At 41.2% G+C, this 144,179-nt stretch overlaps 1 protein-coding gene across 1 annotated transcript; it reads left to right on the top strand.

Moving 5' to 3' along the window:
* Positions 1-80,344: 80,344 nt before the first annotated feature.
* NUDT14 (nudix hydrolase 14) lies at positions 80,345-141,903 on the top strand. The gene is made up of 5 exons (XM_054200375.1): positions 80,345-80,623; positions 108,259-108,302; positions 122,976-123,040; positions 127,877-128,114; positions 139,704-141,903. The coding sequence occupies exons 1-5, from the start codon at positions 80,543-80,545 to the stop codon at positions 139,942-139,944; spliced, it is 669 nt and encodes a 222-aa protein (XP_054056350.1). The 5' UTR covers positions 80,345-80,542; the 3' UTR covers positions 139,945-141,903.
* Positions 141,904-144,179: the final 2,276 nt, after the last annotated feature.

The following is a 144,179-nucleotide window of genomic DNA, read 5'->3' as shown; positions in this document are numbered from 1 at the left end:
AGCTTGAGTGGATCCGTTCTCACATTGTGTGTTGTCTGTAAGGAGTCAATCAAGCTCTCAGGAGAAAGAGAAGTCACTGGTGCTTCATTACTTTGATTGAGGTCATGGAGTCTGCCCATGAGCTCACAGGCTGGCTGAAAGGAGGAGGGAACAAAGAATATCTCAGAAGAGAGGATGAGGAAAGTACTGTAGGCTGGACATAGGTGGAACAAGGTGTTGGTGATCGAGGGCTTCTTGCGTCACTGATAATTTCAGGCTTTGAAGTGAAAAAGTAAAGAAAAAGTTTGCTTAGCACAGGACTTCTGTCATTGCAATTGCTTCTGCTTAAGTGACACTGGGCTAGATCTGTTGCCTAGCACATGCAATAGGAAGGGACAAATCAAGGACTGTAAAGTAACACTCCCTCATCCTAAAAAACACTAGGGGCAACCCCATGGGCATTGATGGCTGAGAAATATACCCCTCACCTCAAATACAACTGCGTATCAGTACCTACTCCAATGTCCCAAAAATACAGCACAGCCAGAGGCAACCTGGAGACACTCAGTCTGTGGAGGGACCCTTCTCTTCAGGTGGCCCTACTAAACTACTTCCTGTATCAGCCAAAAGGGCAAAACTTTGAGGCCCCAGAGATGCTCCTGAGCAGGTTCTGCATTTCCTCCTGACCACAATGCATTCAAGATGTGTGGATGAGACTGTCCATAATTTCCATGTAGGCAGTTCAGTCATTGCAGCAGCTGTTTTCCTCTTCTATCAGGTAAAAACAACTAAAATTGGTTATAACTGATTCTGTCTTTCCTAACAGTAAAAATCATTAAAGAAAGGGAACAAGACAAGAATTACATTCTGATGGCAGAGCAGAACACCCGGACGGTCTCTGTGACCTCACTGTCTGCTCATAGGCTTTATTGTAACTACTTGTCTCAGGTTGAAGTGCTCCATTTCCTTCCTAAAATCTCTTTCTTGTGCTAGTAATCAGGGCAATATAAAATGTTCCTTTTAGACCATCTGGAAGCCACAGGAAACATCAATTAACTGCATATATTTGAATCATAAGTACATTAGGCTAGAAATTTCTACATATTCTAAAAATTAAATCCTATAAAAAATTTAAGCTGTGCAATATTTAATTAAATGGTGGCCCCAGAGCATGGGGATCAGAATCATGTCCCTGGGCTATGGTGCAGTTTGCCACAAATCCACGCAAGCCAGTCCCCAGCAGAAGTGTAACTATAAAGTTTTTTTCACATAGTGAGCTCCCTGTCTAGCTGGCGCAACCACATCACAAGCATTTCATGTACAGCCTTTTTTGAAATGCAGAGGATTTTATTGGATATGTCCAGCAGAGCTGCTGAAAAATAAAGGAAGTGTGCTCCCTACTGACTAGAAAACCCCAAAGCAGAACCTGACAGTTTGATTCAAGCACACTGATCTAAAATACAACCAACAGTTTAAAATTTAAGCCAACTCCTTTCTTTGTCTGCCAGGATGTGTGTGCACCACAGCCCAGCTCTCAGCTGGCGTAGCTCAACTGCAGCCAACCCAACCATGCCTCACGGTGCAGCCCTTGGGTGACCTCACCTCGCAGTGAGAAGGTGTAGGAGAAGGAAGCATACGATTCCCACCCTTCCTGTAGAATTGGCTTTAGCTTTGATTCTTGCCTTTGCTTGACAACCTCAAGCAAGTCACCATGCCTCGTTTTCCCCTTCTTTGTGATCAAAGCAGGACTTGAATGCTGTTACTAGTGCACGATGCTGTAATCACTCCTGAAGCTATGAGCTGTACACGAGCAAAGAGATTTCCCTGCCAGTGAGTGCAGCGCAGGGCCCAGCACTTTAGTTACTGGTTGCTGCATTCCCTGGCTCTTGGGAGATGGCAGCGAGCTGGGAGGGAAGGGCTGACAGCTCCACTATTACTTCCCTGGCAAAGCCCTTCAGAGCTCTCACCTGCGCTGCTTGCAGGGCAACTATGCTAACAGAAGAAATTGCACAGAGGGCAAAATGGTTTCCTGGAGTGGGGCCAGCCACTTTTAAACTGGCATCAGGCCTGTCAGTGTGTAGGGCATCCAGCAGGTATTACCTCCCCGCAGCCAAGGCCCCCACGTGTGGGGCACGCAGTCCTGCAGCAGCTGAGAAGCTGCTCATGCACCACAGCAGAGGAGGGGTACTGCTACTTTTCCAGCTACCCTCTTAAGGTGCACCAAATAAATCAGAAAATCTAATAGTGTGGTTGAGGGCCAGCCTTGGATACCTGAGTGCACTATTCTCTATTCTGGGCACTAGTGGTGTTCATCCTTTTCTACCACCTATCCAGGAACAGCACAGGGGCAACTTCACTCTGCAGGCAATTTCATCCTGGGCAATCCCAGCCCAGGGCTCTTCTGTGAATGTTCCTTCTGGGATTTCAAAGGAATGAATAATGAAAGACACTAAAGTGGAGAGTGGATTTGCTGAGTGTAGGTCCTGGCAAATTCACCCGACACTGGCCTCATCAAAAGCGGGGTGGCAGGTCACCTCTTTTTCACTTCATTTAATTTGAGCGCGAGCCACAAGAGACTCTAACAGTAGGGAACTGTATGGTGGATAAGGAGTTGGCTAAGGGGATGTGGCAATGTCTGATGTAAAGGTGGGAAAAACCATGTTAGACAACAGTTTTTAATGGAGATCATCAGAGGTGGTAGTGATTAATGTTTGCATTAGTGATCTGAAATAAATATTAAGGGCATTATTAATGTCATCTATTGGTGACACAAAGGTAGGAGGCATCATCCACAGAGAAAAGAATTGGCAAAGCAGTCTGAGAAGAACTGAGTGAGCTTGAGGACTGGAGTATTAGTAAAAATATGATGAAATTCAGTAGTACAATGTTCAGGGTCTTGCAATAAGGAACTGATGAAAAAACCTTTTTCTATAAGCTGGGAACTCGTCTGCTAGAATTGAGTGAAGCAGAGAAAGACCTGTGCATATGAGGTGATTATGGGATGATTATATGCTGCCAATATGATGTAGCTGTGTAAAAAGGAGATGTGGTCTTAAGCAGCATCAGGAAAGATACTAACTGTTGTACGAAGTGACAGTGAAATGTCATCCCTGTGGTATACAACAGTCCCTGCTGAAGACAGATGAACTGCACTGTGAAAGATGCAGCGATCAAGGGGGAGGAAAAGCTGTCTTCTAAGGGGAGGCTCTGAGCATTTTGCTCATGCAGCCTGGGGCAATGAAGGGATACGACTCTATCTGTATGTAACACGGGCACCCAATAGCAAATATGGAGAGGTTCTATTTAGGTCCATGCACAATGTTGTTTCAAGAGAGAATGGGGGCAAAACGGCCATTAATAAAGTGAAACTGGACGTTAGGAGGTCAGAGCCCTGGGAGTGAGCTGATACTGCACATGTGCGTCCGTAGCAGCAGAAAGAGAGGAAAGGCGATGCTGGAGTGCCATCGTCTGACCATTTACAGCATTTCAAGGATCTCAGGAGGAGTATCAGAGCTGCAAGGATCAAGCAGGACTCCTTTTGCAATTGGTTAAAAAAAATCCCTGTCTGTGCTATGTTTTGTACCAAACCAATGCAATAAGTCCTGAATTTCGTCTGACAGCACAGCTGGACACGCAGATCTCCCAGGCAGACACACTGATAGATGCAAAAGGAGCAGAGGGACAATCCACGCAGCCTCCTCTGCTGCCTGGAAGAGTCCATATCACAGCCCAAATGCAGCAGAGAAATAACAGCAAAAGTTCTATAACCTCCCCAAGAAGAAATCTAGGGAAAAAAAGGGTGAATAAGCAAAACTCACTTCTGAACTATAACATCAACTTAAAAAACATGCAGTGTCTGAGTTGGTCCTTTTGCAGCAGACCACCACAGCACCTGATTGTGTTACCTTTTGTAGCGATAGTGGGGATAGCACAGACTGAATGTCTTTCTGCCAGTCATCCGTTTCATAGCTATCTTACACGAGGCTCTGTGACACATTAAAGAAAAAGCGCAGACATTTTCACTTGAAGTACACGCTTTGGCTCATTAGTCCTCAACAGTATTGATTTTCCGTCTTGTTTTCTCAGTTAATTGTTCCAAATGGAGAGGGGCTGCCAAGGCTCTAGTACTGATACGTATCCTCCTAATTGCACACCTCAGAAGAGAATGGAAGGTCCATTTTTAAGCTACCAAGTGTAACAATGACACAACTCAAAACCAGACGTCTCTGTTTTGCATTTGCAAATGTTTTGCAATGCCTGTTGGTGTCAGGGCCTGCCAGCATCTGCAGCAATGCTGCCAGCCAGCTTATTAACAGGGCAATTATTACACCAGAGCCTAGATGGCTCTGCAATCAGGGCATCCATTTTCAACATCCTTTGCATATATTTATAATATTTTCTACTTATAAAGTATACACTGCTACTCGCTGCTACTCCTCTGTTAAATGCTGCATCAACCATTTGGTGGAGAAAAGCATTGAGAATAAAGACAACTGTCACTCAGTACCACATTTCTGAAAGCAAACCCATACATGATTGGTTTTTACTTGGCGCTGCCACCAAGTTTTTGTGAAAGGAGTGCCCATCCCAAGCAGAGCTCTGTGGGATGTGCCAGGTGAGATCAAATGCCCTGAGACCCCAGGTCCTGTCACTCTGCAGACAGCACTCACAGCCTTGGCAAGGATGAAGTGGAGGAGTGGGAGAATATGTTCCTTCTTGCAAAAAACATGGGAAGCCTGTGACGTTAAAGAGCTCACAACAGCATGCAGGACCAGGCCAGAAAAAGGGTGGTGCTCCTCCAGCAAGTGGCCAGCTGGCAGGAGCAGTGGAAGTGCTTGGATATATCAGTATGCTTTCGGTACTTTGCGCCAACAGTACTCGGAGTGCCTAGGCCTCACTGCAGCTGGCAAATGAGTGCGGTTGTTCAGAGCAGCAGTGCTACCCAGCAGGTCTGCAGGAAAGAAGCTAGAGCGTTTCTTAGTATTTGCTCTGCATTCATGGCCAGGGCTCACTTTGAATGTTTCTGGCTCCCGCTGAGCACAAGCAGTGCCTCTGCTCCTGCCTGTCCACTGTCCCTGCATGCTGATGCTGCTTCTCCTCACCTCCACATCCCCTCCTGCCCTGCTCTCATGGTTTCGGCTGGCATGAAGTTGAGACTTTCTTACTAGCAGCTGGTATAGTGCTGTGTTTTGGATTTGGGAGGAAAATAGTGTTGCTAAAACACTGATGGTTTGGGTTGTTGCTAAGCAATCAAGGCCTTTTCTGCTCCTCAAATCCACCTGCCAGCGAGCAGGCTGGGGGAGGCACACGAGGTTGGGAGGAGACACAGCTGGGACAGCTGAGCTCAACTGACCACAGGGACATTCCATACCATATGACATCATGCTCTGTACGTGAAGCTGGGGGAAGAAGAAGGAAGGGGGGTGCATTCGGAGTTAAGGCGTTTGTCTTCCCAAGTAACTGTTGTGCGTGGTGGAGCCCTGCTTTCCTGGAGATGGCTGAACACCTGCCGATGGGAAGCAGTGAATGAATTTCTTGTTTTGCTTTGCTTGCGTGCAAGGCTTTTGCTCTACCTATTAAGCTGTCTTTATCCCAATACACGAGTTTTTCCTCTCTTTTACTCTTCTGATTCTTTCCCCATCCAAACTGGGGGGAGTGAGTGAATGGCTGCGTGGTTCTAGTTTCTGGCTGGGGTTAAACCATGACACCTGCCCACCAGGCAAGCGGCAGCAATGGCAGCAGCACCTGCATGAACACCTAGCCAGGCTTCCGGGACTCATGTCAAAAAGTGGAATTTAAAAAAACAAAACAAAACCAAAAACCCCATGAAGTGGCCACCTAAGAGTGTGAGAGGAGCTGGGCTGCAGCCAGGCTGTGGGGGCCGCCCAGGTTCTGCAGAACACCAGTAACACGGCATCCCTAACACCGACCCCCCCAGCTCTGCCGTGAGCAGCCCATGGCGCCATGCCCATCTCCTCACAGTGAGGTGAGGGAGAACAGCCCTGGCTGACCTGAGAGGAGGGCCGGATATCTCCACACACCTCCCTTACACATTAATTAAATATCACCTCCTGTGCCGCACACCACAGATGATTGCCCTTAATTTTGCATGTTTATGCAAACGGGAAGTAATAATGTCAGTGCCTTTGTTACCTGCCAATAGCCTCGTCGCTGTCGTGGGATGCGGCCCTGCATGTTGCTCGGGGAGTGAGGGTGGGCAGCAAGGCCTGTGGTGCAGGCTGACAGGGCAGGCAAGATGGCCGCAGCTCTGCAGCCCTCCCCTTTCCCATTGTCTGCCAGGGGATGGTGGGGACCGACGGTGTCAAATCACCCACACAGGAGGGTCCTGAGGCCCCCCTGGGCCAGCAGCCCTGCAAAGAAGGCAAGGTTGTGCCACCAGGCCTCCGCCCGGACCCACCAGCACAGGAGCAGGCCATGTTTTCGGGCAGCAAGCAGAAGACTTTCTCCAAAGCATCAAAACCGAACCACTTTTGGTGGTGTAGGAAAGAGTGCTGTAGGACGTTCCTTCCAAGAACGTGCACCAGTTGCACAGGAGAAGGGCTCCACGTATTAATTCATAGTGCTGAAGACGTAAAAGCGTACACAGTGGCCCCTTTGTCTCACCTAAATGCAAAGACCTCACAGACATGAATCTAAAACACCAGTGCTGCTCCATATACCTCATTCCCTCTGGGTCCCACATAAGAGGTATAGGGGGTTTTGCCCCCCAGCACATACAGAGATGAGAGGAATTCAGATTTCCCAGTTCTTAAATCTTTTTCTCCAGCTGTTACTCACCTTTTACACCAAACCATCCCCTTCAGCCTACTAGGCTTTCCTGTTGATCCCTTCCCTCATGTTTTCTTCCCCATGTTTTCTTTCAACTTTTACTCCCAGTTCTTTGCCTATTAATCTTTTTGTTCCCCCACCTTCTCATCCATGACAGTGCAGGTCATGACAGACATGAACAAAATGTGTGAACCTTGAATTATGCTTTGACCATCAGAATGGATCAGCAAGCAGGAAGCCAAAAAGTGTTCCACGGGTACTTTTCTCCATCTTAGTTTCTCTGCCTAAGCTAGAACAACCAGCCATTACTATATTCCTGGCTGACCTGAATGGTATCTCCACTGAGGAGAGGCTACACAGGATCACATCCTGCTTTCCTGTCACCTCAGTCTACCTGAAGCTTCCCCATCCCTTAAAAAATGGTCTGCGCTGGAGGAAAACTACTGAGCAAAACTAAATATATATTACTTGGTGGTCACCACCAACAGCCCATAATATTGCAGAGTATGTAGAGTTCACCCAACAGCAGCGTGGATATAAACAGATGCATGTTACTATTTCTGCTGTGACTACTGAAGAGGACACACTCACACAATTATTTTCCAAGTTAAATTTCTGTAGTTCACTCCTGATGACTTCATTGAACTAAATCTCCCTGTGGCTTTACAGGTCTTTTTCCTTGCTTCCTGGCTCTTACAGGACATCTGCCTCTAGACTGATTAAAATAACCATACCAGAAAATATATAAATACAGTCTTACCATGCCCACTCAAAGCTCTGTCTCGCCTGGTGTCCTCCTCCTACAGCAGTCAATTGACAACGCTTAGGGAAGGGCAAAAAACAGAGCAAGCATGCAGTGATCCTTCCCTAGACAGCATCCCACTCCCCTCTTGTCTATGGTGGCTCAGGTGTTTCCTGAGCCACAGATGGTTTCTTTGTGGTAGGACTCAGCTACTACGGAGGTAGCTGTACTGAGTCTTGTTTCTTACATTAATTACTCTGCAATTTGAGTACAACAGGCATTTCACCTCCATTTTAGTTTTTTAACTGTGTTCCAAAGAATGTGTTAATTTCAATAAGTTAACATTTTCCCAGATTTGTCCTCTTTACTTAACCTTGGTTATACTGTCAGGTATGCATCTTTTTTGGAGAAATGTAGCTTTAGATCAACTGGAACATTTAGCAAATTTACATCAACTGGAGTTAACTGTTTTATCAAAACCAGTGTATAATTAATTATCATAGAATCATAGAATCTTCATGGTTGGAAAGGACCTTTGAGATCATTGAGTCCAACCATACACATACAAAAAAACCCCTACAATCTCTGCCACTAGAGCATGCCCTGAAGTGCCACATCTACATGTTTCTTAAATACCTCTAGGGATGGTGACTCAACCACCGCCCTGGGCAGGCTGTTCCAGTGCCTGACCACTCTTTCAGTAAAGTAATTCTTCCTAATACCTAATCTAAACCTCCCCTGCCGCAGCTTCAGACCATTTCCTCTGGTCCTGTCATTATTCACCTGGGAGAAGAGGCCAACAGCCACCCCTCTACAACCTCCTTTCAGGTAGTTGTAGAGGGCAATGAGGTCTCCCCTCAGCCTCCTCTTCTCCAAGCTAAACATGCCCAGCTCCCTCAGCCTCTCCTCACATGACCTGGTCTCCAGACCCCTCACCAGCCTGGTAGCTCTCCTCTGGACACGCTCCAGCACTTCAATGTCCCTCTTGTGCAGAGGGGCCCAGAACTGAACACAGCACTCGAGGTGAGGCCTCACCAGTGCCGAGTACAGGGGCACGATCACTTCCCTGCTCCTGCTGGCCACGCGATTCCTGATACAAGCCAGAGTGCTGTTGGCCTTCTTGGCCACCTGGGCACACAGCTGGCTCATGTTAAGCTGGCCGCCCACCAGCACCCCCAGGTCCTTTTCTGCTGGGCAGCTTTCCAGCCACTCTTCCCCAAGGCTGTAGCGTTGCTTGGGGTTGTTGTGACCGAAATGCAGGACCCGGCACTTGGCCTTATTAAGCCTCATACAGTTGGCCTTGGCCCATCGATCCAGCCTGTCCAGGTCCCTCTGTAGAGCCTTCCTACCCTCAAGCAGATCAACACTCCCACCTAGTTTGGTGTCATCTGCAAACTTACTGAGGGTGCACTCAATCCCCTCATCCTGATCATTGATAAAGATATTAAACAAAACTGGCCCCAAAACTGAGCCCTGAGGGACACCACTGGTGACAGGCCACCAAGAGGATTTCACCCCATTAATCACAACTCTCTGGGCACGGCCATCCAGCCAGTTTTTAACCCAGTGAAGAATACACTTGTCTATGCCATGATTCACCAGCTTCTCCAGGAGAATGATGTGGGGGGATGGTGTCAAAGGCCTTACCAAAGTCCAGATAGACAATGTCCACAGCCTTCCCCGCATCCAGAAGGTGGGTCACATGGTCATAGAAAGAGATCAGGTTGGTTAAGCAGGACCTCCCTTTACTAAACCCATGCTGGCTGGCCCTGATCCGTTGGCTGCCCTGCACTTGCTGTGAGAGCTCACTCAAAATGATCCCCTCCATGATCTTTCCTGGTACCGAGGTCAGGCTGACAGGCCTGTAGTTCCCCGAATTCTCCTTCCGACCCTTCTTTTAGATGGGTGTCACATTAACCACCCTCCAGTCATCTGGTACCTGCCCTGTTGACCAGGATTGTTGATAAATGATGGAGAGAGGCTTGGTGAGCTCTCCCGCCAGCTCCCTGAATACTCTTGGGTGAATCCCATCCGGCCCCATAGACTTATGTGTGTCTAGGTGCAGAAGCAGATCATTGACTACTTCCTCCTGGATTATGGGTGGCTTGTTCTGGTCTCCATTCTTATCTTCCAGCTCAGGAGGTTGAACACGCTGGGGTGTTGATACATAGACAGTTTCTAAGTGGGGCCTGATCTAGGTCCTCTGCAGAGCGCATGCATAGCTCCATTAACATCATACAGCTGAGGGTATGTGAACCACACTTGAGCAGGATTAACAGGCAATAAGGAGAGGATACAATCCCCCTCCCCAAGTCCTGTGGTACCTACCACCCTGCAGCACAGGCTACAGGAAACACTGTAAGATGCCATGCACAGGCACACAGTCACTACCCATGTCATATGTGAGCACTGCCAAATGTTCGATGTTTGATATTCCTGCTCAGAAATTTAAAACAACTAAGAATCATTCACATTGCTAATACTGCCTAACAGTATGACTGATTAAAAGGAAAGATGGGTAACAAACAGATGGGTCAGCCTAAGAGCTGTCATGCAGAGAATACATTTTCACTCTATCAGGTGACTTAGTTTTTCTGTTTGTTCATGATCATTAGTGACGTTATTCTCTGAACTTGATGTTTCCCATTCTACATAGGGAGGCATCTTTGTACAAGAGAGAGATCTATTGTTCTTCCCATTGTTAAAATAGTTTTTTCATCAGTTGAAAAATGTGATGCTTTGCTGCAAGTTGGCTGAAAGAATACTTATTGAAAGGACATGTCAAAGTTTCCATATCGTTTTCCAAAAATATTTGTGTATGGTGGTGCATGTTCTGCACTTACAGGACTTGGTAGTCTACCAAGTCTTTTTTTTGATAATGTTGAGACTGGATAAGAGCACTTCTAAACTGTGCAGAATAGTTCTCTGCTGTCTCTGACAACCTTAAGATTATCTTTGGTAACAAGTGAATAAAGCATTCTCTCGTTATTTTGAGTTCAATGACTGTCACTTATTTGCTAAGGCTGTGAGAGAGTGGCCAAAGAGGTTCAAAATACAGTGAACGCACTCTTTAATATGATTGTTTATTATCTTTTGTCTGAAGGTGTATCACATTATGCATGTTAGGAGATAATTGGGTCTTACCTGCCATGAATAACAGAGAAAAAAACTCAATCAAAAGGTGAAATAATAGACTGAAATTGGCAACCAGACATGTTCGCTGCAGAAGGGATCCTGTATTGCAATATTTGGACAAAGAATTGGGACCTCTAGGTAGCCCATGCTTACAGCTCAGCCCAACGAGTTGCTGAGATCTGTGGCTCTGATCCAGCAAAGCACATGTTTAACTCTAAGCATGTGAGTAATCCCATTCACTTCATTTGTACTACTCAGACACTTCAAGATAAACAAATACTTGTGTGACTTGTTGGATGTGGCTCTTACTGAGCCAGAAGGAAAGAAAGATAGGTAATTATGCAGTTCCATGGGGAAGAATGTTTTAATATTTTTTTTCCCTGCTCCTTCCAAAGGATGCTGTATGAATGACAGCCCCAGTAAATGCTCACTTAGCGTTTGTGGATACTGCCACTGAGACTCTTTTGGATGATAGTGACAGCAGGCTTTAAGGATTGTCTCATCTGGTTTTGTTAATGTTTGCAGGGTTTTGTTTCCTTTAGTTTAATATCAAGACTGGAAGAAGTTTTCAGGGTGCTTTTCATGGTGCTCTGTCACTCTTATAATTAAGCAAGCCCTTCTTGTGCCTTCTAAGAGTATGCTGAGCTAGTCCTCGTATAAGGAGGAAATTTTTTTTCCATTAATATGGGTGTCTGTGTCCATGTGCAATACAGCTGTAGCTGGTGTGTGTGTATGTGTATGCACATAGGTATTTTGAGCTGGGAGAAGCCTCTGTTGACTGCACACTTGATCTCCCCGCTGAAATGAATGACGCGAGGTGCTGTAAGCCACATTATTCCCGTTCTTGCAGCAGGGTGAGCTTGCCAACGTTCACATTACAGGGAGACCACTTGACCCATCTCCACTTACAATGTGCACACAAAATACATTTCATGATTTTACTACAGAGTGTATGACTGCCTCCATGGGTCAACGTATCATCCTTCATGAATTCCAAAAAGAACAACACCTTCTGGGCAGCAGCCAAAATAAGGACTGCTGAAGAATCTGATATTTGTTTCATGTTTATGTCAGGAGGAGTCAAGCAGCGATAGATCTTCTGTCACTTCACTCAAGTTTCTTACCCTGGGTTATGGGACAAGAAATCAGTTGCTCCAAGCAAAGATGAGTAAACTTGTAGAAGGCAGTAAAGTTAGAACATACCAGAATATAAAGCGTTGTTAGAAATCTCCTTCTGCAACTGGTCATTCTGCTTAAAACTGAATACTATCTCTTTCACTTATCCATCTGCTTATTTCAGGGAAACCCCAAAATACATAAAACCAGATTTTTTTTTATGCACTTCTACGTAATAGAGTTCATTGCAGAGACTTGTTGGGATCTCCTGACTTCTGTGTTTGTTATGAAAAGGTTCTTTACACTCTTGGCAATTTACAACTTACTTTTTCTCCATAGATATACCATGTTTCAGTCTTTGCCCTAAAGACTAAGGAAGACTGCAAGACAGCTGTATCCTGATAATAGCTTTGCTATCTACTGCAGCTGCGGCTGGCATAATAAGAAATTATTTCTTCTGGGGTATACAAGATAATTTTTCTCTAAGAGCTCAGTGATGTAAAATTAAACTCATGGTTTAATGAGACAGAGAAGGTGGTAAGAAATGTCATATCATTACCATGAATTAGAAAGGTATAAAGCATTTCCCAATAGGCCAAGTGCAACTTATCAAATTTTAAATTAACCGTCGCTATACTGAAGAACTTATCACAGATTGTCCTTCCAAGATCTGTTAAAACTAAGATTTAAAATACCACATAAATAAGATCACGGGCACAGTTTTAACCTCCAAATTTTTAGCCAATAAAAGGCCTTAGATGAAGTCTAGTTAGGCGCATGGGCCTCAAGAGAAATGGAAAACCCCAATCATTTTCAGTGGAGTCAAAATTCCAGTTAGAAACTCTGACACTTTGGTCCTTATAACAAAAGCCCCATTTTAATCACAAATTTTCTTCATTTATTCACTGTCTAGTATTATATAACCTGGACCTTTCTCTTACTGAAACATGCCGAATTGCCTTAATCATGCCGAGTTCTTGATTCAAGAATGTCTGGTACACTAAGTACCACAGGCCAATCATACAGTGCATGAAAAATATTTTTACCAACTTGAAGCATCTGATCAAATGAAAATTTGCTTATAAAATGTCTTCTGTCTTAATTTAAAAATGCTTGACTCTACATAGAAATCGTAATTGACGTGTTAACTGCCGAAGTGGATAAGAAGAATGGTCATAACAGGGGTTTTTTGTTATTTCATAGAAATTTGTTTGCATTACTCATACTTCAATTTCCTTTTCATTTCTTGTAACAACTCTGTTAATCTATTGTTAGTCTTCAGATCTCTTAAACACTCTTTGTAATGCTTTTGTTCAAAGGCAGCCCTACATCAGTCAGTATAATTCGGTTCACTCTAGCCATTACCAACAACTCTGTGGACAATACTCACTCTTAGCTCTTTTCATAGCTGGACAGATATTATCATCATCTTACAGATGGGAAAACTAAGTCTCTGGTATTTCTCTTTGTCTGTTTTGCTTTGATCTACTATGTTTTCACATGTACAATCTGCAGTTTAGCTGCCAAAAATGTAATTATTTCCGGAACAGTGAGGGTTAAATAGTGAGTACTATAAGGGGAAAATTAACCTAGAGCCTTTTTCCTTGACATCCCACCAGCCTCTGCTTCTCACATGAACTGCTGCTTCTCTCCTTTTATCCCAACATTACTCATCTCTGACCTGTTCCCCACCCCAGACTCCTTCAGCAGGTAGTTTCCACCACGACCTGGGGAATTTGTGGGCTATGCAACCACCCCATGATGGAGAGAGTGAGTCAAGCAAGAAGTACCTGAGGGAAAATTAATTTTCAAGATACAGTACTTTTGAAAGGATAGATATGGGTTATCTGAATCATAGGTTATACCTATAAAAATGTGGCATCAAAGAAGCTCCCTTAACAAACATTCTCTCCACCTCTGCTTGCGCCCTTTATCTGACTGAGAAGTAAATTAAGTCGCAGCAGCAAGAGAGCTGTTAGCACAACACTGAGCACCTCTGAATCATGATGAGCCGAAACCCCTGAGGACCACCACAGTGTAAATGCTCAACAGCAACAGTAAAAATTCCAGATCAGATGTACTGTGTTTCCCTTTTCGGAGTCTACATAGGAGCTCATCAACAGTCTCTGAAGATCTCTGGGCTAACAAATTCCCTGGACCAGACTGTAGTTGGTGCAACGTGGATCAGCTTTCCTCATGTTAATGGAGATTAGGCACATAGGAATAATCAGACCTCCTAAATTACTTATTCTGTTTCCTTGCCATTGCTTGTAACCTTGTCATCCAATCACCATCATAAGCTTATCACAATCCATTTTAAAAGTACTTACTTCGTTTGGGAGAATAGTCCAATACTTTTAAGAAACTGGATTTTATTTTTTTTTCACAAATTTCCACTATCTCAGTTCTTCACTTCTGAGAGAGCCTGTACATGCAGATTATGGTTTCTTAAAATGTTTTCCTACTACTTTCATTTTATTTTTTTTTTTAATTTAGGAAACATTATCCCTAGCCCTTTAATTAACCACACTGCCCATCTGCTCTGAGCTCTCATCAAATAACACCATTCTCACGTCTGTGCTCTTCGTCTAGTTTTCAGGGCTATCACACTATCTGGCCTCCACGATGGCCAGCCTTCTGTTCCAGGCCAAGGAATCATCTCTGCTTCCATTCCCATGACTCTGTTACTCACAGGTGCTTTGCTATTAAAAGCCTGCTTTCTTTATCGAATCATTATTTTGCTCATTAGCACAGTCAGGATGCAGCCTGGTTCTGAGGACTCTCAAGAAGCAGAGGCAGGTAAATTAATGTAATAATAGCTGCGAGTCAGTAGATGGCTCTATTACAAGCTATTGCGACAGTTTTGGGGTCTGTGTAGGAGGGGTGAGATCTTGCAGTCCTGCATCTTCCTTTTTGGAAACTGGGTTCATACTCAAATCAATTTCTGCTCTGCATGTGTTAGCTGTAGATATACTGTCCAAAGAATACAGCCCATCAAATACAAAACAAATCAAATATGGCAAAACATGGCAATCCCCATATACCTTTAAGTCAAATGCTAAGAGTAAATGCTGTGGCACCCCTGATTATTTGGTCATAAGGATGACAAATTAAAATTAATTACCTCCAGCTTCCCTCAGCTTGTCCTTGCTGATGTTGCCTTGAGTTTGAAAGTGTTTGGAGAGGCCATAGCTTTTTGGTATCAAACTGGAGCCACTGATCTGTCTTTGTTTCATAATAATGTTTGATTGCACTTAACCATAGAAATGGCCATACTGGATTAGATCCATGGTCCATATAGTCCACTATACTGTTTCCAACAGTGACCAACAGTGAATACTAAGGAGGACTATAGGAACACGTCAAATAACTATGAGTTCCTGCACGTATCCCAGCCCTCAGCCACTCGTAGTTCAGGGATATTCTAAATTGAGGTAGTCTTTATGTATTCAGTAATCTTCAACAGGTTTCTCTTGCATGACCTTGTGCAGCTTCATCCTGCATCCATTTAAGGCTTTCACACCAACAATATCACACATCAAGAAGTTCCATAGCTTGTCTATACAGTCTGAAGTGTGCCTTCTTTCATTTGTTCAGAGCCTTTCACTGCCATCTTTGTATGACATGCCTAGCTCTGGGATTAGAAGACCAAGTGAACAGAAAGGCTCTGCTCCCCTTCATCATTTAGGAGACTTCTGTTGCATTTTCTTCAGTCCATGTACTCTCTGTACACGTCCATGTTTCAGGTTCAGTATTATGGCTAGAAATATACTCTGGTCAGGCAATTCACGTCCCCGTGTGCCTTCCTCACTTCACGCAGCTCAGTAATCAGGATATGCTACAGCTTTGCCAAGAGGCTAAGGGTAACTGTGGTGCAGTCCATGACATGTCTTATGAACCCATTCCTGCCAGCACTACTGCACTGTCTAGCCCTAATAATGTGTTTTTCTAATTTTCTGCCTCAAGCACTTGTTCAAATTAATTTTGGCGCATCAGCAAGAGCAACTTTCACCACAAGCTGGAAGCAGGTCTTAGACTATATTCCTTTTTACGCTCAAATGACATTTAGTGCCATTAACAGGCAATGGTAGTTCAGAGAGCTTCTGCTGAGTAATCATGGGCATCAGGCACTCGGCTGTCTCTTGTACCTTGGGAAATGTCTTACTAACAGTAACATGGGGAATGAAGGAATAATGTTCTCTGCAGACCTTGACACATCGCTAATACAAGTATGATTAATTGTGCCTGTCCGTCAGAGCCCTGTTCCCTGCTCTGTGTCCTTCTCGCTCCTCTGTCTTTGCCTGCCCCTTCCCTTCTTCAGGGTTGTGCCTGACTCGGGTCTTGGCTGTGGTTCTGCCCTTTGAGGCTCATGCATCTTTCCTTCCTTAAGCCCTCTGGATTTCTTTCCGTGGCGTATTGATAAATTACCCAGCTGCTATCCTAGATCTGCTTTAGTAAGCAAAATAGTTAGGTCCCCAGAGCTAATATTCTGCATGGTAAAAACCTTATCCAGAAAGACAGAGTTATTTCAAAATCGTTCTGCGAAGTTGGTCAAACTAATATTTAAATATCTGGAAGGAGGGGACACTGGCACTGGGGACATTGTATGTGTTTCAGTTCTTGTCATTTACCTGGGAAACATGCAAAAGCTGGCAAGAGGCCTTCATTAAAAACCGGTTCAGCTCCTCTGGCCGTTTTGTTAGGTGGACAAGACCTGTAAGGCTTTGTGCTGAACTGCAATAAACAGGAAGCGTTAACAATAGCTCTGAGACAAGAAGGCTCCCCTGAAAGTCTGTGGCCCAGATCTTTGGCTGGTGCTAATCAGAGTCATTCAACTGGGTTTCAGGGAACTGCATTGATTACATCAAAACTAGTCCCAGCTCACATGTCTCTTGTGGAAAGAACAAGTGACAGACATAGAAGATGGTGGGGAAGTATTTTATTGCCCAGCTGAATATTTCTCATAGGTCAGAAAAGACATCACTCTCCAACGTCTTTTCAGTCCACACAGTAAATATCCCCTGTTTTGTTGGCATTTGTGGATTACCCAGAGGAGGTGCTGGCCTGGTGCCTCCTCTGAAAGGCTGGATCACCCAAATAAGCATTTCACCACAGGACAATGATTCTCTTCTGTGATAGTTCCCAAGAAACATCTGAATCATAATCTGCAAAACAAACCAATGTAGCCTGGTACTCATGGACAGCTTTGGAACAGAAGTACAAGTGCAAAAGTGCAAGGCAGAAAAAACTCAAATTACTAAAGTAAGTAAATAAATGTTTCCACCTCCTATGTGTCACTTTGCTCAGTTCAGCGACAATTCATCCCCATATCTTCGTTTTATTCTCCACCTACTTGTCTTAGAGGAAAGGGATATTTTTTTTCTTTAGGTAGGTGCTGGTACCTATCACAGACTGGCTCAGGCTCTTGGCTGCCCTTAGGTGCCGCTACAGCACAAGTAAATACATCTGGGTTTAGCTTGGTCGTCTTCCTCATGTGCAAAACCTAGCCTTTGCACAAACTGTCATGCACCTCAGAGTTATGGATGGAAAGCACCGAGTTCATCACGATTACACCAAACAAGAGTCATAAAATTCTCAGAGCTCCCCATGGAACAGGCTGCCGGTTTTGGGTTCCAAATTGATAAATTCAAGTGCCTCCATATTCCTGAGTATGATCATTCCTGAGCTATTCCTTTACTATATGCTTCTTCCATACTTAAGACATTTTGATTGTCTCTCCTTCCTAGAAATGAGCCCTCGTTGTTCATCTGCCCTGTTCCTTGTGTGGACAGCCTTGTAGACATACAGTTGCTTGGTCAAACACTTCCCTACCTCCAGCTTTGCAGAAGCTGCAGGTTACAGCTTACTCTTTCAGAGAAGTGCCAAAGTGCAGAATACTTCAGACTTTACAAAGGATGCTAAAGGTACTGGTCCTGCCCTTTCACCAGTGCAAGAAACACACAGGTAGAGGTGAAACAGTAAAAGAAGCGATATACAGCTCCATGCCAAAGTTCACCACTCTTGACTCTTCTGTGGGTTTTGGTCAGTGATCCGGAGATGGCCCTCACTGCAGCTCATGGCTTCTCCCATGGATCAGGGGATCTCACTTTCTCCATCCTATGCAGCCAGATTCTCTGATCCTCAGCTGTGAAAATAACTCCTTTGCTGTAAAAGCTTGCTCTCCTGTTTCTCTCGTCTGCCCCAGTTTCCTCTCCCTCTTCACATTTTTTAAGGTGAGAACATCCTGGTTTCTTTGCTTCCCCATCTGAGGATTCTCCCTTTCTCTTCAGACTGCAGAGTTTCAGGTCCCAGGCCAGATTCATCCTCTGAAGGATGTTCACACAGAGGAACACATCCTCTGAAGGATGCGTTCAAGCAGAGCCCAGAGAAACAGTTTATTTTCCATGCCGTGTGGCATTTTGCAGTGATATGGGCAGGAAGAGTGAAAGCACTTCAAGGATGCTTCCAAGCTGCAATAGGCTCAACTGCAACATTCAGTGATGCAGCAATTTCATGAAAATAATCCAAATTCATCAGTTATGCAGAGCCTCTCTACAGCGCTCCAGTGACTAAATTAATGAGGTTTAACCAGAACAAAACTCTGTCCCTGGGATAGGCAGTGACTTGCCCAGAGCACCGGAAAACCAGAGCTAGATTTATTTCATGCCCAAGGATATGCAATTTCTGCCCTTGAAATCATTTCCTAGAAGGAAAGAGGTAAATTAGAGGCCCTGATTTCCTCTCATATGGGAAAAATTCTGATCGCGTTTTGGCTGAGGCACGCTTGTGAGCTAGGTCAAAATCATTTACATGGGCATCTCCTGCTTGCCTGTAGAATCACTCCAGATCGTAGGTGCTGCCAGCCAGGACCAGGCCAGGGGACAATCTATGCAGCAGCAGTGGCCAAACCCAGACACATCAGTACATAAGACCATCCCAGACATGTATGGCAGAAACTGATCCTATGTAGTGCTTTTTCCTGTGTGTTCAGTTCTCTGGGTTTATCCCTGTACAACCGACGGCAGAACTAAGGCAGTGGGACCTGCGGGTGTGGAAGGAGCCTTTCTAGGGTTCCAAGTACGAAGTCTTGGTGCCTAATGTTGTGCATCCAACTCTGTAAACTGTGGCCAAAGTATTTTAACTAGGCTGGGTAAGGGCTTGCTTCTCATATTGCTTCCTGTGCTTTTGTGCATTGTTACTTCTAAAGTTATTCAAAACATCTAAAGGAGGCTGAAGCAATTACACTGCAACTAAAATAAAGTCCTAATTTTGTAATCCACTTCCCCCCTCACCCACACAGAAAAAATCCACAATGAAATATAGTGCATGAGAAAATACAGAATATTCCACCCACCCTTCAACAGTGCATGTATGAGCACAGCCCTATCACAGCCAGCACCAGGCTAGGGTGCTTTTCATTAACTCAGAATATATATGGGCAGAAGCTTGATAAGCAAATAGCAGTGTTCCCAGCACACCAGCCAAGCCCTATGAAAACTAAAAACAATAAATTTATTGAAAGCTTTTTTAAAATAGGAGGAAATTATTACTCATTTGAATTCTGTTCATGTTAAGGTCAATGGTCTTTTTTTCAGATTCTGATTGTTAATATTAGATGAAAGGACATTTCCTTTACATTGTATTTATGAACTCTAATGGCACAAGGAGGATAACAGCCACATACATTGCCCACCAGAAACATTTCTGAATTTTGCATTGTTCAAGAATTAGTTCATTACTCATTTTCCTTTGACCTTTAAGTTAAAGCCAGGGTTATTTAAATACATTGGGTCTGATTCTGGTTTGGAATGCAAAAAGAAATGACACTTTATTGTTACCTTCTACAAGTTTAGTGTGGGGGGGAATACATGGTTTCCAGTCAGTCAATGTGTCCTTAGAGTATTCACATGGATAAGAATATGGTTTGGAAAACATTGGTCTGAGGGGATTCAGTTCTCTCACATTTTGTGTGATGGAGACAAAATTTCCCAGCAGTTGTAGGATGAGGACAGAGCTTCATTATCTTCTGTTCATTTTACCAGAACAATCCCTGTTTATGACCCTAACGTTGAGCACTACAGCGTTCAGCTGAACGTGCCTAGCTTTGCATGATAAAAAATACCTGCGTTGCATAATTTTGTGGGTATACAGAACTAAATTTTTGATTGCTCAGGTGAGAGTTTTCAAAACACTGCACAAGCACAAAATTACGGTCTCAGATTTGCTGTGGCTTTCTGCTAACAGCAAACATTATTTGACAACTAAAGGTAGCCCCAGAGCCTTTTGTGTGGTCTCTATTATGGATCAATTATCCACAAAACAAAATAGTCCTGGTGACATTTTCATTTCCCAAGAAATTGCCACCTTCCACTCTGTTGGTGTTACTGTCATTTCACGTCCTCATTAATGACAGTCAAAAGCTTCCTGTTCATGTGGAGGGAAAAAGAAGTAAAACCCTCAGATTTGCCTGTGTCTAGGTATCGGATATTGGTCAAAATACATCATTGCACTAGGTGATTGCTAACAGGGTCCAAAGGGTTATAAACAGTGTCAGACTTTCACTCAGCTGTGGAGTCACTTGAGATTTGCCCTCGTGTCTGTGAGAATAGGGCTTGGCTGTGGGTATTCCCAAATGCTCCCTCCCTTTGCACCAGCTGCCAACGCTGTAACTTTGTCGGCGAGATAATCCAACCGTGTGCTTCACTCCAACATTGCCATCAGCTCTGCGACTTCCACAAAACACCTGTGAGCTGGAGGCTTCCTACGCAAGGCTGTGCCCATCTTTCCTTGGGAATGCAGCACACCCTCTCCAGACCAGGGAAGGGCAGAGGGGTTGCCAAGGCTTTGGGGCTAGCAGCCCCTGCTTCAGCCCCTTGCTGGTGCTTATCTCTGCCCTCCACCCCATCCTCATGGCTAGTGCCTGAGGCAGTTGCACTGTTTGCTCCAGCAGTGGTTATACCTCTTTGCCTGGCTGCTGAGACGTTGCTCTCATTTTTTTGGTGAGAGTGATACCAGAGTATGTCCTCTTCCTCTTGAAGGCACAACAGCCTGCAAGCAGCATGGCTGCAACTCCTTAAAATGGAATCCAACTCCTTGTCCCTCTGTCTTTTCTTTTCTTGTAACGACAGGATAAATTGTCACCTTCTCTTACCAGGGAGGGCAAGCTGTAGCCTGGCGGCACGTTCTCATGTGCACACACCTTCATCAGAGCCTTGGCGGTTCTGATGAAAATCAAAATTATTTTGACATTTGTGAGTGGTTTAGAAAGACTTAGAAGTTTCAGAACTATTTTCCATCATAACTGATATCAACACAGTAGCAGTTCAGCAGGCAATTTCTGGTTTGATTAAAAAAACCGTTCTCAAATTCAGAGTTCAGCAATGAACTCTATGTACGGGTATCGCTGAGAAACCTTAAAATATGCAAAAAAATAATTACCAGTACTCTAACAGAATGAGACAGCCTTCTCCTTTCACTTTCTAATCCCCTCTGCTCACACATGATGTACAACAGTAAAGTCACACAGCAGATTTTCGAACAATACTAGTTTGTGGAGAACTACACTAAAGTTTTAGTCTCAAGTAAAGTTTTAGGACCTCTTTCAGATTTCAGAGTTTTGGACTAAAGAAGACATGGGCTGATACATTATTAGTAATGATCTGGATACCCACAGCTCATTTCAAACTAGTAATACTATAGATTACAAAAGCATAGATTTTGTTTATGTTAAAATTGACAGAAATGGCATTTGGGGGATGCATTGCAGCCTTTTGAAACAGAGTAAAGAATACTGTTTTTACCGTTAGCCTCCCAAACTCACAAATCTAAGGGGAGCTTAAAGGGAAAGATGCAGTGAGTGTGTCACGAGGCTGCTCCTGCTCCAAAATAACAATAATACGCAAATAGTTCAGCCTATTGAATAGGATTGGGTAATCCTTTGTACTTTTAGTATTTCACCATCTGCCATGTCTAAAAAGAAGTACATGTAGCCAGAAGCACTGTGAAAGATAGGCAGGCGAGGGATCATGACCCATGCTTTTGACCTTGATGCTGAGAACTCACATCTCAAAAGAGATCTAGGACTGCAAACCTGTCACTAGTCCTGCCCTTCAGAGGCAGACAATTGGCAGGGCACAGATTCATCTCTGTAAAAATGAGAAACTGTTGTAGGGGGCTTAAGGGGGATGGGAGAACACCAGAAAACAACAACTGCATTTCAAAGTACCCAACTTATTCCTCTCAACCCTCCTATCAGCGTTTCCCTTCTCTCATTTCCATACTGAAGGCAGATATAAAGCTGTGAAAGATGTTCAAGATGTGGCATCCATTTGGAAACTTCCCAGGCAGTTGTACTAACATGTTTTTAAAGACTGCCTGTAGGTCTTTCATCTGGATTAGCTGCACATTCTTTCCTTGACTCTTTTTTGTACTGAAGAGCTCACTTGCTTTTATCCGCTGCAGGACAAAGTTCCCCATAAATCCCCACCTTAGAACTAGCTAATTTACACAATAGAAGATGCTTGCTTACCACTGCTTTTGCATCTGTATTTACACACGAAGGGCACCTGGATCCAAGTGAAGCTTCTTTTGGGGATTGACTTCCCTTTGCAAATCAGGAGTACATTCCAGAGCTTCACTCACTTTAAGTTCACACCAAATATGCAAGTTCAGCTGGCTTATTCAGGGGAGTAAGGCAAGCAAGAGCTGGCCTCCTACTTGACTTCACATATAAGCAAGGTCTGTCTTTTCTTTTTTTTAATTCTTTTTTTTTCTTTTCCCTTTTTAAATGCTAGAACAAGTAAGCAGAGGTTTCTGCTTTCAAAGAAAGGACTGGTGGATACATCACACCAATGTTGTCCTGGGCTACATCTCTTTCATTAGGTTGTTTTTTTATTATTGAAGAGGAAAATAATATCAATGGAAAAAATTCAGGAAGGCCTATGCCAAACACATAAAGCTGAGGTATTCGTGTTTTGCAAATTGTTTCTTCTTCTGTCTGCTCGTTGATAATGGAGATTTTGACACTGAGCCACAGAAAAACAAAAAACCCTTTGCCTGCCTTGGCCAACATACTGAAATAAATCATCTCCTCTTTCCAGTCTGTTTCCAGTCCCCTCATTAATCCTTCTTTCCTGCCCAGCTTAACTCTCCCATCCTGTTGTCTTTACTCTATGATGTTTCACCCAAGACAAGGGTGATGCCTACCATACTCAATTCCTCCAAGGCACCTGGCAATAAGAGAACATGACAAGAATCTGCAGGTAGACAGAAACCTGAATGGTTGGCCTTAAGCAATATTGATATTTCTGTAGTGATATATAAAGGAACTGAAATAAAATGCTAGACCTTTGGCTCAGTAGGGCCAGTAACATGTTTTCAGATGTGGCTTTCACAGTCTTTCAAAGGAAGATGAAAAGTCGCTGTATTACACTGAGGTACAGTGTAATGCTATACAAAGGAAATTTTTCCTCAACCTTACAAAATCAGCAAGATAGGTCATGCTTATTCTGGTATTGTCTTAATCCAAATACCTACAAATGTTATCAATCAACATCAAATAACTGAGTCCTACTCAAAATCCAGGTCAACAAATCTGTGTATGAGACTATGTAATTGTGTCATTGGTCATGACATGTTACCCTTTAAAAATGTTCATTTTCCTTCATTTTGGAAAGGTTGAAATAAATGATCTGATTTTCTTTGACCCAGCAAAGGGAAATGAAATAAGAACAGCTGGGTAGGTCAAGAAGGAGATGAGTCATGTTACAGTCAACTCATCAGGAAGGGCCAGAGATCTGGACAACAGGAATTAGGACAGCTGAGTGGGAGTAAAGCAATTGCAAGTGTATTAGACTCTTATCCAAATCCCTTAAAATGGGCTTTGGTTCTCACAAAGACAGGGCCAAATAGAAGTCAGCAGAAAACTGGAAATATTTTGTTGGAAATATTTGACAAAAATGGAAAAGAAATTGCTTTTATCACAGTGTTCAGTGGAAAATGACAATCCTTTATTTGAAAATATGGGCTGCTGTCTGAAAACCTGGAAGGTTTTAGCAGAAGAATTGTTGCAGCAAAGTCCAAACTACTTTAGGGTAAATCAACAAACTATCAGAAACATTCTCAAAGATTCCTTACCCTGACTGGATGCAAACTTTTTGAATTTTTTATTTCTGAAGTATATTCTACAAACCTAAATCAATACACTGAGATACTGGTAAGCATTACAAACAATACATATGCTTTCATTTAACTACTAATGGTATTAATGCTATAAGGAGCAAACTGTGCTCTTTTACATGTATCTGATTACTTCCACTTACAAATATGGATTTGCTTTAATCGTGATCCTCTAGAACATGACACACCCTTGAATGCTTCACACTTTTCCCCCTATAAATCATGTGTAAACTCCTTCCCCTGGGCAAAACCATCTCTCTGCAATACTGCTCCTCATCACTTCCACCATTTCTGCTCCTCATCGACTCACTTGATACTACAGTGTCCACAAGTAATGTCCTAGTGATGTCTCGAACCAAAACAAAGACATTGTGGATGAGCAAAAAAAGCTCTGAGTCCACAGGCCCTCAGATAACGTTCCAAATACAAATGTGCAGCGTGCCAGTGGAATAGCTGAAAACTCTTCAGGTCAATGAAGAGCAGGTAAAATTGGAGGCAAGCAAAGGCAGGCAAACAGTCTTTACATTAAGCACATGGTTTTTTTGCTCTATGATTTGCCTCAGGTTCATTTTGAAGTTTATACGGTTTTTTAATTATAGCTCCAGTGTTTGAGGTTTTATTGGGACTTTTGGGATTTCTTTTTTTTTCTGCCTAAAAAGAATATCGAAATATGATAAATGCTCAGACAAACTGGCAGGAAATATTTCCTGAAACCAAGAGAAACAAAGATGAAGATGAAAGTACCAGCAACTCACATTGCCCTTACTAGTCACTCCAGTGCTGAGGGTAATTGTTTTTTTCACGAGGAACAAGAAAAAACGCACATGCGACAGCAACATCTCTGAAGGACCAAGGACTAGCATGGTATTGCCCAGTATATGAACTCCTATTATCTCAGTGCTAAATAGCTGCATGGTGGGATGTATTTAAGTATCACACAGCTTCAAGAGAGCAATGAGTGCTTCAGATCATTGACTGTTGCGGAGTCTCCGTCTTTGGAGGTACTCCAGACTCAGCTGGATATGAGTCTGAGTCTGAGCAGACTCAGACTGCTCAGCTGAGCAACCTGATCTGACTTTGAAGTTGCATCTGACTTTGAAGTTGGCTCTGCTGTGAGTGGGCGGTGGACCAGGTGACACTGAAAGGTCCCTTCCAGCCTAAGTTGTTCTATGATTCTCTCTAAAGCTGCTCAAATTAGTTACTTGTATAGTTAGAGTGACATAAAGAAAGACAGTGATAACGCTCTAGCACAGAAGCCACAGGCAGCAACACGAGTAGTCTCTCTTTCCAAAGGTGAAGACAAGATGTGAGAGTTGCTAGTCATGATGATCTAACGATATAAACAAGACAGTTGTTTGGAAGGTAAGATAGTATCTTTTTATTAAGCCAACTGATAAGGGCAGAAAAACAAAGATAAGGTTTGGAGCATATAAGCCTTTTTCAGGTCTGCTTTTTTTATGTCAGGTCATCTTCAGTTGATCATGTAAATAATCATAATTACTGCAGTGCCAAACTGTGGAGAGATGGTGACTCTATGCATATAATTACTGATGAAAATGAAGAATGTGAGATTAAGCTTTAAAATGTGTATTAAGGAGATGTACAGCCTGAAGCAAAAGGAGCACTGAGTTTGTTTTGAAATAAAATACAGTGTAAAAGTAAATTCTACAAGCTGGGTTTCAAAAACAATTTTAATTTACAGGTTTATTTTTAATTTCCTTGGGATACTCTGGTTTGCACAGACTGTGAAACGACTGTTCAGTTCACTGGAAATGGTGGTGTCTGATGAAGAGAAGCCCTTGTCTGGGACAGCAGAGGACATTTCAGGTCAGAAGTAAAAAATATCATTGCTAGCAGTGGTGGTCCTCAAAGAGCTTCCTAGAGCTGTGCTTACCTTGTGCCAGCCCTGTGAGTCACTCTTTTACACAAGCAATAAATGTATCCAGATTGTGTATACTTAAAGCAAGAAGCCAGGCTTTATACCTTGGTTTTTTAGAGATGTCTTATTTCTTCAACTGTTCAACATTAAGACATCTCCCAAATGCTGTGTGGCAGCTGTGTATATCCTGCGTTCAGAGAGCTGTCTGACCCGGTCAGGACTGGTCTGTAGCCTGTACAAATCCGAACCTCCTTTATTTTTGACCTTAGATTACCCTCGAGATTATTTGTTAAAAAGTCCCTGCCATTCAGGTGTAGAATGAGTTATTTGTTTAGAGTCTGAGGAGAACCCCAAAGCCTCCTTCCTTCTGCTTCCTGACTGTCTCCAACTCAACACAGCGCAGCACCCCTTTTCTGCTGCCTTTCACTCTGTGTGGATTAATTAAGTGTGAAGTTATCTTGTGGGGGGGTTGGCTCTTGGAACTTGTTTCCAAGTGTTGGTATTTTTAAAGAATCCAAGGTTTTATGACGGGTGGGCTATACATGTCCAAAATAAGGTAGCAATTCTGAAAAAAAGTCACAATGTGCTGGTTGGAAAAGCCAGAAAGGATACATATCCAAAGCCCACTGGATCAGTGGAAGGATGTGCAACAACCTAATAACCTAATCTGATGAAGCACGGGGCAACGAGACGTTCAGAAGCTGAAGCCTTTGATACACGAGCCCTGTAGCAAAGATTCCCTGGATGCCATGAAGGTGAATTGAGGTTAGCGGCGAGCAGATAAACACAGGAGGGCTCAGACTTCCATCCACCTGATGAGGGAGCACAGTTTGCTTTCATCTAAGTGGGGCCCTGTGTTTTCTAAACACTTCAGATGCTGCATTCTTGTTTTGGTTTGGTTTTCATTATTAAACATGCAGCAAATGAAACCCCCAGAAAAAAAAGCGGGAGGGAGAGCTGCTCCCACATTTTCACCTTTAGGTGGATTGCTTGACCCTGCCCACAGCCCCACCTCGAGTGACTAACAAAAACATAAATCCCTGTGGGACACGGGAAGATACTGGTTTTGTGTACCAGCAGAGCACGCCTCAGGAAAAGGTATGAAATCATCGCCAAGGAATCTCAGCATTTGTATGCAGCTCCAAAGTAATTGCCATCTTCTGTTCATTGCCCGGGTAAAACACTTTATTTCTTGGGTGCTGCATATTTGAGTTCCCACCTATCGCAGACAAAACAGACATTTTGTTCTTCTTGCAGCTGCATCCTGTATACTCAGAGGTGCCCCATGCGCTCTCAGATTTTCCCTTCTTTTCTCTTTATTGGCATCATTTTCCTCATTGAAGAACTATAGCAACTTTTGTTGTGCAGGAAACAATGACTTATACCAGAGCTACCATGAACATCCTGTTATCTGTAAGCAATGGTCCCTATGCTTATTTTTCACAAAGAATATTTCAAAATTTCCAGACCAAAATGGCTTAAAAACTCATTAGTTAACATGAAACTCTCCAGTCTTCAGTAGGCCTGATATTTCTCCGAGTACGATAAGGGTCTGAAATCCATCCTCAGTGAATTATGTCTATAGGGCATCAAGGGCCCTACAGGGAGGGAGAAAAGTTCCCCATAGTTCTCAGTTCATGATTTAGGCAGGGACACCTGTACCGGGTGTGCTGCCTGGAGAGCAGAGGCCACTCAGGCAGCATAAACCACTCCATTCCCTGCGTACATCTATTACATGCATAGTTGTTTCAGTGATGGACCAGGTCCAGCACTTTTTCTGCAAAGCAACAGCTGATGGAGAACACCCTTTTGACACCTACGCAGACTCCAAATCTTTAAAAACACCGTCTTTTCACTATGAGACGAGAAACAGCATCTTAAGTGATGTATGACTTGTGCCTAGCTTTCTTGTGACTACCAGTCTTTGGGTGACAAGGCAAGGCACAGGCAGGTTAGGAAGACATGTCCGTCCAGGTCCATCCAGACCCTACAGACACCCTCAGCCCAGGCAATGGCAGATTAACGGAGCTGAGTACGTTACAGGGAGAGTATCTGTTCCTGGGAGTTACCCAGGGCATACCTAAGCAGGGGCTGGCACAAAATACAATCAACCTGAGAGGTTTACTTGAGCAACAAACCCTAGTCTGTCTTATCACAAGCAAGTTTTGCCTCAGACAGTGTTTTAAAAAACTCAGATCCATCTATGTTGCTAATGCCTCTGAAACAGCCTAGGTATAGTCCATGCACACGTGGGCTTGTGCGTACTATTGTCGTGACTCAAGCTGTTCAAGAATTTTGTTGATGAATTTCTACATGCCAATTAATAACAAGCCACTGCCTGGGTGTAGGTGATGGGTGCATTTGCTCAGACTATAGCACTCAGAGGGTGACTTGGATCACCCTTCCAGCAGCTTGCTGTGACGAGAATACTGTAAAACACTTCAGCAAATTTGAGTGCACGCAGTGTGAATGTTATAACCCTCAAATGTGTTCTGGGTCCCTGTGACTAGCCTGAGCTCTAAGATGTCATTGAGCTTGACATCTTAGAGAGATTGAGATTGAATTTTGTAGCATGTCCATGGAAATGTGGGAAAGTCATCCTTGTTAAAATTCCTTAGGCCTTGGGGTGAACTGAGACCTGTGTAAGTATTAATCCCAGGCAATTATTCTATAGGATTTTGGTAGAAGAAGGTAGAGACATTTGATACTCGAGCACTCTAGGGCCAAGGAGAGCTGGCTTTAATGCCCAGTCTTCCACAGACCCTTTCTCATGGGTCACGTAGACTGGCTGGGCACTGCTGGGTGGCAGACACCATCTTTCTCTGGTTATACCCCAGGAGACCGATGGCAATTATACGGCAACCCCTGTCCGCCCAGACCCTTCTTCTCCTCCATCCTCCACCTTTCCAGTCCGGTGCTTGCTGTCTGTAGCCGGCAGCCCCAGGAGCCACGGCACAGCCTGCATACTTCATGGCCGTATTCCTGGACATACTCCTGTTTTCAGGTGGCATGGCTGCAAACTGCTGCTGCTCTTCCAAATTTATGTTGCTTGCAGTCTCCCCCTCTGTCTGTGCCTTTTCCAAGGCACGAAGATAGGTTTGTTAACACTGTACTAGCTACCATGATTTAAAAAAAAAAAAAAAAATCACACCTTTTGCCTTGTGCTGGGAAATCTCTGGGCATTGGAGGGAGATATATATACATACACATATATGTGTGTGTGTATGTATGTTATATATATTCTGCATATCTATTTATATATATGTATCTGATTACGTATATGTGTATATGTATAGCTTAATCCTTATCTGTAGAAGCAGGTTAATATGCCCCTTTTTTTTTGAATAACAAACATTTATTGCTGACTTGTCAGGCATATTCCTTTTTGTTGTTTTTTTAACTTGGCCAGTTCTTAGAGTACAATAGTACATTGGCCATCTGTGCAGAGGAGAGGAGGGGTTTAATGAATAGACAAAGCAAGGAATGATTGACTGATTGGGACTGTTTCCCAGTCTCATTCATACCAGCCATACAATGGAATCACTCCCCATTTACACCGCCAGAAGTGAAAGGAGAATCACGTCTGTTTTGAGTTCATTCCTCAGAAGCTCAGATCATCCTCCTGGGCAAAAGACTTTAAAGCACGTGCTGCTGAAGCCAGGCTATCTAGTTTATTCAGAACATGCCCAAGCCTTTCATATGTGCTAGTAAAATTAACTTCTCCTCGGCCCCTCTGATGGTGTCATGCAGCAGACGTGGCCTTTGTATAGGGCTAGGACAGTTTGTGTCCGGACAAACTTGTTTATGCAACCCAGTATGCCCCTTCCTTTTTTTGTCCCCATGTATAATGACAAAGTTCTAGGCACGTGGGCAGATCACTTTCTTTCCCCTTTTGTCAGAGTACAAATTTACAACAGCCTGTTTGCATACCGTGCGCTGGATTTTAATCAAGTTCACTGTAAGGAGAGATAATAAAAATGAGAACCATGATTACTTCACAGTTGATTTCATTTGAATAAAGAGCTGCTCAATGACAGATGGTTTCTAGAGCTGCTCTATATGTGAGCTGCCATGATGTTGAATAGTAAGAAGCACAAGAAAGTATGCTGCTGTGGTCTCCGGGTCCTTACTTTGTCTTATCTATATTCATGTTTTATTCAGAGAGGAAATTAGATTCCACACCATTTTTTATTCAGAAGAGAAGGTTGGAAAGGGATAATACACAGTATGCAAACCTGCCAGCTTCTCTCGGATCAAGTCCATATCCTTCTACTCTGCCAATACAGATTTAACAGTATTCTCCACCAGCAAAACGCCTTATTGTGAACATAGCTTATATCAGGAAAACTGCGCTTTTGGCAGTGTGACTTGTTTCACCTCCACCCTCAGCCCAGAGGCAAACGTGTTATCCCAGAAAAGCAAACCAAGGGGTTTTGTTTGTAACACCTGTGTGAGGAAGGGACATCTCTGTGCACTGCCTGATGTGGTTCTACCAGCAACTCTTTGCAGCGCAGACTGGCTTTCCATTTGGTTACCTCTGTTGGTTACTTTTGCCATATCTATATGCTACAGTATTACACAAAATTGTTGAGGACTTTCTTTTCAGAGTTTTATTCTGCAGCAGCAATGCTCCTCTGGCATATATTGAGAGAGTAAAAAACCTGCCCAGAACAAAGATGCTTGCAAACTCTCCCTTGCCTGCAAAACCAGAGGTCTGCTGGTGACGACTGTTATTTATTACCTCATCTTGCAACACCTTGTTGACATATCCTTGTTGGAATGAGTGTTTTTTTCATCAGCAATTTAGAGTAATTTTTTTCTTCTTAAACAGAATATTGTTTGTCCTCCCCCACCTTTTCTGATCTCTCCCTGGCTGCGTACTTACCTGATCCCAGCTGCGTTATTCTGACTGACACTCTTCTGAGCTGCAATGGAAAATCATTGACTTGATGAATTAAAATGCTAGGCTTGCTTTGCATTTGGAACAAGTTTTCCAGAAAAGGAAAAAGTCTGCAATTTATGAGCATCTAATTAATAGTTAGGAAGGTCAAAATTTGTAGGGAGACGGAACAGCTTTTATTAGACCAGCTTCTGTGCTTCGAAGAGTTAGACAAGTTTTCAAGCACACCACCGAGCTTCAGTTCAGAAAGTACCAAACTTCAAAACTAGGCACATGTTGAAAACTATTGCTCTGAATTCAGTTAATACATCAGGAAGGAATATCGCTTGAGATGAAAGGTAGTTGGTGCCTGTGGCTTGCCGGTGTCAGGAGGGATTGCTAGTAAAAGTGGAGTCCAGAAGAGCATTAGCCTGTGTGGTTCGGAGGGAGACAGGTCATTTATCACCTGAGGAACACAGAGGTATTGCTGAGAATTACTGAGGGATTAGAACACGCCATGAAACCGCTGCCTTTATTGTATTCACAAATTTTACATCCAATAATGATTAAAACCAAGAGGTAAATATTTCAGCTCCTCAGGCCTCATTAATGGGAGTCTTTCCAGTCACTTTAAAATGCTTTGAATTGTGCTCACATAGAACACATTCATCTTGTAAGCTTTTGGACTAAACTTTTTTGGCTGTTGAATCATGGGTTCAGCTAGTGACCACCTGTGACTCTTGAGATCACTGTGATTATTAGCTTAGGCAAATGCACTTGTCTTCCGTTCCCCCTTCCTGTCTCCATTTATCCTACCGGGGTATTCACCTGTTGTGTATTGTCTAAATCCTTGATTAGGAGGTCTCCGGGTCAGGGCCTGTCTTTGTGTCCTTTGTTAGATCTCTTCAATATTAATCCCTTTCACATTGGCAGTATATGAAAGGTGGATTCCTCACAAATTCTTATTAAGTACCCAATTAATAAGAGAAAGAGTGTGTTAAGAACAGCACAAAGACAATGCTTCATTCAGATGCTGCATGAAATCTTGATGCTGATACTGTCATTTGAGTGAAGTCTGTCTAGGGCTGGGGATGAATCCCACGATGAGCACCAGGAGAGGAGTATTAACAGAGCTGTAATTTATTTATTTATTTATTTGGAATTTGGGGTGGGTATGATGAAATAAAAACAACAAATGATTCCTTTGTTTTTCACTATGTACCATTTATACAGATTTTATTTTAGAACTTCAGACACAGCTTGATTCTGGGAAAAAAGATAAATTGCCCTAACCATTAGCCCTCAAACCTGAGCATAATCAGGGGCTTCATTCTGCTTTACACCTCCTCTAGACGCATACCACAACACAGAGCCTTTTATGGCCATTTGGAGGAACTAGCATCCTCTCCTGCGATATCTCTGTGTTTCTAAGGGACTCATCAGTTCCCATGTGCCAAAGGATTAATGAAGTTCAGACATCAGACCCAAAATCTGAGTAGAGCAGAATGCCTAAGAGCATCAGTGATGAACCTTGTGTCAGACAGGCACTGAATAAAAAGGGGGTTGTATTAGTCAGAGGAGACCTGAGAGCAAGATGAGTCTTTGGGCTCAGTGACAAAAGGGAATTGGTAAGGGCCAGCCGACCATGAGGGCAAGCAAGGTGAGGGGAAAGGTTCTGGTAGGGTCTGGCTGGGACTGCAGGTTGAGACAAAACCCTAGGTGTTACCTGAAATGCCAAATGAAATAAGGTGCCAAGCTACAATTTTCACTTTCAGAATAGATGGCTCCAAATTTCTGGAAGGAGGCTCACATTTGAGGTTTCCAGTGGGTTTGTAATGAAAGGTGCCAAGCTGTGAAGCCTGAATCCACTTCCAGGCTCCTTTCCCTTGCAGGAGTTCAGACTTCCTTCTTCCCTTACTCAAGTCTCCGCACACAGAACATCAGAAAGCACGGGTGTGCATGGAATGCCTTGCGTTTCTGACTCTGCCATAGCAGTGCCTTGAGAAAATATTCCCACGGTGCACCTCCGGCTGTGGGCGCGAGGTGATAAAGGCAGGCCTCTGTGCGCTCCCAAAGAGGCTGGGTGCTCGCTCTGCCATTCATTGCCCTATAGAGCAGCCTTTAGGCTGCTCTGAATGGTAACAGGTGCTTCTGGCCCCATTGTGCCGTCCCAGCTGTCAGGGATTTCTGGGGACCAGTGAGTGAGATTGTGTAGGAGTTGCTTTAGTGGCTCTTTGCCATTCAGGAATTCTTTTGCGCCAAGGGAATCCTCCAACAGCTGTTTGGGCTGGCTTGGTGACAGCTTTGTGCTGCCGGAGCTGGGCAAAGCAGCCCCAGCTGGGCCAAGGATCTGGCTCCTTGCGTGTAACTTGCTTATTTAGGCCTGTCGCCCTGTTTCGTAGGTAATCTCTGCTACTGTTAGTGAATGCAGCAAGCTGCTGAAGTTGGTGGCCTTTGCCAAAGAGCAAAATACCAACTGATGTAATTGGAATGTGAAATCTGCAATGCTTGAAAATTCTGCCAGAAACCAGCTAAATGAAGATGGCATCTCATTAAAGGGAAGAATGGGGTCTCTGTGCATGTTTTCTGTCCTTAGTCCAGGCAATGGATCTCCAGCAAGTCTCCTCTGTGAAAGATAAGCATTTGAAAGAGAGGATGTAGAAGAGCTGGATCTGTGGGTGAAATGTGTAGGTGCAGGCCTGCTGTACTCAAGGATGCGACATCCAGGTGCAACAAATGAAGACCTGGCTGATGGCTACACATCCCTTATAAACAAAGATTTGCTTTTCCGTGCCATACTTTTGGTTTGTGCGTGTGCCCTGAATGTCTTTTCTCATCCCTTTGTGCTATTGCCTATTCAGTAGCCACGAGGAGCATATCATAAGGCCAGCTAGCGACAGTGTCTCCATATCTACTGAGTCATGACTGGCAATGCACACTTCGAGGATCAGCTGTTTGATTATCCAGAGAGCATGTGGCTTTACTCAGCTGCTCCAAGCAAAAAAAGCCAAGACGGACAAGTGACTGATTGTCAAGAAGCGTGGACAATGAGGCAGGAGGGGGGAATCCATGTGACTGGTTTCTGAGTATGGTCCTTCAGTATCCAGTCAAAATAGAATTGGCTTGAGTTATCTGATGACCTGCATATGTAAAAATATTTGTCCTTACTCAAAAGGGAGTAGGACACCATATCCTATGAATGGAACAATGCATGCAAGCATTTGGAAATCCAAGATGTGCCTTGTAGCTAAGTCATATGAAATGACATATCTCCCACAGTACACTGTGGATGGGCAATCAGGTCGCAACAAAGCTGTGAGGAAAATAAAAGTGGCACAAGACAAACTCTTTGCTAGTGAGTAAACCCACTATTTTTCTGCTGCTAAATACATAAATACTAGAACAGGTTAAGCCACTGTAGCTTAGAAAGAGAAATTTTTCTGTTCTTTTTCCTATATTTTGTAGCCTAATTGACTAAGTGCAAAGCTGACAGGCTTCTTTAAAGAGACATTCCTTGTGGGACATTAAAAAGTCTTCATACATTACGCTAGACAAAGCAGACAACCACCTCACTGTCTTTGCTTTGAGTGAAAATGGGACTGCTTTTTATATTCAGTGCTACTAAAGGATATGCTTTATTCCGGTAACTGGATGGAGGAAGGATACGCAATAGAGATAGACATCATCTAGAAATTACAGTATTTGCCGTTATTTGAAATACATCTCCCTCGGGAGGATGGTAAGAACATTCACTTCCCTCACCTCTGTTACAAACACAGTTATGGAATTATGTGGCCTGGATTCATCTGCAAAAGTAATGCCTTGAAGGGACCTTCCCAAGGGAAGAGAGATAAGTGTGATCCCATGGTTCCCATCTATTTCCTCCTGGGCCTTAGTGAAGACACTGCCTGCAGATGGTGCCCCCGTGGGGTGCCTGGCTGGATGGGTCAAGGCAGAGCCACGGAGCAGCTCTGTCCCCAGGACAGCTTACCTGGAAAAGCCAGAAAAGACTGGATCCCCACCACATCTCCTGTGCTGTCTTCAGGCTGTCTGCCGGGGAGCAGTGGGGAGGCATGGGGTGTCCAGCCCCTGTGGATGAGGCTGACTTTCTGCAGATCCCCTAGGATTTGTGATATCCCCGGATACCTCTGGGATGTGAACCGCCCACCTCTCTTCTTACTCCAGCCCCAGTAGTGAGACTTCACCACATTGACCATGTGAGGGATGGGGGTCTGGGCTTGGATGATGGGCACCCTCCAGACGCTCACTCGCCCGGGGGGCTTTGGCATCCCTCTTTCCCGCTGTGGGGGAAGCCAGTGCCCGCATCCGGGGAGCCGAGCTGGGGGGCAGTTTCCCACAGGAGGTGAGAGAGGCTGCGTGGGTTTGGAGCCAGGGCTTGCAGCTATTCGAATGCAGAGGTAAACTTCATCTGCACCCGGAGCCAGCACATGTAGGGGCTGGAGGGAGGGAGGGATGGACTCTCCCTGAGGTGATATCCTCCCTGCGAGGGACTCTCCAGGGTTTTTAAGCGTAGGCTGCAGAAATCTTGTTGATTCGTAGATACATGTTGCTCTTTGAAAGAAAACAATCCTCTTCTTTTTCCCCCCCCCTCCCTGGGCTAACTTTAAAATCTTCTTCTCCCATGAGAACGTTATCCAAAGAGAGCAGACTCCTCGTTGTATTAAAGAGAGGCCCACTGGGTGTGAGACATTGCACCAAATTAAAAATAAACCTGGAAAATATTGCCAAAAATAATAATAATAGAAAAGCCTGTGTGGTGTGAGAAAACATTTTGCGAGCAAATTAAAATAGGAAAGCAAGAGGGAGCTCTCCTGAAGTGGAGCCCAGAGAATCTCTTAGGGCAAAGCCTGAGCGTTGTTGGCCCAGCTTCTGCCCCGCCGCTCCTGCTCTTGTGCTACGTGGAGTCCTGCCAGGTCTCCTAGCTCTTCCCCATCACACATGGTGCCTCCTTTGCCACAGGAACCAGCACGATGGATCCATCCTACTGCCCCCATTGCCCCACGCCAGAAAACATGACAACTCTGTGCAGGGAGCTCGTTGCAGATTTACTCGGCTTCATAAGTTAGGAAGAAAAGCTTCACGCTCTTCTGAAAGTTTAAGTTTTTGTCATCGCAACCTGCTTATACAGGAAGAAGGCCAGCTATTATCTTTCCTGCAGTGCTTTTTGTCAGCTTGAGCTGACAAAAGAGAATTGAGCTGACATTGAGAATGTCAGCTCACTGATATTTTCCATGCTTTAACAAAATGCAACCAACACTTTCGGAACAGCATGGATTTACGTTTTCTCCCTCAGTCTCAATCATTTTAAAGATCAGCAGTACCAAGTACTAGGTAGTTACCACGACCGACTTACAGTCACTGGTGATGATGGATCAGATAGAAGAGAGAACACTGTTTTCTCAACACTACTTTTATCTCATACTTTAAACCCCCATCAAAGAATTTCATACATATTTCTCTGCATATTGCAACTTGTTGTAGGGGCTGGACTTGGATTGTCTTTTTACTTAATTGCTGCTTCATTTTATATTTTATTTAAAATACACCAGTTCTAAGAAGCTCTGCTAGGAGGTCATTGTCTCAGGCACTGTGTAAATGTCAGCTATGTTTTCATTTGCTCCTTTATTTCCTTTTTTTGGTTAGGATTTTCCTCTAGGCCATTCCCCCTTGAGGTTCAGAGTCCTTGAGCCTCTGTTCCAGCTCCTTTATTTTCCAGCTGAGCATCCTACTATCCTTAGTGATGTAGTTCCAAAATGCACACATTTCTTACAGCTGAGATAAGAATCTTTGGGGTTTTCTTTGAGTAGTCTCTCTTCCTTCAGCCTCATGTAAAAATGTTGTCATTCATAGGCAACAAATCTATGATTTGATTCACGACTTTGATTCACAAATTCATCTCCCCTGTCCTTGCGGACCTAATCCTGTAGTTGGATCCAGACAGAGAAGCTACATGCACACTGTGAATTAAACATGCCCAGCAGTGTTCCTGGGCACTGCAGAGAGCTGGCGTGGAAAAGACAGTGTCTGTGCTAGCGAACTGCTCAGTTAAAAGTGTTCTCATGGTAATCACTTACTGGAAATGGTCCCCAGACTGGTTGAAGTGCTGTGTCCAGGAACAGAGTTAGAATGGTCCAAATTCATGTCAGGGATACTCTAACAGTCTGCTAGTGCAGGCAGTCACAGCCCAGCACCTGGGGATGCTACTGCCATACCTGGTTTCACTAATGCAGCTGTTGCTGCCTGAGTGCTGTGGGAGCAGGCCGTAAGGATCAGCCCGCTGCTTTGTCTGGGAAAGCTGTTAGTACTGTGGCGCAATCCACATCTGCTGTATATGACAGCATACCACTGGTGGCTCAATTGCATGTCAAGGTACATTTATCTTAAGTACAGTAAGATATACCATGAAGCTTAAGCCATTGCTAAATGACACACATTATCTGGATAGGTAGGAGGGAGGGAGGGAGGGAAGGAGGGAGAGATAGATAGATAGATAGATAGATAGATAGATAGATAGATAGATAGATAGATAGATAGATAGATAGATAGATAGGGATTTTTCATCCTTTGGCTCTTCTCCAATGTCTAATTAGAGAAGATGAGGTGGAAGGGACCTCAAAGGGATCTCAGTCTTCACTGCAGAGCATCAACATAAAAATTCTTATACAAGGTCACTCATGAGTCCAGGTGCCCCAGGTCCCTGTCTCAGACCTGCAGCAGGTTTGTAGAGACTCCAAAGCAGGGCACGATACAGTAATCCTCCTGTGGGCATAGCCTCCTCCCAGCTTTTAGCAATCAACAACTTCCTTAGCTTTGCATTCAATAGACACTAAAGGAATTTTTTCACCGTGAATGTTTCTATTCCTTTTCTGAAACCAGTTATATTCTTGGCCTCCATAACACCCTGGGCAAGGAGTTCCACAAATGCATTAGATGTGGTATGAAACAGTATTTCTTCTTGTTTGAGTTTGCTGCTTGATCATTTCTTTGCATGTCTCCCAGATCTTCTATTGTAAGAACAGCTGTCTTTATTTACCTTTTCTATGCCATTTGGGATTTAAAACATTTTTCTCAGATGTTGCCTTTCATCATCTTTTTTTCCATAAGGAAGATTCCAGTCTCCTTGTTCAGTCTTTGCATAGAAGTTATTTCTCCCTAACTATCATGCCCTATTCTATCACAGTTACAGGTCTAGTCTAGTTCTGCTCTGTGCTCCTGAGATGGGGTGACCAAACTGTTTGAATGTACTTGGATTTAAGTAATGGCTTAGTAATATTTTCTCTTTTTTATGTATTCTTTTTCCAATAATTACTAACATCCTGTTTGCCTTTTTGATCACTACTGAGCACTGGTGGTGTGATAGTTTCATAAGACTGTCCTCGGTGGCTCCAGTTTCCCTTTCCTGATTGGTAACAGGTATATTAGAAGTCCTCATTACATATGTAATATTCAGATTGTTTTTCTCTGAAATGCATTACTTTGCACTTTCCAATGCTGCATTCCATTTTCTGTTTTATCATCTGGTCACTCAGTAATGCCAACCTCTTCTGCAACTCTTTGCTGTCAGCTGTAATTTTGACAGTCAGGTCCTACCAGATTCGGTGGAAAGACCCTTTGTTTACTCTTTGTTCTACCTTTGATTCCTTTCTTTCAAAGAAAGTCAATTCACAGAGGACCCCATCCATCCCTTTGCAGGCTCTCTGCAACCTACACCCATAGCTGTCATCCAAACAGAAGTCTTGTCATAGACTTGCCATTCTTTTCCAACTGAGGTTGAACTAATGAATGAAATCTCTTATGCATGTTCCTGGGAATAAGATTGGAGCTCTCCTACTCTATAAGCGATATACTGTGCTGCTTTGGCCCCGTGCAACAGTTTTCATCTCCACATATCAAAGTACTCGCAAAGATGGGGGAGTATCAATGTCTCCAGGTGACAGCCAGGGAAACTGATACCCCTTTTAGCAGTAACAGTATGCAGTGTTCTAGAGTGGCCTGAATGCTATTTGTTGAATAAATTAGTTAATGAGTAACAGCAATAGTTGCTAATTAACATACTCAATGAATATTTATGCTGGCATTTTGCCAGTTGTACATCTTATACAATGTGTCTTTCACTCTCACTTTCTCCTTATTTATTTCATACCATGAGCTCCCATCGGAAACGACCTATTCTGGCTCTGCCTCCCCAGCATCTGTCGCAAGGAAAGCCGACTTCTTCTTCCCACCCTGCAACAGCAAATCACCCCCAGCCTTACTGTGTCCCTACTTCCCAATGTAGCAGTCGATCAATGGGCCCTCCACAGCACCCCTAGGTTTTACAAAGTCAAACTGTATAGTGGAAAGAAGATCCCAACTGATGGGATGAGACAGAACTGACAAGTAACCTGTGGGATTCAAGGTTACACCTGCACATTTTTTGCCACTGTCACAGACCAGCATCAGAAGAGGTGTGCCTTCAAAACATGTGTCCTGGGATATTTAAAGCTTCAGAAAGAAAGTCAACAACTTAATTTCAACCTGGAATCCAATCTGTAGCCTGCATAGCTCCAGGCCCATCACTGTACCCCACAGCCTGGATTAGCTCCAGTGCCTGGAATAGCCCCAAGCGTGTGCATTACACTCATCTCACTAATCAGGCATTTCAACTCTGTACTCCCTGTAGGATGATGAGGTAAGAACTGGTGTTTGTAATTCAAGAAATGAGGGAGTCTGTTGGTGTCATCTCTCCTTTTGAGATGTCCAACACATCTTTGGTCCAGAGAAAAAGCATCATACAGGCACAAAACCCAAAGCTTGATGGCTTGTGTCCAATACCACACTTAGAGCTGGGACTCTAAGCATTAGTCCTGTACTAATCTTGCCCAGGTTAGTAAAAAGCTAATGCTAACTGCGAACAGTAAAACAACTAATGCTCGTTGTGAGGAGTGGCAGAAAATCTCTACTCCAGCAGTGACTGTGATCTCACATTAGCAAATGATAAAATAGCAAATAAAAGTTTCATGATAACAAATGCAAACTCATGCTTACAGGAAAAAAACCCACCCTAACAATGTCTGTACAGTAATGGATATTATATTAGCTATTATCACTCAGGAAAGGCACCCTGCAATCACTGTGGATAGTGCTGTAAGGATGTAACTCAAGGTCCAGCAGCACTCAGAAAGAAGAACTGAACATCAGGAACTATTAGGAAAGAAACCGAGAAAACAAAAAGATGCCTGTCCCCGTCCCTGTGCTGCTGATGGTGTGTGCCCTTGTCACCACTGCAGGCAGGGCTGCTTGCTGTGCCTAGGAAAAACAGAGTAGGACCAGAAAGGTTCATAGGAGATCAACAGGGATGATCAAAGCTACGGAAAGCCTTCCAAATAAAGAAATATCATATGGGCTGGGACTGTTCAGCTGGAAAAGAGACCACTGGGACAGCAGATGAGAGAGGTATGTGAAATCAGGAACGGCCTGGAGAACGTGATAAAAACATGTCTCTCATAGTGCAAGGACTGGAGAGCCTTTACGTGATTAAGTGTCAGGTTTAAAGCAAACACACCCAATGCATAACCACATTGTGACACCCGTTGACGCAGGATGTCGTGGAGGCCAAAAGTGGGTTCAAAAAGCAATTAGAAAATTCTTGAAATAAAAGTCCATCAAAGGCTCCTAGACTGCAGAGTTGAAGATACAGCCCTGGCTCAGGAAGTCCCTAGACTCCAGATTGCCAGAAACTGGAAGGATGAAGTGGAGGAAATATCGCTGTACTTGCCCTGCTCCTGTGCTCTTTTGGTGAGCATCCGCTATGGGCTGGTCAGAGACAGGATATGGTCTAGGTGACCCCTCGGTCTGACTCAGCACTGCTGTTCCTGCAGCCTGGCTCTTTTCCAGCTGGGCTAATTCACACCATGGCTGCTTGGAGGCTATATATCTTCATGTCCTGCTGTCATGTGTTATTCAGGCTATCCAGAAGAGGGGATTGTCTCTGACAGTGAGGGTAGACCCTGTTGGGATCAAGTCAAAGGGGCATAAATTTTTGGATACAATGCCCAGAGCCGAGGAACTTGGTACTATGAGGTCAAGGGTCCTGACATATAGGTGCAAAGGAAAAGCGATGACAAGGACAAGATCTAAAACGGACCCTGGGTCTGCTGCGGCCAGACCAGCACTGGCTACAACATTGCTCTGGCAGGACCTCATTGGGGTGTAGGAAATCACACTCAGATTCATTTCTTCTGATACAGGCCCCATCTCCAACCTGTGCCACACAGGGTAGGAATACAGATGTGTAAAGGATTTCAGATCCACGCCATGCCCAGCACTTAAACACTTTCTGCCGACTTCACCTTCTACCAGGGCATAACAGCTCTGGGCTTTGCACCGCAGTTCCTCACAAAACAAAAGAGGGGGCGAGTGTCGCTCCAGGCTCCTGCCAGGCTCTTCTCTGAGACTTCCCAGCCTTCCCATGGCAGATACACAGAGCGGCAGGAGGTTCAGATAAGGCCTCATTCCAAAAAACAAAACACCAAACAACCAAACCACTTGAGCACCCAGGTAATGAGCAGCACCTGTGCACCTCTAGGCACATGGCGCTTCCCAGAGGAGCCCATGGAGTTGCTCCACGTGCTGGAAAATATGTCTGCACTTCAGTTTTTTGCTGTATCGGGGAAGAAAATTGTGCAGAAAAGCCCTCCTTTGCCTCACTTTGCAAAGCTACAGTATTTGTGAACATCTTGCTACAGATAAGCAGTTTAAGTGCATTGTTGCAGTGCGGCTGTTTTTGAATTACTAAAAATCTCAGCACTACAAGCTTTGTCTATGATAAGCCTAATCTTCTCTTCTCATCATTATCATGCTAGAAATCACGCTGGAGGCCTCTATAACCTGACTCATTTTGCATTAGCCATAATTGTGAGAACTTGCTTTCTGCATGCGTGTTTGGGCAGAGATTGTTTGCCAGTGACTTTATACAATTATGTTACTCCCAGAAGTATGCCAGAATTAATTTCTTTTCTTGATTTAAAAAATAAAAAAGGAATTATCCCAGGGGAGAAAGAAAAGGAGAAGAAAAGAAAGTCCCTGTTGTACAGCATGACTCTGCAGTGTACAGTAATAGCCTTAGTGGCACAAATTACAAAGTTAGAGACACTGAATAACCAAGCTTTGACAGTCAGCTTGGTGTACGTTGCTTCAGTGAACATTGCTGTGACAGATGAAGTCCCAACACACCAGCTCTCAGCGGGGGAAATATGTAATGACATGTATTGCAGATATATCTTCACCTTTGTTACTCTCTAATTAATACAGATACAGCTCTGGGTTTGGACATCCTTTTTTTTTTTCCTTCCACTTTTACCAAAATCCACACTATCTATTCACTCATTACTTTTTCCTTTACAGACTGTCAGTTTTCCTTACCTCTAGGGATGGAACCTATTCCTATTAAACCAACGAGAGACCTCATATGATCTGTGAGACGGGCAGGGGTTGGGATGGGATCTGCAGAGGAAGCTCTGCATTGCAGAGGGTGTGGAGACTGAGCACAGGCCAGCAGCTCTCTGGAGTCAGTCAGGAGCTACAGGGCTCAAAGAGCAGAGCCAATGTTTGCAGCTGCAAAGCAGACCTGATGCTGATCCCAACCCTTTTAGATCCCGATCTGATAGGAGAAAAAAATATTTCATAGTCTTTCCATTAAACACCTTATCAGTGATGTTAAAGCATCTGGAGTGACTGAGTGCTAAGGAGGAGACACTCATCATGAGAGAGGTTTATAAAGAGGAACACCTAAGAACATGAAACCAAAGATATTATTATGGCTAATATAACAAAGGCATTTGATTAATTACTGACATTGCAGAAGTACATCTTTAAAAGTGATTACTATAACTAGAGATGTCGAATGTGATAATACGCACTAAACAACATACAATAGGGCTGGAGAAGATTTATGAGATTCTCCTGCACCTTGGCTGCAACAGGGTAAGTTCATCAAGTCCCAGGAGTTCACAGGAAGAGACCTGAAGAGCTGAGAGTCTTGTCCGAGCCGCCCGTGAGCCACATTAACTGAGACTGTCGGTGAAACAGACAATACACTGTGAATCCCCTAGGAGGGGGAGAAGGCAGCAAGGTCTGTTCTCAGTATAGGGGGTACAGTGGCTTGGCCCTGACCTGAATGTCCAGGGAACTGTCTAATGGGCGGCATATCACTCACACACACGGTGCTCATGCTTTGATGTGCCACTTCTTCCCAGCAGTCCCCAGGGAGACGTTTGGAGATGGTGGGACATTCTGCCATGGAGGGGCAAAACTGAGTTGTCCTGAAGGGCTTCACCACAGGAAGACGTCCAGCACATGTGAACCTAGCTGTCTACTGGTGTTCTCCACCGCCCTGGCTGAGGCATGGTTCAGTCATACGTTGCCTTCCAGCACTTGGCCCTGCATAGTTTGCGCGGGGAACACCATTACACATAAGCCTCATCTGCTGCAGGGAAGGGAATGCATCTGGCAACCCCAAAGAGATGGGGAAAAACTGGCCCAGGGAAAGGAAGACCTATGAAGAAGGGCTCTTGCAGCCTCCTGCTTCTAGATCAAGATGTATCCAAAAGCTGAGGGCTGTCACTTGTGTTATAGATATATGTGTTGGAAAATGGGTAATTTTTCATCAACATCTTGTGCACTACCAGTTGCTGCACCTGGGTCAGATTAGTCACTGGTGGCTAGAAGAGCAGTCTGGAGAAATACCGCTATCTGCTGCCCTGTTATTATCGTCTTCCACAGACACCAGTCCCTGGCTGCTGTCAGAGAGTGCCGAAACACAGCCAAAACTCAGGTTATACATTGCATGTTAATTTGTAAGCTAATTTTGCTCTCTTTGCTCTGTTTGTGCTCTGGCTCTGAGTTCCAGTTCACAGTTAAAACTAGCCATGCATATTTAGACAGTGACGGTAAGGAGGGGAGAGCTCAGGACAGGCAGGCAGCCGAGTCTTTAACATTTCCACCTGCATTCAAGTTGAGCACAGTACCTAGAAACGCTGTTCCTCTCTGCATTCTGCATGGAAATACGGCTTTATTGATTACAGGTAGGGCTGCAAACAAGGCATTTCTACAATGGCAAACCAATGGTGATCACAGAAAGAAAAACAAGTTCTAAAAAAAAAAGAATCAGATATAGGAAGGCAAGTCGCAACAGTGAACACTGGGGATTTGCCTAAGGGCCAAAAACTAACCCAATGTTGGTAGGTGCTCTTGTCCAACTGCAGTGTAAAGATTCGGAGCCAGATTCTCTTGTCGGGGTAGGCAAGCAATGAAGTAAATTGCCCTAATCTGATTTATAGCAACAGAGACTCTCTGCCATTAAAAGCATAGATCCCTCCAGAAGAGCAAGGGGCATCTTTTATGAGTTGTTGCATGACAACAATTCCTTACGCGCTGGAGAAATATCTCAATGATTTCATTGGCAGACATATGCCCGTAGGGATGTTTCAAAAGGTGAAAAAAATAACAATATCCTTAAGCTATCTGTAACAATTGCTAATTTCCAGCTACCTTCTTTTTTAATCATCGAGACTGGCGTATGTTGACATTCCTTTATCGTTGCTATTAATCAGATTTGACTATCTCTGTTAACTACCACCTTCATATGCCCCACGGCATTTTTTTTGCATTTGTATGACAGCTCCATAACCTTAACTGTGTTGCCCTGTGCTAACGACACCGAGTGTAATGCGATAGGTTCAGATTAAGGTGCTAATGAAATATGCTTGCAGATGCCCTTAACATAGTGGTGTTGAAGGAAGATTATAGGTGCTGCCCTTGCCAGCAGAGGTCACTGCAGAATGGATGTGTCATTCGCCTAGAAACCATTTTAAGTCAAATACACAAAGTGAGTTTCTTTCTTCCTGCTCAGACACATGCATGTGAACTTGCACTCACTAAGTCTTTTTTTTAAAAAAAAATTAGACTGATGGAGATCTGAATCCACACAGTGACAAAGCTTCTAGGTAGCACAGTGGATCTCCCCAGAGCTCAAATGACCAGACACAACGTATTTCTAATGCTCACCTCTCGCAGTAGGCCAGATCACACTGGTTTTAGGCGAGGGTACTCGCTATGATCAAAAGCAATACAACATTTTCTCAAAATAGCAATATATTTTAATATCTTTGCTAGCAGATCGGTTACTTCTGATAGCAGACCTAATGTGTAAAAAAGTGGGGGGCTGTTTTTTAATTATTATTGTTCTTTATCTCAGTTTCTGAGGCCCTGATGTTGAATGCTGGAATCTCAGTAAGATTTAATTCTGATTACCCAGTACGTAAACATTTCTCTTGCTCATGTCTCTGGGGTATATAAACACAATGTGAATATGGATCGTATGGATTTCCCAGTGCACCCAGGGTCACAAAAGGGTTGTCAGAGTAAGGACTAAAGGGGATTGGCATGTAAGATCAACTCTGCTGGACATTCAGTTTTGCCATGAGAGCTTTCATGATGATCATGACCTGCTGTATAGCCCTGATATAAAATCATTTCCCATGAGCTCTTTTCCATCTTCAGAAGTTGAAGAGGAGATTTCGGGAAGTCATCCACCCTTGATTTAGAGAGAAGCTGAGAATCAAACTTTACTCTAGTAAGTAGTGGTTAATTACCTTCAGTTTTTTTACTTGACTTCTGTTCTGGATGTGTCTAGCATCAACAACCAACCACTGGATTTTATTATGGGTTTATTTTCTGCTTGAAACATCTGTTGCATTTTCCCCATGCTCATACTTGTAGACCGCAAGCAAGTCACCCCTTAGCCTTTTTTCAAACAGACAAATTCCACTGAGTTCTCCGGCTCCCACCATAAAGTTTTCCAGATCTCAGATTGCTCATGTACCTTTCCCTGATGTCTTTCCAACCTGTCAACATCTTTTTTGAAGTGTGGACCTGAAAACAGGACAGAGCGTTCCCGCAGTAGCCCCGTGCTTTTGTGCATGGAAATAAATTCAGGTCACGGCTCCTCCTGTGTGTGTTCAGGACGTTATCACAGCGGCAGCGCACGAGGAGCTGACATTTATCTGCTTATTTCCCATCACCCCTACATCTTTACGGCTCCCCTATGGAGCAAGGAATGGAGTCCTCTTCTTTTCGGAGGGATCTTTGATGCCCACCCCCAGCTCCGTATGCTGTAATGAAAGGCCGGTCCTGAGCTCGGGGAAGAAAATGGCTCCCCTGATCCTTGGACCATTTGGCTTAGGACCAAGCCCAGGTTTAAGTTAGAGCCTCAAGGGAGACTCCCCAGCTGCAGCAGCACAAAAAGGATGGAGCTGGGAGCAAGGGTGGAGCCTGCATTCCTCAATCTAAAAGGAGACTTTTAGTCTCTTCCTCGCCTCCCTTTCTTTGAAATGTCTCTCAAGAGATGGTTAGAGAACAAAGGTGAGGAATGAATAAAACACACGTTATCAGCACTTTGCAGGAGTCCTGCAGGGAAAGGTGGCAAGCTCTCTCCTTTTCTCCTCCCTTTCTTGTTCCTCCCTTGCCACAGTGACTCTCCCAGCTCCGTCTGTCTTGGCATCCTCCTTGCAATTCTTTGCAGATCTCCCCTTGGAGTCCCAGAAGATGCTGACTCCCTTCTCCGAGGGCCTCACTGCTTTGCTGCTGCTTATTAGCATCCCAGTTAAAAATGCCCAGATTGGAACGGCACGAATGGCAGTAGGGAAGGGAAACACACAAGAATTGGAACAAAATTCTGCACAACGATAAATGAAAAGCCATAACTGTTGGGGGGTGGTGCACACCACTGACTCACTGGGGAGCAAAGCAGAGCCATATCACTTAGCACCATCAGGAAAAACTGGAAGGACTAATGTTACATCCTGAACAATGACATTTTTAAAATTAATATATTCTTTCTTTCCTGTCTTTTGAAGCGTACTTTTGAAAACTACATTGTCCAGTGTTGCACCATGCTTCTTTTTTTTTACATAGGGTTTTAATGGAATTACTTCCATTCCAATCCATAGAGCTTTACACATAGTTTCTCCAAGTGTAACAACTCGATTAGTGCCATGCAATGGAAAACCAAGCCCTACATCTTGTCCTAATTGGTCAAAGTTATTTGTATAGGCCAGAAAAATTTTTTAATGCATTCTTTTATTAGGTGTTAAGGGGTTTGTGCCTTCTCCAAGCAAGTTCTGAAGAAGATGAGCATTTGCCAGCCTGGAACATGTCAGCATAGCTCCATGAATGATGTAAAGCCAAATCTGCATAATGCCATTGGTATTAATTTGCATGATCATTTAATATAATCACGGAAAAGGTGGATAGGGATGGATTGTCCATTGGTTTTTGCTGTACGTGAACTGGGTTCAAGACAAACAAGAAGTGGTAGTTTTGCATGCAATAGATAGTAGATCTATGGAATTGCTTGCCAAAGGGTGTTGTGGGTGATAAAAGTTTATAAGGGTTCAAGCAGTGACTGGACAAGTTCACAGCAGAGAAATACAATGAGGTTACTAAACATACAGAAACCACACCTAGCTCAGGGAGTCCCTGACCTGAGAAGAGCTGGATGCTGGAAGAGTATCAGGGTAATGTATCTTATAGGTTTGCCCTTTCCTTACTCTTCCCAAGGCATTTGCTTATGATTACAGTCCAAAGCTGGATGCTGGGCTAGATGGACCTTGGTGTGATCTGATATGGCTACTCTTGTGTTTTTACTTTTGTGGTATAGATAGTGGTATAGTTGTGGAGGCTGTAGTTGTGTTTGTATTTCCTGAAGTGTTTAGGTCTTATGAGAAAAATTATCTACATATTTGTATTTATTTCTACCATTACAGGATGTTTTGGGTTATGCATGGCTTTCAAGAAGCAATGTTAGTTATTGGCAATATTACTTATATTTTCTGTGGATGAGTTGTGCCTTCTTTATTCACAATCTCACAAGAAAATCAGGACAGTAAAAAAAAAAGGGAGGGGTGCGGAATTGTAAACAAAGAAATGGAGTACACGTGTTATTTTGACCCAAAACAAGTCTATGACAGCTTAATACACACAGACATTTCAACAGGCATGTTGGCTTTATAATCCCTTTTTTGGCGTCAGCATAAGTGATGAAAGGTAGCCATGTGTCCAGATAACTCCATATGAGTGATTAGAAAACCTGGTCATCTTTCCCATGGCACAGGCCGCTACCTGCCTTTTTAAAGACAGCCTTCATCCAAGATGCTTGATGAATGCCAGCTTGTTGCGGTGTTATCAGTAATGTCATATACCTGTGAACATGCAGCCCAGCCCTGCAAGAAGCAAGTGCCTGGGAAGAGGATGAAAAGCAGCCCCTGAAAGCGTGAATACTCCAGATGGGCAGACTGTCCCCAGGGAAGAGCTCTCCTCTTGTTTCTATCAGCAAGCAGAGGGAAACATTTAAAATAGACAGGCCATGTTTGCATTAATATTTAGAGTGTTTTGGCCAAAACGTAGTTAAATAATGAATCTGAAGGTACTAAACGCTGTTGTGTGAAGCTGGAGCTCAAACCAAATAGAGGAAGAGAGATGGCAGCAAGGCGTCCTGGGGAAGCAGAGGCTCTGCTTGGCCCTGTTTGTCATCAAGGTCTCTCTGGATGACTCCACAGAGATCAGACCCTGAGATCATGATGAGGCTGTCAGGAACTTCAGGAGGAAACATTGGTGCCAAACTAATGGAAGCAGCTAAAGACTGCAATTTAGCTGAGAAAATCCAGCGAGGGCTTGTCCATCCAGAAAGCCAGAATCACAGGAGAGGCATCGCTTCCCTGAAAGGCTGGAGATCACCTGAACTTCCCCAATGCCAGTCAACAGGAGCAGTGAAGGAGGAACAGGCGCCAAACGAACACAACCATACGGGATGTTCAAACTACAGGTGGAGAACTGAGCTCAAAAGCTGCTGCCAAGATGCTGCTGGGGGTGGGAAACAGCAAATCTCACTTAGCAGCCGTAGATTAGATCTAGATGCAGATGCAGATATTGTTGGTTTATTAATGCATCTATTCTCAAACTGGGTGGCATGTCCCCCCGGGGGGCTGGAACACATAGGGTTGAATAGTTTACTTCTGCAAGGGAGAAAGCAAGTCTGAAGCAAATCCCCCGCACCACTTCCCTCTGTGTTACTGCCTGGATCAGCCAGACTTGCTCTTCCAAGACCCACAGGCCCCATCCGACGTTCACGGACCAGGCAGGGCTGGGCGCGAAGCCCCCGCCTCTGCATCTCCTGTCCTCCCTCGGCTGGGGATATGCCCGGCTGCTCTCACCGTGGCCTTGGCACTGGCCTGGCCACACTCCCGACCCTGCACCACGCACTCCCCAGCGATTCCCCTGCTCCCCTGAATCAGGATATTTTCCCCGGGGACCGCTGTCTGAGTGCCAGTTATTCCAAGTTGAGGCTGTGCCAGCTTTTCATTTCCTTTTGTTTCCTCATACACTAACTCAAGCTTTGTCCATGGGAATCTTTGTCTAATAAAAGCACCTGCTGAAGATACTAGTTTTCCTAGGCCTCCAGGCGAGGGCTCAGGCTGGTGGTAGCCATTGCACCTGACAAAATCATTAGGCATTTAAGCCCATCTCTGCTGCTGCCAGCGGCAGCTGACGGAGCAGTTACAATATCAGGGTATACGGTAGCAAATTATGACAAATGAATAATGTATAAAAACTGACCAAAGACTGAGGCACCCAGCCTGATGAACATAGTTGGTCTCACTGCCAAGAAAGGCAACCAAATTAAACAGAATTCTTCATCTCTTCCATTCACTGCCACCCATTTTACCTCTCTTCATGCAAGTATTTGCGTTCATTCCTCTGTTTCTCACACCGTGGTGCAAGAGGTTGGTCCTGGCTCTTGCTTAGGAGGGTGGCTGACACAGTGGTCTCCTCTTCTTTGCCCAGGGTAGAGCCAGAGAGCTAGCCTTCACTTTTGGGGCACTTCAGTCCTGTATGAAGAGCATGGACACCCACCTGCCCACGCTGCTTTAGTCATTGGTGTTCAAAACCCTCCTTCAATTCCTGGCTCATGTAGGAGCAGTGTCAGCGCAGAAGAGGTGTGAAGGTGGGTCAGAAGAAAGTTCTTTTGTTTTCAGTAACTTGATGCTGCCTGAGGTACAGTCAGAGCCCATGGGTCTTCTATCACAGCCTAATGGTTGGGCAGAAGCTGCCATTGGGATTGTCTGATGGGAAACAGAGGCCAGAGGTGGGTTTAGTGACCAATGACCAGATTAGCTCACCAGGGCTGCAGCAATGGAAGTGCATCAGTCATACAATAGGAAAGATCACCCAATGCTGGGTGAAAGGGAGGAAAATATTCTGCCTTAGCCTTTCCTGTGGATCACCACAAGTTTAACTGCTGAGTGTAGGTTCAAGAAGGCTCTTAATTTTGTGATGACAAATGCAGAGATTTGATTTGATGCCGGAGAGCTCAATGCTGGAGAGCTGGTGCCTTTGAATAAGCACCCCCTATCAGCAGCGCCTGACACAGCTTCGCAAAGAGCTGAATTTCATTCTAAATGGATATATTTGTTTTGGAAAGGTGTCCATAAAACTGAACGTGGTGCAAGTGTGCTGCTGGCGGTGAGTTTTCTGGCAGAGTCCCTCTTGGCACACAGCAAAGTTATTAGTCCAGCCCCGTCGTTCATGCTGGGCCTGAATCACCAGCGTGTGGCTGCAGCTTTGTGCTGGTACTGTTCCAGAGAAATGAGTGAGTGGCTCTGGAGAGACCCTGAGCCACGCTGTGCATGGCAAGGACAGTGGCAAAGCTGCCCGCTAGCGGCTGGCTCCATGCAGGAATGCCCCTCCGGCCGTGACAGGATCCTCTTGGTGTCATTTGCCACCTGCCCATCTGTGCCTTGTTTTGTCTCCCAGTCCTATATCAGGCCGGGTGGTCAGGGAGCAGCCCAGCGAAAGGGATAAGTGGTTGCTGTGCCTCCTGCAATCGGTAAGACCTGTGTCCCAGCTGTGTTGCTGAGTGATGACAGGGATGCTATAGAGGAAACTGGGAGGAGAGGCACAAAATCGCAGTGAGGTTTGCATCTGACCTATGCCCAAGGTGAGTAGTGCCCAGCTTTATTGGAGGAAAGACTGAAGTGGCTTAGAGTCAGATGCATGCCTTGTACATACAGGCAAAGAATTATTTTGAAGCAAGACCCTCAACAAGGTCTTGAAGTAATAGGATTTAGTTCTCACCACTGTCATGACTGTCATGTGTCACCAAACAATGTTATTTTCTCCATGTTTCAGTTCCTTCTGTGTGGAATGGGGAATTTCATCTTCCTTCTCCTATCCTCTGCTGCTCCTGCCCATTTAAACTGCAAGTTGTTTAGGCCAAATGTTGTTTTTCATATGGTGTATATAGAGTGCATACACCTAAGAATAAAAATGGGAACTTAGGACTCCTATAAAACTGACAAGTCCCAGTAAGGAACCTGCTCACCCTGCAGGCTGTGTCTGCCAAGTGGCAGCATACGTGGTCAGCGCTTTGAGAGGTATTAATCTGATGTTTCCTCGTACCCTCAGCCTCTTTGACCCCGGGTGCTGCCAGACATCCATGGCTACAGCAAGTCTCCCTAATCACTAGCTGCTGGCAAATACACAATCAGTCACCAGCCACTTTTGAAGCATGCCAGACACGTAGTGGAATACGTGCCCCTCTCAACCCATCTGCACAGCAGGCTACGGATGCCAGCTGCTTTCCTGGGAGTGACATGGACGAGAGAGAAAGAAGGGAAAAGGAGAAAACAGAGTAACTGAAAAACATATTCTCCACACTTCCTTAATGCATTTCCCTCTTATCTACATACTACTGTCTTGCTGTTTCTCCAATTTTTCTCCCCTTTTCATTTTTCCATTGACTAATTAGGCTATCACTGAGTTAATGAGATTAGTGAGTCAATAAAACATAACAAGTTCCTAAAGTGTCACTATACTGGTCTTTCAAAATATAGGGCTTTTATTTAAAATATCCCCTACTTGACAGTTTAGATCATTTGAACGATGAGAGCAGCCAGTTCTGAGAAACCTTGGTGTAATTCACCTTTCCTTCGCAAAGAAAACTGACACTGTGTTTTTCCTTGGGAATATTCATGATTTAAAAAAGGGTAAGATACAAAAAAGCACTGGGGATAAGAAGCCTAACCTTGTTCTCCTTTGTACTTTCCCAACACTGCTCTGACCCCACTGACCATGACGAAAGTACTCCTGGTTGATGCTGGCCGGCAGTCATTAAAATTGAAGGTGGGTAATCTGAAATGTACAGTCTGGTCTACAGCAGGTACCTAGGAAAATGTGCATGTGCAAGTTCTGAGGAGTGCTGGTATGGCAAACTGCTGTGACCAAGGCTACTCGGTAAAGAGCTGGGCATCATGTTGCAACACTATTAACATGGATAAGATGTCACCATGAGTCTTGTGCAGGATCATACATGTTTTGTACCAGTATTTTAGGAAGAAAATTTACTTAAAATTTTTTTCCACCTGCTGCAAATCTACATGTAAATCCTCTTCTTTTAAAATAAGCGTAGGTGGGTATAGCTTTGCAGACAAAGGCATATGAGCATGGATGTATCACCTGAATAAATTCCAGCTCAATGAGACTGAACTGGTAATACAAACCAAAGTGCCTTGGACCAGTTGGATACAGGTTTGGAATGGCTGCCCAGGGAAGTGGTTGAAGAACCATCCCTGGAGGCTTTTAAAAGACGAGTAGACATAGTGCTTAGAGATATGGTTTAGTGATGGGTTTTGTCAGAGTTAAGTTGATGGTTGTACCAGACGATCGGAAACGTCCCTTGCAACCTACGCAGTTCTATGATTCTATGAAAAAGCAGAAAGAGATCCTCACTGCGTGCGACTTTTCCTTTTGAAAACAAAACGAATGAAAGCAAGCAAAAGTCAATCATTCCATGTGCCCTCAGATGAAAGGTGGCTGATGAAGACACGAAGTCATTCTGGGAGTTTGATTTTTTTAGCACGCACATTTTTGTGAAATTCTGAATTGGGTTGCCATCTACCACATCAAGCTCCCCAGCTTATCTGGGAGCTCTACAGAGCCTCCCTGCATGTGTAATGAATAAATAAAGATTGCGAACAGCAGAAGCCACATTTCTTCTGAGTGAAGTCTGTCTGCACAGACACACCATATGAATGAAACCATTTTCAATTCACAACTCTTATTAATTTGGTGACAGAGGGGGAGAACACAAGACTGGTGGGTAATTGGATAAAAGGCATGTGAAAACACTATACCTATAATGTACCTTGTTAGCATATGCAAATGAGATAATTATACAGGCTGATAGCAGTTAGGCACAGTAATACATGGTCCATGTGAACTGTCCACAAATACTTTTGAGATCAAGAAATGAAAGTAAATTATTTAAACATCCTAATTGGTTGCCAAAAGGAAACTCATTTCAGCTAGAACTTAATTCAATGTAAAGAAACATAACTCATTTGATCTCAATGAAGATCAAAAAAACACAACCATATCCAGACAATCTTGGATTAGGACACATTGTTTGTATATATTTACTACATAAAGTTGTTATGCAAAAACAACCTAACTGAGATGAAGGCTCTGTGAAATCATTCATTACTATTTCTCATGTGTTATTAGTGAGGTGAACACTGTCCTGTTCGTGCAAGGAGACACCAGATCTTCCTAAAATCTGGGTTTGCATACAGGATTTGTACAAGTTAAATGGATGGTCAGATGTTTCTCATTCCCTCAATTGCACCCAGTGATTTTGCACTTCAAATGCTTTTTGCTTACACAAATTTAGGCCAGCCTCTCACCTTTCAAGCTATTAATGTACCTCAGAGACATTTTCTAGGGAATTATTCAGGTAGACAACATTTTTTCTACTTGATTTGCTATGAAATGACAAGCACTGTTAAACCAAAGGTTAATCATTGATTAAGTTTAATGACACTAAAAGAAACAGGTCATGTGAGAATGCAATTGCACTTTCATTTTTGCTGTCACAGGTCGTTTATAGCTTTCGATTCAAATTCCACCCCACGCAAAGAGTTGCTAACAACATCCTACTTCAAATTCTAATGTACTACAACTGCAGAGCAAGCATGTGAGCTGGCAGTAATCAGGGCATTTGTAAAGCATACACAGATTCTTTCATTCATCCTGGCCATTAAACTGTTTGAAAAGATTATTTTATTGTTCTTCATTAACAGGCAGTGCTTTTGACAACTTGTTTTACAGAGAAGTGCCCCATTTTATTTGTACGCAAGACTGTTATGCCATTTTCATGCATTTAAGAACCTCAAACTCATCATCACCTGCAGTTCTTCCCGCTTTGGTATGGACTCAAAACAAAAAAAGAAAACAAAAAAAAAAGGAAACCAGCTTGAAAAGCGAGCATTTCTTTTCTCTGTGACCAATAGGTCTTGTACCCCAAAATACATGAAAATCTTAAAAGTCATCTGTAAGTCTCTATGATTCATTCAGGGATGGCTACATCAGCAGGGAGCTGCTCATAGCAGTAACGGAGCTTACTTCTGATCTCATCCTCCTTTGTACCGTGGCATATCCATTTGGTTCCAGGATGTGACTCTTCCTTTACACCAGCATCAAGGAGATCAGAATCAAATCTTCCACCTGCTGAGGGAGAGTTACTGCACATTGTTAATCCAATATGCATCTATGCTTTGGCCTACTATCCAAAATAATTAGGCCTCTAACAAAGAAAGGAGCCTTTGAAAACTTAGACGTGGGCAGGAAATAAGCAATAGAAGTACATCGTGAGGCTTATAAGGCTATATAAAGCCGCTGTAAGCTTTCTTTTCTTCCTTTTCATCCACGTAATATGAAAAAGGGCCTACTGCTCTAAGTTTTTGGGCACTTACATCAGGACCCACATGTTTCATGCACAAATGTCAAAGAATTTTCCAAACAGATGTTGTTTGAAAGAAGAAACATAAAGATAGTGATATTGACTTGACCTAAAAAGTCAGGGTTTCTGTTACAAAGAGCACCTATAGGCAAAGGGGAACCGTGCTTTCAAAAATCTAAAGGTGGGACAAAAGACGAGATTGCCTTTAGTTGTAGATTGTACATCAATTCGGGGATGAGTCTGGCTCTTTGGAACGAAATGACTGCCAGATGCAAAGCTGTGGAGAATGGCTTGTCTCTGAAGCATAGCGCTGAATCTTCATGCAATGGACAAAACATTCCAGGTGTGATATGATGAAAAGGGGCTGTTGGTACAGACCAACTCCAGAGTATCACCAGAGCTGATATCAAGAAATTGGCTTTAAAATGGTAGTAGTAAAATGATCTTTGAAGCATTAAGGTATTTCTCTTTCCAAAGAATGCAGCAAGCATGGTTCAAATATATAAAACATGAAGAGAGCTCTACTTCTGCAATATTGACATGATTTTTTTCCCTTTAAATCTAATTCAGGAATGATCATAAAAAAGTCTGCATTAAAAATTTTCATTTTCAGTGCTGCAGTGTTGGAGCATTGCCATGGGCTTTTTGAAGAGTCACTCCACATCCACAACTATTTTCACCCTTTCAACCCAATTCTATATTGTTACTGCTGACTGGTGGAGCTGCCTTTGAAAACATACAAAGCAGGTGATTTTCAATTGTGTAAAGCCGTGTTTGGCTTTAGGCATTTGAGTTCATGGGAATAGCCTTTCAAAGCGCCTGGTCCAAGGCATAGTGAAGTCAATGGAAAATCTCCAGGTGACTTCACTGGGTCTTGGATCCAGTCCAAACTCTGGAGCCTCAAAGTCTGGAAGTCTCAACTGGGCTCGAAGTTAGTCCTAATTGTTCAAAAACAGAATAAGAATTTTGCAAGGTCAACCTCCTCCACACATGCTGTATCTGATTTTGCAATGACTTGAGAGTCTTCTTGAACGCTGCAGGCATTCAGCACCTTGCAAAAACCTTAGGATAAACCTTCTTACAAAAGTCACAGCAGTGGATGTGCAGTGGATTCATTACGTGGTCTCAGTCCTTCTCTGCCAAAATTCATCCAGCTGTGCAGTTTAGTCATCTTTAGCCACAAGTTGTGGTTGTGGCTCATCTGCTGAACTTAGAAAGCCACATGGGAACTTACTTCTAGGAGCCTATTCCCTCCAGGAATCAGCTAAGAAAAATAAATATATAAAACCAAAAATGCAAAAATTTAAATTAAAATTGTGATTTGATCTTCGAAACAATTCTTTACCCATAAAGTTCCCACCCAAGGAACCAGTTATATGCGTGTTTCAAGGAACTATATTGTTTAAAGAAACTGTAAATGTCACACAGTTAAAAGAGAGAGATGCAGCTAGATTTAGTTAAACAATTGACTAATAACTCAGTCAACAATATTCTTATCCTAGGTAGTAGTTATCAGCTTAGACAGCTGTTACAATCTTTCACTGTAATACTTAAAAGGCAAACCACCAAATTCAATACCATATTGTTTGTGTAGTAGTGTTTGTTTAAAGGTAAATCACTCATAAAAGTGTAATTTCCTGCTGATACATAACGGCGAATAGCGGCAGGAAGCCGGTCCGAGCAGACTGAGACCCTGAGATATGCAGCGCTAAACTGCCAGCAGTCCTTTACCCCGGCTCTAAAATGATTGTGTTTTTACACCCAGTCACACCTAAATTAGCACCAGCACGTTAGGCCCTCTTGCAGATGCCTCTTTACTCTTTGTGCAACAGCACAAGATAAGAAAAACTGCTACAAGCGACACAATGAAGTCAAGTTTCTCCAAATAAAGATTCCCTTCCTGCCGGGGAGACCCTACTGGGCAAAATTCCCTCCCCAGTCTGTTTTTCTTATTGATTTGTTACAGAATCATACTTATATTTGGGTTTCCTTCTGCTTGCACTCAGCTGACACACTACCTCATAGGATTTTATCATTTTTGGAACAGCTAATGGAAGCTCCCAAATTCACAGTGTTTCGCTCACTGGTTTCTGAGTGTCAGCAGTACAGACAGAGAGCAACTGTTGTTGGCTTTGGAAGAGATGCTCTAGATTCATGTCAGTATAACCAAAAATTAACTTGTAAGCACGTACTAACCCTTCACCCCTCAACCTGTACAGGGTCTGGCAGTGTGAAAGGGGTGGGGATGCTCCCAGGGACTATACCTGGGAGACAGACACTGTATCAGGCGTGGGATGAAACCTGCGCAAGAGAAATCACCAATTGTTCCCATCTTGGTCCTTTGAGCTGAATGCCTTTTGCCCAACTTCATCTGCCTAAAGCTCCGGTTGCTGAGTCCAAGCCAGCTGTCTATGTGATACATTTTAAATTATAATCTATAATTTAATAAATGGGCAATTCATGCTGTGCACTCTGTGTACCTTTTTTGGGCAGAATGAATCAACATCCATCTCTCAGATGGTCCCTAGTGCCCAAGGCGGGTGGATATGCATTTTACTTTCCTGCATTTCTCTAAAGAGATATCCCGGGATGCCATCAATATGCCTCGATGGCCTGACGCCAGAGCACTCCCCATGTGCCATAAGAATGCACTGGATAAACTCTCACAGCCTATAGCTCAAACCCACGCAGAGCGGGGAGGAAAGGACTTGCATTGCATCTCTCACCCTTTCTCTGCCAAGAGCCTAATTGCTCAGCCAGCTTAAGAGAGGAAGAACAACTCGTGTCCTCTGCTCTCTCTTACCAGTCTGTACCTGAAAAGCCAGATCCAGCCAGACCTGGATCTAAGCCACAGTCTTCAGAGGAAGTTTTGACAGAGTGAGGATGTTGAGCCTCGTTTAGTAGGAAGGGCAGTTTCTGCGGAATTTGTACTGGGACTCTCTTGTTCTTTTGGACAGGAGAGGCTTCTGATCTGTGCATATGCAGATATGTTTTACAGAATTCCTTTTAGCAGTCCGCAGAAAGGAAATAGGAGTCCACAAAGATCACAGAAAAGTGAACTACTCTGCTAAATTTAAAATAATAAAACATTAATAGAAGGCTAAATTGGAAATCAGTTCCATCTTCCTCCATCTGCCAAGCTGTGCTTTCTCAGCAGCAAAGCACGTAGCTCAGGGAAATTCTCCCATCTCTCTCCATTAGGGTTTGATGTTATCAGCTTTTTCCTGTCACATACAAAAAATTACCTTTAATTAGCTCAGTTTACAGCTATACTACCCAGCCTTGGCAACTTGTTTTGGGATATGAGGCACCAGTTGTCTTCTCAAGTGCCTTATGAATCATCAGCAGCAACAAGTACATCAAAGTCCTGCAGCTCAGGAGGGTTGTCTGGCATAACTGAGGCCAATACCTAGTCCTGGAGATGGAGCTCCATTAAACATGTCATCCCTCGTGCACAGTCCCACATCTAGTCCAGTTCAGCCATCACTGCCCCTAGGCTATCTCACCACTGAGAGAAACAAGAGCAAAAAGCTGCCTTGCCTTCCTATCTCAGCAAGTGTATTCCAAATTATGACCTATGAAGAAGACTTGCTTGCCTAAAAATGCCCTTTTTTTCCCCCGTTGTTTTTTCTTTTTTTGGAACACAAATGCTTTTCAGAGTGTGGGTTTCCAGCGCAGTGTGAGCTGCTCGCATTCCCTGAAGTTCATTTTGTTAGAAATGAAGGGGGATTCATTTCCTGGTAAGTTGGATGAAATCCTTTTGCAGGTTGCATAGGTCACAACTAAATATAGTATTTGTCAATGCTTTCTTTGCACAGAGGAAGAGAAGATTGTCTATTGGTTTCCTCTTCATTAAACAGTTGCTAAAACAAAACATCTTTGTTTAATTGAATGCCTCTGCAGAGTCAGTCAGGTGCAAGTCCTATTTCTTCAAACAAAAGGATAACAAAGGAAACATGCAACTGCCATATAACCTTCTCATTTGCTTTGCGGAGAGGAAGAGTTACGAGCCAGTCATACGCTTCCCTCAGTGCTTCAAGGACAGAAGGAACAGCTGTCAGTCTGGGGGCAGCGAGATGGAGGAGGATCACACACTATATAAAACAGAATGGGATCTGGGCTTAAATTGCAATCAACGGGGGAATGGTTTGGAAAAGGCTATGAGGGACACAGTTTTGCCCTGGCAATTCTCTCTGCTGGACCGTCGGGTTTCTGCTGTGGTAGGTGTTTCCTCACCTAAAAAGTTCACTTGAAGCCCAGTGAGATGGGGCTTCAATGATCCTGGTGTGAGTGAAGATGCCATAATTTGGCATCACTTGTGCAAAATGTACCTCTTTGTTATGAGGATTGAGCTATTGGCCCGAGTCAAGGATTACAGAATCACAGAATGGTTTGGGTTGGAAGGGACCTTAAAGATCATCTAGTTCCAACCCCCCTGACATGGGCAGGGACACCTCCCACTAGACCAGGCTGTAAATGTTTGTCCGTTTTAAAATAAATATTATTTCTTATTATTGTTTGCACTGTAACTCTGACTGAGAACAAGACCTCTTCGTGATTACTGAGGCAGCCCCTGCCCCTATAGACTTGCATTTGAAATCAGTGAGAGAGATGTGGTATGGCAAAGATAACAGAAATGGAAAGGAAAGAAAAGAATTAGGTTGTCAGAAATCACACAAGAGGTTAGTGGCAGTACCTGAATGCTGATTTTAGGATGCTAATGATAAAAGGTAGGAATATGGACAAATAATTAAGGAAATCTCCCAGGAGTTCATCACTTAGTTGTTGATAAAATTCAGGGTTTCTGAATAACACTCTGTGTTATTCACAGTAACAGAATCCAGAATAATACACTCTGCGAATAACATACATAGACCCATGTTTTTGCATTCTGTACTCCAAAAAAGCATAGGAATATCAGGCTTTTCTTTTCTTGATTCATCAGGTCTGAAATTGTTCTCCCTTTAGTCACAGCAGGGATGACTTTGTGTAAAACCACCAAGTTATACCAGTGTGGAATTCAGCAAAGAGCAGAAAAAAGACAAGCCACCTGCCTTGCAGTCATAGTGAGACTCTGCCTGTGCTGCTGTTTTAAGATATGTTTGCTAGCCTGTAAAATAACTTCCACATGAACCTGAATCCGTCCTCTCTTCCCTTCCTCCATATCTTAAATAGTACAGCACAGGCAAAGCTCCACGCTGATCTGTGACTGTGGCAGCCCGTGTATTCATAGCTCCCCAGGCCTGAATATCTCCTCTAGCAGTAGAAGAGAAAATCTGGACGATGATTGCAGTTCACCGTTTTGTAATAATACAGGTTTTAAGGCCAGAGAGGCTGTCATGATCTCATGATCCGATAGTGTGACCTTTGGCGTAACCCAGGGCAGAGAAATTCATGCAGAAGTTCCTGCACAACCCTGTGGTCTCCATTTGTGGTTAGTGGCGGTTTAGAAACTATGGCTTGCTCCAGTCTCCTGATGATGGAGAATCACCACAGCTCTGGGTCAGGTATTGCAGTGGTTTGCTACACTCAGTGAGTCACCTTAACCCAAATCCTCTTAAGCCTCACAGACCTCTTAGCTGCTTGTAAACCTGGAAACCAAGACATTTTGCTGATTCTGTTTGAGTACAACACACATAAAAATCTTGTGTTGGGTCTATTGCTCAGCCTAGTGCATCCAACACAAATCAGAGCTGGTGCTCAGAATATATAGATATTCTCTCTAAAGTGTCACTGAAGAGAGGAAAACCTACTTTCTACGTACATCACAAATTTACAAGGTGGTGTATTATCCAACCCAGACATTGTTATTTAAGCCAATCTTGGCCTCAGAGACAAGGTCTGACTTTGCCAAGAGGCTCCCAAGGACATTGAAACTGAATTTCTCTTCCTATTTGAAAACATCTCTTGCTGAAACACTCTGAGGGAAATCACAAACGCAGGAAACAGCAGCTACAGCACCTCATGTTTGTCCGTATAGAAAGAATGCGATGATATCATTTTGGAATGTGCTTTCTTTCTCAGGTTTTTGTTTTGGTGGCAGGAATGTCACTTTCTTAAAAAGTAAAGCACATTCTTGGCTGTTATCTCCCTCCCCCCACTTCCAAATTTTGCCTACAAATCAATATTCCCATCTCCTGCCATGTGTTTTTCCCAACCTGTCAGATACCGTTCTCATATTACTAGTACAACCATCTGATGTCAGGCATCCCAACCAGCAATTATAAATAGTCATTTACTATTAGCTAGAGGGCTTATTTCTATAGATATAAGTTTCAAGATGTTCTTTGCTATTTTAACTTGAAAGCGTTATTTATTTGTGTTTGGCATAGAGGATTTGACCATTTAAAACATGTCCATTTCCATCACGCTGTGGTAAAACCCCAAGTGAAACCTTAGCCCTCTGAAATGAACTCTAAATACCTCATGTTATCCATTTTCAGAGGAACTCAAAGGCATGTGATGGCCTGTTCTCCATGAATCTGACTGGACACCTCTCTTTTACAGCTCTGCCTGAGAGTGCCCATTTCCCAATGGACGTATCTCTATAGCCAGATAATGTTTGTCACTGCAGATGAAGCTGGCCAAGACATGAAGATCTCCTTTGCCATGCTTTTCTGTGGAAAAAAATGGTTTTCCCCATTTAAACCTAATCCATGTGTTATGCACTTCTACATCCCCTACTACATCATGCTTTTATGCTTTTACTTCCAGTTGTTAGTAAGCCTAACTTCAGGTTAAGCGATATGCTAAAACAGTCCCTCAAGGCCTTCAAAGACCAGTACCCCAAAAGGACTAAGATGCTGGGGACTGCACCTGCACCTGCACCTGCAGATGCTCCTTGCCCTTCCAAGAGGCAAACCCTGTCTTACCATGCCAGGTTGCTGTCCCTGGGAGCACCTCCCCGATCACAGAGGAAAGAAAATACAAAATTGCCCAGGAAACAAACCTTCAGACAGAAATCTGGGAGTTTACCACTATTTTTCTCATCTGAAGTTGCTTCCTGCTGTGGATCTCCATGCTTTGCAGCTGATTAGGACAGCAATTAATTCAGTGTCCCTTTAAGGAAACAACACAAGGGAAGCTCTGCATGGTTGGAAGGTTCCCTTGTCCACATGGGGAAGATGAGTGTGGCTTTCCCAAAAGACAATGTTGGTGCCTCAGGAGCTTGTCCTGCAGCAGACTAGGACTTCTTCATGGTCCTAGTGGATCCTTGCTGGTTGGAGGGACAAAATGAGGTTCTTGTACACCCTAGCAGCCAGACTCACAGTGTTTAAATTTTGATATTGAGAAGGGCAAGGTGTACTAAAACAGTGAGTTACAAAAATCCTACTGATCCCTAAAACCAGCATGTTTTCTGAAGTGTGTGCTTCAGCAATGAACATCTGGTAAAGAATACAGTAGAACAGCAGGACATTGATAACACGGGAGTCAATTCAAATGCAAAAATTATGATTCCTCTATAAATGAAAGCTGACCCCAGAAATCTGAGTCTTAAAGTCTTCTTGTCCTAGTATATCTCATGTCTCAGATGACATGTGTTTCCTAGGTCTTTATTCTCATAAAACGGTAACATTAACATCAGTCAAACTGCAATTTCTGATCAGGATCATCATGTCTATACTAATGGACCCAGCACTACTGAAACCCGATTCACTGTCCTTGATCTAATGTTCTGTCTGATCTCCAGGGTCATTTCCAATGAATGCTACTGTGTTTTTTTATCATAAAAGTCTTTCCTTTTCTTGAAGAATGTTTGACAAAAGGCCAAGGAACTGTAATTGGACAGCGAATCAAAATTATCTAATATAATCAAGGACACTGCAAGATCAAATATTGTCTTTGCACTAACAGAGCCGTCGCTACAAAAGAACTAAGAAGCCTGGCTGGGCAGATGTAATCCTGCAAGCATCAGCTAATATATTTTCTTAAGTCTTCTATACTGGCTACAAAATGATTATGCAAAAACAGAGGCTTCCTACTGACTTAAATCAGGATTGTGTGTGGGTGTAAGGGTGTGCCTTCACTGGAGCAGTTTACATGGCAGGGGCCAGAAATCCAACTCAACACATCTCTGTATTCTTTAACAATTAGATAAACCAGTAATAAGTTCATAATTGCAATTCCACAAGGTAATTTTCTGTGCCTGGGAGATGACAATATGCATACAATTAAAAGAAGAAAGCTTTTCATCCCTGCAGACTGCATTACTGAATACTCTGGTCTTTTCTATTTATTTGCAGCACACGAGCAGAAGGGAGGGCAGGGGTCACCCTGAGCAGCGTGGAGGTACCAAGAGAGGAAGAGGTAATCCTCAAGGCTGCAAATTCACTGAGTTCAGCTCAGCAGAAAGTATGGAAACACAGCATATCTCTGATACGCTACCTTTTCTTAGCAATTTTCAGCCCTTGGTTGTATGCAAGAAGAAATGTCTTGGGATAAGGTTCTTAGATCTAGTATAACAAATAGGGTATGAAAAATCCCTTTTACTCTGACCACCTTTGAAATAACAAAGCAGTTCAATTTCTGAATTATTATATTTAAGCTGTCTTTCAACTTTCCTTTTTCCCCCGACAGCTTTAAATCTCTCTGTGGGTGGAGGTCTAATGTCGGCACATGCAATTCTATACTTTAATCATTTTTTAACTACAAGATCAAAGCAAGTAGGTTTTTATTACTCCAGTGTCCAATACTTCATAACTTAACTATTGAATGTCAGGCAACAGCTTTTCTCAATGCACTGTGTTAAAATAAATCTTTCCGTCTACATTCACCTTCCACCAAGAGAAGTATTGGAGAAAAAAAATTTAAAAATATTTTATTAATCATATGAAAATTAGTAGTAGTACCAATAAAATATAACAAACCTATTTCTACATTTACTCTAGGGCTGTGTGAGCAGTGTACTGTCTAAGAAGAAACCCTGTGGCAGACATCGTTAACACTGTCATCTTATTTCATTTCTAACACTTTTCTTCACTTTCCCTGCTCCCACACAGGAACCCAGAGAAATTAATACCTGGCCCATAGCCAGACTATCTGGGTGAGTAGTCCCCTGGCATATTATTCCTCTGGCCACGGCAGTGCAGAGCCATTGCACAAGAAGAATGAAGGCATCTTTTACCCCCTTGGTGCCAATCCCTCCCTAACTGTGCCTGAATCCTGTTCTATGTTGCTGGTCTCTCTCCATCACTCTGTCTATGGGAATTCCTCCCATCCACTTGCTTGTGTCTCACTCTCGCGGCTGGGTATCACAAGAATAAAGTTTTCTGGACTGACCGCATGTTTGTTGGCAGCACTGGCTTCGAGTTTGGGACAAAAACTGCAAGACAGGGCAAAATTCTGATCACTCCTTTATACTTCTGGAGGAAAGATTTCACTTACAACACTACATGACTTGTTAACATGCTCATTACTGCGCGCAGGGAAGTGACTTCATCTCATTTAGCAGTCTAGAAGAATTTTAACAGCATGTTATTGCGACTACAGCGTCAGCTCTGAGCTTTTCTGCATGTCAATCCCTCTGGGCACCCTGGCAGTCCCTCCAACCCTGGCCATTCAGCTGCTCCGCATGTATGTGGATGTGCTGGGCTGCATTTCCACCCGAGCACAGCACGCACAACGCTTGCACTTTGTTGTCAGGTTGAAATCCTCCCAAATACTTCTCTGTCACAAGCTGTTCCAATTAAGAAGGCATGCAGTAATACTCCTAATTACATTTTGCTTTGATGAGAGATCTAGGCATTTTTTAAAAATGCACGTTGTATAGGGTTAGGAGAATCTTCATTTCAATTCTTTGCATATTTTGGCACAAGCCGTGTCTCCGCCCTTCGGCGGGCTCCAAGCCCTGCAGGGGCACGTGCATCTCTTCTGCTACGGCAACCCAGGCTCTGGGTGCCAGACGCCAGCAGAGTGACGCCGGGGTTATTTTATGCTGAATCACCCCCAATGCCACATCTGCGAGCTCTGTCAGCTCCGGCGCAAGAAGAAAAAAAGACCCTGAGCAGTCCGGGGGCTTGGATGGAGGGGTCCTGCTGTAAAATGGTCCCTCAGAGCTGTCAGGTTCAAGCGAGCACTTAGAAGGAGATTTATATTTTGTTGATTACAATGGTAATAAGCCACAAACACAAATTCAAAGAGTAAGAGTCAACCAAACCCATGTTCTCTTTGAGTGAGATAAAATCTCTGCCTTTTACACGCCTATCTATTGATGTGTTCCTGGATAAAATGTGTAATTTTAATTAACTGAAAGTACCTGCCTTTTATATTGAACTTGGTGCTAAAACCAAAGAAAATCATACGGCAAAAATGCCATGTTGTCTGAGTGCATCTCTCTCTTTTGTGCTGAGAAATCGGTATGTGCACTGCTTTCCTCTCAATCAATACACATTTGTGTGCAATAGGGGACTATAAAAATATCCACATCACTTTGCTAATTCTCTTGCGAAACAGGCATTTATATGTTAAGCTCCCCTGATGCAGGTTCACAGATAAATTTCTTTCTATTAGTGAAGCAGCTATAGTGAATGCAATTATCCCTAAAATAAGGATGGAAAAGAAGAAAATCTGAACACAAATGTGTTGATACAGAGCAGAAGTTAAGCACAAGGAAATCAGATTCTTTGCTGTAATTATTTAATACTATTTTAGTATGAAATATTTGTCTCTATTATTTAAACTATTATGTCAAACCATCTCCATTTAACACACATATGTAATTACGGATGGAGGTACACATATTACATTTATCTATGTATCTCAAGAACACTGTGTTTTTGTTGGATCTCTCAGGATTATTTGGTCAGTACAGGTCCCTTGATCATACTAAAGAAGAATTTTAAGTCAGGAATTTATATTTACACTGAACCAAAAATCTGAGCAAATGGGTATTTCATTAGAGCTAACTTTTCATCTTCATCCAGACCCAGTTCTCAAACACTCCTTCCTGGATATCCTCTCTCGTCTCTGCCCAAGGGTTTTGCCATCTCACTCTGTCTTTTGACACCACCCTGTTGTTTGGCTAGCGAGGTGCGTTGTTTCTCTACTCAGATCAAGGATTTTGCCAAGTCCTGTTGCTTCCACTTCTGTAGCATAGTTAGAATTCCTCCAGCCCTCTCTATCTCAAAATTCTTGGCCCTGCACAACTGTTTTATTTTGGCTGCTAGAAGCCCATACTAACCTAACCAGATTTTGGCTGGTAACACAGACCTTTTTAACCATGTCTGTTTTTCCCTGGGCACATCCTTGTTTACCGAGTCTGATGGTGGTGGAACCAGTACAGTAAAAGTCAGCATATAAAGACACCGAGGAAAATCCGTGACGACTCTTTGAAACAAATAAAAGTGCCACAAAAGAGAGCTGAGGACATGGCTTAGCCTAAGACTCAGGTTTTCTTTGATTTTTTTTTTTTGAGGATACCTGTATCTGTCTACTGACTACAGCATCTTTTTAATGTTTCCAAAATGTAAGCATACGACGCACAATTTTAATTTTTTCCTGCCCAGTTTGCACACAGGTGAATGCCCACAAGCAACTGTCTCTGGGTAATGGCAAACATGATGCAGAGACTATGGGATTCTCCAATTAGAGCTGACTGAATTGGGCTATTACAGCTAATAATGTCTGTTAATACATGAGTGGATTGCTAGTTTAATGTACACTGGCAGATAAATGTAGATGTTGGTATTGATGATGGCAGTGATAAAAATATAACAGTACAAACACACTATATTCTGCTGCAAATCACTTCTTCCTCTATTACCTTCCCTAGCGTTTTAGGTAAAATTCAGCTTCAATTTTAATAGCAAGCCTTTAAGCAAAGCTCAGATAACGTTTATTCCATGACCGCTTTTATCACTATTATTTTCCTCCTTCGGCAGGTTAGATGGAGCACTAACTTCAACAGTTTTCCTATGCAGAAAATGCACAAGATATTGCTTTAATTTAAGAGTTGCCTCAGTGGTTTACTAAAAGACAAAGTTCATAATTTTTTATTTTTTTTTAAAAAAGCTTTTTATAAAACCCATTTTGGCTGAACTTGGAAAATGTGACTATACAATGGGAAAGGGCAGGCCGTTGTTGTTTTGTTTTTTTGTCTGAACACAATGGCAGGATAAGGGAGGCACCGCTCATTACAAGGAATACACTTTAATCAAGTTGCCCAGCACTGAGTATTCGTCTTTGGCCACTCTAGATGCCAATGTTTGTTTTCTGTCTGGGAGAAGAAACAGACAACACTTTTCATTTTAATAAAAATCTTTCAGAATGAAGCAAACAGATGACTTAATTTGGAGGATCTCCTTCTTGGTTTGCAAGTGACTTAGGAGGTAAAGATGGCTGGAGTGTCTCCCATTACAGCTTTGCTGGAGGAGATTTAACACTCTCCTGCTCAGTTTGCTAGCTGAGAAGTGTGATACCCATTGCAATGGTGTTTGGTATGACTCTCACGGCTTCAACAGCATTGCCATTACTATCACATACAGCTTCGCTTGAGTGGGAACTGCAAAATATGCTGCTATGACTAAAACTGCAGTTGGAAAGATGGAAATCTAGTTTTATTAAACACATGTGGGCAACTGTTAAAATTACTTCTGCCACTAAACCCAGGAATTCATCTTCAGTCTTGTAACAGTCCCATTCTCTGGTACAACAGCATCCAATGTTGCCAGTTTTAAGGATATCATCACAAGGCTTCTGATATGTTTTTTATCCTACAGTACTGGGTGTCTAAGTATATGAAGACAAGTAATCATAACCACAAAAAAGACTCATCTTTCACCTAAATAATTCATTTCAAGCCTCCAAGTTTGTGCAGAAAAACACAAAAGCCTTAAAGACTCCTAGTTCAGGAAAACTGAAATGCTTATTTATTTTGAATCCTCATTATATCATGGCCAATCTCCAGGACTTCGGGGTTCGAGTGATACATTTTTTATACTGTTTGCTGACAGCAGATACTAACAACACTTGAGGGCTCCAAGCATCTTGTCCTGTCTGGATGTAGCATCTGATAGCAGAGATTTATTTTATTATCTGTGACCACCTAGAAATAACAGCCTGAAGACTCCTGTTCTAGGATTCATCTCCTTTAAAGCCAGATCTCCCACCCTTTTCTCCCAGCAGCACTGAACTCCCCAAAATCAAGGGAGGGAAGGGTAAGAGGAAGGGTGAAAAGGCAGAAACATGAAACCTAAGTCCTCTTTCCCCATCATCACCTCACATACCATGGGAGCAGCCCTGATGTCACTGAGCTGCAGGTAGAAAAGACACCAGCACTCCAGGTTGTCCTCTGCTGTGAACACAGGAGGGACACCAGGGAAGAGGAGACACGAGCTAGTGGTGGACTGGAACCAAGGTGTTTTCTGCCATGCACTTCTCCCCCGATAAATCCCTATTTGCCTTGGTCACACAGCCCATAACAGCTGAAACTTGGTGGGATCTGTCAACTTCTCCACAAACTTCAAAAAAATATGGTATTAACTGTCAGCTAGCTGGAGATGGTTTCCCTTGGAACTTGTGCTCCAGTGGTGAATGACCCCCACTGTCGGAAACGCGTGTCTTATTTCTCATTCAAACTTGCCTCACTGGAGCTTCCTACCACTAATTCTTGGTATCGCAGTGCAATACAGCATCTCCCTGTATGGGTGCATGAGGCAAAACCAGGCACACAAAGACACTGCAATTTTTTTGCAAGTAGAAGCTGAGACCTGAACTGAACTGGAGAATACAGCAGGTATTACTGAGAGCATGCAGCTGTTTGAGGCCCAGGCTTCCTGTGCAATGTACCTAATGTAAGAAATACGTGGTCTGCTGTACGGATCTTGCAGTAATATCTGGCAAAACACACACTGGACACTGTATACCTTGAGAGGGGCATTCACTGGTGACAAGCATGGGATACAATCCTTGTCCCAGAGCCATCCATGAATGGATTAGACCTCATTTTCCTAAAATCTTTGTTTATTGTACTGGCCTACTAATTACTACTATTAAAGCAAATGGTACCTTGTATGGTCTTGCACATGCATTACTAACAGCACCGACAACCTAAAGCTGCCCGTCACCTAGATGTGTTGCAAGGTGCTGCATGCAAACGTCGACACCCATCAGATGGGCATTTCTTTGATTATCCTATTGTTTTACCATTTCAGAGGTGACAGCCAGGAGGATGTAGGGATTTATTTTCCTCTACCAAAACCAGCAACACTATGTCAGCAGAGGGTTTTTTCCCACAGGCTAAATTGGAGCTGGACATGCAGTACTCGTGGTGACTTAAATAACCGATTATTCTGGAGAGGTTAGAAATCCTGCTAAAGCTCACCCACGAGAGATGGTGAGAAAAACAGCTGAACTCAAACATCTCATCATTCATTAGTCATAATCTTTTCTCTTTTTTTGTAGTTGTGAAAAAATGTTTTTCTTCTACCCAGACCTTTAAAAACAGTTTTTGTTTAGCAGTCTGTTGTCCCTGCTTGGGAAGTGAAGAAAACAAGCGGAGAAATACAAATTCATTTTCTATAGATTGGAAATCTTTTTTTTCCGGTCAGCTCCATTACTGAGTCAGCTATCCGTGTGCACTGCCAAAGGAAGTAATGGGAGTTGTCTATACAAAACAGAGCAAGCACAAATCAACAGGAGAGAAAATTGGGTTTCTCTTGAGCCACTGGCAAAAACAAACCTATCAATGATGTACAAGACAGGGCTCACTGCAGACTTGCAGATTCCCTGTACTGGATTGATGATACCTACGTTGCATGCCTGCTTTGCAGCTCCTTTTCCTTTATTCCAAATAGTATCAGCCTTCAGACTGCTTCTCGGCATATCTGTCTGCTTGCAGACACTAGCCCATTGACTTCCATCTGGTGCACGTTTTAAGTTTTCTTCGCAACTTTGAGGATTAACTGCCCCTTTTTTTTTACAGAAGTTTAGATTGTGAAGCATGCTCAAGAAAACAATCACAGCAAAGAAGCACCAAATCTCTTGCAAACTCTCCCCTGATCATTGGGCATTCAAAGATCTACCAGCAGCTGTTAATGTAACGTTATGGATGTTTAGCAGAACTTCCTGTATCTAATGAACATGGCTCTTTCAGTGAGGAGACAAAGTGCAATGCTGTCCCAGGAAAATAAAAACGATGTAACATTCAGTCAGGAATGCACTTACTACATGGGCTGGAATGGGGAATTGATCTCATGCTTCTGTAACAAAGATCTCATCTGTAGTCCCCATGCACTGCAGGCACTGGTGTGGCTTCAGAACGAGTTCCCAAAAGGAACTGATTAAGAGGGATCTTCCAGGAGTTATTCGATACAGGCAGCACAATCCAGAACATCATTTATAGAGTAAAAAAAAAATAAATAAATACAACAATCTTAAATATTTTTATGGCTAAGAATCCCAACAGCATCATCTAACTGACAGGGAAAAATAAAAGCTTTTTAAGCAGTCTTATCAGCATGGTGTTCTGGACTTCAAGTGGGCAGAGTGGATGGACAGAGGTTTTGGTGTGAGCACGGCACGGAAGAGAAAAAGGTCGGTTGTTTTCCACTGCTTTGCTCTTAACAGGAATTATACATGTAGGTCCATTTAAAATGCTACCGCTCATTTCTCTATGCCTTGTTGCACACAGAATGTATCCCGGGATATGTGAAGCAAAATGTAAAGGTGTGAGGCGAGCCAGTGCTGTTGGAAACAAGGAGGATGTAAGTAATATGGGCAACTTGTAAGAAAGGCTTTCAGCATCTTTTGCCAAATATACAACTTGTGGCAACAGTGCAAGCAAGGGAGTGAAAATGTACTCGGACTTTTGCTTCATCAATACTATAAAATAAACCTAAGTTAAAATGGGTGTTGCCCAATCCAATTGTCAAACATCGCTGCTCAATATGAAGACAAATGTTTATTGGCTTAACTTTGAAACTGCAGTAAATGCTCTTCTATTCAATTAGATAAACAAATACAGTACTGAGTATATAATAGGGTCCCTTCAAGTAAATTATGCTTCCTAAGTCATGTGTAAAAGAAAAATGACTTTTAATGTTTATATTCCTGTAAAATAAGAAACCATCAAGGCTCTCCTTCTGTTATATTCCAAAATATGAAAAAAAGAAGGTTTAAATGATGACAACATGAGCAAAGCAAAGAAGTATAGTCAGAATGACATTCCAGCTTTTACTCTCACTATTAGGAGAGAAAGGGAGAAAAAATTCTCTGTTCTGTTCTCATTTACAGTAGCACAAATCCCCAGGAACTACACTGACTTCAGTCGGTTATTCTGGATTTATGGCAGACTGAAAGAGATTAGAATTTGGTCACACATGAATGAAGAACAGGACATCCACATTCACTCTAAATATATTTTCCTTTCTTATGTACACAAAACAGCAATGCTGTCCTTAGCAATGACAGATTATGTGCTGTTGGTTAACCTGATTGCCTAGACATATTTATACAGGTACCAAGTGGGATGCTTCAGTGAAGGAAGTACACGGTTACCTTTTCCAGCAAATGCATCCCCATCTATGTCCCGAAAGAACTGCATTCTCTACAGGATCAGGACGTTAGGCAAAAGGCTAAAATGCATACATACAGCATTATGCATTCAGTGATGAGAACCACCTGTTTGTGAGTCTGTTCTATTGTTTCTGCCAAATATTGGCTCTAAATCATGACAATCTCTCATGCAGATACATTAGCATCCATGGATTGTATATCCTTAAAATACCAAGCAGAAAACTAGTAGTTATTGCAGAGCACTATGGTTAAAACAACATATAATTCCTGATCTTGATGAAGGAAGGCATTTTCTTCATCCAGCCTGCTTAATTATGAGAATCTCAGATCTAGTTTCAGCAAAAAAGCAATGCAATGAATAGCTCCCTATCGATTTAAAAGCAATGATGCTCCCTGCACAGCACAAACCAACTTCGAATCACAGAATCTTAGTGGTTGGAAGGGACCTCTGAGATCATCGAGTCCAACCACAAAAAAAAAAAAAAAATTATTTTTTTTTCCTAATTCTAATGCCCCATGCCTTGTCCGTCTTGTTCAGCTGAGGTGGAACATCCTTACGTACAAGGAAGCAGCCAAAAAGTGTCTTTCCTTTGGTCTTGACACCAATCAACATTAAATACATCCGCCTCTTCCATTTTGCAGGCTTTCTAATGAAGTGGCTGCAGGCAAGGAAGAGGCATTAAGAGAAGGAGCGTTGCAAAAGTAAAGAGAAAATAGGCTGCTCCAGGAGATCGACAGAGATTAGGGTTTGATACCCCATGGCTCACTTTTACTGTGAGCACACTAATCTCCAATGAAATGCTGTGGAAACCTTCTCTGCATCCTCCAAGAACACAGTACAAAATAATAAATCCAGCAAGACGGTTCACAAACAGGAAAGGGGCAAGGGTTGATTTTTGTGGTTTGCTTTTTTTTTCTTTTTTCTGAACTATAATCAAAGAATTGAAAATGCCTGAATATGCAGAACATTTATTAAAAAAACCACCAACATTGTCAAGGTTTCAAAGCCAAGCACTCAAAAATTAGGAAATGTCAGTGCCAACAGTTTTGAGAGTCCAATGTAAGATGCCTAGGATTCTATTTTTCAGATTTTTATGAAGTCCCAGTCTCTTAAAAACCCAGTGTCTAACTTTGCAGCGAGCTCCCAACAACAGATCAGCTCAACTACTTGCAAGTTACTTGCTAAATCACCTCAGCTCAACCAGCCCAACCCTTATATTGTATTCTGACTTCAACTCTCCTATACTGTAAATCCTGCTGCTCCTTATCTCCAGCCCACGTCCCACACTGCTGTAGCACTCCCAGGCTCCGTTCTCCATGCTGCCCTTCAACCACACACGCTCTTTGATGAAAGTTACACCCCCTTGCATTAGGTTATGGAGAGCTTACCCTGTCCTTCCTCAGAGCTCTCCTCCAACTCACTTCTAACCATAAGACTCTCACAAAAGCATTTAGGCTATTTTGTTCTGTGTTTTGATACTGATGAGCACAATAAAGTTCTGGATTCCTAAGCACTGCTGCAACACAAATAAATAAGAAAATAATACAGTATGCCTAATGAAGAAGAGGCAGAAAAATGCCCAGGATCGCCTTACCCTTCTATCTCATAAATACATATATGTATATTTAAATTTGTCAAAATAGAAGTCAGGTACCTGCTCTCTACATCTGGTGGAAAACAAACCCTCCGACTATTTTTTTTTCTTTGGAATGTCTCAATTTACCGAACAGAAACATTTCATACCGACAAGTATTCAATTAAATTCCTTCGGAAAACAGGCAAGCTTCCACTGGAGCTATGCCAGCCCCGGCTTCTGAGCAGCCCAGCTGGTAGTCTCCTGAGCACCGTGGCTTCCAGCTCCCACAGCTTCTACAAATCTTGCTAGGCAAACTGCCTGAAGATTAAGGACCCTTGGGCTTATAATGCCTGCAGTCCAGGGCAGGCTACCAGGCATAGCACAGTGTCATGGTGATTGGAGAGCTCAGAGATACCAGGGTCATGGCGAGAGCCATGGCCGACACTCAAGTATCCAACAACTCGGGCTCCAGTCCTTTTTACAGACAATTTCAAACTATTGGAACATCAAGGTTCCCTGAGAAATCAAAATACTTTTCTCCTTCCAGCTCTATTGCATACATATGGGGCAAACAAAAGCAGATTCTTCTTATTCCTTTACTTTCCTTCATCTGTTCCTTATTATTGTACGTTAGTCTTGTTTGTTCCTTTGTATGAATTAGTTTGCAGCTCCTTTGGGAAAGACACCATTTTTCTACCTGTATTTGAACAGTTTCTAGCATAGTGAGACCCAGATTGTAGCTGTACACGGTACTGTAATACAAGCAACAAAGTGTTATCATTTTCTTTTTTTCCCTCATTAGAGGAGCTTATTGAAAAATCAAAGTCTTCCTTCTAATCATTTTCACTCTGTTAGCTGTAGGCAACATTTGTTGGATAGTAATTAAAATAATTTAAAAGTATCTAAATTTTTCATGCATAGTGTCTCTTATTTTTTCACAGACTATGTGTTTGTTCTTCCCCCAGCTGAAAAGCTAGAAATCAGAATTTACTTCCCATTTTCTCACCTCCCTCTCTCTACTTTATACCATATTGCAACTTGTCATACTATATTATGAATATCTTATGAACTGTCTAATTGACATATTAGTTACATATTTACATTGAAAAGCTTTTTTCCTCCACTACTTTTAGAGAGATCAATTTTGCATGTCATGATACCATATCTATATTTATACTGAATGGATTTCAATTATTTTTTTTCTTACCGTATTTAGTTCAAGGATTTTAATGATGACATGCACTGAAAAAAAGAACTTTGTATCTGCCCTTCATTTCACAAGGCAGATGGATAAATTTCAGTTCTTCTGGGAAATCGCACTATTCTGCTAGACATAGGTGAGTTTTCCATTACAGCCACGCGACAGTACTTTGCAAAGTAACGACGACCAAAGTGGTCGCTTCTCATTAAAAGAGAGAGATACACTTTGGTTTTCTGAAAACAAGGAGGAGCATAATGAAAACATCTAAGGGCAAAAAACTGAAATATTCTAACTCGCTGTGGTGCACATCAGCAATACCACACACCATTCATGTCTTTCTCATGCTGTCAGTCCTTATGAACCAAATTCTGCAAACTCGTACATGAATAATTACTCTGAGTTCTTCGGACTGAGGCTATTCATGTGATTAAAGCAGCTCTCAACCAACTGGTGGTGAATAAAACTGTTGGAACATAATGTTATGTACTGCACTGCGGACCTCTAATTTTATATTTTGTAATAGAAATGTAAATTACTTTTTTAAAAAAAGTCGTCTCTTAGAAAAGTTACTACTAAAATAAAAACAAATTTCTCTAGGGCTCTATTTACAATGCCAGAAGAATTGCATAAGCACGATTCCTGACTTTCATGAATGTAACCAGGGTGGTTATGCCCCAGAACTGAATAATAATTAAAAGCTAGATATTGGCAGCTTCAGGCTTGCTTTTCCACAGGAGCCTAAGGGGTAAACTTCAGACGGCAAACTTCACAACAGCCACTTCATTACGGAAAGAACCTGCATCTGATCCCCAGAAAGGCACTCAAAACTAACGTCTCTGTGGCGATGCAAGGATGGCCCACATGAAGAGGACAAGCTTTCATGCTGCCAACCGTAAGGATTCCTAAAATAAGTTTACAAAATACACCGGATTTTGGACATTTTCATCCCTCTATCTCACTAAGCCTCTACAGCAAAGGTGTACAATCTGCCTGATGATACCCTTATTGTGACCTTAACAAAAACTGCACGTGTCCTGGGGAGCTGAGGAGGAAGAGGAGGAGGTTCTGGGAGAAGTTTCCAGCCAAAAGACTGGCTCCACAGGCATCCGAGCCATCTGCTGATGGATGGGGCTGATCTGGGCACACGGCTGGATCCTGGGTCAGCCAGCGCCCACTGGCTTCAGCAGCCTCTGCAGGCTTTCTTCTGCCCAGACCTGGGAATTCGGGTTAGCTGTCACCCCAAGATCAAAGCCTTTCTACTATATATGTGGCATCACCTTGGCACAGGACCTCTGCTTAACAGCTCACAAACCATAGGTTTGCCATAGTTTACATTTCCTGGTTTCTTTTCTGTAACCATGAGGGTTAGAAATCGTTTTTAAAAAATGAAAGCTGAGAATTGCAAGTCAGTATGCCCCTAGTTGCTGAGGCTTTTGTACTCACGGTATCTTAGGAACTACAGTACTCAAAAATATAAAAAAAAAATATACGAAAGTAATGATACTCTACAATATATTAAGGAGCCCTCTGGAGATAAGAAAGGCTCAGGACTTGATGATTTTTGTTTATTGAGCAATGGCATGTCAAAGAGCAAAGGGAGCCTGGTAAGTATTGACTGAACTTAAAAGCATGTGCAGAAACGTACACACGCAAAGATCACTATGAAAAATGTGCTGCCAAACTGTGCATGAACGAACCCAGCAGCTCAGGCAGCCTGCTAAGCTCCATCAGTAAGAGGGAAATACCGCAAGGGACATTCCTGGGTGCCCACCCAGAGTAAACAGTGGGGCTGCTGCCTGCACGGATGGGCTGGGGCAGGTGGGAAAGGACTGTCCTGACTCCATGCAGACACGTGGAGTCGAGAGGGTGTACTGGCTCCCAGGGCCATGGTGGGCAGGAGAAGGGCAGTAGCACCAGACTTGCACGGGAAACATTCCCTGTTGTGTCCCAAAGCAAACAGCAATAAAACACACCGCTAATGAGGATGCAACCTGACCCTCTGCAAAGTACATGCCCGAGGACTGTGTGTTTGCCCATGTTTAAGGGGAAGGGAAGGACCGTGCCGGCAAAAACTTCAAGCTCAAGGGGATTTTTTTAAAAGAGCAACAAAAAAAACTGTTTGGATGTTTTGCTGGTAATAAAAGTTACTCACAAAGTAACAGAGAGCAAACACTGCTTTGAAGGAAAGAGAAGTCTATTAAACAAAGAACCTTACCCTGCGGAAAGAATTCCTCTTAACGCTAATGTTAACATATAATTTTTTATAAGAAATCCCAGTGAATCTTCCCTTGAGACTCTTCAGCTCCAGACAAGACAATTCACTTTTTCCTCTCTGCCTGTTGACCTACTCTGCTGATCTTTCTTTGCAGGAAAGAAACAAACTTTTACTCCCATTTTTTGCTTTTCTTTACTAGGCTGTTTATCACACCGTTACACAAACCGTTCTCAGACCCGTTAGAGCCTGTGCAGGCAAAACATCTAGATTTTAATATTCTACAGCAGGAGACCAGCAGCTCCAGGAAGCTAAAGAACCCATGATGAAACCGCACATGACAGCATTCATAACCTTACATCTGTTATTTTAAAAGTCAAGAAAACAACATACAATACAGAAGCCACTTCTAAGGAAGATAAAAGAATGTATTTAATGTAGTGAAAGGCAACCTGTCATCCTGACACCTTCCTGGTTTTGGGGGAGTCAAATTAACAACACTTAGCAAGGTAGATGTGACAGCACAAAGCAGTTGGGTTACTGAAGCAATCATCAACATCTATTTCAATTAGGAGCATAATGTTAAACATGGATAGTGCTCTGGAAAGAAATTAGGACGGTGGAGAGCAATCCAGGATGTAAGAAGTTTAGGAACTGATGACCTAGGGACAGTATCATAGAAGTATAAATGATACTCTATGGAGTAGTGCTAATCAAAACCAAAAGATTTTGATCTCATCCCTGGAAGTGTTCAAGACCAGGCTGGATGGGGCTTTGAGCAGCCTGGAGTGGGAGGTGTCTCTGCCCATGGCAGGGGGGTTGGAACTAGATGATCTTTAAGGTCCCTTCCAACCCGAACCATTCTTTGATTCTATATGATTCTATGATTTTGCAGGCAGTTAAACATAGGCTTATATTTAAGTATCAGAATCATCTCATTGAAGCTATTAGACATGAACACAGTACTCGAACGCCTTGGAATGATGAATGTATATTTTCACAAGTTTCTGGAGGAGCACCACCCCTAGTACTTCTGCTTTAAAAAAGGAGCAGGCACACAGGGATGTCAAATAACACACCACAGAGTAGTTACAGAGATTTGCAAGCTGATCGCTACACGAGGCTATAAATCCATATGGGGCAGTGCTCTGTCTGAGCAAAAATGCCTGGTCTCTCGATGTCCTTTGGGATCAAGTTACCCCAGCAGAAGTGGTGAGTGCATGGTGGGCACTTCTGCCCTGGTGGGGCTTTATGTGTGAACACAGCTCTCCTGACCCCCAAGCCAAGCTGCTGAGTAGAATCTCTGCATTGTATCCTCTTGTACTTCTTGCTGTGAAGCCAGTGCATTTAGAGCCAAGTCAGAGTGACTGCGCCAGTCAGCAGAGGCAAGCTACAAAAGTAGCGCAAGGGAACAGGAAAGCAGGAGTGCATCTCACCCATCCAAAAGTAAGTTATTCCCCTGTGTTATTGACCATGGGAATAAGTGAGATCTGAGGGGCATCTCCTTCCCAGGAGTGTTCCCAGACTAGCAAAGGCAAAACCACTTGCTGCACCGGGTATCTAGGCCTTAATGAAGAATTGTAATGAAATTCAGGTCCAGCTGCTCAACACTAGTCCCACTATGCAGGACATATTTTTCCTATTTTCTCACTCAGATTTCACCTGTAAAATGGTAACACTAAGGCAGCCCCTCAATCCCATCCTTAGTTCAGCAGCATATTCACAAAGAACATTTTCTGATAAAGAAGAGCACGCTGAAATGCGTTTTCCTGCAACAACTGTTCTAGGTACCTTAGCAAGATCAGGTCTGTGACACATCACAACCCCAAAAGCTCCCCACCTTAGACTAAGAATGGAACAAGCAATCCATCACATGCTATGACACATTCCCCAAAACACGCATACACTCAAAACCCTAAAGTGGTGTCAGAATGTTTATTGAAGAGGGCGATCTAACTGGCTGAACCAAACCTGGGTAGCCGGTAACTTTTAACATAAGCAAACAGAGATACTGTAAACTTGCTGTGCATGGAAACTGTGTTTATACTTAAACTGGACTTGGAAGACTGAAATAATTTAATAGAAAAATACAGCTTAAGTTCCCAGGAGCTCTGAATGACCTCAAGATTGTTCTGAAAAAAACAGAAATATAGGGACATATCCAATGGTGCAAATAGAGTTACACAAATTTTCAAAGCCAACTAATAAAATACATTTAGTTGCCTATTTGTCATGATAGCTTTGCAAATATGCTTTTAAAACCCCACTTTTCAGTCCCACCAAACATTTTTTTGTCACTTGAGTTATCAGAACTGATGGTAAGCGTTCTGCAATGTAAGTGCTGCCTCATTTACTTCTTAGTGAGTTTTGTAATTGCTGGATCTGTTCTTTCTAGCCATACTGTTAAGATTCTTACTAGCACGTGACACGACAGTCAACTTAGTGATGCAGTGGAAGTAGATTAGAAGAGAAAAAAAGGAACAGATGCAAGAATAAGAGAATGGTTTAAGTTGGAGGGGACCTTAAAGATCATCTTGTTCCAAACCCCCTGCCATGGGCAACGACACCTCCCACTAGACCAGGCTGCTCAAAGCCCCATCCAGCTTGTTCTTGAACGCTTCCAGGTATGGGGCATCCGTAACTTCTCTGGGCAACCTGTTCCAGTGTCTCACCACCCTCATAGTGAAAAATTCCTTCCTGATATCTAATCTAAATCTACCCTCTTCCAGTTTAAAGCCAATACCCCTTGACCTATCAGTACATACTTGTAAAAAGTCCTTCTCCAGCTTCCTGGTGGGCCCCCTTCAGGTACTGGAAGGCTGCTATAAGGTCTCCCCGGAGCCTTCTGTTCTCCAGGCCGAACAACCCCAACTCTCTCAGCCTGTCTTCCTAGGAGAGGTGCTCCTGCCCTCTGATCATCCTTGTGGCCCTCCTCTGGACCCTCTCCAACAGGTACACGTCCTTCTTGTGCTGAGGGCTCCAGAGCTGGATGTGGAGCTACTCACGAGACCGGAGTAGATGGGGAGAATCACCTCCCTTGACCTGCTGGCCACAGTTCTTTTGTTGCAGCCCAGGACGCAATTGGTTTCCTGGGCTTTGAGTGCACGTTGCTGGCTCATGTCAAGCTTCTCATCAACCAATACCCCCAAGTCCTTCTCCTCAGGGCTGCACTCAATCCATTCTCCACCCAGCGTGTATTTGTGCTTGGGATTGCCACGGCCCTGGTGCAAGACCTTTCACTTGGCCTGGTTGAACTTCTTGAAGTTTGCACAGGCCCACCTCTCCAGCCTGTCCCTCTCTCTCTGGATGGCATCCCTATCCTCAGTGCAGTCAATATATTGAAAAAATAATTTGATTCACCTAGCATTTAAAATAGCTGCACACTGGAACATCTGCATGGAAAGTGAACACATCCTGGAGAGATAATGACCACGACAAACTGTGAGCTCTGTTGCTCATGAATCTAGAAAATAATTATTGGGAATATTAAAACACAAGGGGAATATAACCTAATGTTGCACAACGATGATCAAAACTCCTATGATAATCAGGAAATCATTAAATATAATAGTGTTTTGTTTAAAAAAAATGAAGTAAAAGGGGAGCGGGTAATTATTTTGTAACTTTCGTGCTGAAAACAGCGTTAACAGTCTAATGAAACTGCATTTACTCTTCTGCCATTGGCTGGGTGCGTGGCCACGAACGGAAGCTGACCCTGAGGGAAAATTTGAATGGCACCAAATGACACCGCAGGTTACCAACTGTCCTGGTGTTTGTACCTGCATTTTCCATACCACTCACACAGGTCCCATTTTGACATAAGAACATCACGCAAGCAGACATGACACAATGAACAGCAAGGTCCTCATCCTGCAAAACTTGACATATGTCCAGGATTGGGGTGACCTGTGGCAAAATTCGGCACATCGGTTACATCAAGTCTTCAGAGGAGGGGGCCTGGTTTAGTGCAGGAGTACCCCATGAATTCTGGTGTAACGTGGAAATTCCCGACCCCTGGAGAGCATTCGCCAACCTTCTGAGAAAACAGCACCACAAACAGGTGTTTTTGTGGAGTAAAGGTGACAAGGCCCCTGTGTGCTGCTGCTGCGTCCCCGTTTTGGGCGGTGAAACCCGGCATTTCGGCTCCTCGCTGAGGGAAGAGAGCAGGAGGGCGCCGCAGCCCCCTCCCGACACCTCAGGCGCCTGCTGTCGCCGCTCGGCGGGCCGGCCGGCACGGGAGGGAGCTGCCGGACTCCCCACCGCGCCGGGGGCCCGGCCCTGCGCTGCTGCCGCCCGTCCGGCCGCGGGCACCGCCGCGGACTCTGCTTGCGCCGGGGTCGCGCCGCGCTCTGACCGGCTCGGCTCGGCCCGGCCAGGCCCTGCCCGCCGCCTTCGGCCCGGCTGCCAGCGGCTGCGCACGCCTCTCCCCTTCCTCCTCCTCCTCCTCCTCCTCCACCACCTCCTCCTCTCGGCCGCTGCCCCTGGCAGGGATGGAGGCCATCGAAGAGCTGGAGCTCAAACCCTGCACCTCCTCCCTCTACCTGCGTCCTTTCCGCCTCTGTTACCGGCAGGTGAGTGGGGCCAGCGGCTCGCCCCTTGGCGCCCGCCCAGCCCCTTCCCTCACGGCCGGGCCCTCCCGTCCCGTCCCCCCGCCCCTTCCCTCCGCCGCGGCCGGGCGGCGGGGCCTCTGTCCCCTCATCGCGGCGCAGAGAGGCAGGAGGCCGAAGGAGAAGGGCCGGCCGACCCGCCGGCCTCTCTGGTGTCCTGTCACCCCCTCCCCGCCTCCGCCATTTTGGGACACGGGCGATGTCGCCGGAGGAGCCTGCGCCTCAGCCTCATGGCGCCCTCCCGCCCCGCACCGCCCGGGACCGCCCCTCAGGCGGTTGCTCTGCGCCTGCCCGCCCGCCGCAGCCTTCCTTGGCCGGCGGGGAAGGTGGGGTTCAAGGCGGACAGTGGAGGTAGCTCGAAAGACAGGTGCCTGTGGAGGGCACTGCCTCGCGGTGTGCCACCAACTCCAGCACCTTCATGTCCCGCTACCTCAGCGGGGTTTGGAGCTGTCTCCTTATCCCCATTCTTTTTTTTGGGGGTTCGCCTTTGAGCAGGGCACGTCTTGATTTGGGCCTTGCTTTGGTGCAGAGTTGGTAGATGGAGCCCGTTGTTGCTGGCCAGCCCTCAGCGTGGCACGTTTTTACTTACGTCGGCAAGCTAATGCCGCTGCTCTGTCAGCCTCAGCGCTGGCAAGTGTGAAGCAGGGAAGGAAATCCCTTTCCTTATCATGTTTGTATCAACGTGAGTCACCTCGCACAGGATGCCTGAGAACTGGTACCTCCAACAGTGGCGGGAAAGGAAAGTGGCTTCTCACAGCATAAAGTGCTGCCTGTTCCTTTTCTGCGAGCGAGGTCATGCACAAACCCTGTTGTTTCTATGGCTGACAATGTGGCATTGGCTGGTCCAGGGTGAGCTTTTACTCAGGTTGGAGGAGTGGAAGTGGAAATGCGGAAGAATTTAGGCAGCCCTAGAAATGCATGCTGCAGACCACATCTTTATTCCTTCTTTGCTTTGCTTCTAAACACATCGGTTGGAAAGGCAGAAGAGGGAATGTATATGGAGGAGGTGTGTTTAAGTCCAACAGTGAGATAAGATACAGAAAAGGAAAAACAAGGGTTGATAGCTTGCATCAAAGCAGATGAACTGATTTTTTTACCTTTTTTAAAGACATTTGGTACATGATTTTCCTAAAGAAATCTCTCTTCTTATTGGTTGGGATAAGTAAAACATTTTGATTTGTGAACAGCTGAAAGCTTTATACTGAATTATTTCTTTTTAGGTATGAGAAGAAAACCTGAAGAACATTCTTTCATGTTCTGAATTTTTGCTGGCTTAGTTTATGAGGGAGAAATCTTTCTTCTTAATTTCATTTTTATTTCTGAGTCATGCGCTATTTACATGAAAAATAGGATTTAATTAAAATGTACAAAACAGTATTACAAAATTACATTTAATTGAATACAAGTGCCTTCAATGTGATGAGTACAGTAAAGAAGAAATAAGGATGCGTTTGGTCACGTGCTGTGATTTGACAAAGGCCAGCATTGCCCCCAAAAGAAGTAGATTTGCCCTTTCTTCACAACTTGCTGCTTCCTCTCTTGCACAAGTGTTTGTGCAGCAACACAGTGAGCTGTATCAAGGGATCTGGTCCAGGTCAAACCTAATCTGGCCAAATAAAGAAGTTAGTTTTAACCTAAACAAGGTCTCTGATTCAATTCAAATGCTTATGCTGGCAGACAGGAGGTGGTAACGTGGTGGTTAGGGAAGAGCATTTGGGGGCTGGTTGAGGGCAGAGATTGCTTCTCTTGGCCACAGCACTGTCTTAAAATGAACATGAAAGCGTAGTTTATATGGCATCTGTACAGAAGCTGGCTTGTGTCCAGCCTACTGAGAGCATAAGCTCAATGAGTGCACAACTGTCTGCACGTGACCTGGGAGACAGGCCCTACGTTTATTAAAAACACATTTTGCATTTAAAAACTGACTTACTAACCAGAGGAAATGCTAAATATTTTTAGTCATTTGACTAATTCTTTCAAAGGCATTTAGGCCTGCTGAAAACCCCATTAAATACCTAAACAGTAAAGTGTCTTAAATCTAAGGGAGGTAGGTGCCTGATCTGCCTAAGAATTTTTGAAAATTCCACCACTCGTCTAAAACTGAAAATGACTTCTGAAATCTAGCCCTTGATCTTAATGGTTTTATGCTGAGTAGATCTTCTCCTTGTCCAACATTTTTTATTCATTAGCTGAAAAAAGGAAAGAAACTTTTCTTCTTCTAATTTGTGCTTTATCTTAGAGTAAAATTAAAACTACCACTTTTCTGTGCAAACAGGAAATTGAAAGAATTTTTACATACATGTGATTTTAAGATTATTTCTAGGCATTCATGAACACATGTTACAGCATTGGTTTGTAGACATTTCATCATGAATGTGTATGTTACAGCATTGATTCTAAGACATTTCATGTAAAAATTATACTACTTGTGTGGAGGTAATTTTGATCCCATCACTATGGCTAAACCAGTTAAGTTTTCAACAAGTACACATAAATTTAGATATAGGTGATTTATATCACAGTTTACCCTGCAAGTCTGGTTTTATCCATTCCACCTGCAGCCCACTGAGCTGAAAAACACACTTAGTCTATCAGGTTTGCAGACCACCAGAAATCCTCAAGACATCAGAAAGGGATCCTGGAGGGGGGTGAAATCTAAACAAAATGCTGAGGAAATACTGTTGTAGACCCACACAGGTTACACATCTGAAGAAGGTTGTGGTCACACCTGATCAAGAGTGGAGCCAGAGACTTGGGTGGTTGTCTACCTGTTCGTTGCAGGCACTTAACAGATTCAGAATTGTAGCCCCAAAGATCGGATTAGTGTTTTGGCCAGCTGAGTATTTTCCTTGGGTATGTTACTATCATGTTAGGCAAAACTCCAGCAGCATCTTTCTAGGTTTGTACTCAAGTCCTAAGTTCCCCTTGTTCCAAGAGCTTGACTTGTCCTTTGGATTGGACCTGTTGCATTTGGTTACATAGAGAAATACTATTCCAAAATATCATGAGAAAAAAATGTAGGTTTCTGGCTATTTAATTGTAGTAAGGATTGTTGTAATTTTTAGGACTTCCTGAAGTTACAGCAATTTATGCCCACGGTGGATCTGCTCTTCTAATAGAGGGTCTTGAGATCTTTTTGTATGAGGTCTTTCATTTTTCTCTTCCTCTGCCCATCCATCTTGTTTTAAATAAAAGTCATGAGCGCTGCATATTTATTATTTATATTCTTATAAAGTGTAAAAGTAAGTGTACGCCCTTCTGGAAGAATTTTAGGCTTTGAACCATGTGAATGGAGGCAGCTTGGTGTTAGGCATCCAAGTTTTGGGGAGTAGCCTGGCTCTCCAGACAAATCACTGTACCAACCACTTTCTAACTCATTTGTTCTGTCTTTGTAAGTGCAAAGGCAGAAATGGAAGTGCAGCAAAGGAGTCATGGAATTGGGCAAGCTGCAGGCAGATTTGGTTAGGGCCAATGTGGAGGGGTAAGGTACAGTTTAAAACTATGGTCTTCAAACTAGACACTGAACAGCTCCTCAAAGTGGACCTCACTTTTCTACTTGTGATTTTCAGCTGTCAGCCCTTTCCTCAAGATGAGGCTGTCAGTCAAGTGAGCCATGTTATTTTAAGTGGGGTGGCCTGAGGGTAATAGATGGACAAAGTACCTCATATAGCCTGATGAATATCCTCTTCGTTTTGTCAGTAGGAATCCTGTTTATGTATTTTTTTTCTGCTTAATTCTGAAAGAAGAGAATTCATTTATCTCACATTCAGGATGGCATCTGGCTAGTTTAAATGTGTGCTTGCCCTCAAAGTGCAAATTGATCTATTGTCTAAAGAGTTTTGGTTTTTTTTTTTAAACATATATCACCTCCTGAAGAATTGGCTTCTTTACTAGAACTCCATGGTAAGTCTCTTTTCACTTTTTCCTATTGAAGTTTTTCTGCTTTTCATAAATAATTTATTCAAGAGACCAGAGGGATGGCTAATGAGAGATTAACTCAATGCCCAAGGGCTGGGGCATTTCCCTGGGATGTGGTAGAGTCAGGCTGCAAGATCTTGCTTCAATTAATATTGCTTCCCACATCACAGGAGAGTGTGCTCACTGCTGGGAAACACATTTGTGTGTAAATCCTCAGCTCTCTTTTGTGTATGTTAGCCAGCCACTGGCCTATATATTAGACAAAAAAAATACCAAGTTTAAGAATTGTACTGAGACTAAGTCATGAAGCAGACTCCAAGTAGTAACAGTGGAATGGAGTTGTTGGGTTTGGGGCAGCATTAAGTATCCAAATGGGAATCTGGATTCAACATAGTCTTCTTAATCAGCACCTGCACAGGGATTTCAGTGGTTCTGCATGTTGGATTTGGACCCTAACACAGCATTTTGACAGACAGTGGTCTGGTGAATCTTGCTGTAGTAACTTAAGAAGTTACTGCCTGCAATTGTTTGTTCCTGTGCTAGCGGTTATTACCCTCCAAGAATCAGCAGAAAGGAAAGTAGTTTTGCTCCAGCTCTTACTCCGCTGTTCGAGTTCAAACCCACCTCCATCAGTCCTTGAAGCTAAATTACTGAGCTTTGCACAGGGCTAAGTGTAGTGCCTTTGCATATTTTTGGTGACCTCTGTGCTGGGGACAGTATGCTTCAAGGAGAGGCAGAGCATCAGCTGTGGGGAAGCATCTAGCCAGGGGAATAATATCTTGAACCGTTACAGACACTTTTGCCCAGAGCTCACATATCAAAGCCTTTGTGGATCTAGACCAGACTCCTATAGCTTTGTTTTTGAAGGTTGTTCTGGCAAGGGAGCTCTTGCCACTGTTTCCTCGCATTGTATAAACATACACGTGCATTCTGCCCAGGAACTTTTAGAAGTTTGCTACTAGACTAATATCAACTGTCAGTAATTTTCCCAGAATGTATGTAAGTGAGTTTGTATTTCAAATCTGTGGGATGGCGAATGGGCACCTGTTCCAGTGATGCAGGATAAAGCTCAAAAACTCCATGCATATCTATGGAACCATACAGTCAGTAGGGGTAAATTGGAACTTTTTTTGTGAACTTCACGTTCCTTCCACACTTCAGAGTAGTCCAGTGCCTGAGCATCACATTTCCTCTATTGATTTAATGTATAGAATCATTCATTTTGAAGTTAAACATGAAAAATGCTCCCTTTGATTTCATTTTAATGCATAATGTTTACATGCAGTGTTAAGGGAATTCAGTTTTAATCTCTGAGTTTTACAGCCGTTCTACAGTAATTTTCAACACTATTGTAGATTTTAACACATCATGAATTTTTATAATGGTTGGAAAATGTACTTCAGCAATAGTGCACAATTCATCATGAAGAAGGAATTTGTTATTTCTAATCTTAGATTTGCTGCTTTGCTTTCTTTTGTGACCGTGAGCAGCCACTCTGTTTCTGTGCCTTACAATTTAACTGTCTTGGAGATGTAATGAAGATTAAAACCCTGATTCTATGTATACATGGAGAGAGAAGTGAGGCCTGTATCATTGATGTAATGAAAACTTTGAAGATGAAAAAAGCAAAGTGGTGCAGTGTTACAATAATATTAATAATCTGATTTTACATTCAGAATTTTTTTTTATATGGTAATAGCAAAATGAATGTGCCCAGCTGCCTGAAATATTCTCTGGAACTTCCGTCTGCTTTTTTATAAACATAAAACATTCTTTTCTATTTTGACAGTTAAAAACGATGCTGTTGAGGGAGTAAACAGATTTTTAAGTTACCTGTTCAAACAAGTAAGTCTTCTGTTGAATCTTCAAAAGGCTCCAGTAGTAGGAAATATGCTACCAAGTAATACATTTACTTGCAGTTCAATTTTTCAATGAAGAAGTGCAATAAAAGGAGATGCCATTTTCGCTGCAAAATTTGTCTCATTTTCTTCAGCTTGTCACGTCTGTTATGTCAGTATATAGTATTAATCTTAAATGCAAACATACCGCTTCTAGCTCAGGAAGTCTCAGAACTGCAAATTGCAGGAGACTGAGAGTACTTTAACAATATATTCTTCCTTAGGCATCTTGGCTTCTGTTAGAGACAGATTTTTGATCTGACTGCTCCTGTGTTAACCGGGAATTATGGTTGAAGTGCAGTATAATTCTTTTATATGGGTGAAAGAAAAGAAACGTGAAGTTTTTGCAACAACAGCATTAGGGAGTTAAGTACCAAGGGAACATAATTTTCTTTGAGAGAAACTGTGTTCTTTGCAATTAGAGCACAGGTATAAGAAAAGAAATGAAGGAATCTCGGTGTATCTGCTTCTGGCTCTGACATACACTTTGAATTAAACTCTGGAAATGTGTACAAGTTATTTTTGTAGGAGACAATTATGAATTACTAAAGGGGGAAATGAGAAGAATTAGTTAATAAAAGTAGTAGTTGAAAAGAACACTAGTACTTGTTTTTATGTCAGTGAATATTATTTTGTATTCATCTTAATTTCTTTATCCAGCAGGCTTTGACAAGTGAATGTAGGGTTCTTTGAAGTAAATACATGAAAAGTAGTTGGCAGTGACAAAACTTCACATTTTTAGGTCAGTCATACTATGATTTAACAAACTTACGACAGCAAATGTCGCTTATTGGAAAGGGTAAGGCTCTGTCAAACATCTTTTGTAGCATCCTTGCACAGGGCTGAACTGTGTCTACACTTGCATAAATGAACATTAAGATCTCATTTAATGTCATCAATAGCTAGACTACTTGGGTTACTGTGCAATAGCTATGAAGTTAAGACTGACTATTAGGAGGAGGTATGTAAGTTGTAGTTAGTTTAACGCAGTATTTTCAAGTTCTGATATGTAGCTCACTGAGGGTCATTGGATAACTTGTAGGTCATCCACCTGAGTCGACGAAGAAAAGCAGATCAATTATCAGCAGATTTTAATGTGCTACCAAAGTCTGCAGCTTCACTGGAAGATGTTTCCAGGTCCGCAGATGAAGAGGCTGCAAACCATTGGCTTTGACAATACCACTCCAGTACCTTCATCTGCAAGGGCTTGTCTACACAGGACTTTCCTGATTAACTCCATGTCTCATTCTACAACAAAGAGTCTCATTCTGTTTACGTTAAACCATTTTCAAAGTACGATTGCACTTTGAATTCTTACCCTACCTTAATCCATGTTAACTTTTCAGTGCATGCCCTAAGGGAGCAGTAAACTAAACTGAATGACTGTGTCCACATAGGGGTTTAATGGAGTTTAACTACCAGAACTCAAGTTCATCAAGGTACTTATTTCAGATTCATTTTCTTGATGTCCTGGTATAGACAAGCCCTAAGAATGAAAGTGGTTTAGTTCTAAGTGAATGAACCATGTTATAAAATCCATCACTGAGATCTTACTATATTTTCTGTGTGTGTGAAATACAACTACTGCAGGGTATAAAGTAGGCTTTTGTGACTTGTGTGGTACCGTGTCTTTTGTAGTAATTGCAGTTAGATCTGAAAAATAAAACAGTGTTCATGTTCTTCTAGAACTGAGTGCTGTATTTGTTTTTCAATTTAGATCAAAATACATATGTTTGCTTAAATAGCAGAAACTTCTTTTTCCCAGTACAAAAAAATCTGTCAGCTGAATCATACTTTCAGCTATGACATTATGTGTATTTGGTATGTTTTAAAGCAGATGAACATTGTAACATTTTAAGTGTTTACAGCAAATCTGACTGTTACGGAAATTAGACATTTTCTGTAAATGGGAATATTCTTTAAAATGTCTGGTTTTGATGGTCTATATGGGATGAAACTATACTTCATTATATTTCTGAAAATACAAGTGTATTTTAAATAACAATTTTACCTCAACTGCTGCCTATTTTAAAATACATTTGTATTTTCAACTGTAACTCATAAAGGTTCATCTCCCATGCTTTGAAAACTCTACACAAGTTGTTGTTGCATAAATAAGCATGTTTTACACAGCAGGCACATAAAGCTAACTGCTCCTCTGACTTGCATTCAGATTAATTATTCTTCATAATTTTTAATGAAAACAAGGTAAAGAATTTGCTTTTTGGTAGTGTCCTTGAGACATTGATCAAAATCTTGTTAATACAGTAACGCTAAAGTTTACTGAAGTTTAAACAAAGTAAAGCTCAGTTTCTCCTAGTGGTCAGCTCATGTCACACTAAAGCCCCGATCAGTGATCAAAACAGCATTAATTACTTGTTTCACGTTGCGGTTGCTGTGTCAAAATCCTTTAAATACCTCTTGGAGCTGAGAGGGAATCTTACGGCCTGTGACAGAGCAGCTGGTCTGGACATGGGCTGATGCCCCAGTTGACAGGTTGTTGGATTAGAAAGAATATCAAAGGCAGTGAGTAAGATTAGGGATAAGTGAACATCTGACAGCAGTTTGCAGCAGGGGAGAACAGATGATAAACAATGGGAGCGGGGTGCGTGGGGGGGTGAGAGGTGAGAAGGCCATGGGAAAAGTGTGGCGGCAATCACTAAAGCTCCAGGTTGCTGAGCCTCCTGAATAGAACAGGAAATGGGATTTGCTGGGACAGATGTGCTGAGCAGTGATGAATACATTATAGGGAAATGAGGCTAAACTCCTAAAGGTGAGAGATGTTCTTTCTCTGGAAATAGAAAATACGGGGGGAAAAAAAGTTTACCCTCCTGGCGAAGTAAGCATTACGACTTGAAAATTAATACAGAAAGAAATAATGATAATGGTAATTTTAATTAAATGGTTATTCTGCAGTAGCATTCATGGCAAACTCTAGGTCATGTACTTCTGGCATACAGTCTTACAGTGCTATTACATATAGAGTATTGCAAGTATTTATTTTAAACCTAAAATTGAACAAATGGTAGAATAGTTTGGATGATGGAACAGCCTGAATGGAGGCTCTGACTGGATAATGCTCAGATACATATTCTCTATTTGGCATGTATTATATAGCACTCACATAACATATGTTTGATCCTGCCACCGTTAAAAGAGAGTTGTACTGAGTGATCTTGTGAGGTCCTTCCAGCCTTACATTTTTTCAATTCTGTAAAGTGATTGTATGCTGGTAGAAAATTAAACATAACTGTTCCTGTTCCTTAGGATATTGTTTCTATAATTCTCAGACTTCTTTAGTTTATATTCTTGATGGATCCCTTTCCAACATTTACGATATAATTTTCTCAGAAAGCCAACAGAAACTTTTTGTGTGGTTACTGATAGGACTGTATGTCAGTTCACTAACTTGGAATTTCTTCTATGGTTTTTGTTGTTTTATTTTTATTTTATTTTTTAAAGAAAATCTCATTTTAAAAATCTCACATTAACATTTTAATAGTGTATTACTTTAGCAGAAGGGGGAGATGTAGAAAGTATGCTGACGTTGCTCTGAGAAAGTATCAGTAAGATTTATTCTCAGACATCTAGAAGTTTATTCCACAGTGTGTTCTCCCAGTTTGTTTTACAAATATAAGCTTGTTAAAATAAAGTTGAAACACAACCTGTGAGAGTCACTAACTGGAAAACATAAAGCTCAATGGTGTAAGGACAAGAGGTGACTTGGCTGTAATGGGAATGCCAGCCATCTGTCTTTTCTGACCTCAAATCTCTCGCATGTGCTGCCCCTGTCCTCAAGATGAGGAGACATGTACCTGGCCTACTTCAGTCCCTGTTTGCTCCCAGCCATGTGTATTGTGACTGTAGCTCTGGTTTTTAAAATAACAAGGGATTGTAACAAGTATCTGGGATGAATAGGTATGTTCCATATCCCTGCTTCATGGAAGTAGCTCTTCATGTTGTAGAAATACCACGTGTGGTATTTTGATCATAGTGGCATCACTTCAATACAGCAACTGAATAGTCTGTGGAGCTCTGCAGTTCCAGAAGTTCCGCAATATTAGTGATCAACAAAGATTGTACTTCAAATGGCCATAATAATAAAAAAAGAAAATGGTGGTGAGCACAGCAAAACATAGATAAAAAAGTATGCTTTACTAATTCCAGTCAGCATAAGTACTATCCTAATAGTTCTGTATTCCATAAAACTTTGATTTCTACATTTGCATGAAACTATAACTGAAGAACTTAACATTTCTTATGGAAAGTTCCCATTTTGGAGAGCGGTTGGAGATTATTTGCAGTTGGCTTGCATAGTTCTTTAGTTTATATCCCAAGATTTAAACTGTTTACAGGATCACTGCCATTATGAAGGTTTCATAAATACTGCAGTAAAACACAGAACTGTATATAAATCACTAATCAATTAATCACTAATTAATTCAATTAATTGAATGACAGCTGTATATGACTTTTAAGCACCAGGTACGTTTCGCTGTACCAGTGTGCTCTTCAGAATAGATGACGGGTTAGAAGATGTTTCGAAGTTATTTTTTTAATCTTTCTGTGTACTACTTTTTCCCAGCGGGAAGATATGAGGAGATGACCACCACTAGGCGAATCAGGTTTCAGTCGAGTCTATCAAAATTGAGAGGTAAAAATGAAATTAAGAAAATAGCAAAACCTGGAGCTAGTTGCATCTGTCACTTTGAACTGATTTTTGGGGGGGTGGGGAGACAGGAGAGGATGAAAAGCCCTGAGGATCTTTGTGAGGAGGGTCTGTGAGAAAGTCTTAGGAGAAAAATCTAAAGATTGTTACTAAGCCTTGGCTTCTATTAGCCCCCTGCTGCTGTTCTTCATCAAGTTGTTTTAAAGGCTTTCAAAGCAAGTGAGTGGAAAATGGTTTCTCTGGAACTTTAAGGAGACTGAACTGAAAACTGTCATTGCTTTATAAGTAGAACACATCAAAGATTGATGGAAGAATTGCTTGTTAAACACATTGTAGATTTTAATTAAAAAAAATGGGAGATATCATAAAAGAGACATCAGATCATCATAACTACCTAAAGGTGAAAGTTTAATGGCTTGTCATCTGCTCAGGAACCTGTGTTAAGTATCTCTTTCATAGCTTTTGTGACCCTCTGTGTGTGTGCATGTGTGCAAGATTTTATTTTCTTTTCCCAAGACATTTTTTTTTTTTCCTAATGTACAGGAGAAGTACACAGGCACAAAAACGTAGGTGGTGGTTACTGTGCTTTTTAATTTTCTTTCCCCTGCATTTAGGGATGCCGCCTTCTGATATTTTTAACTACCTAGTGCTTCAAATTCTGAAATGTATTTCTTAAATATTTTTCTTTGTGTTGCAGTGTATAAGATATGTTCTGTGTGTTCAGTGTGTACAAAGTGCATTAATGTATCATCTAGTAATTCCATGAGTGTTTCTTCTGCAACCTGGTCCTCTCACTTTCCTCTCCTCTCCCCACCTTCTTTTCCCTTCACAGTCTTCCCAGACAGTAAATAGTGTGTTTTTTAGAGTTGTGTAGTAGATGTAATTAAAAAAAAAGTGAAAAAAAAAAAAGCATGCATAGTAAACACTACTTCCACTGAGACTTTGAGCTTCATTCTTTACACCAAAATGCTTGTTCTGATATGTCATGCTGCATATGATCAAGGTGCATGTTTGGTAAGCAGATACAAACAGTTGTTTTAAAAGACTAGAATTCCTCAGCAAGCTGATAAATCACACCGTGCATTATTCACTCTCTTAAGATTTCAGAAATGTTCAATGTTGTAGTTTCAGTTTTAATTCATGAGCTCTTTCTGGAGTTAAACAGCTACATCTATGCATGATTCTGACCCTAGATCTGATTCTTAATGTAGAAAATTGTTTTTCCCAAGAGCCTAATATGTGATTATGTGATGACTGCAATTACTGGATTTTCTGCACAATATGCTTAGAAAAGGTATATACCATCAAAAAGCATAACTTTATGTGAGTGATTCTGTAAGATTTTCATGATGTGCAAGATCACTTAAATTAGGAGTAGCGATATTGACTATGCAATCAACTACATAGAATTTGATAACTTGGTGTTACTGTTTTAAGGATTCTTGTCAATGATATTTGTCATTTTAACCGATGTTTTAATTAGCTATAATAGTTATTTGTGAACTTGGAAGGGATGTAGAATTTTGTTTTGATGCATAAAAATGTTCTAGACTAGAAATGGTTCTGGCCAGACACTAAGATGCTTAGCATGTATTTTTATAAACTTTTGAAATTCCAACCTTGCTGAATAAAATGATATTTTTGCTCCCCTCATTGGTGAGGTCAGGTCTTCACTTGCATTTCTTCTATTTAATCCTAGTGTAGGCAAAGTCTAAAGCAATTTGACTAACAGATTTTTTTTACGTAGAAAGTAAGGTGATGGGAGTTGCAGCAGTTCAGTGCTTTTTGACCAGAAATTACATGTTCTGGCAAACTGAACTGCAAGTCAAGATGTGAAAAAAATAGGGGAAACAGGTAAAGTTGTATATTGAGTAGAACATTGTAAATAATTAAAAAAATTATTTAGGATATGAACCTTTACAGCTCTTGTCTATATTCTTATCTTGAACTGATGAAATAAGCTACCAATGTTGGCTTCATTCAATTTTGTTTTGGCTTTAAGACCTACTTTTGTTATTATTTGGCCACGTAGGTTTGTTGAGCTTTTGAAGCAGCAGGATTAGAAGAAAAGTTGGTTATCATATCTTTGGGCAAATCTGTTTTAGAATTTCATATGTACGTCTCCTCTGTTTTCAGCATTGTTTACATTCCGACGCTTTAAAATATTGGGCATAGGTAGGCAGTTTCTGGCTTACTTTGCCTGCAAGGCTTGTGTTACTCTTTAGAGTGACATTCCCATAGCACTGCAGTTTGTACGGCCTTAAATTTGATCTGTAACTCATCTGATTTGTGCTGCTCAGATAGGTTAAAGAATAACGTGAGATTATTGGCTTCCAATTCAGTGAAACCAGTCAGTAATCATTAGTACAGAAATGACTACAATAGGATTTTATGGGGTAGTTCCTTCAAATTTGAAACCTGATTGTTTCCCCTGTTGTTTCTGTAAAACATCCTTTTTTCTCATCGAGGAGAGATGGTTGACCTGTCAGTCTGGAGAACCCTGTTTCCTTTTATCTCATTACTTTCTCTTTGATCTGTCTAGGAGTTAAAACCTCTTGGCAGAACTCTCACAAGACTCAAGGGAACATATGAGCCTCCCTAGAGCATTATGGTACACACCATAGAGAAAGATTAATTTGTAAAAGTAATAATATAAATGTCAAGATTTAAGTGTAAGAATTATGTTGGGGGGGTGGGAGGGAGTAGAGATTTAATCACACCCAGGGGCTGAAAAAAGATAGTCAGGGAAACTATTTCACTAAACGGAAAAACTGTTGGAATATTTGCTTTTGAAGTATTTCTCAAAAAAACCCAGATGAATGCCAGTTGGCATTGTCTTCCCTCCCCTCTGTCTGTACATTCTTCTGCAGCCCTTACGATAGAGCGGTGGCATGCCTTCCAGTACTGCATTAAGTGGGATGACAAACCACACCTAACAGTTGTGCCTTGGGGAGAGGATGAAAGAGAAAAGAAACAACCTTCTGCAGTGCTATGTTTTGTATACTTTTTGGTCAGAAAAGTGCGTCTTGCTCTTGCAAGAGAAGGTGTGTAATTGTCTGTAGTACTTGTGGAAGTTACTTCTTCATTCTCAGACCAGCCCTGCTGAATCTGTGGAGTGAATCTGTGACCTTCATTCTTTGTCTAAGATTTTAGGCTGTTCTCCGTATGCTGGGTTCATGCCATTGCATGCTCAGGATAAAGTCTTAGAGCTTAAGGTGCGTTGGTATTCTGTTGAAGGAGCCAACAGAAATGGCAAAAAATAGTTTTAACATGCTCATGGTATTCAGTACTGCTGAGGAGACATGCTGAAAATCCCGGGACCTTGTATAGGAGAACACTTGCAGTAAGCGGTAGCCTGGAGTTCCTGTGAGACATGGTGTGCAGGAGGTGTCGTTCCCTGCTTTTGCTTCACCATGGAAACACCACAGTGCTGCACCTGGCTTTGCTCCCAACTTTGTTGAAACTTAGGATCTCCCAAGTGCTGCTTGCTAACCTTGTTCAATCTTGTTAATGCTGGTTCTTGGTTGGCATTTACTAGGCTGGTGTGTGATGCAAGGTGTACAGTTCATTGGCTGTATTGTTCCTGTATTGATTTGACTTTGGTTATCAAAAATATTTTGTCCTTCATAAGTTATAAATAAATGAATAGATTTGTTAATTACTTTTTAAAATCATACTTAGGTGACCATGCAATTGCTTTACAGGGCCATTTGTGAAACCAAATAACTTTGAAGTTATACATGACGGATTGCTTTCTGTGTTTGTTTGGTTGGTTTTTTTGTGATACAACAGTCTATACACAGACTTTTTCTTACCAGTGTTCTGCTTCAGGTGACACAATTGGTAGTTTTTGTTTCTGAAATTAGACCAGTGTTCATCAACTGCATAGTTTTTGAGTGCAGCTTTATTATCTATCCAAAAATGGAGCAGTCCAGTACTGTGGTAGAAGAGGGATAGGTTTTTTTGTTCTGCTGGCTCTTTGTCAACCAGAGAAGATTTTAATCAGACCCTGTATAAGTTGCAGTGGAATTTGTTAGAATGACTAAAGAGTTAATGAGAAATACTAGGCAATTGATGGTAGTGATTAGCATTTGGCTGAAATACCAGTGGCAACTTAAACTGTGGTTTTATGGTGTTGTCAGTGTTGTTTTCCTGAATGGCATAGTGAAATTAATGATGAAAGGACAGTTTCTTTCCTTCCTCTTCTGGATGAGGGTCATGACCTAGGGTAGCAAAGAAGAAGAAATTATGCTTGTAGGCGTAGTGGTTGCCCTGGGACTGATGATTTTAAGGTTCCTTTTCTCCTTCTACTTGCTATACTTGTGTTTTCTTCTCTCCCTGCTGTGTCTGCAGAGACGAGGTGAGATCCCTAAATCCTGGCAAAGTCAGTGGGGTGAATGTCTCTCTGAGTCAGAGATTCTACTTGAGGTTATCTTCAGCAGTCCCAAATTCTTTGGCGTGCTATAGCAGTAAGTGGTCAGGGGAATCACGAGTTGTGGGAATGAGATTTGGACCAAAGCAGTGTTTGTCCAGTATGTAATATTTGGAGTCTTCTTCCTAAGGTGTTGAAAGGATATTTTGACTAATGAGCTCACAGGATGAGTATGGGAAGGAGTTCAAGAATATCAAGTGAGATTTCTCATCTACTGTGGGGTCTCGGACTCGCAATGGGTACTTTATATTGAATCTCACTCTGTCTTGAAACAGCTACTACAGACATAATTGATCTATGCATGTTATGATGAGTGCAGAATTATTTCCCCAGCCTGTCATTAAATATCGCTAGTCTGAAATTTCACAGGACCTTTATCTCGGTAACTCTGGTCAAAAGAAGTAGCTGCTGATGGGCCAGAAAAGATTGAAACAGGTTTTCTGGAGATGTTTTTCATTCCTTTGGTCTCTTTAAAATTTTAAAGTTTATTTATCTTATAGTTAGCTGTGCCTCAGTAAAATTTAGCAGTTTGGAAAATGTTGCCTTTAGTGACTTAGGAGTGTAAGTGCCATTTTCCAAAGAATCTGGAGGAATCAGGAATTCTCAGTGAATTTCACTAAGGCTCCATCAGGTAGCAGAGTAGAGATGGTTTTGTAACCTTAGGACAAATATTGCAGTTTAAATCCCACCACAGAATATGACACTATTCAGTAAAGGTGTTTCTGCTATTTGCTTGAAATGACAGTGGTTCAGAGTAAAGTCTAAATTCAGATCTTCCATATTTCCAGTGAGTGCCTTCAGATTTAAGGTTATTGAATGCTACAAAGCGCTTTCTAGAATTTTGTCTTTTGGAGTTGTTCATGAATTATTATAAATTGGAAGGGGGATATGAAGCCATGGCTCTTGCTCCCCAGATTAGTTTATTACTGAACTACAAATGACGTTTTTTTATTTGTTTCTAACTCAATGAATATGTAACAATTCGTACAAATAAGGAAAACTCCAGAAAAAGAAATGAAACATAGAACACCTAGGAGTTCTCAGCAGCTCTCCAGTTGAGGTATTTCCCTGGCTTTTAATCTCTGAGCTGGAACAAGCAGATGTGTCTCCTGGATCTATGTTTCTCAGCCTCTTAAGTTGTCTAGGGAATTTTATTTTTCATTTCCCTTAACGTTCACTCAATGTCTAATGTGTAGAATAAACTAAAAAACAAATAAAACCATGCTCCTTTTCCACAAGGATGTGCTTCTAATGTTAGTATCACTTTGCTTGTCCTGATGCAGAATTCAGAAGACAAAACGTTACAATTTCTGATCACAGTTCACCTGAGTGCCTCACACTGAGACAACCCAGTTGTCTCAATTGCTTCTAGCTTCTGATCTTCTTCGAAGGTGTATTAATCCCATTGAACCTCATCAAGTCTGGTATGTCCTTAATTATCTGGCAGATCAGAATTGTAGAATGTGAGACATGAAATTACAGGTACAGTTGTCCCTTCTTTTGTGTGGCACATACCTTTATGTAGTGGCAACATGATTGACAATGGAGAAGCTTTTTTGTGCTGAGTTACTTTAGTCACCAGGTGACATCTTTAGTGTCGTTCAGTGTGTGGTTGCAGAAATGTTTATTCGGTTTGCACACAGAAGACTGTGCAGAAAGCAGGGAAAGGGAAGGTGGTACTATTTTGATGGAATTGCTGATTGAGGTCAGATCAAGCAGAAAGTATGGCAAAAGAAATCTTAGTGTTTTAAATTTCCCAAGTTTTTGACCCTTTGATAGTAATTTTGCAAATAAATAGTTCTGGCAAATTGAGATTTTTTTCTTTAACAATAACAGAAAAATACAGAGAAAAGATTACAAAAAAATGGCCTTTGCTGTGCAGTTTTCAGCAAGTCTGGATATATGTGGTTGTATGAGATGTATAATAAATCTGTTCAAAAAGCACAGTACTTATTTAGAGAAAAGTATTTTGCTGTCACATCAGCTGAATGCACGGTTTGCAAATGATACTCTCTGTTAAATCATCTTTCCTTATTAGGAATATATTCTTTAACTATGTCCAGTCAAAGTTTCAGATTTCATGTTTTACTGTAACTTTGTGGAAAAAGTAGTGTTAGTGATTTTGTAAATATGGAAAGTGTATATTCCTTTTATCCCTGCAAAATAAGGAAGTTTGTCACAGGCTTCAAAGGGAAAACACACTTCAGTGAAAATGGGAAAATACATGATGCAAAATTTAATAATACGAGAGGAATTTAAGTAAAACACAGAGCAGTTGAATACTTGCTTTAAATTTTGTCATTTGTGTACTTTTCAGTCTAGAGTCTGAAAAGTCTATGTTAGCAATTGGTTCCTTTCAACAGAATTGGAGTTAGCTTAGTACTAGGAAAACCCCATCTGTATCTCAACTTACAACCTTAAATTATATGCTGACCTGGCAGTAAAATGATGTGAGAAAAGCCATAAATTTGACCTTTGCGCATATCGTGTTTCTTAATGCAAGCATTATATCCTTATTCTTTGTAGTATGGATTTCAATATGCTGTTATGTATTTGCCTTGGAATAAAGTATGTTTGATGTGTATATGCAGTTGTTCTCAATAATAATGTATATTAAAAACAGAAAAACAAGGAAAGAAAGGAGATTTGACTTAATTTAGTGTACTTATATATGCTTAATTCTCATGTTTTATAAATTTCATTCAAAGGTAAGTGATCTTACTGATAGCTGAATGCCAAGCTAAACTGCAACAACTCCATTGTTGAAAAGTACACACAAAAAACAAACTGTGACCTGAAAAGTAAACTTCCAGAGGATTATACAAGAAAGTTTACTTACACATCAAGTATCTTAGTTGTAATTGTTCTGGCAGTTGATGTACATAAAATGAACAAAGTGGCTTGGCCCAGTATTGCATTAACAGTTGAATAAATTAATGCGTTCTCCACTGTTTATTTTACCTCCTAAAGTGTGAAAAAATTGCACCTTTGAACAGTAAACTCTATTGCCATAACCATCTGTTTGCATTTTCATCACAAACTCCTACCAGAATAACCCTCACTTTGAAGAGAAAATTGATATGGGTTGTAAAAATTACAGTCTATGACCTGAAGTTTTGTGTTTCTTGAGGTATCCCCTGGTGTGGTCTCCGCTGGCATACATTATGATATCTTCAAGAAGTACCTTTATGTCTTCCAGCTAATTTCAGATAAGAAGTCAGGTCCATACCTCAAAGAGTTTGCTGTCACATAGAGCTGAGCGCCTCGGTCTCTTGTTCAAGATCCTTAAACATGAAATGGGTGTAGTGGAGACCACAGCCCTAAACAGAACTGCTGTGTCAGCTGGAGATGGCATGTTGTCTTTAGTGTATAGGAGGGCTTGTCCCCATGAACTATGCTAGCATAGTCTTACTTATGAAATTGTTAATATTGTCAATTAAAACCAATTAGCAGCAGTAGTGTTTGTGCTTCATCTAGAATGTTCATTTTTAATATTGTTGAAAAGTCATCAGTTTGTGTATTTTTGGTGCAGATTCCACAATGGCACTAAAACCAGTCATTTCTAACTGAAACATTTGAGTACAGGTAAGCTAAAAACTGCAAAACAACACTATTTGTAATCATGATGCTTTTAAAATAAACATTCTGGATAGTTTAGTAATGAAATCTTACAAGCTTTGTTTAAAAAACAAACATCCCCCCCCTTCCTCTTGAGCTTAAACAGTGGCTTGTTTAAAAAACAGTAAAATTCCATAACACTTAAAACTCTTTTGAAGTAGTTCTTCAACATCAGCAAGTAATTCTGCAAATTGCTTTTGAAGATGAGACTTCATTTACTCCAGCGTGTGCAGTCTGATGGAGTGGATTAGTGGGTGTGGACTGAAATTGTAATGTAGGCTTTTTTGTGTGCATGTGTCTTTCTCTAAAACACTCCTTATCAGATACATCTCTATCCTCTTGGAATAATTTTGAATAGAGCAAGGCTGTTCTGTGTAATAGGCATTGATGAAAACTTGGTATGTATATAGTGGTATTACATTCAAGTTAATGACTAAAAATCAAATTTTTCATCAGGTTTTATAGTAGAGCTTTTTTTTTGAATTATTATTATTATTATCAGATCAGTTCCCAGAACGAGCTTGCTGCGTGGTTACACAAATGTCAATGATGGGGTAGGGGTAGAGCAGAGATGTGCAGCTGGGTAGGAAAAGGGGCAGCCTGCGTTTCGATTGACTTCCACTGGTACGGGACTGCACCCTGGGACTCAGTGAATTTAATAACCACACTTTGCATTTAAATTAGTAGTTGTGTTACAGGATAGCCAAGCATAAGGCAGTTCCCTAATACCGATGTATACATTCAAAAGGAAAAAAAGAGGGCTGGGCACTCAACTAATGCAAATTAGAATGATTTTATTGATTTTATTAGTTTTTTGAATTGAGTTGCATGGTTTTATGCCAGCTCCTTTCATTTTGAAAGATAGGTGATACTTTCTATGAAATCTGTAATTATATAAAAAGAAGACAGCTTTTCCCTGCTTATCACAAATCAAACCTTTAAAGTAGACAAAAAAACCTGTGAGGTTATTATTTCAAACAGATTTCGTATGCAAAATAGTCTGTTCAGGACAGGGTTTTTCTTTTAGATGAAAAAGTTGAATATTAATTGTCCTTGAATTTTTTGACTGTTTCTTTGCACTGTTTTTTTGTGGATGAAGAAGATTTTTAGATACAGCATGGAAGCTCTCTAGCTTCTATAGACAAAAGTCCACACCACTAATTTATTAATCCAATAAAAATATTCAACAGGAAGCAATGAAACTTAAAGTGTATGGAACAGGTATTTTATTTCATTCTTATTTGGAAAACTTCACAAGTCCAAACTTGCTTTAGCTGTCTTTCTCTGTTTGATTTCGGTTCTTCATACAGGTTTCCAAGCGTCATGTTGACTACTAATGCTTTATTTCTTAAACACATCCCAAACTATGGATTTTTGGGAGTCAAAGCTGGTGGTTTTTTTTTTTTAATTTTTTTACATGATTTTTGTATGTGGTGTAGTGTTGAAAATACTATGAAAATATTCAGACAGTGCAAGGTCACTAATTGTATGATAGGAAAAGTGAAAAGCATAAAGTATTCAGTCTTGAGTCTGGCCTGGAAGTAGAGCTTCTGTGGGCACATCATTGCGGACACTGGAAACATTATGTATTGATTATATATAACAAAGAGTTATAGCATTAATAATTCAGCTGGCAAGAAATGGTTCATATATTAGATTATAAATCCTCATATATTTCCACTGAAAACTGCTACAGATGTGACATCAGATTCCATTAAGCTGAAAGAAGAAATGTAACCAGGAAATCTCAACTGATAGGAGCACTTCTTCTGTAGCAGATGGAGAAAGAAACGGAAAGGTTCGTTTATAGAGGGATGAGGGCTTATCCAGTATCTCCTGTCTTGCCAGGTTTAGCACGGGGGAGGTCCACCCTGTTTAGCCCAAGAACTGTGGCTCAGGCAGAAGCAGCAGCTAATGCACACCTTCAGGGCATATTTTCCCATTGTAGTAGCATATATTTTATAAACCAAAAAAGCAATGAATTACTGAGTTGCTTTTATTGCAAATTTACATTGTGGCAGCTTTTATTGGTCATAAAAAGGTGAATATGACTGAAAAGCATTAAGCTAAGACCACTTAAGGAAATAAAAGTGGCAGGAGGCTGCAGGAGCTGACTGCGCTAGTGCCGATTTTTGTCTGTCTTCAGGAGTCAGTCACTTGATTCCCCAGGCGTGCCGCTCATCTGGATTAACCTGACGAAAACCCATCTAATGAAGTGACAAGCTTGGTGTTCTCTTACCATGCGGTTCTGGGCAACAAGTAGACACCTCAACGAGAGAATGCATAGTGAATTTCCAGACAGAGGCATTGCTGTGCACGTTGGTATTAAACTGTGTAGATAAATTTATCGAAGATTAGTTGAATGTGAAAATGACTGTAATAGAAAAGCAAGTTTTACACGTTTTTAAAGAAAAAAATACCCTCATACCTTTAAAAAAATTCTTTGAGAACAGAAAAAAGCAAAATCTGTTTATTCCTGTAGGGAGTTTTATGCTCTGTTACACGTAAATCATTAAACAGAGACCGCACACTTGCTTGGCTTTGCTGACTCTGGTTTAAGACCGTTATTTGCCAATTAATTCTCCTATGTATTTTTCTTTACCTATAGTGTTATTATTTTATTGGATGAAGAATGGTCGTAATCCCTTTGCATTAAGGACAGTAACTGCTTTTGTGTCTTAGGAGCGTGGAAACAGTAAATGGAACAGTGAGGACAGAGTTATTTTTATGTTATAATTGCTTTGACTTCTTGAGTTGTGGGTTTTGGTGGGGGTTTTTTTGGTTTTTTTTTTCACGAACATGGAACATTTAGTTCTTGGATGACTGCTTTAAACCCAGTCCAACTGGTAGAGGCTAGGGGATCATGACTGTTGTTTGCCATTTTAACCCTCATAACTTGTGCATGTAGCTTATCTATACCATAATGTATTTGTATTTTTTCCTTAACTGCCTCTGTTTGTTTACACCAACTTTTGTCTGGGCTCTAACTGAATTGTAAGATCATTGAACAGGAACTGTTCCCACTACATATGTTCAGTGCCTATCACAATGGGTCGCCAAACGTCGTGTTGTCTCTCCTGTAATGTAAACAGTAAGAAGTTAATCATTGTCACGAACAGATTTTTTTTTTTTTCTTTTAGTGGCATATGTGAAGTTAGTTTGCTTATTTTGGACATAGGTCTCCAACATTTTAAGCCATGTGCCTGCTTGGCTTGTTACCAGTCTCCTCAAAAATCTGTAATACAAAGTATGAGCCATGTGTACTGAGGTGGTTTTGGTGTGACTTTACAGCTCTTGGCAACTTTGGATTTGTCTGTCCCAGCAGAATTTTTCTGTGGATAAATGTGGGAGATGACATAGGGCAGCCGCTTTTAAAATTATAAAATACTTAAATAAGGCAAATAAGATAGGAGAAGCTTTAAGCAGCTTTTGGGTAAGTATCATTTCTGCTTCAGTCACGTGTTGTCTGCCCAGAGCTCATGACAAGAAGTCATTTAAATCGGTGCAAATCCAACAAAAATTTTGATTTGCTGCATGGTCTGAACTCCCAACAGAGTAACTACAGGAAATCTGTTACTGTAAACCTGAGTGTTGAGGATTTATTTTAGACACCCTTGTGTGATGTTGTGAAATAACTATTACATAGAGTTAAAGGAAGCATTTAAAGAGGTTTTGTGAGTGTTCTTGCCCCTGTTACACTAAAATGTTTTCAGTTTACTCTTCAGAATAAAACTTTTAATAAAATCTAAGAAGTGTAAACCCTTAATTACGTGTGTTTAAAATATATATGTAATACAGTTGGCATGTAGGTGTTTCAGAAGCTATCAGTTAATGATTTTATACATAGAACAAGGCAAACTTCTCTGTGCAGCTGCTGGACTTTAGCACGGGGTCCTTGAAAGGAGACAGTTCAATGCCCAGATAAGCCTTAACCTTTCTCCTCAGGTAGCCAGCTATGATATAGTGCTTCTATATTATGAGAAATAGTGGATAATTGTTTCACATTCACCATCTCCATGTCATATACGATATTACAGACTTCTGCAATGTCAGCCCTTAGTGTGGCACTGTACCTAAGGTTACCTTTAGCTGCGTGGCATGGCCTGCTGCACTACTATCCCTTTCTCTTCTCATTCTTTGGGAGGGTCCTTGGAGATGGTCCGTGAGGAAAGTCTGTCTCTCTAAACATCTGTCTACATCTGTCTCTCTAAAATTATGTTTAAGTACTTATTCTCTCCATTTGCAAAAGCCACATCTACAGAGAGATTGTTGTGAGTCCCAGCAGGGCTGTACACAACAGTAGAGACTACAGCTGAACTGAGGAGGGTTTGGTTTGTTTGGGTTGGGGTTATTTTGAAGGCCCAGAATAGTATCAGTGTAATGCTGAGTATTGATGCTTGCGGAGACACGTTTACCTGATGTGTGAGCTGTTTCAAGAGCTGGGTGCTGCCCTCAGGGAAAAGAGGGAGGAAGGCATTCAGGCTGCCCCAAATGGAGACTGGAGGGAAACTCCCAGGTGACTTGTTTCAGAGCATGTCCAGCGTCTGTCACATGTGGAGCACACCCAGTATCGCCATAAGACCGGTGCCAGTGAATGTTTCTTCCTACGTCGTTAGCATAGCATGGCCTTTTTATATGCTTCATTGGCTAGCCTGGGCTAAGTCTTAGGGGAGTTTCTCTAGTAAGCAAAAGTTATCCTTTGCGTAGGTGTCCTGACAGCAATCTGACCATGTTGTTCAGGTATTGCCTAAGGTAGTGGAGGAAAGCAGAGGAGAGCGATATCCCTGGTGCAGTGATTCTTAAGGCATTTTAGACAGAGAGAGTGTAGGTAGGGAAAAAGAATGGTATTTCGATTATAGGCTGCAGACAAATCTAACTTATCCGTAACAGACAGTGTGAACAGGTTCCTGCCTATAATTATGGCAATGTGCAGGTGCAGGAAGAGTCTTAGGAAAACAATTCCAAGGATGGACGGAGGACAGAGAATGTGGAGATCAAGTATGGGTGGCATCATAAACAGCTCTCTGCTGGTAGGAGCCACATCTGCTGAACTTGCATCCACTGTCAACAGTTGTCAGAGCAGAGAGCTCTTCGCAGTGCATGGTTGTCCTGGAATCACTTGAATAAAAGGGATTGAATTCTCCTTGTGCAGACGGTCAAGCTGGTAGCATACTGTTGTAATTCTGACAATTCTGTAATTCTAACAAGTCATCAATGCCATTATCAAGTCAGTGTTGTAGACAAGATGAGCAGGACTTGTGACATGCTATTGCACATTCAAATAGTATGGAAATGGCGATTTGTGCTTGCTTTTTGGGATGGGGGGAGAACTTTTTAGAGTTGCCTTTTTGAGGGATTGTCTTTTGACACTTTTCAGCTCATCAAAGGCTTAGAAAGAGTATTCTGGGGAAGCATTGCTGTATGCTTCCTCTGTTCTTAAATTTTCCTTTCGCTGTTAGAGACACGATACTAGGCAAGATGGACATTTCATCTGACCTGATATGGCTTTCTTATGCAATTTGTGCTTATGTAAGTAATCTGTCTTCTGTGTAATATGAAACGAAGTTGTCTCACATGCTGCCTCTCCTGAAATACAGCTTTATTAATTTGCACATACTATATGCACTAGTACAGCATTGCAACATCACAGAACCTGATCACTGAGCACAGAACTAGTGTGATTACTTTGTGATTAAAGATTTACCAAATCAAGTATGTGTTATACAAGGTAGTTGCAGGATCAGAATTGCTATTCTGAACAGATAAAAAATAATATAAAATACTTTTGACATATTTGTCTTTATAAAACATCACAGGACATATCTATTTGAAGAATAATTTTTAAATCCTTCTCAAATGTAATAATATACTTCTTTCTCCTCCCTGTCATCAGTGTGTAGACCTACCAGTGATCAATTATACCTCTCTCACTTCATTGAGAGATACTTTGATTGTTCCTTATTAGATATTAGAGAATGGTCTATTTTATAATAATGTAAATGTATATGTTTATTAAAATGAAGAGTGTCAAGGGTTTGGTAGAGCTTTTGTATTTCACAGAGATAATTCTCTTTTTTGGGAGTGACGTTGACCATTGATACCTTTACGTCTTTCCAACTATCTGTGGTGATAGGAGAGCATTGTCAAAGGCCGGGATATGTGGAATGGAATGGTTTAACAAGTAATCATGGCTACTTGGCTTTTAAAAGCATGAATCTTGATCAGTTTCAGCAATTAATATTTTTGTCTTAAAGATAAGATAGGGATATTACATACAGCTTGATATAGTTGGTTAGAAACTGGTTAGAATTAATGTTGTGTAAAGTATGTAAAGCAGCATAAGAACCATTGGTAACTGTTTACATGCTATTAATAATTAGCAACCTTCATACTAGTCTGTTAGGAAAGAACCACGCATTGGGTACAACAGAAACTCAACTCCATACGGTTGGGTTCAAATTACATTTGACTTGGACAATAGGGCATGAATGGGGCTCATTTGAGTTTCTGCCACTATAAACAATGAGATGTTGGAATGTTTCATTTGTTTATTGATTTATTTATTTGGACAGGTGCAGGTTGATCATAAGAAATATTTTTTTATTCAAATATAAGCAGAAAATAGGTTAACAAACATTGTCCACTCAGAGTGTATGATGATAACCAACATCTTGAATGGACAGACTCAAATTAATTTAGCCTGTAATTGGTTTTGAATTTGGATCTTAAACTAATCAAATCATATTCTAAAGAAAGTGCTTTATGTGCTGTCCAACCACTTAGAAAATAGAAAATATAGATTTTATTTTCTGATTAGTTTCTTTTTAGGTACTAAGTTCCTTCTTTTACCTTCTGTTAAAAATTATATGCACGTCTGTGAGGTAGATTCTGTTAATGCTAATGGGGCTTATCCTTGAGAAGAGGTCATTCATGTCTGATGGATCCCATCTGGAAGAGGATCATTCTCTAGGGTGTAATTTTCCTCAGCTATTTGAAACCCTTTCATAAGTGCTCCAAAGCAGTCAGGTTCTATAATTTGCAAAATGACGGCAGGAGGAAAGAGCCAGGAAGATTGTTGCTGGGATCATACGTTAAGAAGTAGCATCACAGGACTAATAGCCTAAATTAATGCAAGGAGAGCCTTGATTCAGGCTTTTTTGTCCTCTCCATCAGCTGGACACCCGCATTTCTCCCAAGTGGACACTACAAAGGGAGAATGGATGATGGTAGCACATCTTACCGTTTGGGGCAGGGGAAGGTTGTAATGAGAAACAACATGAAGGAACATGCAGAAGACATTATTCTTGGTCCTCAGTTTCCCAACTAACTCATGTTAAATAGAAAATTGCACAGCAATCTGCAAACAAGAGAAAAATCCCACAAATACATGTCTTACAGGTAGAAATAAACCTACAAAAGGATTACGCAAACCTTAGACTTTTAATACCTTAAATTATCTTACCACACAATATAGCCTATGCTATTAAGTTCAAGTGTTGCAACTATGTGTTTTGTCATAGTCCTTGCAAAGTTGTTCCTCTGTTTCTCACCAGGTGGAACGGATTGGATATATGCTCATCTTGATAAACAACGGCTTTAATTTTTCAGCTCATGCTGAGAATTTGCTGTCTTAATTTCTCTTTCAACATTATATTGCATTTAAGCATCGACAGAGCTTCTCTTCTAATGCATGCGTTTGATTCCTGTCAATGCTAACAGAAGGTATGCACAGACACCAATGGAAGAGTAGACTAGAGTTTCTCTTGAGGTGAACAACTGTTTATAATTAGAGTTGTGGGAATGAAGGAAAACCCAGCTAGCAAGCAAGCAGTCACTCTTCCAAAAAGCTTGGTAAACTCATAAAGCTCAGGAGCTTAATCACTGAACCAGAGTGCTTGTTATCTAATCCCCACCAGCTGTTGTGTACTTGGTAGCCATGACATCTGTAATAGAGCTGAAGGGCCTGTCTATATTGGTTGGCACCTTTACCCACCAACTGAACTTGATTCTTCTTTTATTGCTCACATTTACCTGCTTTAAATCATTAACCAACTGTTGCTCAGGGTTTGATCATCCATTTAAGCATACTTTATAATAGAGATCTTGTGCTTCTTTTCACATTAAGCATATTTTAGGTATGTGGATTTTCAGCAGGTCTAGTTTTTGCCTTGCTAATAAGAGAAAGGTATCAACCAAAAGAATTTCCTTTGGTTGCATAGTAATTCCTTATATAGACTTAAAACTGCCCTTAGAGTAAAATTTGTTGAGTTGTATTTCAGCTGAAAAATACCATCACACTTCTAATAAGCATTTCTGTTAACTGGTGTGTATGAATTGATAGAGGTGATTATAGAAGATAGAATATGAATGTAAGCAAGCGTGTATGTGTTCCTTATAAATGTGGAATAATTCTTGTTTTCAGGGATTGGTTTCAGCTGTGCTGTAGTGGGTGTCATTCTTTTGACATAGCAGAGGACAGAAATGGGCCCAATTTGAGAAAAGAATCCATTTTAAGTCTCCCAGTGAGTGCTGTGACTTAAAGCCTAGTGTTTGGCACTATCCTCATCACCACAAGCAGTGCAGAGTAACAGCTGTTGGGCCTTGTAAGGAGGTAGAGGGAAGGATGTCTTGTTCCAGGATCCCAAATGAGTCTAGTTAGGAGCTAAGCACTGAGCTCCTAAAACCATTTTTGGACATGGAAGAACTTAGATCTATGGGTTATTTTACTGGTTAAAACTTAGATGCTGATAGCTTCCTAGCACCTGAATGATTAGATTGGACATCTAAAGCTGATACTGTGGCCAAAATTGGCTGCGAAGACTACCACAGTTTTAAGTTAGCTGTCAGCATAATGTTGTGGATCTGAGATTTTTTAACTGTCCTAAGACAGTTCTCAGTATCTATACTACTTACTGTCAAAATCCAGAATAATAGTCTCATAAATAAAACCAGCTATACTAAATTTTCAAAGAAATGTCTGTTAAAATTTTGTCAAATTTCATTATAGTCAGTTTTCATTTGGAATTCATTTTACTGATGGATCTATTTATTTTTTTTCTCACAGAATGGCACTAAGAAGTTCTGGGATTTTATGAGGACACATGACAGGTAACAGATGGAATCACGTTATTTCCTTTTGTCTTTATGTTGGTTTTTGCACTGTATTCTCTTCCATTGGTCAAATCTTGTTGATGTGGAGTTACTTTGTTTTCCTCCAATTTCCTCTTCAATTCTCACTTTTTGTGTAATACCTGCAGCTATTCTACATAAAATCTACTATTTTATGCAGAATTAGCAGAAATTATAAACTCTTCTTATGGTTTATTATGTTTTCAGTAAGTTTTTTCTGTGCTTGACTTTTCAAATATTAGAGTTTTGGCACGTGATGTATTGCACATTTTAATGATTACATAGAAGATGGAACTGAGTGTTTGGATTGTGGACATTTTTGAGCGTGAATATATCACCTGAAGGAATGACTCTGCCCCCCACATACTTAACCCTGTTGTTATTTGTGCTGTTAAATGGTCTAGTCCCACATGTGACCATATTCTCTCACCTGTGAATATATAATCCCAGGTATTGTCCTAATATAAAGACTGTTAGAAAGCAATATAAAGTTATGCTCGTACTGTTTGATTTTTTTTTTCCCACTGGCAATTACTTGGAATAAGGTAGAGATTGTGTTTTATGTTTGAGCAAATCCTAGTATCATGCTAACTTTTTTATTTTAAACTTCTCTATCACTGCTATATAAGGTAGTTTCAGGCAAAGCCTAATTCAAGTAACTTTACAAATGCCTGAAACCTTTCAGGCCCTACATTCTGTACACGAAACCCCTCTCCTAAGCACATGGGAAGAAATGGATGGCCACCAACTTTGTTCTGTCTTTCCAATTGTATTTCTTCTATCAGGGAAGAAAAGCAGTTAATTCCTGACTTCAAACATCAGTTCATGCAAAGTTATAACAAATAGGATATATGTGAAACAGACCTAGTCTCAGAGTTACTAAATACTAAAATATTCTTATGTCTTTTTTTAAAGTATAAATATTTAATGTAGTCACTGAAAATTCAGGTACTACAAGATAAAAATAAAGAGCAAAGGTAACAACTTTTCCCTAGAAAAAGCTTTTCTAAATCTATTAAATGTAAAAAATGTAGCAAAACACGAATAGCAAAAGAAATTGTGGCTTAAAACCAAAACCATTTTGAGACATGTGTTATTCTTGTGTGTGAAATAAGTAGGAAAAAACAATTGCATTTTTGGAAATTTTTCTCCGTTGGAACCCTCTAAATCCTTACAGGCAGTCTTTGTGTGTGTAGGTACCAGGGATGGACATAAAGGGATAACAACACTTTTTATCAATACAAATATTAGGAAGGTAAAAGTTCCATGAAGACTGGGAAAAGAGATAGATTAAAAATGCCTGTACTGCTTGAGAATGAGGACAGAAAAGGGAGTGACATTTCAATACTGAACTTCACACTTGCTTTTGGAATTTGCCTGGAAGACAGTTCTGTCTTTGCACTGTGTCTATCCATATGGGCATGTGCCTGGATTTATGATTGCAGATACAAAGGCTGAAATGATAATTGATTGCTGGAAATTTAATATGTGCCCTGTACTTTCAAGCGAATGAATCCAGCCTCAAGTCACAGTGCTGAGAACATGACTTCCAGATGAATAATTTGTATTACTATTTTTGTTTAAACTTTAGATTATCGCTTTGTGATAATGTGTGAATATATGCAACTAACTGAGTGGGGTAAATATTAAAGGATCAGTTTTCTATGAACTTCTTGGGAACAGTATTTGTGAAGGACTTTTGTGGACATTTTTAAAATAGCTGAGAACATAACTGTATAAAAAGGCTACGGCCACATGTCATGCCAGTCATCTCTGGTCACATAACATTTGTTAGCTTCAGATGCACAACAGCTGCCATCCCAACTTATTAGTGACTACTGTTGAACTGTAGAATGTCTAATGCTCTTTCACAAGTAAATTCAATGCAACTTCTGATACCAAAGGTAATAATGTGAACTTTCTGTATAGGAAATCCATGGTTTTACATTAATTCTATCTGTGAATATGAAGCCAATTATTATCAGATAAATTGGTCAGGTTCAAAATCCCTTATAATGCATAAAAGTCCTACATTTTACTGTATTTTAATGGGACAGCTGTGAGGCTTGCTATATGGAAAAGTCATATTGTCTAGTTGCTGAAGATGATAGAGGACTTTATGCTTAGAAGGCTCTTAGAGGTTCATTACTCTTAATGAAGGATAAAATCTTGAAGAGGAGGGGTTTCCAGGACGCACGTCCTGTTGGTCAGGATTTCCTTGTAGGTATGTCTTCTTCAGGAAATTGTAGGTGTTTTCCATAATTAAGATCCCTTTTCCATAACACTTTTTCAAAAGTATTCAAAACTTATTTTAATTCTGAAAATTCTATAACACTGTTAAATGCTCTAACTGTTTTTAATAAGGCTGTTTACATAAATTGAACATACACATTGGAATGCCAGATCTGTAAAGTACACATATGTATGTATTATGTGTTTACATATAATTGATATGTTTAATTAATTTAATGATGCTGAATAAAAAAAAAACCATTGTGCTAATCATATAAAACCAGACATTGAGCCTAACTCGGGTCTTTGTCATCCTCTTTCAGCAGCACAAGTAAATGTGTGCTTAAGACTGACTTCCTTGCCGTATGACAGTGAACTGAGAGCTTGTGTGCTGGGTTCCTTTGGGACGCAAGTGCTTGTTCTTCTTTCAAATGAGGTCAACATAAGCCAATATTCAATAGATTTGTATCAGAATATAGACTTGATACAGGAAAATATTTATCAGGAGAGATTAAGTTATTTTCCTATAAATTTATCCTTTCTAACTGTTCAGATGAACAGCTGATTAAATTATACAAAGACAAAAACATGAGGACTGCAGTAGTCATTTCATTTGCCTTAAGTGTGAGTCACCTTTTAAAATCTCACAATATATTGCAGTGGGACAAGATCCTTTAGCCATATGCAAGCTGGCGTAATACTAGCACAAGCTGAAATAGCAGAATTTTTGTTAGATATTACTCTTTTTTTTTTTTCCTTTTCCTTTCCTTTTCCTTTCCTTTTCTTCTTAGTTATTGCAGATCTGGACTTGACTCTGGAGCGTGTAGCTCCTGAGCTTTCTTAAGATCAAGACCATCAGAACTAAAGTATCAGTCCTAGAGTCACCTCTGCTTTACATCGTTTGTAATTTATCCTGAACAAATAATTGCTTACTGTCAATCCCTCCATGCCACTTAAAAGACACACACACACACAAAAAGTTTTGTGCAAACTTATTACTGGTGACACAATAAACTGTTACCAAGGCAGATGTCTAAACCCTGTGCTGCCAAAAGTCAACTGAGTGTCAGTATAGACGAAAGATTCGGCATTTCCTACCATATTGAGGTTTGAATTGTAACAGAAGGAAGAGCCAGGGCATAAAGACATAGACACGGAGAGTAGTTAAGTCCTGAAATGCTTTGCCCCTCTGGGCAAAGCATTCCCTGGAGAAATTCAAACCTTGACTGGACAAGGTTCTGAGAAATCAGACCTAACTTAGAAGTTCACCTGATTTTGAGCAGAGGGTTGGATCAGGTGATCTTCCAAAACTCTCCTCTAACCTGAAGGTTTCTATGATTTTGTAAGTAGATAAAATACTTAATGAATGTTACAGTTGCCATCTGACAACTGTCAAAAATTTGTAAACTTGTCAATAAATTTGTCAACTTATAAACTATTTTTCCATTGGAAAAGAACACTTCTACTACCGTTCTTGTCCTGCGGAGTTACATTTAAGTTAATCTTTCTTTGAAACATGCAGATGAACAATTAGCAGAGCTCATTGCAAGATTTTATTACATCATCAGAAACAACGGTGAAGATTATTAAAAATGGATGACAAAAAGTAAAAATACTTGATTACCTCTTTTTGATTGTAATTATTTAACAAGTTTATTGAGGTGCTGCTCCGTAAATGTTACATAATTCTGTCCTGTTGTGTTAGGCAGTGACACACAGCAAAAGATGCTTTCTGCAGTTATTTTATGTAGTGCTTGCTTTTCTAACTAGTTTAATTTTCCTCTGAATACTCAGCTGATGTGTTTGCTCATTATTAAACATATCCTTATGAAAATCAAGCAGAGTGCAAGCAATGAAAATTTAAATGCAAGGTGTATTACAAGTTGTTTCTTAGACTTGGGTCTATTGGAACTAGTTAGCAATTTGTGGTGGTGTGATTTGCAGGGGGAGGAGTTGTTAATTTTTTTTAAGGTCAGTGCTTTTAAAAATAAAAAACTTGATCAGGAGGACTCCTTTTTTGCTTAGCGATATGGTTTAGTGATGGTTTTTGTCAGTGTTAGGTCAGTGGTTGGACTCAATGAAGTGAAAGGTCCCTTCCAACCTAGACAGTTCTGTGATTCTATGACATTTTCCTTCTGCAAATTTATGGTGATTTTCTGTCAGAAATAGAAATGTACTAAGTATTACAAAGTAATCATCAATGCCTGTAACAAAAAATTATTCTCTAAAACCAGACTCATGTTCTAGTCATATTCTCTCATCCTAATTTTGCTATATTTAGTACAGTAAGAGCCTGAAATGTAATACTTAAGTTTTACATTCATCTACTTTATAAAGCAATAGATCAAGATCGTTTCAGGTTTCAGCAACTCCCCTTAAACGGATTCAAGGCTTTTAAAAGGCATAATTTGGGAACAGATGAAGGTCACGGTACAGTCATGTGCTCACTTTTGTGCTTTAAGTAATAACGTTCGAGAACAGAAATATAACCGTACCTTTTGCTAGTTGACAAGTAAAAGGACAGGTTTCCAACTGCATTGTGAATGGTTAAAAAGCAAAATTATGGCTACTTCTCTATTTAAAAGTATGAAAATTTCACTGTAAAGTACACTACATTTAAAAGAAAATAAAATTGAGAGACTGAATTGCATGTAAGATTGTTATGAGTTCCTCTCAACCCTGAAAATATCATGTGACAAGGAAAAGGCATTTGGACTAAAAAACTTATAACTCTGCATGGGCATTGAACCCGTTTTATACTGTGTTTTTACCTACAGAAACATGACACGGTGGCTCAGTAATAGTTCCTGCTTCAAAAATTCTTAATGGAAAAAAATGGTCTTTTCTTATCTCTTTAAAAAGAGGAAGAAATAATATTACTGCCTTATAAGATTGGCTTCTTTCAAGTAAAGAGATTAATTTATTTCACATTTAAAACAAATTAATTCCTAATTTAATTTAATCGTTTGCTCAGAAAAGAGGCTTCATACATTTTCTATTACAAAGAGGACTGAAAAGTGTAGTTTTCCATCAGGAGGGAGTTTGGAGGCTGAAGGGAACGAAGGCAATCTGCACCTTGGCGTGTTGTCTCCTGACAGGTACCGGCGCTGGGGATAAACAGAAAGAGGTTCTCGAGGCAAGTTAAAAATGAACATGTGTCAGAACAGGAAGGTGAATATATTCAACTGGTCACTCTGTGCTCTGGAGTTACCTGGCCGAGCGCTGGCTTCTGCGCACCACTGAAGTCGGGGAGCACGGCTGCGCAGGGGGGAGCAAGGAATGCTCCTGCTGAACAGCTGCGCTGGGAGCCTGCCGCATCCCGGCCATGGCCACGAGAGCTGGCCAGGTGATGGGTCTCTAGAGCCACACGAGTGGCCTGGAGAAGCCAGGGTTGCTATTCTGGCACGGTGGCTGTAGCAGGCAGCTATGGAGACAGGGTGGAAGTCATGTGCCCTGACCACATTATAGGAGTGGATTAAATTCCTTCTCCTATTTCATATGCCAGATCATTTGGGCTTTATGGAAACTTAATCCTGTATGTATTTTTCTGGTTTATGTCCTAGTGTATTATAAGACACCGTGAAATTTAACTCAGATGCTCCCTTTGTGCAGGAATTACCACAGTATCTTTAAAATGGATAAAATACAGCTTTTTAACATCTTTATAGGTAAAAAACCAAATAATTCTTGGGTGGCATGTGCCTTTTATGTGCAATGATGTGCTGTTGTGCTGTAAACCTTGTCTGTCTTTGTAACGTCTCCTCCAGGGTGTCAATGGTGTAGAATTTTCATTATTATCTTCAAAGATAGTGCAGAAGATAATGCACTGTTTAAAATAAACTGGATGTAGTTCAACAAACAACAAAAATGATGAAAAGTTTAGGGAAATAATAGCTGAGAGAAGGTAATGATGGCTGGGCATGTTCATGCAAAGGATAACACAACTGAAGAGAAAAATTACTACTTATCACAAAACTATAAAGGAATCTTATAAAGCAGGCTGGAATCATTTTAATTTCATCAGTAATCAATGACAGAACAAGAAATAGTGTCTCATGTGGAAAGTATTTCTTAAATTAAACAGTTAAGAAATCATTTTTACCAATAGGCAATAAGACAATCTAGGAAGGCATGTTTTGTAATCACTGTCATTGAAAACACTCAGGTCTAGACTTGATATCAGTCTATCAGATATCTGTGCTATCAAGATAATGGTATTTTTCCTGCTATTAGAAGGAAAAAAATTTAGTAGCCTATTAGTTGCCTTCAACCAAGTAATTACATGATTTGTTTGCATAAGATATTTGCAAATAAAATGCCCTTAATGCTTGTGTTTTTTTGGTTTTCATTTTTGTGTTTTTTTTTTTTTTAAGCAAAGGCTTGACAGATCCTCTGCTTATGTGCCAGGAATTCTGCAGGCGTATTCTGTCTTTTAAGATGTCTTATTATGTTGTTACCGTAGGATCCGATCTAAATAAAATCACCAATGAGGCAAAAATAAATGTATTTGATGCTGTAAAGTTAGCAGAGAAAAACACAAAATCGAAAGCCAAATGTTTAGATTCTCATTTCACCTTTTTAAGTATGTGATATGAAAGCACCATATAGCATATAAACTCTTTTCTGCTGTATCACTGAAATAGGGTAAAATGGCGATAAAATATTTATTGGGAAGTTAAACATTAGTCTAGTTTTAAGAACGGAATCCATAAAAATTCTTAAAACTAAGCAGGTACACAAGAATTTTGGCAGATCAGTCATAAATTTCTAAATACAGGTTTCTGGTATTCAGATTAGAGGCATCTTGTTTGTACAACTTTAGGGATTTCATTTTTTAGTGTTTGCAATAATATGCAAAACAAGTGGATGTGTTTATTCTCTTATAGTCACCGAAATCAAGAAAAGTCTTCCCTCTGCTTCCAGGTGGTTTTAAAATGTAATCTCTTCTGTCTGAAGAGTGCCAGAAGTTTTTACATGATCTAGAGACAGTAGCGTGGTCATGGCCTGCATTTGGAATTGGTAAAAATAATCTTACGAAAGCTAGGAAATGTTCTGTAATTGGAGTGCCTATAATTTTAGAATTTGATTTGAAAATATCTCTTGGAAAAGAGGAAAGTATTGAAACCGTTAATCTAGAAATGGGAAGATGAGGTAAAATGTGAACAACTGCCAGTTTCTCAGTCTATGTTTCTCACGAACGGTAGTGAGACTACATTTAGACCTGGCTTCATATTTGGGTTTTTGTAGGTAAGGAACAAAAGTTGCTCGTTTGTCTGTTACTTTAGGTAGGGCAGAACACTTGAGCTTTTTTTATTTTGTGAGCTATCCTTGAAACCGGATATTGTTTTAGAACTTTGTTTTTTGCCATTTGAGAATGCAGTCATACCTTTTAGATGGATTATTTATTGGTCTTATTATGTGATAGCATTTATAAATGGCAGTTTCACAAATAATTAGGAATTGGAACAAAAGCCCATCAGGCTCTGACATCTGTTGCACATAATGCTCACAAAGCTTTATTTAATCGAATAAGTTAGCATAAAACCTGAATTTATTTATTAAAATATTTTGTTGAAAGAATCCCATTGAGATGCAATGTGTCATTTCCAAGGGTATCCTGGGATACGGGCCAAGATATGACACTTAAAGAATGTTACTGAGAGCAACGTGCTTTGATGTCTCATTTATTTTGCAGTTGAATTTGCTTTCTATTTTTTTCTTTGTTATATGAAAACAGGGTGCTGCGAGGATTGTTCACTCCAAAGAAGTTGTCCTGCATCATATTCTCCTGTTGAGCACAAATTACTACTTTACAAGTAGACAGAGATTATGTTTTAAAAGTGCATGTATATGGATTTCTTAGCACTTCTTAATTCATTCTTCTACTGGTCTGATGATTAACCAAACATATGCTTCCTGCTTTATGGTGTCATGAACAACTTCCTGCTGCAGTTCAGTTTACTGAAACCAATCTTCCTTTTGATTTTTTCCAAAGTAACATTTATTTTCTTAAGCATACATGTCTTGCCACTTTATTCTGGTTTTACTTAGTATTTAATATTTAAGTTGTATTGGAGAAAGTGTTCAAATTTCATCAGAATACAGAAGTCTTCTAGCCGTCTCTAATTATCTTTTGCCAAATCCACTTTATCTGTGATTAGTATGAAAGGCTGAATGTTTTTGTCAGGAGCTTATAGCTTTGCTTTTGTAATAGGCTGCATTTTAAGCAGCCAATTGGATTGGTGTTGGCCTTTGAAAAATGTAAAATGCTTTGAAGGAAGACTTAAATGAACCAGTAAAGGTTGTGCAAGCACACACATTTAATCTCAGGACTATCTGCATTATAGTTAAAGCTCGGGGGAAACTAAAGGAATTGCACTGGAGAATAATCAAAGGGTACAGCTTTATTACATGTCTGTTCTGAAAATGAAGGGACTGTTTTATCTGGCTTAGGATGCTAGGTGCTGCTTTGATAAAAGGAAGAAGACAGCACTTTAGATACCACATCAGACGTTTTCAGGGACGTGTCCAACTGTGAAATGGATGGTTAATTTGAATACAGAAGTGACACAGGGGCTGATGCGATTCTTTCTGATGGTCACCAAAAATAATTTTGAAATAACTTAAGATGAAGTAGGCCTTCCTGAAGTGTGAATCCTCCCAAAGAATTACTTTGGATTGTTAGCTCTCAAACAAGTTGGGGGGTTTTTGATTGTCACTTTAAAATTGAAAGCACAGTCATTTCTGATTTGAACAAGAAAAGGACACGTGTTCACTAACATGCTTTAATCCGGGGTGTTTATCAAACATAATATTTTAAAAAGACTAGATGGAATTATAGTCTTGACGTGGAAAACAATATGAAACATCAATTTGTCAACACTGTATGAACAAAAAATGCCAAATTCATATAGCTTCAAGAAGAAAAACAAATTTCTACTTTAAAGCTAAAATAATTATGGGAATTCTAAATGATTTATTTATTTTCTTACTATCTTTCCTTCTAGTATGATTCATAAGTCTTGACATTTTCTCCGTTATGAGCTATAGGCAAAAATACTTCATGTGTGTTTTATATTCACATGCTCTCCAGCTGAGATGAATACATCTCTAAATACTTCTGTGGTTACACACTACATTTGATTATTTTCTTCTGATTGTATTAAAGGGATTTTTAATACCAAATATCTGTTGAGAGTCAAGGGGACTGATTAAATCAATTACTTGTTTTTATTCCTGCGTGCCATTTTTGTGTTTCTTTTTTGGAATCTGCCATTCTTTTTTCGTTGTCTTCGTTGAGAATAGTAACTGAATTACCTCATTAGCTTTGATAAAGCTCTGATAGTGCTGAAGTGGTTTTGGTGTTTTGCTTTGGTTTGTTTGTTGCATTTTTTTTAAAAAATCAAATAACATTACTTCCTAAAGTCTTGGCTATGGAGCTGAGATTATTGTTTGTAGGCAGCACAAATAATATTAGACTTTCAGCTAATTTTGAGATAATTTTTAGCCTTTATAATAAGTAGGTGGAAATGGGTGAGGTTAATAGCTGGGAAGCCCTCACTTTCAATGTTAATGTCGATCTTTTTTTAGGTGCTTTATCTTCCATTATTCAATTCTGATCACAATTTCTGTGGCACACACATACCCATGCTAGACACAAGGAGATCCTGAGTTGCTCTTACCATGATTAAAGAAAGGTCAGTTTCTTTGCCCGTATTACCTCATCAATTACTTAGCATACTATAGTATTAGCACAAGATTATCATTAAAAGTCCTCATCTCCAGCCTTGAGAGTCTTATTTCATTCACAGAAACACAAGAGAATCTTGTCCTTTTCTTTGCTTTTACTATGTTGTGATTTCTTTTTAAATTATTTTTTAGTTTTGAAAATTCACATTTGTAAAGTATGCATTAAGGTCACATCTAAGAATAATGAAAGGCTGAATCAATCTTTATTTATTAAAGGATTTTAAAAGTTTGTCTCATGAAAAGCAATTAGTAAGTGTTAGCAGTTGCTTGTGGATTAACTGTAGCTCAGGTCAACAACTGACAAATCATCAAGATAGAAGATTACCAAACCAATGCCTACAAGGTGAAATTACATTTCTTCCTAAAAAAACCACCACCACCAAAAAGCAAGAAAAAACCCTCAAGCAAAAAAACCACAACTCAATCCCCCACAAAACCCCCTAATCCTCAACCCCCAAAACCTACCTTCAAGTATCGGAGCTCTAGAAGTACATACATGTTCTTGTAGCTTTGGCAAAGCTTATTTGCTGATCTTAATCACTAGGTTATATTTCAAATGAATTAACTTTCCGTCCCTCCATATGTGTGTGCACATTTTAACAGGATGTCAGTGTTCATCTGCCCCTACCTCGTAACTGCTGTGGTCAAATACTGCGTTTTTTACATTGCTCCTGGAAACACCACCTTCCTTTCTCAGGTTGGAGTGTGTGAAGTTGTAGTAATATTTCTATATAAATGTCTGATCAGCTGGAATGTCATAAAGCATCAGTTACCATGAGTTCAATAAATACAGAGCTGTACTATGTTAAGGGAAGGGAAAAAATTGGAAACAGTTTTGTAGGCCAATAGCACACAACGGAGTCATTTCCTAAACTCCTGTAAGGTACGTTTTCAACTATAAAGGTTGTATTCAGGTGAATATCTTTTCTTTCAATGAGAATCTTAATTAAGATTCTGGACTGCTGTGTTGCAGATGTCCATGGGTCAGCTGTATGTAATTTCTGCACATTGACTTAGATATTTTAAGGAAGCTTAATAGGCAGTAGAGAATCCTAATACCTACAAATTTCAGTCAGGGTTTTCTTTGACATTTAAATGGTTAACTGCTATGTGAGATGCGTGCATTGTTCGGGAGAAACGCTACTGTAATTGCAGCAGTGATCTATCGTATGTATAAAGTGAGCAGGAGCCACTACAGGGGGAAGACAAGGAGGGGGTGAACCAAAGACTGAGCAGGCCTGTGGTCTTCAACAGCCCTGGAAGACACTGTACAAACCTGTGTCATCTCTTAACATGGTGTCTTTCTGTTCCGTTGTAGTTCCTAAGGCAGCCACTGACAGATGCAGTGGGGAGGAGCCAAGTCTCCTTCATTGATACGAGGTGTTCAATGAAGTTCCTAAATGAGATGTAGAGCACATTTTGAAGAGTTTGCTTCTTAGCCACCTCTTGCCTGCAAAGTTGGCATGTCCACTGGTAGTGGCAAGTACCGAACATGATACCTGTGTGTGACGGTTGTGTTGTGTGCTCGGCAAGTCCCAGGTGCGCAGGTCTGTGGCTCAGTGGCTTTGCGTTTGCATTAATGACCTCTTCTTTTACATGAGCGATTTCCCAGAGTGTCAGCTGCTGCAGGATTAGCCAACAGAGATTTACATCTGTGGAATACGGTAAAAAGTAATAATCCGCCACCCAAAATGAAAAGGTTGGCAGGTCTAAGGTGAGACAGTGTTTCACTTCTGCAAACATGTTATAGCTTGTTTTAAGGTCTGGAGGCAAGTTTTGGATCCATGGTGATCCTTTTACACCTGAATATTTTTTTCCTTTGTAAAAAATAACAAAAAAGTGGTCTTGTGCTCCTCTTTGGACGCGGACACATGAAGCCGGTTGCTAGGCTAGAACCTTTGATGTCCATTTCAGATTAAATTCTTGTCTAGGATTCCTGCCTTTTTAAGGAAATTTGGCTGGGCTTTTTTATTTTCTTTTCTAGTGGTTATGTGTGATTTTTCTCTGATAACATACAGCTTGGGCTTTGTTTATCTTCTGTATCTTCTATTTGTGGAGATGTTCTCAAAAGTCATTCTCAAGGTTTTAATTTTTTATTTTATATGTTTACTCTTTATTGATCACTTTAAAGCTGATAGATGCATATATAATATTCTACAATAGAATTGGTTGTAATATTTTAAAGGGAATTGCCTTGAAACATCATTGCCCTTGTAATATCATGTGGTATACCACTGAAAAATGTATTTGCAACTCTGCTTTTGTAGTAGTCCTCTTTGGTAGCCCGTATTATATGTACACCTAGTAACCTCGAAATAATTTTGTAGTGAATTCTTTGTATGATTATTTAAAACTCCAGCAGATAAATACTTTCCTTATCGCATAGGCCAGACCAAACAGCTGGGTCATTGCGGCAATAAAGCATTGAAAGCGGTGGACTGGGGGATCCACCACTTAGATCAATTGAACAGTCTTTCCCAAACTTCCTATAATACTCAAATAACTGTCCTGAATGAAGCTTCAAATGGGTTTTCAGAAGTTATAAACCTACTAAGCTCACGTTATATTGTTTCTTGTGGAATAAGAAATACCAAATGGCATTCGTCATGTCACACTCCTCCTAAGAAGGTGTAATTCTGAACTTTCTCCTCCGTGACTCTGCAGCTCTGACAAGAAATATTAGAACTTGTGTGTTGTGGTTTGTTAAAAAATGTAAATTTATGTTCAAAATTGTTTGTCACTCTCTCAGAAAATTAGAAGTAATTAAATAGAAAGTTCTACAGATTTGTGCCATTTCTGTACCCTCTCATCTCAAGATGGTGTGAGAAGCAGACAATTGTAATAACTTGCTGCTACTCCTTTCCAGCTTAATTTGATCTTGTTCCTTAATTCTGACAGATTGTTTTTAATTTTCCCATCTGTTCCATAAAAATCTCAAGTGATTGACTCTTAGGAAAAAATAATGTCTAATAGCTGAGCCATTTTTAATGAGTTGGTATGAGTTTTTTAATGAGACGTGCTGAAGAAGGCAAGCCAAGCGAAAGATTGAGCCTGGGGTGACGGGTGTAAAGAAAGGTGAAGGGCAGCCGTATGCTTCAGGAAGTCTCTTCTCTTTAACCTCAGTTTTAGACCGCTGCTGTCTCCAATTTCAAGCAGTGCACATCTTTAGACCCATGGTCAAAAAACAAAGGTTCAGTAGCAGTAATTCCTTTTCCCCTTTTGTTTAGTGCAGTATCTACCCTCAAACAGTACCACTTTGGGGAGAGGAACAGTCATACAAAGGGAAAAAAAAACCCAAACAAAACAAAAAAGACCAAAGAATTACACCTAAGTAAACTTAAGAACATTGTAGGCTGTGGTTTAACTTCATGTCTTCTAGCAACCTGCACCATAACTCACAGATATTCTGGTGGTAGGTCTGAACGAACCCCCATGCCAGTAGAGAGAGTGAATGTTCTCCTCCAGCCTCTCTGAAGGTTAAAACCCTTTGCTTTAAAATTGCCTGCAGACGACATCTCCTGGGGCAGGAAGCCATCAGTATGCAGTACGAGTCTTTGAGAATGGCAACCATGAATATACACGTTAACATCTGGAGTTCTCCCTTCTGTTTTGGTTTTTATATATTATTATAATAAACATTAACATTATTTTGAATAATCATCAAATAGCAGTTTCTCTGGCAGCCTGAGACTTCATTATTAATCAAATAGTGAAAATAAATATACAGCTCTTTTACAGAGAAAGTTGAAATTTTGACTCAACTCTGCAAATATGCCATTGTTAGTCTAATCTTTTGTAGAATTCGTAGAATAGTGAATTAACTTTACAATTGCACACAAAGTAAGGCATAATAAATGAGAGAATGCTACCATGGTAATAAGCAAAGTATACACTTGTTTCTGCAGGTTTTAATGGTCTACCAACTAAAGAGAGAGAGCTTTTGTCTACACTTTTTTTAACTAGTAAAATCTGAGAGTAATTTAAGTGAGAGGAGAACATCAGTACTCCACACTTTTAGAGCATCTCCAAATACTCAGCCTGCCAGGTTTCCCTATAACATTTATTTCAAACAACCAAAGAGGATGGGGGAAGGATTAAAATGTGACTTTTAAAAACTACTGAATGTGGTAGCAATTAAAACTCCTTCTGGTTTAAATTTGCACAAAGTTGGAGTTGGATGGTATCTGTTTTAAGGCCTAAGCTCAGCAAGTAGCCACAGACAGGACATGCTCCGTGCTTATACAGAAGTGTCTGGCTCTAAATGAAACTAGACTGTGCCTAAGAGTTAACTATCCTAATCTGGGATGGATAAAAGGGAAGAAAATGTGTTTATTTTTAAGGATTTTTTTCTTGTTATAACTATCTAGTAGCTAGAGTTGGACTTCTTTTTTTCTGTTGGAGAGAAGGAATTGATTGGTGGCGTACTTAGTCTGCACAGCAGGAGACAAAAGTGACTTAATTTTGGGTGAATTCTCATGGGCTTTGGGAACATGACCCATTATCTATCCCTCTTGATGGATTCTGGGCAAGGACCTTGTTGCATCGTGGCTTTACTGATAAATCTTGTGTGTACTTATGTAGTGAAAACTAAATTCACAAGACGTAAGTTTAATAGTTTTGCATTAAGCCTTCATAAAGCATTGATCTTTTGTTTTTTATCTTCTTCCTCAGTGTGTCAATCCTGATCTTTAATACTTCTCGGCAGTGCTTTGTTGTGGTGAAGCAGTTCCGCCCAGGTAATCCTCTTTTTTCAGATTGACTTTTGGTCTCTAGTGAAGCAAGCTTTTAAGGGTTTAGCAGTTAAAAGTTGGTGCATCTGTGGTGATAAAATCTTTGTTCTATATTCTGTTTCTTTGTATGATAGCCCACCCTCTTCAGTTGGTCAGAATTTCTCACCAGGGAAATTTCCATTACAGATGAAACGAATGATCAGGGTAGCCTTACATTCTGCTTTTGGGCTAGTCATTGTGCTCTTTTGGATGAAATTACAAACAGGTCTACAATGATCATGCAATAGATTGCTTTTATTTGAATTTCCTTCTTCATCTATCTAGTATTTAGTGGGCAGCTTCTGTGCAGAAGCGCAATATTTCTTTTTTTTTTGTCTTAAATATTCCTTTTTAAAAATGTGTTACTGTGCATTGTATAGTTGGGAATTTGGGACTTTAAAATGAGGGAAATTCAGGACTGTATGCTTTTTCATCAATACATGGACAGCTTCACTTTACCAGTTATTATTATGAGTTTAGGTTAATATACTAATTTTTTTTCTGAGTTTTTGAATCAGTTATTTCAATTCAAATCAATATTTACTTTTTAGAAGTTAAAAATGAAATGCATATTCTCTGCATGCTAATTAAAAAAAATCCACAAGATACTTCACTGACTGTTGCTAAGAGACCGTCTCAAGACTGTTTGTGGTAGGGTTTATAGGAAGCTTTCTAGGGTGGTGTCGTGCTGTTGTTTCTTACCGACAGCAATTGACAGGCTCTTCAGTGTTGTACAGCACTGTTGTACTGACAGTGCATACTTCTCATGAAGCACTATATTGACGGTTGTAAAGAGAAAGTGTTTGTTTATTTGTTGATCTATAGTCCAGTGTCTTTTATTTGCCAGCTGAATAAAATGGCTCATATAGTTGTTGCTCTATTTCAGGCAATCTTGGGTAGAAGCCTTCACATATGTGCATATATATGTACTGAACAGCGACACATTCATTACATCATCCCTGTGGAAGTGTAAAATCTGCCTCAAAAGACTGGACTATTCTTGACGTTAAAGTGTTTCAGAGGCTAGAGCTGCTCAGAAACCTGGCCTTAGGGGCAGTGGTCAGTCAGGCATCCCGTAGTAGTTCGGTGATTGCAACCATGCCCTAACATTACTCCCATCACTATAATTATATTTCCATTCTGTGGTTATTATCTGCCTTAGGGCCTGTTCCACAAACAAAAATTAAGGCCAAGACTTTTCTCATTGCTTGCTCCTATCAGGGTCCCACCAGGTAGCTCGTTGCTTGTGAGCAAACAGCTGCCGCTCGCTCACCAGGCATGTCCCCTGCACGTGTGCTGGTTGACATATGTGCTTGCCCTTCCTTAGGGTGCCGTGTCACGATCGGGTTTTCCCACTGAAGTCCGTGCTGCTTGTAAAGGCAGTCACCCCTCCCTCTGTGTACATTCCCACCCCATTCCCTTTGGCAGCACCAGCCCTTACGCAGCCACAGCGGAGGTTGTATATAGCTGCAGACTGATAATGTTGAGGATTAGGCAGCTTAACTGACTGGCCTGAAAGAGTTCATGCTGGCTTGAGGGGTACCAGAGCACACAACCAGGGTGAGGCAGGCAGGACCATATTTTTCAGTGTACTGGGGACTTAGATCATCTTGAATGAATCATTTGGAAAGAGCAGAGAGAAAAAAGTTACACACAGATCTCAGTAGTTTTCATAATAGTTCCGCACCTGTGACTGATTAGCCAAGGTCTTGGGCAATGCTCATTTTGGTAGTCAATTGTCCACGTCTTTTCAAATATAATAAAATAATAAGTTCCTGGGAAAGGCTAGGGTTAGTACCTATGAACATGTGCCCTGTTTTTGTCACCGTAAGTATAACGGCCTTTTGATGGATTGTGGTGTTTATTTTTGCATTGACTTAAAATAAACAGTGACAAAGATCTGAATCATAAGCCATGTTCTGTTTCAGGAGGTACGAAACACTGGTGCAATCAAAGAGAAATCAGAAGTTTAAAGAAAAGCTAGCACATTCCCCAGTCAGCTAAACCCCACTAACCTCTCAGTCCATGTTTTCTTCTCTTTAGGGTTAGCAAACAAGTCCCTTTTTATATGTCATCTAAAAAGGCTGCTTTAAATAACCGTTATTATTTTGTTTGACTGGTTTGGTTGAGCCATCTTTCCTTTGTCCCAGTTTTGCAGAAAGGAAGGCAAGGTACCATCAACTCTACTGGAGTTTCCACTGTGAAACTTCTTACGGCTGCATGGCTCTGGGGTAATTAGTCAAAACGTTTAATGAGCACTAGGTGATTGAGTCCGCACTATGCTGCTGCTCATCACATGTGTCCATCTGATGATGGAGGAGACTGATGGAGGTGATGATGAAGTGGCAGTTTCTGACTAAAGTAGCATAAGCCATCAGAAAAGAAGAAAGCAATCAGACAGGGGACTAGTGCGTGGGTGTCTGTGCTGGGAGCTGAGTTCGTGCTTCCAGTTTCTGCTCTCCAAAAGCTCTCCAAACTCTGTGCATTTGCAATAAGCTGACAACCTGTAATGAGGAAGAGGGGAGTCACAGATTTCCCTTTAAGAGTGTACCCTAGCCAGTAGGCCACAAACTCTATCTCCCCTGGGGCATGTCTTGTGCAGGCGATTTTGTACCTTTAGGAGAGGTGTGGGGGACTGCTCTGTTCCCTGATACTGGCAGGCAGCTTGGTTTTCTAGGCTTTGCTTATCTATGAGGGTTAAATTGAGTTTGAACCTTTCTGAACCTGCTGATAATAGATTCATACTGTGATTCCCTGGTGAATGCTGTAATTTTTGGACTCTTACAGAAGAAGTGGCTCGTACCATTTCCTTTCTTCCTTATCTGCAGAGAAAAGCTGTTAGTGTGCTTTGAGTGTTGGCTTTGCCCTGAAGAGGACTGCTGGATTGGGTCCTGGATTGGGAATGTAGGTTTTGATCTACGTGGAGCCCAGTTGTGCTGAGGGAGAGCAGCAGGTGCCTGCTGGAATGACATGATGGGTTTTGGGGATTCAAGAGACTTGTAACAGAGAGTTACTTTAATCACAGTTTCATATTTCTGTACCCACACTCTTACCTGCATCCTGTTTTGGTGCCCAAGTCCTTTCCTGGGATGCGTGCGTTGTTTCTTTTTGTGTTTACTGATACGGATAAGTCAATACTGAAAAAGCAGTAAAATCTTAAGAGTATTTGTCTCATCTCAGAGAAATCCTGGAGGTAGTTCTCATTTATGGTAATTGTCATAGCTTTTAGAAGTTTTTGGAATAAGGACAATAGACAAGCTTCAAAGATCTGTCTTTCAGACTCTGCCTGGAATATTTTTTTTGCCACCTTCTTGCTGCATTTTAAAAAGAAAACCAAGTTCTAGTCATATTTCTCAACTAAGAAGTGGAAGCTCCTTTCCTTAAACGTTTGACTCTCAAAGGCCTAGATATATCTACTGCAAACACCTTTGAAAGTTTTAAGTTCTGGAGAAAGATTAATTTTGGGGCAAACTTCTGCACTTCCTGTTTCTTTTTAGACTCATCTAGACATGTCCCTTTCAGGTGCTGATCTTGCTATACTATATTTCTGAGGCAAGAAGAGTTCTAGAAGGAGCCTAGGCACAAACTTCTAGGGTATAGACTCCTCCCCAGAGACCAAGTGCTTGAGAAGTCACTGTGCTACTTTACTTTTATGCGACAATATTTCTTTAGGGACCTTGTTGTATATCACAGTTTTAAGCAATAATAAGCTAAATACAGTAATTGAAAGAACAAAAAGTTGTCCATTAAACTTGAGCTGTTTTATATACTAGTTAGATTTCGAATGGGAAATAAAAGATAAGCTCATTTGAAAACTGTTATGTGTATATGAAATATGTATGTAAAAATATTTTAATGGAATAAAAATAATTTCAGATTTGTAAATAGTTTTATTCAGGATGTTTTGTAACACACTCATGGTAACCTTTCATGAAAAGCAAAGTGATAGCCATGAGGAAATTTCAAAGAAGAAACAGGTGGGATTGTACCTATAGATTAAAGTTATAATGATCTGGAATTGTCAGTAACGATTCTTTGTGTGTTAACATCCAGTCCTGCAGTTCCCACTCAGGCAAAATTTCTGTTGACATGAGTGAGAGGTTTTGCTTAAATAAGGGCTAAAATCTGGCATTTGCACTTTCTTTAGGAGTACATTACAGTGGCAGCTGTTTGTAGATTAATTCAAGAAGTCTTTTTCAGACTCCACACAGGAATCTGTGCAAGGAACTATATGTTCAAAAGAGGATTTTTTTTTTTTTTTTTTTCAAACAAACATACATGCTTTTCATACCCTTTCTAAATAACAGCTGAGTTGACAGGCTGAAAGACTCATCATTGTGCACATGGAACGTAATGTGCAACCCAACTTTCCTGCAAGATAACTGCATAGTTTAAATTAAATCCTGATATCCGCATTGCCCAACAAATGGAAGCTGTATCACACTTCTGGAACTTAGACTTCTTGGATGGATTAGCTTCCTTTTTTTTAATTCTTATTTATTTTAAGGTGTGCGTGAATTAATTCCAAATGATGTAAGCACAAATTGAGTTTAAAGAATAATTCTACAGAAATGGCAAGACAACCTTTGTTCTCTAAAATTCCAATTTCAGTGTGTTGTAATTTTAACAGATAACACAAGTGAATTTGTTGTTACTCTCAAGTACTCTGATGGTTATGAATTTCCAGGCAAAATTTGTGTACCGTCTTTTTTTTCTATTTAACATAAATAAACTAACATCCCTCCCCACTTACTTCTTTTTCTTTTGTGTTTGGCTTGTTTTTTTTTTTTTTTCTTTTGAAAGCTGTTTACATGTGTGAAGTAGAAAGGCATCATCCTGAAGTCCTTCAGAACCAGGACAAGGAGAGCTTCTCTCGTCTCGAGGATCCCTTACCTGCTGTGGTAGGAGTGACCTATGAACTCTGTGCTGGCATTGTAGACAAACCAGGCCTTTCTTTAGAAGAAATTGCATGTGGGGAAGTCTTAGAGGAGTGTGGCTATCGTGTTCCCATTACAGACCTAAGGAGGATCACTTCTTACAGGTAAATAGCAGTAAGTTAAAACACTTCGTATTTTGTTGTTTCACAGATTGCTGAAGTGGCTTGAACGTAAATTAATGTTCCCCGTTTAAGCAGTGTGTTGGAGGAACATGGACATCTGAAAGTATATGAAAGGTGTAATTTTCAGCAAGTGAGAGGAGAATGTACAGAGACTTAAGGAATTATAAACTCGTAATTATGGGATTGAATTCACAGTAAGAATGATACTATTGTGATTTATTCCAAAGACTATTAGAACTGGGAAAAGTTGCATTGGGCTCTTCAGAGCAGTTTGTTACAGCACTAGAAAACAGCTGGTCTTTACTGTGTCAGCCGTTTTCCATCTCTGATTCTTCTTATTCTGATTAACAACAGACGCTGCCCAAGATGGACTCTGATTTACCATTAACACAATTTTGTAGAAGCATGAGAACCTGTTCCATTAGGTCTCTTCGTAATATTTGGGCTGTAATTAGGCCTTCTTAGAATTGGATAATAATAAATGTTATATGTGAAGATTTTGCTGATCTGACTGTGAAAAATTTTACATTATATTTTTTGCAGGGTTTCAAATAGTTATTGAAATAGATTTTAAGATGTTTTAAAACCTATATTAGGAGTAAAAGGAAAACTTAATATGTAAGAGGGAAAATACAAAATGTGAGGTTTTGGAGGGGAAAAAAACCCCACAAAACCCTCAGGAGAAACTTTGCACACAGCTTTAATCCCATTAGATCTCCTTCCCAGCTTTTAGTATTGTTATCCAAAATGTATGTATGTTTCTATTTTATGGAGAAAGCAGCAGGTTTTTTACTTTCTTTATTTTGCTTGACATCTCCATTGAACTAGGCCCTGTCATTGGTTTTTAATTTGGGAATTGAATACAAATCCACAGCTGTCAATCCTGGCAAATGTTATTTCCTGATGGATTAACAAGCAGTGCTTCTGTTGAGGGGAGGGAGTGAATCACAGGAGCTGTCTTTTACAACTCCTTGAAACTAGATTAAGGATTTGTTCTACTGAAAGAAAAAGTGCCTGCTAGATTTATGAGCAAAAGCTGTCTATAGAATTTCATATGTTGGGTGACACTGACAGGCCATAGCATGCAGATATGTACATATGTATATGTATGTATATATGTGTATACACACAGACACAAAATAGGAGAGTGGAATATCATTTCTGTAGCTGTAGAATTTTGTAGCTTCAGTGTAGAAGTTTGACTCAACATTAATAAGTCTCTTCTGGCTAAAACACCATATGTTTTTTCGTTGATAAATGTCTTTGTATCTTACAGGTGGTTTTTCTTTCAGTTGCCTTTTTTCATTGTTGTTTTAATTGCACTGACTTGCAAAGAGCGTATACAATTACATTTTTCTCTGTTGAGACCCGTGTAAAGGATACTTAATATGTTAATCCCACAATCTTGCTTTGTCTGTGTGGACACAGCTTTCTGCCCATGGAGATCCACACTGAAGTCAGAAGGGCCTGTGTAGTATTTACTTTTTTAGATTAATATGAAAGGTTGAAGCCTCAAAGGTGATATTTTACAGTTTCTTTTGTTGGATTTACTGTGCTCTGTATTATAATTTTATTCTAAATGTTACGGTCTTCCTATTAGGAGTGTCCTGCTCTTCTTCCTTCAGCCAAAGACTGGCATATCTGTTTGATCCTTGACCATTTGATGCAAAGACAGGAAGTAACTGGTTCCCCTATGGTCTGCTAAGGACATTTTTTCCATAATTGCTGTATTACATATAAGAATTTCTGGGTTTTTTCTAAGTGTAACACGTTTTTCCAAATGGTTTATGCTGCTGTTTCATGGTGTGACTGTCAATACAAATCACTGACACAAAGTGTTAGGTTAACGCATATGTGTGCTGTTAATAGCTACAATACATCCTACACTTCTACTATTATCTGCCATCCCAGTGATCCATGAAGTAGCTGCTCTATATTATTTACTGATCCAGTGCATCAGGTCAGAGAGAAGCTTTAGAAATCAGAATTGGAAGGAATTTTGGGAGGATCTCATATAGACTGCGGCTCTTCCTAAGAGCTCAGCTGGATTTAAATCACTTCTGACAAATGTGCATCTGTGTTTTCTCTAAAATCTGATCATTTCATAGCCTCTCCAGGCATTCTGTCTGAAGTATCTATCTGTACCATGAGCAAGTTTTTCCTCATGTCTTGCCTAAATTTCCCTTTTTTTTACTTCAAGTCTGTCACTTACTGCCCTATTCCCTGTGGACATGAAATACTTCTACACCTTCCACGCATTCATTTGACCATGTCTCCCCTTTATTTTTTCCCTATACAAAGCTATCTTAGTTAATTTAAGCTTTCTCTTTAGACCGTGTTTTCTAGATGTCTGATCATTCCTTCTGCGGTCCTCTGCCTTCTCTCCGTCTGGTCTGCATGTTGCTTAAAAACATAGTGCCCAAGCTGGAGTACAGTATTTTAGTGGGGGCTTTGCCAGTGTCACGTAGAGCCATTCACCTCCTGTCTGGATTTGTGCTGAACACAGAGCCTTAAGCTTGTCTGCACTGAATTGCACCCTACTTTTTTTCACATCATTTCTCCAAGTTGTTGGGATGATTTTGAATTCTAATATTCATCTCTGGCTTCTTATAAATAATCCATTTCAGCTTTGCTATCTGCAGTCTGTATTTCGGCATATAAATCCTAAAACGAAATACTGAATTCTATTGAATGGAGGAAGGTCCCCAGTGGAATCCTATTTGGTTTGTATTTCCAATTTGACAGTGATACCACTCCATGAATACCATTTCCATGCTGGTTTTGCGCCTACTTCACAGCTTCTTTGATTTCTAAGTATATCATGATCTCCTAACTTCTTAATGAAACCGTCACATTAGATAGCGTTCAAAGCCTTAATAAACTGAAGCTACATTGTTTGTGTTGCTGCCCCTATCCACAAGACCTGTTATCCTATTGTAGCTGATACTTGCCTACACTTGATATATTCCTGACAAATCTGTTAGCTGTTGTTCCTTTCTTGATGCAAATAAAGCCACATTAAAATGTTTAGATAAATATAATTAATAATTACTGAGTTAAGTCTGTTAGATTTTTGTAGATAAAAACTCAGAATTGCTTGCACGGTGAGAAGGCTTTCGTATAAGCAAGGGTTTCTGCATCATCACACCCTTTGGTCTGAAAGCAAGGAGTTGTCTTGTATTTCTAATGACAGCCCTTTCTGGAATCATGGTCGTGAGAAGGAAACTGCCTGACTGGAATAAAAACAGGATTTAAGCTAGACTTGACAGAAGGACGTGGAAAGCAGAAGACACATCAAATGTAAAGGGAGAAACGTTTTTGGGTAAGGAGGTCAATGCAGTTCTCTGGCTAACGGATTAAGAAGGGGAGGGCATGGACAATGTGTAGGGAGAACTTAGACTAGGGGGAAAAATGGAATAGAAAATCCTGGAGTAGAAAAAGAAAAAGAGGAAGAAGAGATGAAGGACCAATGAAGAGAAAAAACTGGCTGAGAACTTAAAGGACTTGAGGAAAGTGTGTTCATATGGTGGAGGGGAATTCTTTTTAACAAAATTAGGAAAGTACTTAGTCTGTTTTTAAGCAGAACTTTGCTTTGTTCTCAGGCAGTGGATGCAGTAAAGATCGGAGGTAATCTGAAGATGGCATTTTCTTATTTATTATCAGAGACTGCAGCAGTGGTTTGGGGAGATTTTTTTTTACATTTCCCGGCTAAGCAGAAAAGGTTAACTGCAATACTGCTACGGATATTTCAAACACACGTACAAATAAGCTGTTGGACCCCATTCTTAAGCTCTGTCAAAGCTCCTGTGACATGATACTCATCAGATAGAAGTCAGGCACTGAATTAAGCAGATCTGACTTAATTGCCTTTATGATCCACAGAGTAGCTGTGGAGTCAATGAGAAATCAGGAAAGAAGCCAGGAGTTGGGGAATTTACGCTAGTTGAGCAAGAGTCTTAGGAACAAGTTGTTCCAGCAACAGGAGGATAGTATGGCATGGGTGAATGAAGGAGACTGGATTGGGGGCAGATAACGAAAAAGGCAAACATGCTAAGAGGGACTTGACTGGAGGAGGTCAGAGGAGTTACACTTCGAAGAATCAGAAATATCTATTTCTATAATAGAATAATGCCAGCCAGAAGGAGAATTTAAGTCCAAGTGGTTCGTTTTGCTGTGTACATGGATGCAGGAATCATTCTGGAAAAAAATCTGTGTTGTTTGCAGCCTGTGTGGTGAGCTTCCTCTTCTCATTGTGGCTACACAAACTGCTACTTTTGTGCTTGGCGTACAATAAGTAACCTCATTTTGGCATTACAAAAAGTTTGTTTTCTGTTCTGGCAGCAGCTAATCCACTTTTGGAGGCTTCACAAAAGTTTGGACACCTACTGGTGTGTTGAGCTCTCATCAACTCTACGTATGGCTTCAGTCAGAAATGGCATAGGTGGTAGATGTGATGGGTATAAAGGAACAGTTTAGATCAATAATAAAATGAAGCTAATATAGTAGTATAATTGTAAATTGAGGTTTCATGTAAATGATTGTCAGTTAAATTCTTCGTTTTCTAAAGCAATTCTCTAAGGTTCCCTCTGGTTTTTTTGTGGTTTTTTTTTGACCCTGCGTGCAAAATTTTGTAAGTGAATGACTTCAGACTTACTCATCTATCAGATATAACAAATTTTCTACCTTTCATGGTATCCCAGCATTTTACAGTTTGAATCCCATGTGAAATTCAGCTGTGAGTTAATTCCTTAGGTTGAAGTACTTCCAGTTATCTTCCTTGAGACTTGTTTCTTTACAAGACAGGGGCAGGGAAATATGTTGTTGTTGTTGTTAAAGATGTTATTATTGCCATTGCAACTTACAGTATTTTCTTTTAGTTCTTGAAATGTTTGGTCGTCTTGAAGAATATTTATAAAATTATTTGTACCTAAATAACATCTCAGAGCATCAGGATAAAGTTAAACCAGCACTTCTGGCTCAACATCCTTTTCCCTTCATTCTGTCTTTATTTTCCCCCAGAGGTTGTAATAAACTCTTGGCTATGAACTGGATACAATAGGAGCTGCAGGTTCTCAGCCCCACTGCAAGAAAAAAAAAAAGATGGATTAGTTTAAGGGTCTAACTGTATTAACATAGGTACTTACTTTAATCTTCCTACATTTGATTTTCTTCCAAAAGTATACAACAAAGAAGAGCATTCAGAGAATTAATATTGGATGTTCCAATTACTGTGCCATGGCTATTAGCCCCTGTGCGATGAGGAAAAAATGGTTTGTAGTCACAGGTTATTATGTAGAAAGAATAATAGCCTTGAAAATGTTGGAGTGCATTATAATTAGAAAGATCACCTGCTAGTACACCTGTTGGGTGATGGCATAATATAATATAATTTTATGTTAATTACTTCTCTGCTTTTTTCCTGCACCTGCTGCTTATAATGTCAGAAGTGTACAAAGGTCCTAAGAAGTGACAATAGGAGCTGCATGTCACTGTTCATCAGTTTACATGTTGCATACCTAAATAGGTCTTGATTTCAGCGTAAACAACAGAGATTTGTGTCGCATTTATTTGTCAGCATGAATTATGTATTCACTATATACCCAAATTATGCATCCAAATGGCTTACATTTTATAATATATATTGCATTTAGGAATTTTCACACTAACTATGTCAGATTAAAACCAAAAAATGTATTTCTGTGTTGATAGGAACAGTTAAATGTTGATTTTTTAATATATTTTATATCTGTTAAATATTTAGAAATTATCAGAAATTTAGCTTTTAATTGCCGTCTATCAGATATCTGAGTTAAAATAGTAAGTCTTCACAATGGTAAGTCAATTTATTTGTTCCCCACATTGCAGCAGAGGAGTAGACTATAAGATATGGTTTATTTTCTCATGCATGTTTGTTCCTTCAAATTAAAAATGTAGTATTTATGGATGTAATAACTGGTTGGCATAGATGAGCATGCAGACATGAGAAGGCAGCGAAGCTAATCTTGAGTCCATGCTTTGAATTTCGACCCTGCTTATAAATGTGCGCACACACACACACACACACGTGCACATACACACTCAGTTTGAAGAAGAAACTCACTGTTACTGAGCATGGGCAAACATACACGGTGGACTCAGTCTCACTTGTGGCCTTTAGGTGCTACTAAGCTTTCTTTTTTTTTTTCTTTTTTAAAGCAATAAGATAGTTACCAATTTGTGATTAAAAAAAAAGTGTGTAATGTATCTTTATGCTTATGAACTTAGCTATGACAAGTGAAAAGTCCCATTTTATGAGCACTATTTCACGTGTTACATATTTCCTCGTGCATTTAATGAAAGGGAAGAGCTAAACAAAGGTTTTGTGCTAGCTGCTATTGACATGTTTCGAAAACAGATTGGAGTGACAGTCTGTCTCTTGTGTTTTCCCTGGTCTAAGAAGGAAGTAGATAGAAAATACTGTAGTTACAGGCTGGTTCTGCCAGCCAGTCCCACCCCTGGGCAGGAGGTGAGGAGAGGCACTTCGCAGCCATTCTGCAGAAACTGCTCTCCGCTGTGCTGTTGCCTACGAGTGCGTTGCCCAGAGCTTTTGAAAGCTATAGCATGATTTAATCACAGTGTTTGAGTGTTTTATTTAAAATGAAATATGGGAATGCAGCATACAATCTTGTTTTGATATGTTAAACTTACATTTAAGTTACTGTTGTGATGAAAACCATACCGCTTTGGCATCCTTACTTTGACATGCTTACATTCTTAGACTTGCTGTTGTCAAAGGTAATGGAGGTTTCTAATTGTCTCTGAAGCAAGGCTAAAAGTTTAGTGCTAATACACTTTGGGTTTTAAAAATATCTCTCTGTTGAAGTTAGAGGGTTTGTGAGCTTAAGCCCTAATGATTTGACAAAGAGTATTTGTCAGCCACGTAGCTGTTAATTGAAACAACTATAAACTGTTCATAGGAAACTGATCCTCATGATAAAGAGACAAGGAACACAGAGCTGTGCTTTGTACAGATCATTTGCATTTGTCCCACAGTGGTAAATAAGAGTCAAGCACTGTACAGACACGTCAAAATACATCTGGAACAATCAGCTAGGTCAAGCCAGGCTTAGTAGGTCTGGGTCAGTATGAGCTATGACGTGCCTGGTCTGGGCAACATGGTGCTAAACCCATGGAGTGAAACTGAAGCCTGGAGTCTCACCCTGGTCCGGTGCTGTGAGTTCAGACCCTGCCTGCCCTCCCCCACTAGCCTCCCTTGTACCGGGAAGGGGAGACACCTTTATCAGGAAGGTGGTTTTCCCAGGGTGAAACTCATCCCTTGCAGTGCGGGTGTGCTGACCCCTGTGATTTCCACAGATGCAAAGCTAATGAATATAGCTGTAATCTGTTAATAGGTGACTAATTTCAGACCATGGCAAAAGCATTTTATTTGTAATGTGAAATACTAGGGCAAGGAAAAGGCTGTGTCACAGACTCGGGATAGAGGAAGAAGGCAGCAGAAAAAGTAATATAACCATGGATAAAGGCACATCAAAATTAGTTAAACATCACACTCGCAAAGTGCAAGTAAGCGTGCAAAAGCATAGGAAGCACCTAGTCACAGATAAACCTGAAATCATACTGAAAGCATAATAGCAGCCTGTTGCCTCTTCACCAGTCAGACCCAACTTCTCCCTCTCTCCTTTCTTCCTCCTCCGGCCCCAAGTACCCAAAGTCACTGAAATCCATACACATTTCCCAAGGGTATGTGTTAAAACACTTTATTTTTTTAACGAGATGGAGGCTCAGAACGGTTTCAAAGCAACAAACCTGCTGACTTTTGATTTCTATAAAAATCAAAGGTACTAAGACAAATGAGATGTCAATATTGATTTTTGGACAATTTTCTAAGGACAGGCAGGGTTCATTAATATCTAAGAGTCTGGAAATGTTGGGAAGGACAGCAGTAGGCAATACTGGAGAATATTTAATTTAGTAAAGGGCATTCCATGTGGGTCCATGCAAAAATGATCAATTGGCAGAGTAAGCCAGAGCATTTAGAGAAAAAAAAATCAAATAAAAAAAGGTAAGAAATACATCTTTTTTATTATATAAAGTATATTACTGTATCTTTCAACCTCTTTCTGAAACCATTGAAATATACATGTAGTTAGACAATACAAGCCATGAAATATATACATAAATAATGTCATGCGATAGTCTCCACAGTCATCTCTCTAAATAGTGAGGGGATTCTGAGTAGTCTTAGAAACATTAAATTTGCTGGGGTATTTTTTGGGGGGGAAGAGTAGAAGAGAATAACATGAGCATTAATACCATCACTCTTTGATTTTATTTATAACTCATTTGGAAGTTTTTATTAGTTTTTAATTAATAACTCACAGCAAAGTTGCACCAGAGCAAAGTAAGTTAGGTAATAAAATAAGAAAGAATGAACGTGTGGGTATTTCCTCCCTTGAATGTGTGTTGTTGCAAATTTTTCATTGGTTTCTGTGGCAAATGACAGGCCAGTATATGAGAAGAAATGCCTTAAGTTTGGGCATATAACAAAGGAAAGATACTGATGTCCAGTGCTTTCCCCTTTTAAACTATATTCAGTGTAGTAGCCACTCTTGATGTATTTAGTTCATAAGAAAACAAACGCTGATTTAGTAGAAGTATCATGTGAGTAAATGCAATGAAATAATGGCATATTGAAATCACTCTATGCTATTTGAGTTACAGTGGCAAGAAACTGAATCTTATGGTGTGGCACCTCGGGAAGCTGTTTTCCTTTAAAGATGTGTGGAAAGGGAACTCCCACGATTTCTACAGCTGCAGCTATTTCATAAGGAAGTGGTCACAGGTGGTATAGAAGGAGATGATGCTGTACATAATCAAGCCAGAACATTGTTATAGAAGGGCTTCTTAAATAAAGTCTCTGTGGTTTTGTAGCTAATCTTTACATAATACCAGGTGGACGTGGGTATACTCAGTTTAAGAGCAATTTCATTCTCCAGGTGGGGCATGCCAGATGAAGCTCAGAGTTGACATTCATCAGAAATAACATGACACTAAATATATTACGCATAATCCTGTGTTTTTTCATAGTACCTATGGAGATTAGCAAGCTGCATTCTTTGTCTTGAAAATTTTACTGTATAAAACAACGAGGTTTTTATTTTTATTATCAGTTTCAAAGAACATTTAATTTACTTAAAACATGTATTTAATTAATAAAAATGCAATTCTTGCAGAAACAATGGAAGAAAAAATAATCACTATATAGAGAGGAAAACAGATTTCATTTTTTAGATTATTAAGAAAAATCCTTTCTGCCTCCTCACACAAGAAAAGAAGGGAAAGAGGGAGCAAAAAATGAGCCAACAATCTACTATTCCACCACAAACACGTTCTCCCAGTGAGGCTCCTTCCAATGGACGTGGTAGCGGCAGTGAGGAGTGGGCACGCACGGGTCAGTGGTCAGTGACAGGTATCAGGGTGACTAAGCTGGGGGAGACTCTTCACTGAATGACTAGAGCTTAAATAGCCAGCCGTGATGGATTGTGGAAGAGATCTGTTTGCTCTTAGTATTTAATTTCCAGTGTTGCTTTTTAACAGTATATATTATTGCTTGATAATACCAAGAAAAATGTATTGTATTTTAACACAAAGGGACTCTAGTAAACTGTGCCATCACCCTCATGGCAGAAAGGGCACCGATAGCACATGAGCATAAAAAATAGCATTCCAACTTTTACGAGCTGGTTGCTGATAGCAACTTGATGAAAAATGGATCTACCTTACTTTTATAATGAGATCAGAATGGTTAAGGCAGCAGGCGGGCCCAGTGTGCAACTTCTCCTGCTTTCAAAGACTGCACTTGTGCTGTCGGCTGGTTGATTCTTCGGCTGAGGTGCGATGAGTGGCTCTTTTATTGGCAAACCATCTCTGGTGGTCATTGGAATAGCGTACAAATACCAAGGACAGTGGCTACAGAAAAGAGGTTGCTGGGGAAAGTAAACACTGAATCAGATTGACCGAGGGAGGAGGTCATATACTTTGGTGAAAATGGAAGAGATAGGGAAAACTCTTAGTCTGGCTTCTTGCTGGATCCTAGTAGGTCACATTTTGTTGGTTAAAATGTGTATCAAAAACCCCTCTACTGACACAGAAATAAAGTGGTGAGCCCAGAATCAAAGAAATCCCATAGCAGTCTCCCAAAAGTTCCTGGAAGTGCCAAAGATGCGCAAGTTTCTTGAGCACTTCGTAGAGATACAGGAATGATTCTGGAGTTGTGAAATGTCTTTCCCAAAGTCACATGATGTATCAGTAGTAATTTTAGTAAAAAGAATTTCCTATTCTGTGTTTAAAAAAGGAGTGTATATTGATTGATATAAGAAACTTCAGTAACCTCTATTCTCCAAACAAAATAATTGCTAGTGTTCATGGAGCATGGAGAGACAAATGATTAATTCCTGCTATGGGGTGTGATTTATGCTGGATTAACGGAAAGATTTGTTGACTAGTGGTTGGGTAAGTATTGATATGCGCTCTAAGATCATAACACTGCTACAAATCTTAGAATCCTCTGTATGTATAATAATATGGAAGCTAATTTTTCGGCATGCCCTAATGCCAGATTCATAGTTTCAGTGAACTTTGGATTCAATGTGAAAAGTCGCTTGTAATCATGTGAAATGAAGAAGTTGCGATTACAATGTGAATATTTTCTTGGAAGAACTAAATGAGTGGATTATGTACTTATCCCTTATTTAATAATACCTAAATGAAATAGTCCTAAGGAAATAGAGGATTAACAAATAAGAAGTCTAATACACAGCAAGCGGTCTAGCTGAGGAAAGACTACATAATCTAAAATATCCTCAACTAAATCCACTGTAAAAAATTTAGCAGGGAGACTGAATTACTTCAGATAGATGCGTGCTTACAGTGGTCCATTTGGGTCAAGGCTAAAGTTCAGGAAGGATAGAGAAAGACTCCCGGGCTGCCTTTCTGTTCTTGTACCTATCCAGTCCATGAGTAGAGGGCTCCAGCTGTGAACGGACATAATCTTCTTAAGAATAAAACTTCTAAATATTTGTGTAAAAAATCTAAATATTTGTGTAAAAACAGGCAAAAATGTAGCATGATAGCATACAGATGCTCTGAGGAGCTTCATTCTGTTGTTTGTAAATCTCTATGAGTGATCGTGCAGTCCAGCTCTCACTAAGGTCAGTTGGAAAACCTTCTGTTGACTTCAGTGTATGTAAAACAACAGTTCACCAATTCAAAACCCATTTGTTTTATTTTCTCCCAAACTAACATTTTTCCAAAGTTGCAGAATATATTTGAAGACAAATCCATTTCCTGTGCAACTGTGTTCAAAAGTGTTGGTATTTCTGCGTGAAAGTTGCAGTCAATTTCAATGTTAACAAAATTGCGTTTATAGGTTCTAAATGACATTAATAGACAGTGATGACACGCGTTTTGATGTTGCTTAGTGACACAAGTTAAGGACCCAGGTTTCCACTCCTACTTCCTATCTACCTTCTTTTTATCTAAAACAAAGTTTCCTCTCTGTTTTTTTTCCAGGTCTGGAGTTGGTGTGACAGGTTCTAGGCAGACATTATTTTATGCAGAAGTAACAGACCAAATGAGAACTGGTGAAGGAGGTGGCCAGCCGGAAGAAGGAGAGCTGATTGAAGTTGTCGAAATACCTTTAGAAGATTCCATGAAGTTTGCTTATGATGAGACTCTCCCGAAGACGATGGGTGTCATCTTCAGCTTCATGTGGTTCCAAAACAACATCGCACCTAAACTACCAAAAAAATAAAAGCACCATGATTTTAAGAAAAGTTTTCCTGCTGGGACTGTGGGTACAGAAAACTGCAAATCTGCCTGCCTCGATCATCTCCAACTTTTCACAGAGCAAATCTTGCTTGAAATAAACTTGGAAGTAAAATCTGAATTAAAATCCTCACTCAATTTCCATCATTAGCAAAACACTTACTGGCTTCACTGGGGCCAGGATTTACCTCCGAGTGGCAAATGTTGATTTCCACACACAGGCTAAGTAAATGTGTCCAGTTCTGCTTTTCATGGCATGGCTCTACCGCTATTTTGAAGAGTTGCTCAGGACCTCGGTGCAGCTGCTCCACCAGCCTGTCACTGTGGTCTGTACGTACCAGCAGCTGTGTATTCACTGTAGTTTCCGATTTTTTTTTTTTTTTTTTTTGGGGGGGGGGGGGGATGCAGCAAACCTTAATAGTCACAGATATCCTAACTACGTTTCTAAGTTCTGCACAGCTTTCTGGGAGCAGCTTTCTCTGTGGTGTGTAGCTCCTGTACAGAGAAAATGTTTGCATTTCTAAACATGCAGACCTTTATTTCATAAGCAAACATATGTGTAAATCCTTCTGCTAATGTGTCATTTTGACAATACACCAGCTGTAAGATTATGTGCTTCTGTTTGTTCCCTCTATAATGCTGAGCAGCAGCGATGGTGATTGATAGAGAGATTAATGATGGGGGGCTTCTAGTGGAACACATGCTTCTTTGTTTGTTTTATGGGTAATACTTGATTAATTAGATCAAACTTTGTCCTCTAGAGCGGGACTTGAGAGGCCAAATTCCTTTAATTTGGGTCTGAGGTGACTAATACAAGTGATTTCTCTGAGGTGTTCTGTGGTCTCAGTTTCCTTATCGCCGAAATGGGAAGAATGGGACTTACCCCTTGGATAACGCTCCTTGAAATCCAATGATCGGAAGTGCTTTATTGAGAGATTTAATCATCATTTGGGCAGTTTACATTGAAGCCTGCACAGCCCGCACAGACGTACTGAGCAACACGATTTGATTTAATAAAGTGGTCTGATTAGGATGTATATTATTTGTTCAGTCAGCGTAGTTTAGATGTGGGATATTTGTCCTGTGAAACTGTTAAGAGCATGAATGAAAGAGAATCAAGTCTGGCAATTTAATTGTGCGCTGGTTTATGTTATTCACAGACTTAATGTTAATTAACATGACTGCATTACGTGTGCTTCTAGGATTGCTGAGGTACTAAGTATGTTTAGAAGACGAGTACTGTGAATATGCAAACTTTCATATAGCAACTGGAGTAAATGCATTAGAGACACGTGATGGTATCCGGTGCCTGATTTAACATCACTGCATATCGAAATAGGTGTATAAATAAATAATGTTTTAAAAAAATGCTATTAGAACTGATACTTGCTGGTTCTCCTACTGACGGGGAGGAAAGATCCTTGGAAAGCCACCGGAGAAAGAGCAGCCTTCATCTCTGGGAGTCAGACACCTTTTGTGAAAGTTCAGACACGTTTGCGTTGAACTGTGCCTGGTCTGTGGTGAGTCAAGGGCTGAGTTATCGTAAAAAGCAAATAAATTCTGTCTGTCTGATGTATTTACATTGGAAGGTGTTTTAAGGCTGCTCTGTGCCTTTACAGTGTCTGGTGCAATGTGTCCTGATCGCTGCTGAGGCCTTTACAAACTAGTACAATATCTATAATAATTAATGTTTTATTTCAGGCTGGAGTTACCACAGTATCTCTTTGATTCCATCAAAATTATTACACAGTAGCTTGTTGATCTGTTTAGTGTCAAGCTAGTAAGTGTGTTCATATGCATGACAAAGGCCTTTTTTCCTGTATAATGCAGTAATTTGGAAAAATAAATTCATGTAGTGGAGGGGGGGTCAGAGTTTGAAACTCTTCAAAGCAGCATTTATGTATTTATACCGTTTGCCCCAGAATTACAAATGGACAAAACTCCACTTCTGATGAGGTTCTCAACGCAATGGCGAGAGCTTTCCCCCAGTCAGAACGTTCCCTCCCCTGCCACATCCAGGACCTGGAGTCGGCGCTTCACAAGGTGTGCTCACATTGCAGTAACGACCTTGGGGAGAGCCCAAGGCTTTGACCCACCCGTGTGGGTGACAAGCGTTCAAGGTGCGATTCATCAGACTAAACACACATTTCACTGATTAATCTGTCTGGAAGTGCCTTCAAGTCTGGGCACCTGCATTCAGTTTGGACTCATCAGACCACCCCTGGAGGAGGCGGGTCAGCCAGCGCTGGATCTGTTGTGCCACTGTGAACTATGGGCTGCTGGGCCACCAGAGAGAGCGCACGGCCATACCCAGCGAGGGGGAGGATGAAGGCCCTAAAAATCTCTTTGTGCATCTGGTGCCAGCCGCTCGTGCATTGGCTGCAGGTCTTTGAGCTGGACAGGTTGAAACACACGCGTATTTTGCCCGCTCCAAGGTGCTGTGCCTGTCCCTCTAACATACCACCCCTCCCGAAGAGCGTGTGTGCTGGGGGAGCACCAAAGGCAGGGCCAGACTTGCCAAAATCTAGCCCAAACTACTGCCGCTTGTCAGCAGAAGGCTGTTGCCGATCACTCGGCGAGTTGTAGGTGCCTGAAGCCTGTCTGCTTCACAGCCCAGCCCTGGGGCCGTGCAGGGTGATGCAGAGGAGCTGCCACCACCAGAGCAGCAGCAGGGGTTTCCTAGGCATGGTTTGGGGGTGGGGAGTCACGGCGCGGGCAGAGGGGTCGCGTGGGGCGGCAGCGTGGAGGGGTGCGTGGGGAGGGAAGCCGCAGCCCTCGTGAAGGCACAGGGACAGCTGTGTGGCACCACTGTGCTCCAAGGCGACGTCGCCAATGCAAGCCACGGGCTTCAGACTAATTGATGCGATTGATATTTCTCTCCCAGTTAATCACGACGGAGGGCAGTTGGGTGAGCTGGGCAGTCCCTCAGCACTTCGTGATCCAGGAGGCCGGGCGAGAAGCCGAGCAGCATTGCCCACACCTCCCAGTCCCTCCCTCCCCAGGGGGTCTATGGGGCAGACACCTACAAAACCCTGGGGGATTGCGGTGGCTCTGAAGCCTTTGCACCCCAAGGGATGCTACCCCCTGGCCCTATGCTCTGCCTGGCCGTCCCCGCAATTTGTAATTCTCGAACAGAAACAAAATGGTCAAGGGATTGCTTTGGTTTCCTTCCACAGTCTGGGAGCTTTCCACAGAAATATCAGTGATGCAATTTAGTGAAAGCTTTGCATAAAGCGATGCTGTATCTGGTGTTTGGCTTTGTAATATTAAATACGAATGTATCTTCATCCTTTTCCCTTTTTTCCCTGTTAATTTTGGTAGGGATCTTTATAAGGAATCAGGAAGGTTTGAAAATGCTGGAGAAAGGGCTTGAACTTTTTGTGATGATTCATTTTTATAAAAATAAAAACAGAGCAATTCAGATGCCACTTCTCTCGTCAGGGCTCATTTCAAAGATCATAATTAGAGCAAATCCGATATACATCAGCCAAGCCCAGGCAGGAAAAAAGTGCTTCTAATGGAAGCTTGGAATCACGTCTGTGTTTTAGACACATCCTTCGGACGTGCCCCCACACATATGTCCACGGAGAGCAGACAGTTCAGAATAAAACAGGGTTCCCATTTGCTGCTAATGAATACTGACTCCAGCCAGCAAAACTCTTGTCTGATCTCATCCAGCCATCCCCATGAGATCAGCGTCTTTCTTTTATTGAGTACGACCGAGTGGTCCGCCTTTAAAAAACAAATCGTAGCATCTCTCATCTTTATGATGTGGCTTTGGGATACAGAGATAATCTCATGAAACTGCAATTATGACTCAGGCTTCTAACGAAGCCTGAAATGACGCAACCTTGAATGTAATGTCAGTGTCAGGCTCGCCATTAGATGTCAGAGGAGACATCACCAGCACCTTGCAAGTACATGGACCTCGTTCATTATTGTTGTTTATTACCCTGTTTGTAAAGCATCTACAAGCCCTGGGCTACTCCCACATCTCGTGGTTTTAAGCACTGAACAGTGATACAATTAAAATGCCTTCTCTAAGAGGCTGACACTTTAAATAAATGAGCTGAATTACACCGTGGGGTAGGTGGGGGCCGGAGCAGGGATGGGGCGCAGGGTCCCCCCGGCACAGGGGGATGCTCCTGGGGCTGCTGGCCGCGGCTCCCCTGGCAGGCGGCCGCTTGCCTTTTCGCCCGCTCCCTCATTTCCATCCCTCCC

Source organism: Rissa tridactyla, chromosome 4, assembly GCF_028500815.1.
Source record: "Rissa tridactyla isolate bRisTri1 chromosome 4, bRisTri1.patW.cur.20221130, whole genome shotgun sequence".
In the NCBI taxonomy this organism is placed as follows: domain Eukaryota; kingdom Metazoa; phylum Chordata; class Aves; order Charadriiformes; family Laridae; genus Rissa; species Rissa tridactyla.
Note: the sequence above shows the minus strand (reverse complement) of the source record. Positions and strands in the feature narration are given on the sequence as shown.

Bases quoted from the DNA above. Each gene is read 5' to 3' on its own strand.
- NUDT14 (XM_054200375.1), top strand. From the start codon at position 80,543: ATGGAGGCCATCGAAGAGCTGGAGCTCAAACCCTGCACCTCCTCCCTC. The intron at 108,303-122,975 runs GTAACAGATGGA...CTTCTTCCTCAG, and splicing joins TTTATGAGGACACATGACAG to TGTGTCAATCCTGATCTTTA. The intron at 123,041-127,876 runs GTAATCCTCTTT...TTCTTTTGAAAG, and splicing joins GGTGAAGCAGTTCCGCCCAG to CTGTTTACATGTGTGAAGTA.